A 107,590-nucleotide genomic window follows, 5' to 3' on the forward strand; every position below is an offset into this window, starting at 1 on the left:
TATAATTTCTTACAGTTATATATATATATATATATATATATATATATATATATATATATATATGTACTAAAATATATATACATATATATGTTCTATAATATATGTATATATATATACATATATATAGTATGTACATCCAACGCTAATACATAAAAAAAAAGATTGCAGTCAACATGCAATATATCTCCATATAATATATGAACAATTTTGCAAATTAATTTTGAAAACATTTTTCATAATATCACACTTATTTTTAACAAAGCATAAAAGAGTCATGAAATAAAGCTGCCTTTCTTTTACAGAGAGGAGTCCCAGGTGCATGGGAACTGTCATATTTGACAAATATGAAACTAGATTAATTGCTTCTAAGAATAATAAATAAATAAGCGTTTAATTCCTAGAAACCATGCTGTACAATTTGTATCTACAATGTAACAAAAAAATATTTCAAAGTTGTAAATAAAACAAAGATTATTGGAGCATGTTTAAGTCTTTCTAATTCAATTGTTTGTCTTCAGAAGTTACTTGCCGTTTATTAAAAAAAAATCACTTGCAGTGATAAAAAAAAAGAAAAGTAAATACACTAAAAAATGCTGGGTTGTTTTAACCAAAATGTGGGTCAAATATGGACAAACCCAACCGTTGGGTTACATTTTTTAATTTAAAGTTAAACCAACCCAGCATTTTTTTAGAGTGTACTGCACTATTTTTTCCCCAGAGTAACACTGATCAGAGTTATAGGCCGGCTTAAGAACCCTGAAAGACAATAACGTTAAACATAATGCAGAAAGTAAAAACTGATTTAAGGGCTGTGTTTAAAGATAAACTAACACTTGAAGGGACATAAAAAATGTCCGATTCAGTCCAATGGACTGGCAGTTTGAGACCCTTGGATTAGACCGAACGTGTGAATTGACTTGCTTTGATTACATAAATAGCTAGCTATGCATCAAAAGTCAAGCCCTAAAGTCAAAAACCACATACCATGTTCACTCATCAGTCAGACACCCCATGAAACCTGGTCACACTTTAACAAAGTCAGCCCCCTTCCTGTTGACTCCAACAACTCCTAAACACAATGGGAATTCCTCAGGCCTGATGATGCCTCATTAGTGGGACTGTTAGTGGGGGCACAGAATAAAGTTACTGTTTAAGCAGATTTATGACTCAGCATTTAGAAACAGACTTGAATGATGTGAATTTTTTCCATTGCTTTGCTCACAAGACCCTGAGAAATTTCACAACATCAGAAGACATTCTAAAAATTGACTTAAAAAACAAAAAACAAAGACAGAAACAGCACCAAAAATTGGAGTTACCAGGAATGTGACAAGTGCGCTTACAGGCATGATGCTTTATTCTGGAAATGGCATGCGTTTACACACACCAGCTGAATTGTAACTGATGAAATCCTGACATGACCTAAATGTATTCTTTGACATGGCTGATGCACATTCCACTTGACTGCTGACAAAGCAGAAAGTCTTGCTCAAGTCAGCGTGAATAAATCTATAAATGCTTGTGTGTGTATAAAAATGGAAAAAAAAAATGGGGAAAAAGTGCATATATTCAGTCATACACTTAATGCTGTATCTGCATGTGAATTAAAGAAAATGTTTGTCAGGTATAAATAGACTACTAATAATACAATCGGTTTTGAATCCAATGAACCGGCCCTAATACTGAAAATTCTCAATCTTGCCGTCTCCAGTCTCATGCTAACAGAGATTACGGCTGTAATGTGAAGATGAGTATGAATGTGTTGACGGAGGACGGATGGATAGCACATGCCCTGTGTAAACAGCCAATCACTCAGCAGATGTTTATGTTTATGTTGCATTAAGTGTTATCTAATCTAGCATGGCTACAACACACACTCCATCACTCATTAACTATGAAAATATCATGTGGGAATTGTAAAGAAGCTGAGTTTCATTCAAACAATATATATATATATATATATATATATATATATATATACACACACACATGGGTAAAAAAAAAAGTCTGTTGTTTCGTTTTCTAATCCAGGTCTGCCAATATGAATATTTTAAAGGATTTCACTGAGGCTTAGGACAGCAAACGATAATCCGCTTTAAATCAGTAACAGCATATTGGCTCAGGCTTATACCTTATACCACCCAAGACAGAGTCAAGGAGCAATGGGTGCAATGTAAAATAATAAGCAGCCCAGATATGTCATGCAATGCCGTCAACATTTCAAAGTGTGTGGTGTGTGTGTGTGTGTGTGTGTGTATGTGGGGGGGGGGGTGCACAGAGCAAGCAGCGTTTTGTATAACATACATAATTATGGTGATGACTTCTTGTCACATCCGAGTCTTCGTATCTCCATGTTTCCGATTGCAAATGTCTGAATTTCTTTTAATGAATGTGGAAACTTCAAGGGCATCTTATTTGCATGTCCTGTAAGGCTGGTGTGTTAAAGAGAGGAGCTGTAAAGTTTCTATTCCCCGAGGATCCAAATGTGAGTCATTTGAGGCCTAAGAAAGTAGTCCCGAGTGCTCTTGCTGAGCATGGCAAATCGCAGGGGTTGACCCGTCTCCACCACTGGAATGTGATTTCCACCCTCAGCAAGAGAGCAGATCCCAAAGACCCAGGGCAACATCACTACAGCAGGGGGAGAAATTTATTAGACGTGCTTCTCAATAGACTTTGTCATGTTGCATTTATAGGGCAACTCTCGTGGGGAAACAAGAGTGAAAGAGACAAACACTGGCCTAAACAGTTCAAGAAGGACATACAAGTACGTGTGTGTGTGTGTGTGTGTGTGTGTGTGTGTGTTTTCAAATAAAAATGACCAAACAAATAAGGTAACTTTGCAATAACACAATTTGTTGACAATGTTCTAGGTATAAAAGACTAACAATGAACAATAGTGTTACATCATTACAACTTAATGTTAACTTCTACATATACAAATGCATTATTAACATTATAAGATATATAAAATAACTTAAATGTATTATAAACAAACACGAAGAAACTAAATACATTACAAAAACAAATCTATAAAAGATATGAAATACCAAAAAAACAAAAACAATTAAAACATTTACAATATTTTAAGATTTAAGATAACTCCTTTAACTCTTTCCCCGCCATTGATGGAAATGTCCTGCTCTTTGTGTTTTCGCTGTTATACGGTAGTAGGGGGCGCTATTACACGTCTTCTGAAAGAGTACTGAATCTCCTGATCAAAACACAGCTGAAGAATAAGCAGAAACATGTGATATGCAAGTAGACACATATCCAATCATCAAACAGATATTAAAGGGCACCTATTATGGAATTTTGAAATTTACCTTTCATGTAGTGTGTAACATAGATCTAAGTGAACAAAAACATCCTGCAAAGTTTGAAATATGAAAGTGCACCGTATATAAAGTTATTGTCTTTCAAAAGTAAGAGTCGACTCTGAGTCATTTTTATGAATCGTTAGAAGACCGAAGCTTTTTCTCTGACTAGATGACGTCAACTTGTCAAGTTATTTGAATACGATACGCCCACTTATTGCGCTCCAAGGCCAGGGAAAATATCATGGCGACGAGACGCTGTGTTCTGAAGTGCGACTCAAAAGCAAACTTTTTTCATCTGCCCAAGGAGGAGCATTTGAAGACTAAGTGGCTACAATTCATATATACAACTATACCACAGAAGTATAGTCCGAGCCTTGTGCTTTGTTCGCGCCATTTTGAAGACGATTGCTTTACTTTACCAACTTAAATGCAATCAAACTTGGATTCGCGAGCCGGTATTGAAGGAAGGTTCAGTTCCAAGTGTATTTGCATCAGCTTCCTCCTCCGTATCACAACCTGTAATTGTTATTAATAATTGTTGCTTTTATGTTTTATGTAGCATGCTTAATAATTATTTTGTTTGTTGTGTAAGCACCGTTTAGCTTCTAGGTCTTCAATGGCAATTGTATTGAGATAGCCTATGTGAAGTGTTTGTCGTTGTTTTCGGAGTTGTCTTAAAGAATAGAGTAATACCTCGTAGTAACGTCACTACATTTTATTTTTTTTTATTTTTGTAAAAACGTTATGTTTATGCATCGGGCTAACGCAAACAAAGACTGATTGTGCTTTTACAATATGAACTCTGGGCTATGCTCGCTAAAATAACATTACATTCTTTATCTTATTTTTAGTTTTTTACTACAAACTACAAAGCAGTGGACTATAATAATTATTATAACACAATTTAATTGATAAAAGCATCATTGTACTCCGTGTTAAACAATAAGTATTATCTCTGTAAACACTGCTGGGTCATCTGACCAATCACCGCAGATTAGCGTTGCGCAAAGGAGGGGTTTGGAAAATGAGTCGTTGAACGATTCATTTGGGAGTCGGTGAGCAAATCAGGTAAAAATAAATGCATATTATACGACAACAAAAGTGTTTTTTGTCATTGCATGCATGTAAAACTGTTGTTGGGGACTCCCTAAACAACATTAGGAACATTTTAAATGTCATAATAGGTGCCCTTTAAACAGCATATAAATCAAAACTGCCTATATTGTTACTGAATGAAACAAGCTTTGGGGGTGTTGATGGACTCGATCTAACCCATGGAGTTTTTTGATCATCGTTCTGAATCCGATCTAGATGTAGTCTTTGACAAAAAAACTTGATTTTCTCAGCTTTTTGCTCAAAATGTTGTTATTTTAATTAAATTTACCCACATTCAAGTGTTGATAAAAAAGGAATGCATGAAGCTAGAATCAAACAGTTTTTTTTTCCTTTCTTTTGATATATATTCAGATATTCATGAAAGAAAATATTCTGGAGGCCATGAAAATATTGTAAAATGTATCAAAAATGCTGGCGGTGGCTGGCAACTTTTTTCAAAAACACTGGTGGGGAAAGAGTTAAAAATAGATTAGAATTTGAAATAAATATTAACCATGATTGATAATTACTGTAACAAATTGTTGTTTATTGATGCTCATACCCGATGCATTAAGTAATATGAATGAATTGAACCTCATTGCAATGTGTAACACTTAAAAAAGTTCACACAAAAGCCATTTACATTATATATTTTTCACAAATTAATATATAATCAGTTCTAATTACGATTAACAGCCAAGACAGTGTTGATGACAGTCGAAATGTTTCTCATCGGTTATTGCTGATTTGTATGAAACATTAGCATCAGTTACCTCTTACCGTTGTTTATACACTGATAAAGATGCTGACAGATGATAAAAGCGGTTGAAAAGCGAATGAACAGGCGTTTACGTTTGTATTTTGAATGAGATTTTATGCTGAGGTGTTGAGCTAATCTAATCTTGTTTATATTCTGAAAAGGCATCTCATGTGGGTTGAGGAAATTACCATTTGAAGGGCGAAGGCAATCAAATCAATCATATTTCGAGCGATATAGAAACAGTTCTCTCTGCTTTCATTCTATTTAGACAGGTCCTTTTTCAACTGTCCATTCTTAATATCCCTCATACTGCACAGAGCTTGGGATTAATCAGACCCCCCCCCCCCCCCCCTCGCTGGCCCAGATGGACAGAGCCTGTTCACTGTTATTAAATCCCTAAGTGTTTTGTGCTTTAATAATCAACACATTTCACAGCCCCCATCTTCATCAGATCACATATATACTATACAGTCTGTATATCTCAAGTGAACAGAGAGAGCGACGTATATACCGTGAGCTAGATGGTCCAGCGATCTCTTTGTGGGTCCTCTGACGATCGCTCAGAAATCTGGGGTTGGCCCACTAATCTAGCTGCATTACTCTTTGCCAAGGGATTACGGAGTGACAATTTCAAGAGGAAGGAAAGATGTAATGCCGCGCTTAAGCCTCTGGCCCTATTAAAAGCCAAATTGTGCTGTGACATCAACACAAGCGCTGCTTCACAGTTGCTAAACATTTCATAAAGTTGATGCATTCTCTAAATGCAAATAAGGATATTTCCGTTCCGTCCCTCAGGAAAATCACTTTTCACACTTGTGCGGTTCCGGCTGTCTGAAGACTACCCTTAAGCACTTGGCATTTTTTAAAGCTTTAGAGACTGTTCAGTCGATTAATCCAAGAGGTATGTTTAAATCCATCTTCAAATTAACAAGGCAAAAAATGACAAAAAAAAAAATAATTCTTTAGCCAGAGTCTGGCCCGTTTAAAGGCCTTTTCAGGTGTTGGTGCTACAAAGCCAATGGACGTAATCCTCTTTTTTTTTTGAAGTGCCCCAGAATCTGCTTTTTCGAACTGCTAAGGACTAGGTCTTAGGTTTAAAAAGAGCCAAAAGGTGATGACCTACAGAGACTTTGTCTTGACAGAAGAGAACATAATGAGAGGATTAGTCAAAAATACTGTTCACGTGTAATAAAATGACAGGGCTACAATAAGCAGGAGTAGAACCTGCTGAAAACCTATGGTAACATTCCCTGGACATTGTTCCTTTTAATACGAGGTAAAGGGCTCCAGGAAATGGCATGAATTCGCAAGTTACTGCTTTATTTTTTTTGCACTGAGGAAATCCCGCGGGGAACACAAAATAACTTCAGTCTACGGTAATTAACTTTGGTGCAGCCTTTGGTTGGAGAGTGCACTCGACCCTGCGATTCTTTTGCCACAGCACTTCAACAGCTGCCTCCAACTAAACCTTCAGCAGTAGGCTAATGCTTTCATACAAACTAACCACACTGGTACGTGCAATTTGTAGCACACTTCTCATATCTAAAACACATTAAAGTTGTACAAAGACGAGCATTAATAAAATGTTAGGTGAAATCTCTTAAGAGCAACAGTAGGTCTTGCTAATTCATTGAATTTCCATTCCTTAAACTGTATTTGCCACAGATTGCTCCACTGAAGGAGGATTTTGTCAAAGAGCGATTTGCTCTCCAAGCTAAGTGATTTAGTCTCCTGTGCCAATATTTTGTTTCCCCAAACAAAATTCTCCTTTTTTTCACATCATAACCCAAAAATGTATAATATATATTTATTGAAAATGTGTAAATATCCCCCTAAAAATATGTTAGGAAGTAGTACAATGCACCAAAAATATACTTACGTAAATATATTTTAATATTTTAGCAATATTAGTTTTTTTGTATATTTTTAAACAATATACTACCATTCAAAAGTTTGGGGTCTAAGATTTTTGTCATATTTTTGAAAGAAGTCTCTTATGCTCACCAAGGCTGCATTCAGTTATTATTATTACTATTATCAATAATACAGCAAACGCAGTAATATGGTCAATTACTATTACATTTGAAAATATTTTATTTGAATATATTTTAAAATGTAATTTATTCCTGTGATTGCAAAGCTGCATTTTCAGCATCATTGAATCATACTCCAGTCTTCAGTGTCACATGATCCTTCAGACATTATTCTAAAATGCTGATGTGCTGCTCAATAAACATTTATTATTATTATCAATGTTGAAAACAGTTGTGCTGCTTAATACTGTTGTGGAAACCATGACATTTTTTCCCCCCCCAGGATTCTTTAATGAATAAAAAGTTCAAAAGAACATAGAAGATAAAGATAGAAATCTTGTGTAACATTATAAATATATTTTGATTAATTAAATTAATTCTTGCTGAATAAAAGTATTACTTTCTACTATATCTTACTGACCCCAAACTTTTGAACGGTGGCGTATTATGGGTTTTCAGGTCAGTTTAAATTGAAATGTACATTTTGTCGATATAATTACTATGATTTACGGTGATGGCATAGCCAATCATTACATGACACCTGTGGTTTGGATTAGATGTTAATACTCAAAACATCATTAAATAAAAGACCTGCAACTTCAGTTGACCGGCGAGCTCAATTTAAGTTACTCTGCACTAAAATTAAAATAATTTGAATGTCATCTTATGGTCTGATTTGACTTTATTCAGAGGTTGAATTCTGTTTGAAGGATTTCTCCTTTGATTGGTACCTCATTAGCAGGCCTGCAGGAATCGGAGTGTGAGGAACTCCACAAAAATCTCTTTAAATATGGAACACCAGCATTCAAAAAGTTCTACCCATCCCTGTTTGTTTATGAAATGTTTTGGCTAATTTGATGATGCTTTCAGCTAGCAAAAAAAAAAAAAAATCTAATACTCTCAGCTGTTAACAGATATAACCATATTTAAATACTTTCTTCCTGTAGATTCCCCTCCACAATCAGCACAGAAAATACAAAGAAAGTCCACATTATGTGCAACTCTGCTCATTAGTGAGAGAGTGTGAACGGCAATGCTGAGCTAGCCATCTTAAAAATGAGCACTAGTTTAGGGCCAGTTACCACAGTGCAGACAATCACTCATTCGTCTCTGTAGAAAAGGCTTCAGGGTCTAAAATGAGAGATGTTGGGCTTTCACTAAATTCAAAAGATGGCAGAAAACTGCCGAAGATGGAAAAAGACATGTAGCATTAAAAATTGAAGACATCAGAGGTTTGATTTCTTAATACCACTTTGTAATATCTAACATTAATTCATAACTTGTAACATTAATTCATTCTGTGTGTGTGAATTAAAAAAAGATGAATAATTCATTACTAATTTGGTATCATTTTACGATATATTTTGTTCATGGTTTATGTCTAAATGCCTATACTGTATGTTCATTTACTGCTCAAAAGCTCAAAAGTTTGCTGGTTCCTACCGGATGTACTTTCCATAGATAGAAGTGAAATGGACAACAGTTTGTACTCTCTATTTCTTGATGTTACCTCGAAACTGGAACTTTTCCCCTGTTTATCATGATGAGACAGGCTGATTAAACTGCTGTTATGTGGTTTAGGAAAAGCCAGAGAAAGATCCTCTTGTTTCCCTCCACCTGCACACGTGTAGATATGGAGGCCGGGAGACAGGCTGGGTGAGGACACTCTGTGTCTGATGTCCACCATTATCAGTAGTGGCGTTCTGATGTCTGTGTACTTTTGTTCTCTGACAGGTGATTAGCATTGTTTCACTTATCTTCACTTGATGGCTGAACAATGGGGCCCTAAAATGGGAAAGATGAAACACAGTTAGGGCTACAGGGGGTTCTCCCCTATCTAAATGAATCCTAAGCTAAGTTTAACTGCTGTTTGGTGTGGTTTAAAGAGTAACTCTCCTAACCATTAGCCATCTTGGCCAAAAAAAGAAGAAAAAAAGAAGAAGCTATTTTAGCATTATCTACTAGCAAAGCAACCAGATCATCCACAAATGTTAAACGTAATTTATGCTTTTAGTTCGGATTATAATTATACATTTGTACCAAATAAACCTTTAACTCGGATAAACCCTTAACTGATGGATGCTAATACCCAGCAGCAGATTTTTGAAGCAATGCATCTGATTTGTTCTGTCAAAGTATTCAGTGCAGCAAGTTTGATTTAGCTGGTCTTGGTAGATCTAAGCTGGGTTCGCTGGCCAATAACCAAGAGCACTGGAAATGAAGTCGGCACTTTCAAGGAACTTCAAAAAGAAGGTTCAATGAGAGTGCGCTTTAATCAAGCACATCTCTTAGGAAGCTGTTTGTCAGGAGAGAAACCTTACTGATGTTAATTTTATGGTCAATATTTTTACATCAGTTGCTCAGTAAAACTAACAAAATGTATATCTTGTTCGGTGAAAAAGGAGTCAGTCTAAAATTATTAGTGGAGGTAGTAGCAGAATCTTATTAGCATAGTGTTACGTTTTTGCATTACAATAACAACAAAAAGTTTTTCGGAAAGCAGTAAGTTCACGGAAATATAAACTATGCACTGTCAAATCAAATGTACTGAGCCCGGGATGCAATGTTTATGGGTGAGCCTCTTGTCTGGACTCAATGAGAGGGGTTGTCCAACTTTTTGGTGCCAAGTCCCCCCAAATATAATGATATTCTTGCAATGGACCCCCTTCCTAAAATAAAATGGCAGATAAATGATGTCATGGAGAAAAAATAAAAAAATTACTGTGTAAAAAAAAGTGATATTAAAAAGAAAAAATAATTCAATAATTGCTTTTAATTAGATAATTTGCTTTTTATTTACTACAGTAAGTTACAGTAAAATATATCTGTATTTTGTTTTTCCCTCTCACAAAAACAATATGCAGATTAGTTTTTCTTTCTGTTCAAAGCTAGAAAGTAGTACTTTTATTGAATAAAATAATCACAAATTCTCATTAATTATTGCAGAAATAGTATGATGTGTACAGTGTGTATGACATGTACACACACACACACACGCACGCACGCACGCACGCACGCACGCATGCACGCACACCTAATAATATATTACATTATTAACTTGCCCTGAAAATGCATTGTATACAATCTTTTTTCCACAAAAAGCATAGCTGGTTTGGAACCCCTGTTGGGAGACCCTCATCACAGGACTGCTGTCCCCCACTGATAGCAGCTCTGCACTATATGCACTATACCATTACTGTAAAATAAGTAGTGAAATAAAATGTGTATTGGCCTCACAATGTATCAGTGTTTCAAAGACGGCAACCTGAGTAAATCTACTACTGTATTCTAGCAATACGGCATTTAAAGAACCTTATTTAAATGAGTTTTGCGTTTTTTGTATACCTTGTCAATAACTATCGACACATATAACATATTAGTTCGTGCCTTGTTAGTGAAGCATACAGAACCAGGCCCCACTACCTCACCTACACCAGAAGTGTACAGTCAGAGCGTATACCGTAAATAAAAGCACAGGCTCTCTATTTTTGGAATAGATTCTTCAAAGCCTTGTGGATAATATTGTGTTCCAGATCAATTTAGAGAGAAAAATGAACAGCATCACAGAACTGAAGCAAAACAATGCTAGTTCTCTGAGTGACTCCAACCACTCTGCAGCCCAATAATGAAGTGTGAAATTGAACTGTCAGTACACAGTGATTGTGTGTCTTCTCTTGCCAGAGGGATCACATTGTGGCTGATAAAGCTGCACACAATGCAGGTTCTGACACACGGTCGCAGAGAACATGTCCCCCCAACCTCCACTTATCTGCTCGTCATTTGTGGAGCTATACAATGACACCCCCAACACAAATCTGCTGGCATATCAGATGTGGTAAAAGGCCGATAATTCGGATGAAACAATGATAAACCACTGAAGAGCTAAGTGCTAAATGGTGTGTTGATTGGATTTTTTCTTCTCTCACGTTTCTTCTAGGATTACAGTCACCATAGTGGCTTAATTTCTGAAACTAGCTCTTGCCACTGTTGCATGGATAACAGCTGCCTGAGCTGTTGTACGCTGTAAGTACCAACAAGGAAAGGTGACATATTCATCTAGTTACTTAATGAGGTGAACACTGAGATAAATTAATCATATTGTTGTGCAAATAATACAAATAATATGAAAGCATGTTATTAGTTTGGAGTCAGGTCAAGTACTTAATACTTTTATTGACCAAGAATACATTATATTGATCAATAGTGACAGTAGACATTTATATTGCTAGAAATATTACAATTATTTACAATAATGGTACAATATTTCTATTGCAAATAAATGCAGTTTTTTTCTCCCACAAAAATATTTCGCAGTACAACTGTTTTAAACATCGATGATACTATTAAATGTTTCCTGAGCACCAAATCAGCACATTAGAATAATTTCACCACGTGACTAAATTACATTTTTAAATATATTCAAATATTTAAATTGTAATAATATTTGACAATATTATTGTTTTTTTTTACTGTATTTTGGATTAAATAAAATGAACCCATAAGATACTTCTTTCAAAAAATCGTACAGACACCAAACATTTGAACGGTAGTGTATATTAATAAATTCATAAACCAATTAATATGAAAATAAAACAGCCATTTGCAATGACAAAGTGAACAAGACTCATCAACTATCAATGACAGTTGGCGAGATTCGGTGACATGAGTAACAGTGAGCCTTGGCAACTAGATGGGGATGGATCCAGCAACAAAACAAATTTCCATTTATGCAAAGAGAGAGTTGATGCAGTGACTACCAATATGAGTGAAGACAAGGAAGCTCACATGATCCTGTCAGGTAATTTAATATAAAACAATAAAGAAAACAGATACATTAAAAAACATGCTTGAGATTCTGTATTGCATTCATGACAACTTATTGTGTTTGACATTCATAACTGTTTCTGTTTCTAGGGCAACCAGTATTAAGAATGCCTACAAGTGACCAACTAGTACTGATGACACAGCCAGAAAGACACTGGCACCGTGAAAAGGGTTTTAGTGAGGAACGTAGCGCCCCATGCCACTGTAGACTACAGAACTACAGTCTAGGCGATTATGTTGTCTCTGTCAGAGTTACTGATTGGGAAAAATAATGTTTACTATAATAACCGATAGTTCTGACCGAGTACACTTACTAAACAGAGATACAATGCATATACTGGATGCAAAACACACAAGCATACAGGAAATGGGATTGATTGACCAACATATCAAATTGAAGGTACTGGCACACTTTTCTGGATAATTCTGCCCCAGTTTAAGCCATAATCCATTACCCAGGACATATCAAATTCCTGAAGAAGAGACACTGACCTACATGCAAAGGAAAGGTGTGTGTGAGAGAGAGAGAGGATGTGCCATGGCTGGAGACAGAGTGAAAGTGAGCGGGAGAGAGAATTATCACACTTCCTTCTGTTGGCTCATGGTCTCACCTGTCTAATCCCATTGTTACAGTCATGCACATTGTGCCATTATCCACAGTATGCACCAGTGGCCCAGAACCACAGGTGAGGTCCGTCCGTCCTCTTCCACCCAAGAAAACAGAACACAGCAAAAGTCAATTTCCTCACACAACCTCAAATACGGTTAGGCCCGGTAACAATTTAGAAGGAAAGTACAAGCAGAATTGATCAGTGCTGCTTGTGGGTGAGGAGTTTCGTTAGGGCGGATGAGGCGGTATCAGGAAACCTGTCTCATCCCGAGCCATTACTGTCTGTACAGGAGCGGTGTACGGAGATACATTCTGCAGAACACGTCAGCTGTCTCCTGACGTTTAGTGGAGACAGATATGTGTGCAAATACGGGGGTTTGGCTCAGGGGTCTCGGTGAGGCATAGGGATGAAATGAATTCTGCCTCTCACTCCTGCTTTAAATTGACTGTGACATTTAAAACGCTGCGTGAGACAAGATGTTTGCATTAATAAGTTGCGCGAGCTCCCGATTGGAGGGTTCCCTCTGGAACAGCGCTCATTTGCACCCCTTTTCGTCAGCTCTAGGGAACCTATGAGGCCTCTCTGCTTTATTGACAGATGTTGTTGTTATTGTTGTTGTTCTCATGTCAGTTTTACTTCTAATTTAACATTCTCTCCTATGATTAGAACAGGTTTGAGACCAAGCAATTTCTGACGGTGAAATAGGCTTGGCAATATTTATAGAAATTAAGAGATCTTATTATTATGCAGTCATAATTTTTTCCCAACTCACACACACAAACATTTAGAGGACTAATGTATGATTTTTCTATTTTTAAGTTTGGGTTCTTTATTTGAACAAACTTGAAATTGATTCTCAAAATCCTAAGATCGATTTTACTTTATGGAAGTGTTTTCTGAATCGAAATCCCTACTACAAAATACATTCTATTTTATTTTATTCAGATTTACAGTCTGAATTCAATGGTAAATTAAAAGCTATTCACAGTAACATAAAGCACAGCTAGTGCATTCCGCTTCACGAACAAATGATTCTTTTGAACTGGCTCAGTTTAGTAAATCAAAAACATACAGTGTAACCAGTGTAGTCTAATACATGAACAGATAACTCTTTTTAGCTGGTCATTTTAATTAGTTAATCAAAAAGACAAACTTTTTTGATTTTATGATGAAATAATATAGCAAATAAAAACTATGTAGATTGTGTTCTGTTATTATTATTATTTTTAAATTACTATTATTTGTAATGTCCCAAATTAGAATGTTTCCTGTATAATCTACAGAATAGCTGACAGATAATTTTTCATATGCAATATAATAATATTATTATAAAAAAAATAGGAAACTATAAAAATAGGAATTGAATTGGGAAATCATTATCGAGACGATACCCAGTCATAATAATGTGAGTGTAAAAGTAATAGTATTTTTCATCAAAATTCTTTTAGTAAGTAATCTCCCAGTATGTTGATGACACTGAAGCTCTATTTTAACAAACTGATAGCACAATTGTATATACTGTACAAACTGATAGCAGATTGTATATAGCACAAACTATATGCTATATAGGCCTACATGCCTTTTATATTATATATATATATATATATATATATATATATATATATATATATGATATAAATTATATAAATAACTGTATGTAAAAAATAAACCTCATTGAATTATTATTATTTATTATTTTATGTCTGAGAGTCCAAACACACGATAAAATATTGTTTTACCTTTTAAGATTATCGAGTTGAATTTTTGTTTACAATCAGTTCTCATAAGATTAGACAAAGTCAAAACATATGAACCCGGTTCTTATATGTTAAGTATGTTTTTGAGATATTAAAGGGCCTTGCGGGTCTCTCAGACCTCAAGCATAACATGCGGCTTAATAAACTGTTTCTTTTTTACAGTATACACCCTCACTGTCCCACCAGATGTCTTCATTCAGAGAGCCGGTTACCCTAAACTGCTTACGCCCAACACATGATCCTCTCTCACATCTGTCAATTTATTTCCTCAAGGTTGCGATATGTATTTCCAGACCCTGTCAATTACAAAACTCTTCTCCTCTCCCCTGCCACATTCATAATTAAACTCTTGAGGTACAGTGCGTGAATGTGAGCACCGAACACATGGAAAGAAAACGGAAATCAGGGTTTTGGCTTAATGAGAAGCCTCGGCTTTGATCAGGTGGAATACGCGGGAAAATATTACGGGATCATGAGGCTTACATAAGCTGTCTGGTCCTCTCACTCACTGGACATCACGACACAGGCAGCTGTCAGTCAGACGTTTCACTGCAGTGTGCATTCATGTATACGTGCACTTTTAGGTGCGTCTCGCTGTGCCCGAGTTCCACTGAGCATGTGCACACAACATTGTTTGTGCACAATACAAAATTAAAGAGCGATTTGGGAAATGTTGGGAAAGTGTGCGTCAGAATTTTTCTGTCTCTGTCCTGGTTTTGATGCCATCTCTCCGCAGGAAACATCTGGCATGTGATGCTAGATTTATCGTGGGAACAATAATTAAATGCATCACAGATGACCCCATCAGCGGAGCGAGATATGAGAAACACGAAAAACAAAACCAATAGATAATACAGCAAAAACTGCACTCGGTCACAAAACTGCTTTTAGAATCAGAGAAACAAAACAGATCAAAATAAATTACTCTGTAATTGAAGAACAATCACAAATAGAATTGTGAGAGAGTAGGCGAAAGGCCTAAATGAACACCTTGTACGTTCATGATTGTTTTTCTTTTTAAATGCCCGTTCTTATGTTTCTCTCTCCCTTTTTCACACACACGCACACACACACACACACACACACACGCGCGCGCGCGCGCGCACGCACGCACGCACACGCTCGCGCACACACACAGAAAGGCAATTGTTTGAAAGACCTTGATTCTTTTTATTAGCTTGGTAGCACACTTTGGCTCCAAATGATGCCAGGCTTTTTCTTCCAATAGAAGGGGTGCGGGGTGTACAACAAAAGCTTTTGCCAGCAAGAACGAGAGGGAAAAAAATGGAGTGTTACCTTCTCAGCTTTCGCGCTCCGAACCGTAGTTAAGAGCGAGCTGGTATCATTACAACTTGGCTCGTAGCAGGTAACTTGCTATTAGTGGTCCGGCTAACAGAGCTGAAGCACAAACTGTAGTCGTGGGTTGGTTTCAACAATGAACTCGGGCTTTATTGTCCACAGCGGTACACATTCATGGCATAAAAGGCACTTTGCTTGCTAGCATTCAAACGGGACATAGACTGCGTCACTACCACATTCGCACCGTCAACTCAGACTGATTCCCCGCTACACTTTGTTTACACTACGGAAACCCAAAAGGCCCAACACGTCACACATACGCGTTTCTCTTTTATCAACAGCAGCCAGAGGGAGGCAGAGATTGCAACACTACCCCCACTCTGGAGAATGATTAAACCCTTAACATATCTCCAGCATGCTTACACTGTACACAGGGAAATATTAATTAGACAGTCATCATACAACTATCCCCAACCATAACCCATGATTCCCACAGTCCTTAAAGGGTCCTCCTCCAGTGGAAAGTTAAGGTGAAGAGGCAATGTCTATAAAACGTCCATTAAAGCATATTGCATACTCCGAATATACGTGTAAGAAAAATGTCCTAAACATGACAATTATACATTCCCTTAAGAAAACGGTACTATTAATTTAACCACTCAGCCCAACATTAGCGTAAAGTTACTCGGGGTGCAGGATTTCAAGTGCAAAACTAGGGCAAAATATTCTGTTAAACAAAGTTCTCAGCAGTAAACATACAGTACCAAGGATGCTATAACAAAATTACGTAGCCCATTAGTACCTAAATTACCGACTGTTGATAGTAAACAATTATATTAAGCCCATATCAACTTCACATTTTAACTTCAACATTGTCAAGTTACTTTGCTAATAATACAATACTGGAACTCTTTTGGTTTTTGACAATACAGGAACTCTTTTGGTTTTTGACAATACAGGAACTCTTTTAGTTTTTGACAATACAGGAACTCTTTTAGTTTTTGTTTTGAGGAGGGCAGCGATCCGCCTACACCCAATCTCAAACAGATATACTCAGTGAACAACCCAATCACCAAACATGTCAGGAGCTCTGCGTACCCTCCGGGGTCGACGCAGAGGGGTGGAGTTCAAAAGAGGATGAGCAACTTGTCCCCTGGCCTCATCCAGTGAAGGCTCAGCCGCATGGCAAGGTAGCTGGCTGCTGCTCGGTGAAACTGACAATGATGGTGGTAAAGAGAAAAGACCTGGAAGGGACCCCACCACATGGTCCTCGGTCTCTGGTGATGTGCCCCAAAGGTCAAGAGGGCTGCTATCGACTTCTGAAGAGCTGATGTCAGACAACGGGGGTGGCGCCTCCACTGGTGCCCACATTTCAGCCTCTTGCAAGACCCAGTCGTTGTCTAGTGCGGTTCTGGAGTGGTACGCTTTGAGTTTGTCGTGATGAACGACTTTCATCTTCATTCTCGGGCCCCGCTTTATTCGGTAGACCAAATCGTCCAGTACACCCACCACGAAGTACGGACCCTCGTAGGAAGGGAGGAACTTCCGCACTTTATTCTTTACTCTTTTTGTGCCTTTGACCAGGAACCATACTGCATCACCGACTTTGTATTGGACTTTGCAAACATTTTTGTCGTACTGTCGTTTGGCATGTTCGACAGATTTCCCCAGAGCCTCCCGAGCCAACTGGTGAGATAGCTCAAGCCGTTCCCTTAGCTGTACAACATAGGTTGACGGGGTAGCAGTGTTGTCTGGGTCAGGTGGCAGCCCAGCAACAAGATCCACCGGCTCTGTAATCTCCCGTCCGAACAACATCATATTAGGCGTCAGGCCTGTGGAGCTGTGTTTGGTTGCACGGTAAGCCATGACTGCACATGGGGTCATAATGTCCCAGTCCCAATGACATCGTTCTGCAGTGGTGGCTAAGATTTTCTGCAGTGTGGCATTAAAACGCTCCACTTGGCCATCTGACTGTGGCCGAAACGGCGTGGTCCGTGTCTTGTCGATTCCCAGCAGCTCACACATCCCCTGGAACACAGCTGACTCGAAATTGGTACCCTGGTCGCTGTGCAGGCACTGTGGAGCTCCGTACCTACACACCCACTCAGAAACAATCTTTTCAGCCACTGTCGTTGCTTGTTCGTTGGGAACAGGATAGGCTTCAACCCATTTGGTGAAGTAGTCCTGCACCACTATTATGTAGCGGTTGCACCTTTCAGTTTCATTTAAAGGTCCCATTAAATCAACTGCGATCCGTTCGAAGGGGGCACCAACTCGCACTGTGCCCATGGCGGCTTGAGGTGTTTTCTTGGGCCGGGCTTTCGCAGCACAACGGGTGCAAGTGCGACACCACAGAGTGACGTCATCTCTCATATTGTACCAGTAGTACCGGGCCTTGAGACGTGCGAGGGTTCTTTCTCCTCCAAAATGGCCACCGACTGGACCATCGTGCAATTGTTTTATCACTGAGGTGCGGTACTCTCGAGGCAACAAGATCTGTGGATAGAACACCCTTCCATCCGTGCAGTAAAATTTCCTTAGTAAAACTCCGTCTTTCTGGTAGAGCCTTTTCCACTGTGACCAGTAGGCTTTGGTGGCAGGGCTGTAGGGTGCTATGTCAACCCAGGGTGGCCTGCCCCTCCCCTCGTCCAACCACTTCCTCACTGGTGCTATAGCTGGGTCAGCTTCTTGGGCACTGATTAACTGCTCTCGGGTCCAACCAGCGAACAGGTTGACTTGGGCTGGCTCACCCACCCTGTAGACACTTGGACGGAACAAAAAGCCAGCTTGATTGTCACTGAAAGCGTCCACTACCCCCACTGGTAGATGCTTAGGCTCAACTGCGGGGCTGCCTCCATAGCTACCTTCGGGCACCACTACCCCCACTGGAGGTTGCTCTGCAGGAGTTTCCCCAGCGACCACTGAAACTGGACTCCCTGCCATGTTGCACTGAATCCCTTTGTGCTGAAGCTGGTTACTGAGGCTAGGCTCTGGCACTCTGCATGAGCACGACGATCCGCAGGGTCTTCTGGAGAGCGCGTCCGCATTTTGGTGATGTCTCCCTGGACGATGGATTACCTGGAAGTCGTACTCTGCCAGTTTTCCCAGCCAGCGAGCAAGCTGGCCCTCAGGCTCCTTCATCCGAGTCAACCAGCGTAGGCTGCTGTGGTCAGTCCGTATGATGAATGATCTCCCTAGCAGATACTGCCGGAAATGAGAGGTGAATTCGACAACTGCCAGAAGTTCTCTTCTGGTGGTGCAGTAGTTTTGCTCAGTGGCTGACAATCTCCTGCTCCCATAGGCGAGTACTCTCTCCTCACCTTCTTGCACTTGGGAAAGGACTGCTCCAATTCCCCAATCACTGGCGTCTGTGTCGAGGAGCAACTGGCCACTGTCGAGGGGATAACCCAGCACGGGTGCTGACGTCAGCCGGCTTTTCAGCTGTTCAAACGCCTCCTGGCACTCGTCGGTCCAGTTAAAACGTGCATACTTTTTGGTCAGCTCGTGAAGGGGCTTGGCAACAGAGGCGAAATCTTTGACAAAGCGTCGGTAATACGAAGCCAGGCCGACAAACTGACGCACTTCAGCTACGTTTTGCGGTGCGGGCCACCCAGCCACCTTTTGGATCTTTTGGGGGTCAGTGGCGACACCTTTGGCGGAGACGATGTGCCCCAAGTAAGCCACTTGCTCTCGGAACAGGACACACTTCGAAGGTTTAAGTTTCAGGTTGGCTGCGCGTAGTCTGCCAAACACTTGACTAAGCCGCTCCAACATTTCAGTTCCGTCTCGCCCCAGGACAATGATGTCATCGAGGTAGACCAAGCAGGTCTCCCACTGCAGCCCGGCCAGGACACGGTCCATGAGCCTCTGGAAAGTGGCCGGCGCATTGCACAGTCCGAACGGCATCACATTCCATTCGAACAGGCCCTTACGGGTGCAGAACGCAGCGGCTTTTCGGGCTCTCGGTGTCAACTCCACCTGCCAGTACCCTGATGTTAAATCTAGCGTGCTGAAGAACCTGGCTGTGGACAGTGTGTCTAAGGTGTCCTGGATGCGGGGCAGTGGATAAGCATCCTTTATGGTTCTCTCATTTAGGGGCCTGTAATCGACACATAATCGCAACGTCTGATCCTTCTTCCTCACCATGACTATTGGTGCAGCCCAGCTGCTGTTGCTGGGTCGAGCCACACCAGTGTCCAGGCTCTGCTGCACCTGCTGGTCTGCTGCAGTCTGTTTGTCCCTAGCCATCCGGCGCGGTTGCTGTTTCACAGGCGGACCAACGGTGGTGAGGATATCATGCTGCACGAGACCAGTACGTCCAAGGTCAGTGGGCCCCGTAGAGAAAACGTCACTGTAAGACCGTAGCAGGCTGGCCAACCTCACCTGGTCGCCCTCGGGCAGACTAGCACAGCTCTCGTCGTACAGGACCTGCAGGTGGCTGGGTAAAGAAGCACAAACAGAGTTAATAGGTTCAGGGGCTAATGAGGCCAAAGGCGGCTGGGACTCCACCTTCCCCACCACTGCGGCTGGCTGTAGAATCCCTGCCACAGCGCCTCTCTTCAAAGTGACAGGTAAGGCACCAAGGTTGAAAACTCTGATGGGAACGTTGGTGGACCGCTGCGCCTGTACGATGATGCGAGCCACCAGGACGTGGTGCTTTTCTATGAAACCCTTGGTTGGGCTCAGCATCAGGTCTCCCTCAGTGGTATTGCGCAGGTGGGCGGTGCCAGGCACTACATACTCACACCCGGACTCCAACACTGTTGTGCGGGCCACTCTGACAATGTGTACCCGGGGATGATGGTTTTGGTTAAAACGAGGTACCTTTTCTCCGAAGAGGGTTATCTCACGGCGACCATAGTCCAGCTGGGCACTTGTCTGATGCAGGAAAGGGTGCCCCAGGATAACCTCGGTGTTCTCTGCTGTGTCAGCCATAATAAAGTTCACATTGGTAGCCCTGCTCCCAACCTGTACTGGTAAGTTAACCTCCCCCAGAACTGCCAGACCACTGGGCCCGATGCCCTGCAGAACCTGTGCGACAGATGGCTCTATTGGGGGTCTGGACTCTGCAGGAATAGAGTTAAAGAGATGGAGGGGCAACACATTCCTTCGTGCACCAGAATCAAGCAGAGCACACATTTCCAGTCCATATATCAATATTTCAACACACATGTCGTCCCCCTGACTCGCAGTACAGGTGACCACTTTACCTGTGTCGGGTGCTGTGTTCTTGTTGACTGTCCGGCCTTGCTGTCTGGGTCGTCGGGGGGAAGGGCAGTTTCTCTGGATATGCCCTAGACCGGAGCAGTTATGGCATTGAACATTCCCCATTGGCATTTTGACATTTGTGTCTCTCTTCTGGCGCCACTGCGGATTAAATCCTGGAGCCCTCTCTGGTGAGTTGATGGACCAAACCTCTACTCCCACTGGCTCCACACAAGCTGGCCTGCTGTTATTTTCACGTACTATGGTGGCTCTGGCTCTCTGATTTACAAGACCGCGTTGGCCAGGCTGCATGAACTGTGTGACTGTTCTGGCAGCCCTCTTGGTGGTCTCGTAGCTGTGCGCGATGTCATATGCTCTGGATAGGGTACGCGGCTGCTTTTCCAGTAATTTCTGCACCACCTCGGCGTCAGCCAGGGCGTTGGTGAAAACCTCCACACTAATGGCGTCCTGTTCCAGCTCGGTACGGTCAGCATACACAATGGACACTTTCTCGTAGATGTCATCTCTTAATAGGTGCAGGGCTTCGTTCTGCCCCCTAACCCTCTGCCTTAGTTCAATGCCGATGGCAGCCGCATGGTCGGACCGCGGCCCATAGGCGGTCTCTATTTCAGCCACAATCCGCCGGTAGCTCCAACGGTCAGACCTGGGGTTTTTATGGACGATAGCTCCAGCCGCGCCAGTCAGGCTGAATCTCAGCTGAACCGCCATTGTCGTTTCCGACCAATGGTTTGCCCTTGCACAGCTTTCAAACCGGTGAATAAAGTCTTTCCAGGAGCCCGTTCCATCAAAATGGCCTGGCTTTAATATTGGAATTCTCTCTTGATATCCATAATGTTCATCGTCACTAACGTCCACTATTTCAACATCCGGCGCTGTGCGTGATGACCATGGGGCCGATTTGGCCCTCTCCACAGCTGACTGGCTGTATTGGTATCGATCACGGTGTGTGGCATAGTTATCATTGTAGCTCTTTGATCCACAACGTTCCACGGGCCGGGGCGTGCAGAGTGGAAAAGGTGTCGAAGTGAACTGGGAGGGCAATGCATGGGGCTGGGAGAAAGGGTTTTGTACCGTACAGTTCATGGAAGTGAACGGGTTAGCTAGCTGATTAATGGCGCGTCGGCCAACCGTTGGGGCGGGGCTATTTTTAAAACCATGCGGTAAAACGGGGCTGGCTGTCATATGCATTGAACAGTCACAGGTTTTCTGATAAAAGTACGTGGACTCACCATCTGTTGTATTATGTGGTTCCACGGGCATTAGGAACGGGTTAGTCAACCGTGATGGCGGTGGTGTGGGGGGCAAAGCTAGGTTGAAAGACGGCATCCGGCCGTAAACAATAGCTCCGTCGCCAGCTAACGTTCGCTCCATGCCAGCCGCGAATGGGTTAGTGCTGTCGGCATATCGGCCGTCCCCGTGATTATCTTGGTCTGAATTATTGTCTCTTATATCCATTAAAAATGGGTTGGTGCTTACGTTAGTGGTTTCCATCTCGACAGGCCTCTTCGTCCACGCGCTAGCTTTAGCTCTAGCCCCGAGCGCCGTCATTCTGCGTCCGTCCGTCCGACGAAACTTTTTATTTTATTTTCTTCTTGCTTGTTAGATCCCGGACGAAGCCCCCAGTGTTACCTTCTCAGCTTTCGCGCTCCGAACCGTAGTTAAGAGCGAGCTGGTATCATTACAACTTGGCTCGTAGCAGGTAACTTGCTATTAGTGGTCCGGCTAACAGAGCTGAAGCACAAACTGTAGTCGTGGGTTGGTTTCAACAATGAACTCGGGCTTTATTGTCCACAGCGGTACACATTCATGGCATAAAAGGCACTTTGCTTGCTAGCATTCAAACGGGACATAGACTGCGTCACTACCACATTCGCACCGTCAACTCAGACTGATTCCCCGCTACACTTTGTTTACACTACGGAAACCCAAAAGGCCCAACACGTCACACATACGCGTTTCTCTTTTATCAACAGCAGCCAGAGGGAGGCAGAGATTGCAACAGGAGAGTCTGTTCAAATGACCATGAAATGCAGGCCAAATGAAATGCCTTGTGAATAACTAGGCCCACAGAGAGTAGCCTTCACTTTCTAGGCTTGAGTTATAGGTTATATATCATCTCCTCGGGAGATCATAATTTTGGCAGCGGCGATGCTTTTCAAAGCACTGATGAAATGAAATCACTACGTTTTAAAGCAGTGGAGAGGCATGTCGAGCATATGGGCGTAAGGCATGTGTCTTTCACAGTTTGTGATTTCAGAAATCACCGACTAGAGTGAGTCATGGGCCTACGGGTCATTGTGCAGGGAATTAAAATGATTTCCAAATGGCAGCATCTTACTTGTCTTCACTGGTCATATTCCTCAATTTTACTACAGTCATTTTTTTTTTCCTGCACTAATTTGCATGTATAGCTGTTAACATGCACTGGCATAAACTATTTGTGGTAATTAGCTGACTAAAGGCTGGTTCATTTTACTCTTTACAGAAAATAACAGAAACACCAAAAACCAAGAGAAACAATTTGGTCTTTGACAAAAATGCAACATTCTCAGGTTTTTGTTCGAAATGTTGTTTTTTTATGAAACTTACCCACATTCCAGAGTTGATAAAAAAAAAGAATGAATACAGCTAGAATAAAATGTTAATTTTCTTGAAGCGGATGCTCTGTTCTTTCTTTTGATATATTGACTGTTTGCATACTCATAAAACTAAATATTCTGGGGGCCATTAAACTGATAAAAAAAAAATCCTGCTGCTGACTGGCAACTTTATTTTGGAAAACACTGGTGGGGAAAGAGTTAAATATATGTCTGTTCATTACACTAACAAATCTCACAATGAGAAGATGAGTGGATGAGTCTTATGGACTATTTTCTTTTGATTCTTTTTGAGTATTTTTGTGCTGCTTGGAGCTTTCATTGTTATGAAAAGAACAACCTGAGAACATTCTTCAAAACTTCTCCTTTTGCATTCCTCAGAAGACAGAATACATCATATGGTTATGGGAGGAAACGGCAGTGAGTAAATTATGACATACTTTTCATTTTTGAGTGAACTATCCCTTTAAAGTTAGCTTCTAATTTTCATAAGAGAGTTGCCGTATGACAAAACATACAAAATGATACCAAATAATCATAGACTTCAAATAACCAAGATACAAAAAGAGAGATTTGGGGTGTTACTGGAAACTGGTGGGCTAAAAGCTAACTCCGACTGTAATTACAGGCTCTCTCAGCAACCGGTAGTCAAGTCTTATTACAGTCACTGCATGATGCCGTAACTACTGGTGACCAACACAGCACCTCCCCAACACCTAAAAGACCAACCATGTTCATCTTCCATCCCTTCCATTTCTCTCAATCTCGCTCCTGTACAGCTCAAATTCACTTAGAATACCTTTTCATGTTTCCTTCTATCCCTTTATTCCCCCCCTTTCACTGTCATTTACCCTCTCTCTGTGAGTGCCTCTGTCTCTGAGACTCCAATTTACTCTAATTCAATTCCATATCGAACAGCTCATTCACTATGAAATAAGGTCTTTTTCAGCACTGCAGTTCTATGGACCGCTGACACTCCAGCTTTCTTTTCTCCCTCCCCCCTCCATCATCACTTCGATTCTGGCCCTGTTGATTTGTTTCTCATGGGTTCTGCATGTTCCTCACTAGGTCTTACTGTGAGAGGGAGGTTGGTTTGTGTACTGCACACTGAGTAGATGTCGTTATGTCTGCTGTGTAAATGAATGACGGCTCGTGAAATGTCACGTTTCTATCGGTCAGCCTGACTGATAATGAATGCATCTTTTAATCATAACTCCCTAAGGACGCTAAGATATGACTGCTGTATTGTTGCCCTATTCTTTGCTAAATTATATTCATGAATTTGTGAGAGCCATTAATATACAAATGCAACTTTAAAGACCCCATGGTATCACGTGAGAGGTGCAGTTTTCTTTCCTACCTTCATATTTTCTATTGTGGGGGGTTTCAAACTGGAGTCCAGGGATCCACAAGGGGTTGTTTTGGGGACTGCAGAAAATATGAGAGAGAAAAAATCTGTCAAACATAACTTAAATATGTTAATCGTAACTATTATGATCAAGGAGAAACACTTTATATTATTTAAATATGCTGATGACATGGCCTTAGTTGGCCTACTAGAGAAAACAAACCCCTCAGGCAATGCTGCCTATCTGGCTCACAGTAAGGCCTTTGAAACTGTGTCGCTTTAGCATTGATTATTTGCACAAAACATGATATGTTTCACTCGATGACCGACATGATGAAATTATGGGAAACTTTAAATATCTTGGTACAACTCTGGACTCCTAGGTGAGCTTGTCTGAATATACAGAATATATTTTTAAGAGATGCTTGCAGTGACTCTATCTTGTCAGACAACTCAGCCTTGGTTAGTCAGCATATCTAAGAACTTGGTGTTAGTCATCATATCTTGGAACTTGGTGTTAGTCAGCATAATATTGAGTGTTGAGTGAACATGTTGAGTGTTTTAACCTTTCATCTCCCTGCCTGGTCACCTAAATTGTAGATTTAAGAATAAACTTTCTAGAATTTTGTCAATGGCAAGTAAAATATTTGGTCATCCCCAGAAGCCCTTAAAACAACTTTTTCACAGAAAAGTCAAGGAAGGCGGCAAAGAGTATTTTGGCAGATAGCTCCCATCCTCTGTTCAGCCAGTTTGAGCCCTTGAAATCCGAGAGGCGCTATAGAGTCTCTGGCAAATAAAAATGTGTTCAAGAAGTCCTTCATCCCAAATTCCATTAAAATTCTTAACTTTGCAAGTGATTGACAAAGCAACAGAAAGTGACATGAACATGTACTTTTTTATGTAATGTGACCTTGTCTGTGTATTGTTTTATCAATTCCTGTTAGTTTTTTAGCAGTTAAAGATAAAGATATTCAAATTAAAATTTTAACACTTTTATTCTGCTTTTATAAATTAGATTAATCATGTATATGTTATTGTATTGGCAGCATTAGTAATATAAAACTCACAATATTAATTGTGGGGCAAGGAAAAAATTGAAAATATATCGCTGCCTTTACAAAGGGATCATTTAGTGGTTCCTGATCATCAACATTTTTGAAAACCCTTGTACTATTAAAACAGAAATTAAGGTCACTGTCATGCACCATGAATTGTTACTTACCATTTTGTTGCAGATGGTATTAGTGGGAGGGACATTCTCATTCTGATTGGACAAAATGTGTGCTAGTGCAGGATGAGTCATCAATATTTTTGGCGCATTTCCTGAAAGGCAAATAATATTATATGTGTATATCTGTTAAAATATATTTTTGTTGACTTTTTGTAAACTAGCAGATATATTTAGACCTGGACAAGCTAATACACAAGGACTAAAAGACAACAACTATCATTTTAATAATTGAACTATAACACAAATGTTCACTTTGTATTTTATTAACATCTTTCAACTCTGAAACAAAACTAAACAACATTTAATGTCTCATTTACCTCTTAGTTTGATTCCAAATTGGAGTTAATCTTAACCAAACAAAGGCCTCAGTGCTGTGATATTACTGAATTTTCAGTAGTAACAGTCTCTCAGAGCTTAATATTCAAGTAAAAATAAATCTCTTACCCCATGCTGCGGATTTCATGTAACTCGTCATAAATACTAATTTCCCCATCTCATCATCTGCAAGCCAGACGCTGATGCAGTCTAGGGAGGAAATATAAAGCTAAAAGATCTAAAAAGAAAAAAGAACATTCCAATCTCATCTGATAACATGGTAATGTTGTAATAATTCAGTTCTGATATCATCTATGAATAATGTATTCATGATTTATTGGTGTTCGATCCACAGTGATGTTGAGATACGGGGTGTTGTTAACAAGCTCAAAGAGGCAGACTAACCAGCTAACTTTAGATGTTCTTCAGACAGAAAGGAGGGCATCTGCGCAGTAGAAAGCTTCAATAAAGCCCACCAGGGGTCAAGAAGCCTGAAGAAGTCTCAAAGAACTGGGAGCAGGAGTTCCCAAGGCCCGCCAAGTAAAGGGCATCATTACCATCTCCCCAGCCGCCCACCCTCGACAACAGCAGCCCAGCATGGTGTTCTGCGCTTGGGGCAGAAATACCATAGGCCATAGGGTGCCCTGTCTGTAGGAGGCACTTCAACACAGCAGGAAACACCAGCAGCGTCTCCACAGAGTTTTGATCTGGCTATTAAATGTATAGCAGATTTAATATGCATTATCTTTGACAATATGCACTAGTTTGAGAGGGATACTGTACAAATAACATCAATCAGAGAATTAGGTCCAAGTGGAATTTAGGTCATAATTTGTAGAATCATCTTAGTGCCAAATGTCACAGTTGGATCAACAGCTGGTTCTCATCATATGAATGGAAAAGATTTTATAGATAATTTCCTACATGTCAACATATTGTTCCTGTCTGTTCTATTCAAAATGGACAATGGTGGCCACAAATCTTGTGTTAATGCAACATTGATATTACTTACATGAGGCTGACACTCCTCAACAGATGTTTGAAATTAAAATATTTTGTGAATGACCAAATATAACAGGTTCATTATTCTTTGTAATGAATTATGAGATGCTTATTGTACTTCGCTTAGATGGTTAGATTTATTGCAGTAATAATATGTTCCTTTCAGTGCATTTTAAAGTCTTTTGGTCTTGAAACCTGAAGAGAAAAAAAACTCAAACTTAAAGGATGAATGTTGAATGTGGAGTTATATAGTCTGGCTTATGTGTGTTATCAGTTTATTGGGATGGAAATGTGATGTGGGATAACACAGAAGGCTCAAAGAGGAGAGCCGTTACCATTGCACTGAAATGGCGAGACGTAAATTACAGAGAATAAAGATGAATCAAGAGGATCTTCTTTTATTTATTATTATACAATCCTATCAGAACAGCAGACAATGAAGAAAATCCACTTAAGTAAGAACAAATGAGGTTGCTTTGAATTCATTAAGTATGCACTGCATGGCTCAGGCACATATTATTATGGGTCATGCAAGTGTACACCTTAAAACTTAGTTCAGGATGTGCATATGATTCCTATAAATTTATCCATTACAGCGGAAATCAAATTCAAGCTGTACAACCTTATTGCTTTTCTTTATACAAGACCAATGGAAGCTATAAATTACAGTGAGGCTGCACATTATGCTGAGCTGAGATTCTAACCAACTCAACCAAGAATGCAGAACAATCATTGAGTTTTTCAGTTGGCTGACTTAAAGCAGTGCACCACTGCTCATTAAAAATGAAAAAAAAAGAGCACTTTTTGTAGAGTTAATAGGCGGGTTCACTTGTCTGAACCCAATGAATCATGTTACAAGAAGTCAAAGGTCTGAAAAGTTCAGCTCAAATCCCCATGGTCAAGGACTTCATGATCCCAGATGGTCCTTTGCTTATAAAGCAAATGATAGCACTATTAGCTCTGAGTGGTAGCACATGTCTTCTATTGATTCTTCTCATCAATTGCTCAATTACTAGACTTTTGAGGGTCACAAGGTTATATAGGTGTTGGCAACAATTATATCTAAAATTACCCCAGTTAAACTGAAACAGCTGGTCAATTACTCCCAATTGATTGCACTTTACTTCAGCTGCCTTCACGAATTGATTATTTATTAGTAATTACAAGGACATACTTTATAGAAGTTGGTCCTGTTTTGCATTAGTCACAAAAAAAACAAAAAAAAAACAATCACCATGACACTAGAAAGAATCTTGGAAGTCAATAATTTCCCATCTTATCCATTTCACCGCACGCTTCAATATCCTTGACGGTTATAAGTAGTGTATGAAAATGTCGACTGGATTGTCTTAGACATTGACTTTTCGATGCTTCAGGGTTTGTGAGTGAGCATCTGTAAGACATATGTGATTTTTATACATCAAGGCCGATTTTCTGTAATGGGAGGTAATTCAGCGATCCGGTCAGCCCAAGGCCAATTATTTTTGAACCCGAATCCATGTGCTTCTGCTCTGTGAAACTGCCTCTGGTAAAGACCGTCTAAAGGTCCAAGCAGAAGATGGGAGTGTACTCTATATGACCAAACCAGGCGATTCAATTGCATACTGTGAGATGATGTCCATATGTTTACCTTTTCTCAATTAAAAAAATACAGTTTATTGTCTAGAATCAGTAAGAACGGTGTAGCACAGGAACATAAAAATAATATATATTGTCATATCTCTTTGTCCACTTTACAGCGGATATTTTTCCTGGCTGCAAGGTTGAGCAGGGAATGTCATGTTTCCAAATTGTTCCTGCCACCCCTGAGGCATCTCTTCACTGTCAAAAAGGGGGTAAAACCGGGAATGATGACGCCAAAGAACAAGGACACAGGGGTTTGGAACATGTCGAGTCCTTGTTTGGGTACAATACGAGGGAAATTGAATCATTCACAAGGAACTGGGCCTGATTCAAGGGATTAGGAGACTTTTGTCTCATTGGTCAATGGCTGGCTGACTTAAAGGCGGGGAATGTGGAAAGCCCCGGTGGGTGGTGGAACTCAAGAATCAGGGGGGTCCGCGGCAGATTAGCTCATTTGAGGTCTGCAGAAACATATCTGGAATGTGTACATGATGGTTTTGCTCAAAATGGTAAGAATATACAAGTGCAGGCGCTGAGTTTTTCTTAATCCTCCTCTATAGCGCACAGGCTCTTGGTTGTTTGCGCCCTCCATCTGTTGCCTGTTTTGGCAGTCGGAGCCGCGCTCAGCATTTTGAACACGTTCACCCAGATGGCATAGACAGACCCATAGTAACCTTGAGTGCTGGATTTGAAGAGAATTGAAATATAATCCAGATAAGAATATGTTTCCAGATGATTTAAATAAAAAAGAACAATTCGGGGGGGAAACGAAAAATAACAGCATCAGAAAGCAGCTGCGGGTCATAGCAAATGAAAGGCAGCTAAAACATGATGGCAGTTTAGAACATGAGCAGAATATAAGGGACAAGGTGCAAGATTCTTTGATTAATCTTATAAATGACAATGGAATGATATCAATTTATTAAGGATCCAGAGGAGCTTGTCGGTTGAGTTGTTTTTCTACATCTTAAACTCTTAACCATAGTTTTTTTGTTACAAATACTAATATATAGGCCCCATATCAATCTTTAACCTTAATGGGCTTGTGCTGTTGTTATTGTGCAGACAGTCGATAAATCATACAGGCTAATCTAATGACCAGCACATACCTCTGGGAATTTCCATCCAGTTTTGCAGGTTAAAATATGGTTGGCTTAGCGACTCAGAGAAGACAGGAAGGGGAAGGATCACTCCCATGTTATCTTCTCTGAGTCTGAGCAACAATTTGTCATGTTCTCAGAACCGTACATGAGCTCGTTCACTGAAAAAATACATGAAACAAAAACATGAACAGAATACAAGAAAACTAAACAACTGATGACATCATGTGATAATCTACTATTCACAATCCTTTTATGGGCTTTTTCACATTTTGATACAAACTGTACTTTTGCAAACCCTTGTAAACTCTGTAAATAACATTAAGTGGATATAGAGACAAGAGGCAAAAAGCACATAATGGGTTTCAATATCTGCTTGTCAATCTGTAGACATATTATTACTCTATGTAAATGCCTTTTAAATATAGGCCTACTACGGGCCCTCTACATATAATACACTCTAGAAAAAAAGATTGCTGTCACTGTTCAACACTTAACTGTTTCTCTCAGATGCTGAAACTAATAGCAGCATGTGAGTTTTTGTGGGTTAGTTTATGATTGGTTGTTACTAGAGATTCTGGTTCTTTAACGGTTCCATTAACAATTCTTTTAATACCTTCAAGGAACAAATATTTGGGGAAAAGAAATGTAGTTTAATTGCAAATGATGTGATAATTTCGATTAATCATTTTAGAGTGAATGTAAATGCAATCCAATAATTGGCCTTAACAGTATACTAAATAACACTAAACAAACTATTTTTGTATTGAATTATTAGATTACTTTATTTTTAATAAAATACAGATAAAACTCATACTGCATACAGTATCTTCAATTACAGTACACATTGCCATATGAACAATCAGTCAGTAACAATGCTTTAAGTCTTATGGTCAAGTACATTTTATCTGTGATTTCCTAAAAATAATCAACTCATTAGACTCATTTGTTCCAGAATCAAGCTATACTGGTGCACTTTTTGATTCATTAAACAGGACCGGCTCATACTCATTTGTTCAGAAATCAGACTACAATGGTCTGCTATAGAGAATCAGACCCTACGAGTATTTGTTCAGGAATCAAACTACACTTGAGAGCTGTCTATATGTTTCTGACTCATTAAACAGAACCAGCTCATAGTGGTTGCGTCCGAAATCGCATACTCTCTTGAGTAGGTACTTATTTTGAATAACTAATTGCTTCATGACTGCTAAAAAAGTATGTAGAATGAGTGTGTGTAGTATGAATGTAAACCAGAAGTACTACATTCGCCATGTTGTCATTATCATGTGACCTACCAGTGTCAGTTGCATTGTGTCACCGCCATTCACAAATCCTCTCTTGGGGCCTCATGGGATAGTAAAGTGTTTATCGCATGCACACTTCAGAATCTCGCCAAAAGTAGTACGTTATCCGGGTAATTCTTGCCTACTCTTTTTTGAGTACTGTGAATTCGGACTACACTGGTGCGCACTGTATGTTTCTAATACACTAAAAAGAAAAAGCTAATTTATTAATTTGTTTAGGAATCAGGCTATGGTTGTGCCGCATGTTTCTGACTAATTAAAAAGAACCAGCTAATAAGAGTCATTTGTTCAGGAATTGTACTACACTGGTCACGTATGTTATGTGCTGTAAATTCTATTGTCACCTAACAATAGTTTAGTCTGTAAACACTCTCAAAATACAAGTTAGTGGTCCCTTGAAATTTACCCAAGGTTCACAGTGGACCACACAGAATATGAACTTCCACCAACAACAATACCTCAACATTTTTCTTTCATCAACCAAAAAGTGTGAGGAAAACAAAGACCGAGAGGTAATAGTGCACACTTCCTTTGTAAAACGGACACACAATTGCACACACACAGTCAGCGACTGCAGGGAATTGAGTTTGACAGAGTACGCTGAGTGAGTAACTTCAGCTTTGTCGTGCAGGTGGACAGATTTAGGAGGACTGGCGGAGGGAGAGAACTTGCTCCACAAATATTTAACGAGCTGAAGAAACATTCTCTCTCCACCCCCACATCAGGGGCTCCAGCTCCGTCAAATGAACTTCACCAGACAAGCTCCCCCAGAGCCTGTAAATCACTCCCTATCCTTCATTGATAAGAGCCCGGGGAGCTGTTTATGGGGTACGAAACCGGTGGAGCTGCGGCCTGAAACTCAGATGAACTATAATAGCTAAGCTCGCCGCGACCCACGTATCACTCCCAGTCTAAACAGGAGGTTCGAGAAACAAACGCCTAGTCAGAGAGCAACAAGCCCAGTGTGGGAGTGCTTACCTCCATGACTCAAATAGTCTTCTTCGTGGTTCTCATGATGATCATCAGACTCATTTGTATTTGGAGCGGGACAAACAGTTGCTAGGGTTACACTGATTAACCGCGAGCCAAAGCTCTTGTATCCCATAGGTTGAACACGTTTTGTGAGCCATCTCTGGCACAGCAGGTCAGGGCTGTGGCCTCTGTTCTGAGCATCTGCTGAAGGATCACACACTCTTTGATGTGCTGTTGATCTGCTCAGGCATTGGTGCAACACCATCTGCTTTTAGCTGGTGGAGAGATACATTTTTCAGTGATATGAGATTCACTCTCTCTCTCTCTTTCTCGCACATGCCATCTCACTTTCTCTCTCTATCTCAAAATACAACTGCAAAGCAAGCGTTTAGCTTTATTTAGCGCATTATGACTTCTCAAACTTAATGCTATCGGCCAAGTTGCTCAAGGTCAGGAATGATGGATCAGACGGTGACTAAATTACCCAGAACAGGACTGTTTCTCACCTTTTGGTGTGTGTGGGGGGTGGGGGGAGCCCACCGTGGTGCATTTAAGGTGCAACACCTTGTACAATTAATCATGCCCCCATTAGCACAAGGTCCTCCATGGATCTCAGTCCAATGTGGGGAGAGACTCACTTATAGTTCAGAACAAAAGAGAACTTTCCCACGCTGATGATGAGGAACCTGAGAACACAGAGCTGATGTCCAGGAGGTCAGATTGATTGTTCTGTTGCTTACAGACGTTAATATTTTGTTCAACTCGGTTCAACAAGATCTAGTGCACTACACTCAAAACCACTGGCATTTAATGAAACCCTTTTCATTCTTTCATTTTCCGACTCTTTTTTTCTCCCTTTACTTATTTTCCCTCTTCTTCTTCCTCCCTCCTTCCTTCTGCATCTTTCTTTCTTTCCTTCATCCTCCTCCTCTTCCTCCCCCTCCCTCCTTTCTTCTGCATCTTTCTTTCTTTCCTTCCTCCCTCCTCCTCTCTTCTTCCTTCTCATTCCCATTTTCTTAAATTCCTCTTATTTTGTTCAGTTTCTATCTTCCTTCCTTCCACCTAATATTCTAATATTCTAATTTCTTTCTTTCTTTCTTTCTCTTTCTTTCTTTCTTTCTTTCTTTCTTTCTTTCTTTCTTTCTTTCTTTCTCTCTTTTTCTTTCTCATCATATCTCCATCTGCTAACTGACCTGACTATAACTTTCAAAACATGACCTTCAAAACCTGCAAGGTTTCATAATTTGGAAAATATGTATTTTCAGTCACATTCTGTGTCTTTCCCAATCCATTAATATTGTTAATTTGTGCTGAAACACAATTTCTTCACTAAATGGACATAAGAGATTCATTAAACCAACTCAACAGATGGGCAATGGTCAAACGCTCTTAGCAAACTCCCATCAGCAGCCCACTCTGTATTATTATTATTACCACACAATGACTGAAATACCTCTTTCTCTTAGTAACAGCACCGGGATGTTTATTACCAGCTCTCACACTAACAGACACCAAAATAAGTGAATAATAATGAAATGAAACAGGCCACTGCTGCGACGACATTCAAAACCAACAGCTAAATGAGTCTGACCTTGAAGCTACTGAGGCAGAGAACTCCTGCCCTACAATTACTGGGGAATTGGGAGATGTTAAACCCATCAAAACACCCCCCACCTCTCAGATCTGCCCAACATCCAAATTTGACCTTGAAGGTGGTATAACGCCGGGCATGTCGACACTCTCCCCAGCAGCACTTGAGCTATTTCAGACACCTGTGTGAAACTAAGCGTTCTGACAAGGCAGGACTTTCCAGCAAGCGCTTGTGAAACAGAAAAGGTCAAAATATCTGAAATCACAAGGCTCGATATCGTCAACGCCCATCTGCATTGATATCAAACCATTATGGTTTGGTTAATAAACAACTAATGAAAAAGACATTGAATATTTTTTTTAAACATTATTATTGTGGCCCAATGCAACACAAGAGAATAAAGGTTGTGTAAACGCACATTCTTGTACTATAATTCACAAACATAACTTTATTTTGTTGCATTATTAAAAAAACACAATTTTGAAACAACAAACAACCCTCTTTTTTTCACAATTATTTGAAGGAATCATAAACATCATTAAATTATGTTATACTTTGCATTTTACTTCTGGTCTGGCTTTTATTCTAATTTAGCTCGAGACTTGGCATTGTATAATGCAAATATTGTTGGCTTATGATAATTTGTCGCATTGGATAAAATGGTCTGCTACATTAATAAATGTAAAATTGGCATTTCCCTCCGATGCAACACAGAAAATGTTTAAATAATTATAAAAAACTGTGGCGAGGGGGCGTGGTTCAGTGTGGTCTCTAGCGGGAGAGAGAGAAAGGAAGCAAGCAGTACGCAAGTAGGTCAAGTGAAATGACGAACACCTGTGTCTTGTTGCAGTAATTGGCGTGGAGAGACCGGATATAAGCCGCTGTCGACTGAGAGACGAGAGAGAGAGAAGGACTGAGGACTCGTACACAGGAAGCGGAAAGAGTGATCTTCTGAGTGGAAAGAGATTGAGAGCTGATCCAGCGGAAAGAGTATTATTGTGGTTGTAGTTGATATTGTTGCTGTAGCGAGGCTACGGTGAATGCGCTGTGTGCCAGTCACGCCGACCCCGTCTTCTTCCTTCCAAAACATTGAGTCTGCATCAAGAACACCATGAAGCACTGCTGGGTATGAGGGACGACCAGGGACGACGGTTCCGAGCCCTGGTCCAAGCCCAGCAGGATGACCGCGAGCTGTTCCGGAGCTGGATTGACCGGGAGGTTCGAGCAACACCATCACCTACGGTCACACACACACACACGTGCCTCTTAACAAGATGGGGCACAGGATGATCCTGAGGCTTTCATCGAGCTGTTTGAGAGGTCGGCTGAGGCATGTGGGTGGGCTATCGCTGACTGGTCTGTGCGGCTTATCCCTTTACTCTCAGGAGAAGCGCAGGAGAACCTCCTGGTCTACGAAGACCTGAAGCGCGCCATCCTGCAGCGGGTCGGCCAGACTACGGAACAACACAGACAGAGGTTCCGATCACTGGATCTCGGAGAAACCAGCCGACCCTTTGTGATGGCGCAACAGCTCCGGGACTCCTGCCGCAAATGGCTGATGGCCGGAGGAAGCGACGTCGCGGAGGTCATCGGCAAGGTGGTGCTGGAGCAGTTTGTGGCGCGGCTTCCGAAGAAGACTGCGCAGTGGGTCCTGTGCCACTGCCCGACGTCGCTAAACCACGCCCCCCTCGCCACAAAAACAAATTTCTATAACAGTCCTATCAAAATGACCACCTTCAGAGTGAGAGTAGAGTTAGTAGTTGATCAATTGATGAGTCACATTTCCCGCTCTCATTCATTTTTCTCAGTGATAAGGGTAGAAGTTTATGCTCTCCTCTCTTCCTGATAAGATGTGAAGGCTATGGGGAACAATGAAAGCACTGGACTGGTTTCCTCAGAAACCAAAGATAACTGCTATTCACCTCCTCTTCAACAAGGGCATCTCAACATCAATACGTTTCTCTTATCCACATCACCCAGCAGTCTTCTCAGTGCTACTCCTGCTGAGAACAGAAACTTTCACCATGGATCTTCTAGAAAAATATGCTTCCTTAGCAATTCAGGACTGGAAACCTCTACACATCACACTTTCCTCCATAGTCCAGGAGCAGACATCTAACAGGCTGTAGGGTATCATTACAGTTCGGAATGAGATATAAGATGCTTATAAAAATGCATTTTCTATTCTCTAGCTGTCTTTCTTTCTTGATTAAAAGACAGGTGTTCATATCATATGCATCATATAATGTCAAGATGACATAAACAAAATCCTCCTAACTTTTAATAATAATTCTTCAAATGATTACTTTTTATTGTAAAAACGTTTAAGTTCTCATTGTGTATTGTGGTTCAGCATCTATTTTTATCTATGCATTAATTGTAATGAATATATTTAACTGCACGCACACACGCATGCAAGCACGCACATACTGTTCAAATTCATAATTTGCATAAATAAACCACAACAGTGACTGTTCACTTTTTAAGTGGCCTTGATTGCAGAAGTATTTCTCCCATTAATGTTTTTCAGAGGCATTTAAAAAAAATTCTTCAACAGTAAATTTTAAGCCTTGAACTAATATAACCTCTGAGATGAAGCAAAAGAAGTATTCAAGAATCGGGAAAGAGACAAAAGTACAAGACCGTGTACTTAATGTCTTTTATAATTGAAAGATTATCAGTAGCCCATGCTGAATTTTTTTACACAACATTCTATTGCAGAGTCACTATAAGAGAGCAACACAACAATGATGTTACAATAAACAAAGCCATCCACAGATTCCACACTGCATTTTAATCAACATGCTTTCTTGCAGTGTGGACAGCTTTTATCACAATGACCCATTCTAGTGTCACGTGCTTGAAGTGAAGAGCAGACAGGGTGTAAAAGGCTTTATAGCGTATATTAAATTCAAATTAATTCACACACACACAAAAGAAAATCACAATTCATTGAGCTATACTTCTATTTTTAGTACCTGTGAAGCAAAGCATCAGGGTTTGCAAAATACGGCATTAATAATTGGGAATTAGTTTTCTTGAAAATAAATGTGAATGTAAACACATGGAATTACATAAGAAGAAGAAGGGGAGATAAAACTAATGTTTGGTGTGATAACTAAGTTCTAAGACATACAGTAACTATGATTGTTGGATACATCACATTTGAAAACCAAATGAAAACGTATTTACCCTTCCTCACCAGATCATTTTATTCTCTGGCTCATGATAACCTCATGTTTTCTAAAAGAGGCCATCAAGCTATGAAATTTCTTGAGAGACTGACGTCATTCAAAATGCTTTATGGGAGCGGACAGTCACTGTTGAGTTCATTTGATGTTCTCCCATTTCCTCGCCAATAATTCAACAATTAAGCTTAAAAATGTTCATTTTCTAAAAATGAGGCAGAGATCACACACTATCTGGCTTCTAAAGAAGCACACACACCATTGTTTAACAACCTCAGAAATCATTGTAGGCCCATCTCCACAGGTTTACACTTAATTATATTGTTTACTTCTGGAACGCTACTGTTGCACTCAGTCGTGGCAAACTTTGATGCTGACTTTGATGTTGATTCGCCACTGAAAGTCACTCAAATCTTTTTATGATACCTTTGAACTCTCCGGCCTCATCATCAGGTGAATGAACACGTCGAACGAGAGGAAGGATATGAGGCAGGAGTAAAATGGTGTCAAAGTCTAAACCATACCTGGGGAGTTCAAGCATGTAACACAGGAAGGAAGTCTGTGCTGACAGCTCAAAGTCATCTCTTTTATGGGCTGAGCATCAGAAAAGGCTTTGACACATTTGACGCGGTGTCAGATCTGCCATAAATGGGTAAAAGAGATGTTGCTCTGTTATTCCTCATTGTTGAAATGTGTTATTTGTATACACGCATATGGCATTTTAACAAAAATATATAAAAACGCTCATATTTTGAAGTAAATGCGAGTAAATTCCCTGCGTGTTTGTTATCGCGAGTGAATAATAAATCTAATGCAAAAATAATACACTGTGAAATCCAATTATTGCAGCAACCAGTGGATAATACCACTCCACAGGGGCCTCAGGAGTCTCAGCATTCAAAGCTACTCTTCAAAGAGCATAAAACTTTACAGTCTCTTTAATCATGTCATACCGGATGCACTGCGAAATATGTTTTCGGTCCCACACATCAGCAGAGGAAAAAAAAACAAAAAAACAGAGGAATCTTAAACCGGACACATTAAGATGAATAACGTGAACAAAACTGCCACTCAAAAATAAAGAGCAAAACAACCAAACTCACGAGTCATATGATTAAAACCGTAGGTGCGCATCGGCTTTGGCTGGACCTGCTGCTCCTGCAACTTTTCAGAAGCACAAGTTCAAAAGGAACACTGCGAGGGGCTCAGATAACATCACAGAGGCCCCAATGGATTTTACTCGTCAGCTTCTCTATATCTTTCAGGGCCGTCCTCCAGCCAGCATCCCTCCAAAGCACTGAGCTTAACAATCAGGAGGAGTGGTAAGATGGCAAAAAAATACATTTGAGTTTGATAGAGGGTCTGCAGGCATCAATGCAAAAACAGAATACGGTTTCTCTGTCCCCCTTTCCCCCAATAGGATCATCACCTGGAAGATTACCCTGGTTACGCTGCATTGAGTCAAGTCATCCCTTCTTTTCTCATCAATCAGCCACCGGAAAGTCGGCGTCTGGAGGGAGAAAAGCCCCCTATTGGATCCCAGTCTCTGCAGAGAGAACATGACAATGGCGTCCAACAGAGAAGCTCTCAGAGGTTGTAATTTTCCACAAGTGTAGAGCTGCTCCTCTGGGAATGAAGGGAAAGGCATAGCTAATTAGTTTTAAATGTAGGCCTTAATTCTGAAAAAGAGGGATATTAAAATTGCATTAATATGGCCGTGAGCGACTCAATGCACTGGTCATTTTAAAAGGAATTAAATATTTTTGCTAGTATGAGCAGTACCGCAAGCACTCAAAGCCCAAAGTATACTTCGGCCGACTGCGTGAATTAATTTCCATCATCAGGAGGGTCCGCAGACATCCACACACCCCATCCGCGTGCAGCCCAATTTTTGTGACCGCCCGGACAGTGCTGTGTGGGCGTCCGCGGACCCTCCTGATGACGGAAATTACGTTGCGCGGACGGCCGAAGTATACTTTGGGCTTAAGGCAACCTGCACATGAGATTTCTGCTTTACCATGGGGGTCACGTTTATTCAGAGCGCTGCAGCAGAGGGGAATAATAATTAATAAGAAGGTAATTAAATAAATAATAATTAATAATTAAATAAGCATATTTATATGTGTGTGTGTGTGTGTCGGTGGATGGTAGATAGGTATATATATATATACACACATATTAAATTGATCAAAAGTGACTGTAAAGACATTTATAATGTTACAAAAGATTTCTATTTCAAATAAATGTTTTTTTTTCTGAACTTTATGTTATACAAACAAGCAAAAAAAAAAATCATAAATTAAAATGTATCATGGTTTCCACAAAATGATTAAGCTGCACAACAGTTTTTTTTTTTTAGCACCAAATCAGCATATTTAATTTTTTTTGTGAAAGTGAAGTTATGGAATTATTCAGCACTGCCACAGGAATCATTTACATTTTATATTAAAGTTTTTACATTTTTACATTAAAGTAAACAAAAAATGTAATTGTAATAATGCCACACAATATTACTGCTTTACCGTATTTAAAAAAAATAAAATCATACCGACCACAAAATCTTACTGGGTAAACTATAAAATATGCAAACAGACCCAACTTTTTACAGACTGCAATCAAATTCCGTGCATCCACTGGCAGATTCGATGGTTTCACCTTTATAAACAAGGATAACATCATTCATAGACCCGTGTAGAGGACAGGCGAACACCGAAATGTCACTCATTTAAGTGAGATGACATCAGAAGTATCGTATGCTGGTGAGTCATCATCATTTTGATAATGAAACAATGATGAAACCTGCAGATAAAGGTTACAGTGTCAGTTCATTGTGGATATTTGACACTCCAGGCCTGCCCACAGCCCTAAACCAGCAAGCCCAAGGGGCGCAAAGCACAATGCCTCCATATGCTCACAGATACATGGCTTCAACTGCCTCCCACTAACACTGTTGCGAAAACATGCAAAAGCCAGGGAACAGACTGACAGTTCAGTGCATCTCATTTCCCAATGCAGATTTATTTGTGTAATCATTTCCCTTCATGCAAACAATAGTATAGACCATAACAGCCTTTGTGAAGATGTAAATACTGTTTCACCCATTAAAAAATGTAATTTGCCAAATGGTAGTGGTTTCCATTAATTTCGAAAATTACACCGCACTCAAAAGTCTCTCATTTTTATTCATTGTGCTATCACTATGTGCACTCCAGATACTAAGACTATTAACAAGGTTTAAAACAATGTTATCCAGGGATTTGTGGATGAGAGTTAAACCTCCCAGTATTAAATTGATTCTGAAATGCCAAGAGCATTTGCATTTCATTAAATCTCAACAGAACAATTATACCTTTGTGAACAATGATACAGTTGTGAAGGTGTACAGATTACAAATTTGCATTATTTGTACTGGGGGCTGGGCATTCTCTGCTCGAATTAAATGAAAATGCTAGCATTACTGTTATTTTGCAGTCTAAAATGAGCTTTCGAGAAGCGCTTACAAAGTTGATCTGTACGGTGGCTTTTGTCTTGTGCTTTCAGGAAGGTTTGGATTTAGGTCTAAACGAGTTTGATGTATAATAGATGGATATACCCTAGTGAAAAAACAAACAAACATTTATTTCATACCAAGTAGTATTTACTGACATATTACTTGAGACCCACTGATATAAATGATTTAGTGCACAATGCATATTTCTTAATATTAAGCCTAAAATGTGTTTTAATATCACTAGTAAGGATAGTATGATATCTGTATAATATCAGTCTTGAAAAGCAGGATATTAAAAGTGTACCTAAAGTATGCTTGCAATAGTTCCACTTTAGCACAATCAAATATACTTACATATATCTTTAGTTAAACCTCAGCACTATTTCTGGATAAATAAAGTGCATTAAGTACCAAACTAGTTGTTCTAATTTAGTAGACTTAAAGTATACTAATCTAGTATACTAAAAGTGCACTAGCAGGGTATTTATATTAAGAACATAAATATGTAAATTTGTAGTATACTTAGAATGAAATTTCATTTCAAATACATTTTAGTATATTTATTTGTATAGGGTAGGGATGCCTGCAGGTGCAAAACAAGGTGAATCGAGGCCTTTCTGCTTCACATATTCAATGCTGTATATGGACTTAACCTAGCCATGCTTTTCTCCATCTATCCCCTTCTGCCTCCCCCTCATTTGTACTCTAGAGGCTCAGAGTGACCCCCAGGGAGTCAATCAGGGCATCAGAGTCTTCCTAGAGGCCTTCGGTGACACACATTTCTCTGAGAAGAACACAGCTATTAATGTCAGCATGGAGTCACCCTAAAGACTCTGCTTTACTCAGTTGTGTTGCCAAAAAGACAGCTTATGACTTCAAAAACACTTCGATATTAAGCATAGAGCACTACATTAGCACCATAACACTCCATTTCACCACACCATAAATATTTTTCTTTTTCACAATTTTTTTTCCTCAGTGTAGGCCCACTCTACTTCCTGTTCACGTAACTTATAGTGGGACTGCTTGGAAGAAAATCCACCACATGCTACTTTTGCACGGATGACTCATTTAAATAGGAAGAAATAAAAATGCAAAACAAAATAAAACATTGCCGAAGATAAAATAAAGGGCAAAAGCAAACAAAAAATAAAATAAAACTAAAGGAATTAAAATAATAGTAAATAAAATTTAGTAACATTAAATGCCTATACCATAAAGCCAAACCCATTTGAAAATCCCCTCACACCGTTAATTGCAGAACACATTTACACCATCAATGTTTTTCATTTTTATTTCATTAAATTTTTAAGTGTTTTTCAGAGAAATCACTGCTGAGGTTGTCTATTGAATCAAACCATTTAAACTAATGCTAAAAGTCACACTATACAGCACTGATAGATAGCCCACCCCTGTTCTTCACCGGGGCGTTTGAGGACACTTTAGATAATACAGACAAACTCACAACAAAAGGGCTTTCAGTTTTCCCAGTTGTTGACAAGTCCTTTGAGCTAGAATGGCCATTGTAGCAGCTGGAGAATGCGGAGGGTGAAGGCTGCGGAGCACGCGGGGGACATAAAATAGGCGGCTGGAAATTAGGCTGAGAGTGATGTTTATGGAAACAAAGTGAGAGAGGAACGAGTGAAGACATACATTAGCTTTTACTGGGAGTCCATCTCACTGTGTGGAGCGTGCCGATCCGCAGCAGGGGCTGAAGAGAAAGATGAAAAATAATGACAACAAGCTGTCATGTCTGTCCTGCTATTACCGAGCAGTGTCATTTCCTGTCTACAGTATGCACGACTGAAACAGGGCTTCTAGTGCAATAGCTTGCAATGCTGTGTAATTTTCGTCAGCAGGAATTCAGTCTCTGTTGAGGTTGGCTGCATGTGAATAGAAACACTCATGTACTAATCATTAGTTATCCACAATAGGGCAGCGCTGGGGGTGTGTTGCTTGACTTTGAAGTAGCAAAGAACTGCACGAATGTGTAGACAGATGCATGCATATGCGTACTCATAGTCCCCATGGACTTACTGCTTACCTTTGGACACCTGGGAATGAGACCATTTATGACATGCTACAGATGTCCCCATACAATGATTTATTCTAAACTTTGTGCTCTCCCATTTATCACGCTCTTATCTCACACACACACACACACACACACACACACACACACACACACACACACACACACACACACACACACACACACACACACACACACACACACACACACACACACACACACACACACACACACACACACACACACACACACACACACACACACACACACACACACACACACACACAAATAATCAGCCAATCACATGGTAGCAACTCAATGCATGTAGGCATGTTGGCATGGTCAAGACAATCTGCTGAAGGTCAAACTGAGCATCAGAATGGAGAAGAAAGGTGATTTTAATGACTTTGAATGTGACGTGGTTTTTGGTGCCAGATGGAATATTTTAGAAACTGCGGATCTACTGGGATTTTAATGCACAACCATCTCTAGGGTTTACAGAGAAAAAAAAATCTTCTGAAAAAGATCAAATATTCAGTGAGCGGCAGTTCTGTGGTCGAAAATGCCTTGTTGATACCAGAGGTCAGAGGAGAATGGCCAGACTGATTCGAGTCAGAAATTTTGTATGTGTTTTTTCGTATTCATCATTCGCTGGAGCTGAATTGTCAACACCTCCAAAAATGCTTGATACGGATGCAAAAAAACGCTGAAAATCTAACCCGATCCAAATTTTTTTATGACGGACGAAAGTTTCGGAGGCAGTGTGTAAACGTGATTGACAAAACATGAGGTCGTAATTATTTTTTAACGTGCAGAGATTCCGGACGCAAATTTCGGACTCAGTGTGCTAGCACCTTAATTCAGGTCTAGTATTGAGCTATAGAAGACCGACTAGATTCAGATTAAATCGCAAATCAATTTGGACTATTATTCAAACCATTTGACTTAATCGGAATCGCTAGTTCCGATTCTAAACCGCTGACAGAAAATGTGAGTCACACAAAATGATTGTTGAAATCAGTATATTGTATAATCATATTCTTGCATCGCCCATCGCATTAATCTTTTACCTATAACATTTTAATTGTGATGCTTCACCCTGCACACATGCGTTACAGGACTTTTGGAGGCAGTTTTTTCTATTCCAGGTCCAGACTTTGTTTCAGAAAGAGCATGTGGTACTAATTATGCAATAACTCAAGGAAAAGAAAATATAAGTCTACTTATATCACTTCAAACTGCAGCGACTAATAAAAATAAACATATCATACATATTGTTGATGTAGAAAATGATTGCTTCTACTTGTTTCATGTCTTGATTATCACAATATTTCATTATATCATACTGTCAAGCGGTTTATTCCAAGTTGCTTTATCATAGAAATGACATATGGTGCATAGTAGATTATAAAATATGTTAACCAAACATCAATATATTAACCTTTATTAACTCCTAAACTAAAGCATTACTGTAAACTGTGACATAATACTGACATTGTTATACATAGTACATAACCAATGGCAAATATACGCCGGCTATGTAAACAGTCGGTTTCACACACAAAATTCCTAGTATACTTATAGGCCATATTTGTGAAATCATACCTGAGTGCTGACTAGCGCATTAGCATTAGAATATAGTAGCGGTGTCAGGAGGGGGCATTCTTCGAGTTTCACACAAAGGAACAGCAGGGTGCCATCTAGACACCAGTGCGTGCCTTCCTCCCGAGACAGCGGAGTTGTCTGCCCTCTGGGGTAAGCTAGCCTCAAACTTCTGACGTCCCCTAAAAAGTCAGACATGCTTCCCTCCTGAGCGCCCTGTCTCCGTAACTTTAAATCTGACCCATCCCCCTTTTTTCCACCCACCCATCCTTAAACCCCCTCAACCTCTCCTTCCACGCTCCCACAGCCTTTAGACCCAGTCCCGTCCTTCCGTGTGACGCTATGGCTTTGATCTCGGGGGCCGGCGTGGTTCAGTAGTTGGCAGTCACAACTCTTTCCCTGTTCCACATGGCGAGGCTGCCCACTCATGTGGCCTGTACAGAATCTGCCTTTGTTAACCCTTTGCTCTCTGCGGTTGCCTGGTAACACACTCACAGTCCGGAAAGACGGGAGTGAAACTCGCAGCGTCTGATTGATGAGCACCATAAACATGTCAGGAATAAAGGAGGGAACACAAAACTTAATGAAAAAACGACAAACCTTAAAGTTGTTGTACATGGGTGGATGATCGCAACCAATTTATTTTTTTGGGCTTCTTTGGGCCTGTCAAATCGGTGAACTCTTGCCCTTTTGTCTCTTGGCATTTCGCAAAATGGCATGCTACAAGTGTGTTTGCGTTTATGTTTCTGGGTGTGCGATTTTGCGTGTCTTTTTGTGTCTGTACACATCAATACAGTCAGTTCTAATATCCTAAAGTGTCATTCACACTTAATGTGTAAGATTTGTTGTCGCGTTATAATATAAACATGATATATTTGGTTACACTTTATTTTAAGGTTGTTACAGTGTAATTATATATTTAAGTATTGAGTAATATTAACAACATGTACTTACTATAGGGTACTATAGGGTTAGGGTGGGATTAGGGTTTGGTTGAAGGTTAGTTGCATGTTATTATGCATAATTTACTACTATGCATTATTACTGTGGTAAATACATGTAACAGAGACACTGTAAAATAAAGTGTTACAATATATATTTTTCAGAGTTAAAAAGAACAGCATTTATTTGAATTATTAATATTTTGTAAGAATAGAATAGAATAGAATAAAATAAAATAGAATAGAATAGAATAGACAGTAGAGTAAATTAAGAGGTTTTCACTTTTTTCGTGATACTAATTCACAAAACAGAACTACTAATTCAGTTGAGTCCCATTTTAAGTCCTCATGAGGCAGTTTATCCATTAGTCTTTTATGTAACAAACTGTTTAGATTAAGCTGCTGTTCATCTCGGTTTTGACTCAGTTACATAATTTTGTTTTTACTAGTTATTTTTATAGTCTAACATTTTGGGACATTTAAAAAAAATAAGAAAGTGTAATGAAGTTTCTATTTGGTTTAAAATCAGTTAACTTAATGACTTGTTGTTTGTTTTAATTTGAGTTGTTTTAAAGGTGAAGTGTGCAATTTATTAGAAACTACAGGAATTTCTAATTTCCCAGCTTACACTGTAAAAAATTCTAACCTCCCCAACTCAAAATTTATAAAAAAAATTAAATTGGCCCAAGTGAAATTCTGTTTATTGATACAATTCAATTTGCAGAATTTCACTTGGGCCAATTGAAAAATGTAGATGTGACCAGTCACTAGAAAATTTTGAGTTAGGGAGGTTGGACATTTTTTATAATAATAAAGTAATATACAGTGAATACAAGTATTATATAATATATATATTCACAAAATAGCAAAAACAAAACAAAACTGAATTTATGTTCATATATATATATATATATATATCATTTACATTTGGTATTTAACATAAATTCAGTTTTTTAGCTATTCTGTAATTGTCACAATAATTGAGAATACCATGGTTTTTATGATAGATAAATATGCTGATAAATGTTCTATAGGACTGTCAAAAAAGTTAAAATCTAGAATGTTCTTCGAATTAAAAAAACAACTTCACATTCAAATGCAAAAACCGTGCATTCTAATTTTTGGTGTGTCAAGAGGCGCATGTGACATGATGATGACGTATCGTTCGCTTATCCAGTATATGGCACAGTGCGGCTGCGTTGTTCATTTGAAAAGTGCCGGAAAAAGGCTACCTGTAGACGAACTCTGAAAATGAGCTGCAAACTGATAGTGAATGGTAACCAGCCATTTAAATGTTGAGAAAGCAAGCTCATTGGCTGCAGATGCGACATGAACCATTCAGCTTGTGCCAAGTTAACGCAGTAAAATCATCAGCTTGCGTTAATGACACATCAACCTGCGCCATCTAGAGTTTCATGACAGAACTAGGCATTTAGCTATTTTAGTAGCTTGTGTAGTAGATAACATCTTTAAAGGAACAGTATACAAATTTTGCCGCTGGAGGTCACGTTTTCAAATCAATAACAAAGGCATAGCTTGATGAAGCCGTGAGTGAGCGTGGAATCAAGAGAGTTGCCATCTTCACCTCCGCAGCTGATGGAAAGCAATCCGACGGGACTCGGGCAGAAGTCATGTTCATGGGTGAGCTAATCTATTAAAAGTTTGATTAACGTTAATGTGGTATGAAGCAGGTCAGGGCAGAGAGCCTGACATTTACGTTGCCGTTTTTATAATGCTAATATGCCGCAGTCGGACACTACCGTTCTTTTCTCTATGTTGTTTAGGCATATTTTATGATTAAAGTTACGAATAAAGTTTTTTAAAATCTGCCTCCTTCACCCCTAAACTTGAACCTTTTTACAGTTATGTTTGATCACTTAAATTCACATTATTTTATTTCATTACAATGAAATAGCCACAGTTGCTGAATTACTGCTTATACAGGTCACTTTATTTGAGTGATTAAAATTGTAGGGTAACGCAGCGCTGTTTTACTTGGTAAAAACTATCATACTAAAATACATTGAAAGTTGTTCAAACGTGAGTCTGTGAGTTCGCTTGATGGCTGGTATAAAACTTGTTGCACACTGCAGTCAGCCTAAGCTAGAGCGATATTTGAATTTCATATTAATAAAAGCTGGATGACTTGTGTTCCTAACGGAATGCAATTCATTTTAAAATATATTGTATGGTGGAGAACATGCTGCATAATTGTTACTACAAATAAAGCTCTTTCTGATTTTGCTATAGCCACTTAATAGTGTTGTCATTGAGGCATGGTACAAACAATAAGACTAACCGTGTTGAACTATATAGTATATAAAACATATATTTAGGTGTTTCCATGGTTTCTAGAGAAATCAATGGTAGCGCGGACATGACGTCATTGACAGACGATGCATTGACACAGTCAATTACACTAGTTAAAATAGCTAATTTCAGATTTAACATTGTTGGAAACATTTGGGTTAATGTAAGAACACAAGTCAACAGTTTGAGTGTTTTTGGGATATTTTAATCCCAAAATCTTATATATTGTGCCTTTAAAAGGCAGCCATTTAACTTTAAATTGAGAGAGTAGTTTAGCTTGGCATGTTTAAAAATAGACTTGAGATCAATGACAAAGTCTTGCACAACTAACTTGACTTGCCATCTTGAAAAGAAAAAAGGAGAAAGAGGAATGACTTATTTAAGATTCCCATACGAGTGTCATTCCAGGAGAATGACAGAGCCTCAAAGGTACAGGCAGCCGACAGAGGAAGCTGCACTTAGTGCCTGATCAGCACAACGGGGGGCTTTTCAAAGGCCTTTATGAAGCCCATCTGTCATTGGCTCTGTGCAGGGTTAGTACTGGTCAAGAGCGAGGTCTCTTAGACAAGGCCTTGTCCATAACCCCAGGAAGACTAAGGCGACGCTCAGGGCAAAACTGTCACTTCCTTTCTATGGACAAAATTACACAATCAGACGCACAGACAAGGACAAATAAAAAAGGTTGTCAACATTTTCTGTAGTCTTCCTGTCTGGGAGCAGAGATGGATGGTCACATTAGTTACGCTGGTAAAAAGCACATAGCACAGTGTCATACATGTGTTATCCCTGCTCTAGGTCATCATAGGTTAACATTCATACATCATAGGTGGGTTATGCTCTCAAAAAAAAAAAAAGAACTGCATTGGTTGACTGATTTGCATGAAAACTCTAGCAACTTGAGTAAATGTAAAAAATAAAATAAAATAAAACACACAATGGCTATATGATTCATCCTTGACATTTTACTTTGTAGCCTATAATTTATGCTGTGAGACAAAATGTCTCTTCAAGTAGGCGTAACTAATAAATCTTATTAATCCAAAATTACTTATTAATCCAATATTCTAAAATATCTAATTTAGGACTACAAACTTAAAAGCTCTATTCAACCCAAAAAACATCAGATCAACAAAATAAGTCAATTTATATATTTGGGATATAGATCCCTGGCAATCAAAGAATCTTGATTCAAATATCTTGAGACAAATATCCCAAGAGTTATAAAAAATATATATTATATAGTTTATAAAAAACTATAAGGAATTATAAGAAAGAAGTAAGTCCCTGAAAATTGTTAACACAGTTATATTGGCTTAAAAAATGAGTGTACTGCACGTTTGTAATCAATGGAAAATGACAGGTGGGTCCTGGACCTGTTTTGCAATTCTGTTTGGTGCCACTAGAGGCACAGGTATTACACACTTCACCTTTAATACAGGTGTCAGTTGTACAGGCCTGTTCTGGAAAAGCAGAATTAAAAAAAGTTTGGGTTTGTTTATTATTTTTGTGTGTGTGTTTTTAAATAAGTCTCTTATGCTTATACTTAATTTATTTGATCAAAAATACAGTAAAACCAGTAATGCATGCAACATTATTAAAATTTACAATAACTGTTTTCTATCGGAATATATTTTAAAATGTAATTTATTCTTGTGATGGCAAAGGTGAATTGTCAGTAGCCATTACTCCAGTCTTCAATGTCACACAATTTTGTTTCTGATTTGGTGCTCAAGAAACATTTATTACAATGATCGATGTTGAAAACAGTTGTCCTGCTTAATGTTAAAACATTAATATATTGATTTATCTTTAACATTTTTGCTTGAACATTTGAAATAGAGATATTTTGTATTATACATTTCTTTACTGTCCCTTTTTATCAATTTAATGCGGCCTTGCCAAGTCAAAGTATTAATTAAAAAAATAAATCATACTGACCCTTAAACTTTTAAAAGGCAGTGTAATATTCACTGTAAAAAATGCTTACATTTAAGCTTACAGCTTATATGTAAAAGGCGCCACCATTACCCACCCACCTCTACTTGACAGAGTGTGATTGGCTTGAATCCCGCTATTGCTTTTAAACCTCAATTTCACTCATGCAGATCTAACCCCAAGTTGTCTCCAACCAAGTTTTGCTGCTGAGCTGCACAAAGCCACCTCTGATTAAGGTAATTATTGTGATATGTAGTTGTGAAAGCATGTCATTCCACCGTGAGATTAAAACTCTTACTCTTCATAAGCCATTCATTTATAAATTGGCTGTTTTGAAAAGACTCGCAAACTGTGCCACACTGCGTCATCTAAATCATCTACATGAATAATGACTGCCGACTTCTGCGGAGACTCAGTGGAGAGGCCATCATTCTGTATTAGTGCTGCAGAGAGGCCTTTTCATAGCTCCAGCTAAATATTATCAGCGAGCTGCGCTTTCAATGGGGGTGCTGTGTTTGAATTTGCATTATCATTACCAATGTGTCTTGCTGAGCTCCCTCATTGACCAGCTCTCTTTCTTTCTCACTCTTTTTCTACTTCAGCAGGCTGGTAATGGCATGTGGGCACAGGGGTCAATATACATGGCTGCTTTGAGAAATCAGCTAAGCTCTAGTTGAGGAGCTCAAGGCACCTTTGCTCAGTGCAGGGCCAAAGGTAGAGCTCTGCCCATCCAACCCTTTACCGCCCCTCTGGGGAGAAGAATACTGTAAGATTTATCTGTCAAAAGATTTTGTGTCTCGCTCTCTCTCTCTCTCTCGCTTTCTTGTCATTCAGAAAGACAATCGGCCAGAAGACAGCGTAGGCGAGTCAGTTCACTCGACGGCCATCTTGGTGATGTCGCCTGCAGCCACAGTACATTCTGTGTTCTCTCCTGTCTGCTTGAATGAGAAAAACGAAAATCTCCATTTTCTTGTCAAGATTATGTTGCAGTAATTCCTTTGAGCAAGAAAATGTGCCTTCTTTAGCATAAATCACACGTGCATGCACATTCTAGAGTAAATAAATATAGCAAATATCAATATAGCACAAAAGTGCACCTTTATAAGCCACCTACATTCTGGAATTATTTTTCCCATTTATTTTTTCATAGGGGTTTAAAGAAGAATTCTAAGCTATAAACAAAACCAACTGTCTGTGTATAATTGGACATATAACCAATATGTCTGAGGTGGAACAGAAACAATCAGACAAAAAGGGCAAAGGTACAGTACAATACCGTGGGCTTAATGTCAATGAGGGAATGAACTGCAATTCCAAATTAATTAAAATGGTTTGATTACAACTACATAAACACTACATTTGAAGTTTATAGATTCAGATATAATTTAGATATACAGTATACAAATATAAAATTAGCTTGAGTGTATTTAGACCACATTAACATACTGTATTCCATTTCAAATTTATTTTGTTTACATACTTGTAATCAATAGTTTTGCACCGATTTTAATGTCATGTCATTTCTACTGCTTCACAGGAATTTTTGAAAAACACATTGTGCAATGCGTTTGCTGCAGTTCTCTGACACGTTTTATATTAAATATGATTTTAAATATGATTTCAGAACCCATGTCATGCTCTATTGGCTCTTTGGCTGACTCACCTTTCCTACAGATGCCATATTGAGCATTATGACTGCTGGTACAAATGAAGAGCTGAAATCAACAGAGGTCTTCGTAAAAGGAAATGACATTGCACATCAAGTGCACTGTTCTGCTTTGACATGTCATTTGTGCTTTTCCATTCTAGCTTGGAAGACTGACTTTTAACTCCAATCAAGGTGATTCATTGCTTAGACACAGATTCAATAAACAGTTTGATCTCTAGTATGTTAACATGCAATGAGTTCTTTACTTGCATTCTACATTCGAGCTATTCTGAGGTCAACATACACCACACCGAACGCTGTCTGAACCTTTTGAATAAAACCCAAGCAGCACTCAAAGAGAACTCTGGGAGTCTCTGAGACCATAAAAGAGAGGGACACATTGCTGTGGAGTATAAGAGAGTGCCATGGCAGTGGAAGTAACGTGCTGAGTCATTCAGAAAAGGCCATTAAACTGCCTGGATGACTTCTGAAGTTTCACTAAGCACCCTCCATGCCACTCTGTAATGCATTACCTGGGACCTTGGCAGCCTCTGCCTGCTTTTTAACATGGGAGATAATAGTAACTGTTTAATTATGAATTACTACAGGTTCACGAGATATGGATTACGGTGTATAAAAAAAATGTCATCTGTGAAAATGATTAATGGGCCGCTATTGCCCGTGTTCCTCTACTTGATTGAGCGTGAATTCCATTGACTTGAATCCTGTTACTGCTTTTAAATGTATCAACAGCTCATTTCCTCTCAAACTCCAAATTGTTGGAAAGCATTACAACATCATTGAGTAATCCCGAAGGGTACTCGGCATTACTGTAACTGGACAAACTTGTGATTAGAACGGATGAAATAAAGAATTTAAGATCATTCTATAATAACATCTACAGGGGCTGACTGGAATGTCAGGATGATACAGTATCTTTGGATATATTTCTGGTGTTCATTTAGGTCTTTTTCAGTCCTGCTATAAGTGGGACAGATTATTTTAGCATTTATTGATATTTTGAAAGAGATTTAATATTTCCATAATTAATATTAATTTTAGTTTAAGTTTAAGTAATTTTGTCATGTCCTTTTGTAATTTTTATTGTTTAAAAAAAATACGTATTTCATATAGTTTCAATTAAGTTGTATTTCAGTTTTCAGTTTAAGTTATGTTAGATACTTCAGCTTGAACTTATTTTAGTAAGTTGCCAAGGCACCATTTCTGTTTTTTGTACATTTATACATTTTTTTAATTAAGGTTCATCTAAATAGCTACTGAGAGAACACTGAGTAAATTCACCTATATAATTTACATATTATTTTACAAATCCCAACAAGATCCATGATTAGTTAATAGAAGGACTGAAAAATTAATTAAATCAATACCAAATAATCACATATAAAGCCTCCAATGGCCCATAAATAAAATGGATCTTTGCCAACAAGGCAAACATGATGGACAGACATTACAAAAAGTGTCTTCAGTGATGTTATAAACCCTTTTTGTGTTCTTTTTTTAAAATTAAGTCACAATAAATGAATGCCAAATTGACAGCCCTGGTTAATACATGAACCACTGACCAAAAACCGGACTTAACACCTGCTGCAATTTCCAGGATCTGCCAAAAGGCTTGAGTACATCTTAACTTTGCATCGACGGAGGGGCTGTGACTTATTGGATTTGAGGGCGAAGACAGAATGTATTCAAAGAGCTTTTTCTGAAAGTGCTGCTACAGAATCTCTGATTTTAACAGGCCTGATGCCAAGTCTACAGCTTTGTGTCTTCACAGCACTACATAACTGACACAGCAAGTGTTTCCTAAACACCAGATTTGTGCCTGCTTGGAGTTTTACTCATGTAACGCATGTCAAACGGTGGCTCAACGAAGACGACTTGCTAATAGCGTGTCGCACAATATGCAAGGTGGATTCACGTGATTCCTGTTTGATGTGACATTTCCCGTCAGGGTTAATTATCACATTGCTGTGGTGAATTAGCCTCGCTCCATGCCCATGTAAGCACAGCGTAGAGAGAGGGAGCGTCAGGGGTCACAGCATCGGCGAGCACACATAACAGACACGCAGAGAGATGAGGAAACTTAATCCTTTTTCTTTCATATCCATCTAGAGATTTCCCCGCTGTAATGAGTCTGGAATAAGAATCAAACACAAACAACTATGACCATCTATTTTCACCATAACAACATAATTCTGAGGTCAGCTCTGTTGTCAAAACAGGCAAGGCCCCATACTTATCTATTCATACCATTCCGGTAATGTCTTCATTTCCTTCAGTGCGGAAAGAGCAACGGGCGAAATTATACGCAGATCCGCAAAAGAAAAGCGAAGAAAATCTCACGGGAAGAAAACCTCTCTCAGCACACCAATACACAGAACACATTTCTCATTATATCTAATGCCGACGAATGGCATCTTCAGCCACGCGGTGTGAGAATAGGATTTACACCTAAACAAAGGCAGCACAGAATCAATCTGAAAAGCTCTGGGACTTCGGATGACCAAGAGTCAGAGAGTGTGACTGAAGTGGAGCTCCAGAACCTCAAGCAGTCACCCAAATCCAGACTAGTTCCCGTCAAGCATATCGCAGGCACACTTTAAATAGGGCCCTTCACAATGACAATCGATTCCTGCCCGCTGTCTGTCGCTTACACAAATTAGTGTGACGTTTTAGCCGCTTTCACATTAGTGTTAACATTTGCTTGACGCGGGGTGAATGTTAGCTTCTTAAAGAATTCATTTCATTTGTTCAACCGTAATGAAAAAGACAAAGTCGCAAGATTTCTCTTTGTTACATCAGTGCTTTAGCGCTAAAGAAACATTACCACTGGCACAATGCTTTATCCATACAGAGATACTTAAGAAAATGTGGCATTAAAACAGTATTTCGCAAGAAGGAAGAGGGTTTAGCGGGAGCATTAACAGCTCTGTCTGAATGCACACATTTCCAATGAGTGAATTGTGCATACAGATGCGAGTGAACAGGAAAGAACAAATGTTTCCACATTAGCACGTGACATGGATCCCAATGCCCTCTGCGAAAGAGCCAAATAAATGGTTTCAAAAGTGTTATGACAGGATCAGAATGAAATCGTGTTTTTCCTCAGGCAATCGATGTAGAGGTGACCTATATGGAGAGGTACTATCCATTAAGTTGCACACTTTAAATGGATTAAATTGGACCATACAATGTGTTCCGGTGTGTGTGTGTGTGTGTGTGTGTGTGTGTGTGTGTGTGTGTGTGTGTGTGTGTGTGTGTGTGTCAACCCGGTTCCATTTGGAGACAAAGAAATGTGTAAAATGTCCAAATAAAGAAGTAAAAAAAAAACTTGATGCGAAAATATTTAACATATCATTTAGAATGACTGTAACTATAAAGGGTGAGTGCGGAAACATTTACATCGTCAATGGCCACAAGGCAAATCAATCTCATCCTCTACACGCTCTGGTGTGCGGTTTCGAACCCCTAACAGCTCTGAATGGGGAGAGGGGTCAGTGAATCCTGCCCTCCCTTAGGGCCACAGACCATATGTTCTGAATCCATTAAAATAACACCATGACACTCGCAAAGATGTAATAACAATCGATATTTTTAGTTTACAAATTAATTTTAACATTGCTTATTTTCCCTAACTAGACCTTGATCTTCATGTTTCATTTCCTTTGGGTGGAAGAAATAGAGGTAACACTTTATAATAACTGCATGCTATTAATCATTAGTTAAGCATTAGTAAATCTATATTAGTAAATCATATCTATAATGTGTTTAATAATTGTATTTTCATACTTTATTAATGATCAATATAAGTATTGCATTATTTACAAACTTGTAAGAGATGTCAGTGGTTCATAAGATCACTTAGAAAGTGGGAGTAAATGATGATTAAACTATTTAAATGTACATTCATACATCTTAAATATTTCTATGTTCTGTATCACTGTGTTGTGTTCGTTTCCTTTTTCTGTTTAGAAGATAACTGAACCTTTAAACAGTCTGAAGTTTACAAAAAGTTTACTGACGACTACTACTAAATGCTTTACAACTACCTGAATTAATCATGAATTACAGTAGAAATACATTTTAATAAAGCATTTATTAACACACCAAGTAACTATTACTATATGTCTGAATAACAAGATGTATGAATGTACATTTTAAAAAGTTATTAATAATTTACTTACACTTTCTAATTGATCTTATGAACCACTGACAACTCCTAAATAACTGGTTTGTAAATAATGCAATACTTCCTTTAGAAATGATAAAATGATCATTCATAAAGAATGAAAATACAATTATTAAACACATTATAGATATGTTTATAAATCAAGAATAAAGCATGTAGCTGTATTTATAAACTGCTTATTAATGTCTATTAATGCTTTATAAATGATGAATTATCTGTTTACTATTGCATAACTAATGATTAATAGTGTGCCGTTTTTAAAAAGTGTTACAGAAATGGGTAAAGCTTTTTTTTAATAATTATATAAAATTAATACGAAAAAATACATATTGGACCACGTCAATGTGCTAATTGCATGACATTGCCCTCTCGCTCATTCTGGGGGATGGAAATATGATCAAGCCACTAAATTTTACTGCAATGAATGTGAGAAACTGTTAATGATCTACACGCAGAGTTGCGTCCAATAATAATTAGCAGATCAGATCTGAGAAAGAGGTCTGAATTAAGGATAAGCCATGAATATTGTGTGACTGAGACAGGTGAGGAAGTTCAGACATCTTTTGCAAAAAATTAATGGCATTGCAATATTTCCCTCTAAAACAGCACTGAACATTGTTTTGAAGCACACAGTCATTCTGTGGCCATAATATGTGGACTACTCAAATCTCACACGCAAAACGGCATCATTAGTACTGGTGTGAACTATATTCTTAGTTTTAATATAATATATTTATAAATATTACAATTTAAAATAATGTTTTTCAATTTGAATATACTCAAGAGAAATTTCATATTATTATCAGTGTTGAAAACAGTAATACTGTTGAAACCGTGATGCCATATATATATGCCGTTGTAAATGTTTCTGTAATCCAACTGTCTGAATACAAGCTTGAATAAACATTGTCAGGTCTCCGAGTATCATGTAGGTGAAATTGTTTGCATCTTGTTTGATGGATCTGTGATTATATTCAGACCAGGAGATGTTTCAAGGTCATTCGTGGCCTCGCTACCTTCCACATAAGCCATAATCTTGTATTTGTCCATTTGCAGCATAAAAATACACCGCCATGAAAGGGAAGATTACTGCTGCTATATATAATGGAATATCAGGGTGATCTCTGCCATTTCCCATGGTTTAATTGTGTTACTGAATGTGTTGAGAGAGGGAGAGTAGAAGTGAGACAGAAAGAGACAAAGAGTGTGTGTGTGTGTGTGTGTGTGTGTGTGTGTGTGTGTGTGTGTGTGTGTGTGTGTGTGTGTGTGTGTGTGTGTTCTCCAGCTTGTGTGGCCAGCTGTTGACTTTTTAAAATGGATCATCTAAAATCTGATAGCCATTTGGTCTGAGTGCTGAGACTAAATGCCAGAGGCACTTGCAGACGGTTGGGACAGTTTAGTCCCATGAGGGAGGAACCACTTACAAGGGCCAAAGGAAAGGAAGAAGAGGCCACTGTGCTAAACGTGCCCAACAGATTACCGCTGTATCCAGAGTCTTCCTACAGACTGGACATACGGAAACGTATTCACATCTGATACCAAACACTAACCTCTAACTTCTTAATGTGCGTTTACTTGAGAACTTACTTGTTACTACTGGACTGTGTTGTGAAAGTTGCTTAAAATGATGTGTAGCTTGTGATTTGACACGCTACAGTTTTAAAGTTAAACTTCACTGAAACCAAACGTATTAAAAGTTACCTATACTATAAGACACTGATAAAAAATAGCTCTATAAAAGTGGGGATCTCAATTAGGGTGGAAATATTAAACTGATCAATTTTCAATTGACCCTTCGTAGGGAGTTGATTGACAGGCGATCTGACCAATCATACTTCACCCTCCGCCATTTTGTCCGACAAAGCAGTCAGGAGAGTTAGTAGAGTTAGCCTGTCAGACATAGCAACAGTAACTAAAGGGGGCGGGTCTTTACGAACGGTCAATTGATCTAAAATTGACCGACCAGGTCAAAACAGCAACATTTAGCACTTATTAACAAATGTGAACAAAATGAAAACTTGTATTGTGGTGCTACAAAATAATAAACTACAGTACAATTTGAATAATTTTACATTATTATTATTAATCTTGGTATGTGCTAATTTTCACATATTTCAATGCATTTTAACATTTCAAGGTGTTGATGTTATTTATTGACATTAATGTATTATGAACAAGCTTTATAAACATAATACATATATTAACTTTGTGTATTACAAAAAAAAAACTGAAGACAAAATCTCTAAAGACTAGGTTAATAATGTTTCATCTAGAGGTCGACCGATAGTGGATTTTACCGATAACGATAGCTAGGTTGGGCCATACTTGCCGATAACCGATTAATGAACCGATAGTTTTTAAAATTGATACGGGATAAAAACAAACATAACACTCCAAGTAAAACAGTGCTGAACTTTATTAAAATACTCCCACACTGGCACTTTCTTCAAAGCATTTGCCATCTGAAAATAATTTAAACATTAAAATATTATGTCAAATGTGTGTTTATAACACATTATGCAATATACATTTTTTACAACATGTATTAATATTTGAGCTATACAATTGCACCTTGATCATTCATATTAGTTTGATAGTGCATTAACTATGGTTAACAAATAAAAACCTTAATTTAATTAACAAACAATGAACAATCCTTATACAGCAGTTATTAACCTTAGTTACTGTTACATATGGAATTTTATTGTAAGTGTTATTTCATATAAATCCAAACAGTCATACTTAATTAAAGATGGCCAAATTTAAATATCTACAATGCCAGAGCATTGAAATGACATAAATATTACATGTATAGTCAGTCTCACACTTTTGCTTCTATTTTATAAACACTTGATGATTATCTAATCAAAATAACAAAATATGTATTAAAGTAAAGATGAAAAAATAATAATAACCGAAATCGAATGCTTTTCTGATTCGTTTATGTTTCTGTCGGCTGTATGAACATATCAGTTTGCTTACGTCTCTAGCTTTAAATATGCAACTTCTCTGCATATTAAGTGCATAAAAGTGACCAGCTGGATATGAATGAACTAATGCAAATAGAGGTAACAATTGTGACATTAAACATTCGGGTCGGACTTACGTTTATGTTTGTCAGTGTTTTAACCGCTTGAGGTAGGCTACTACTAATGCTAGCGTCCTCTCAGCCTCGAAGGCAAACAAACATACTGTTGTGCTGTTCTTTCTCTACTAATGCAGCATTTAGTCAACAAAATAATCGCTTTATAATGATATGACAGAATGTACTGTATACCTTTGAGCTGTCGGTGCTTTAAACGCGCATCTGATGTCAGCGCTCTCCACGCAGCATGTGCTCTCAGTGTAGCACGCAGCATCACGTGTCGAAATAAACAGCACGAGGCACAAGTTTTTATTACACCTCTAGAGGCCGCTCTTGTACTGCATCATGCCAGCAGACCCTTCTCAGCTCTCTCAATGAATGACAGCGCGCGCTTCTCAGCCGCTCCAGCAACGGACACAACCAGGAAAAACTATCGGTATATATTTTTGCCGATAACGATAGTTCCACCAGTCAACTATCGGTGCCGATTAATCGGCAAAACCGATGAATCGGTCGACCTCTAGTTTCATCTACATGAAGTGTCCAAATGAACCAATTCACTCAAATGAATCAGACTTCCCCATGTTTCACATGAAAGCGACAGAGATTGGAAATTTAAGAGATTTGATTATTACCTCGGTTCACTTGGCTGTAAAGCGGAGCACTCAATACAACGTGACTAAAACACAGCAATGCATTGTATTGTCACGCTACACTGCTAATGGCTGGAAAAAGTATCTCATTACTGGAGAAGCTACTCAGTTTTGAAAACAGCTGAGCTAGTCACGCTACTGACAGAAATAGTTACTTTTAAGTTACTCTCCAACACCGTACACATGCTTCAGTCAACCCATGATATTTCAATTCCCCGTTCTTAACAGTAACTCAGCGAGTGGTAATTGATAACCTGACACATGGATTAACCTTTCTTTAGAGAATTACAGTAATCCAATTGATTATTAAAACCGAGGGCAAAGGGGTCTAGTGCGATGACAAAAAGAACACACATGTAATTGAGCTACATTAACCCCCTTTGTAAACAGACACACACAAAAGGACATCACTGTCCTCTTAAAACCAGGCTACAGAGCTTTCAGAGGCGCCAGGCCACTCTAGGGCCAGAGAGAAAAAGCCACATTGATTTTAAATAATGTTCCCTGTGACTCATGCATGGGAGGACATTTATCAAAGCCATCACAGAGGTCTGTCTCGTATTCTCTCTCCCATCTAACTCTGGGGTCAATAGCCACACTTTAATATGCCCTATTCCTCTGCTTTCGAAGTCACCACTGAAGACCGATTCCTGTTACAGAACAAAGGCTTTAATGCTAATAGACTAATGGGGGTGTATTTTTGCATCCGTCACTGTGAGAGGTGACGCTATTTCGGTCCGCGGTGATAAAAGCAACAAGGCACCTTAAAGATGAGGCGAGCAGAAATGTGGTACGTGCCGCCTGATCCTTAAAAGTAGGGCGCTGGCAGAGCAAAGCTCACACTTCTGGTCAGAAACTAGGACTCAGTACATTTATCTCCAGATGATGCAGGGGTGCAGTTTCATTGTGATGAAGTGATGCGTGGATGGAGCATATTTCTTCATCCATCAGTCATTTTTTGGGTCTTATTTTAGGGTTTGGACACGTGCTTTAAGCAGCCGTGATTATGATCGAGTGGGTTTGAGGTCAGATTCTGGGTTTAGGTCACTTGTATGTGACACTTCTTGTGGTGATGGCTTGATGGAGTGGTGTGTTGTGAGTGACTCTGTGGATAATGAGGTATGGATGCTGGGAGTGCATCATGGGTAATATGGCTTAAAATTGTCACAGCGCTGTTTTTAGGAATTGTTGGAATTTGTTGTAACAAAAGGATTCGTAGCATGTTGTGTATATTAACTAATTTTATATATATACATGATTTTTTTTTTCCTATTTGATGTGCTGAAATAAACCAGGCATGTTGAACATGTCATGCACACCTCGACCCATAAGAAAAAAGGTCTATGAGATTAAATCTCTCTCTGGGAATATTGCGTTGCGAAACTAAATATTACATCTTACCATCTGTGTTAAGCTGTAGCACCAGTACATGCACTCAAACATACATTCTTGGGTATCATTGCTTCCCTGTGGCAGACTGTGTTGGTGACCTCAGATCCTGTGGAGTGAACTTCCATCTGGCCTTTTTGAAAGTGAGCCTCATAGACTGAGCTGAGAAGTGAAAAAAAGAAAGAAAGAAAAGAGGTTATGCATGTCTTAAATATCAAAATATCATATGGTCCTTAAAAATGCAGATAAACAAAACAATCAATTTAGCATTTAAGAAGGCATTTAAAGATTAATTTTATAAAATGATTCTAAATGGAAGCTCATGATCGTAGGATAAAGGGATTAATATAAACTCTAAATCATGATTAAAGATTAGGGTTTTGGATTCCACTAGACCTTTAACTAACACTATAAACATTCAATCGCATCAAGCTATCGTACTTTTTCTTTATCAAACATCCTGTAAATGTTGAGAACATTGTGAAATAATTATTAATTTATAAAAATGTATATTTGTAATCCAAGGTTCTGCTTACATCCCTTTTTAAATGATGTTGGACACATCTCAGTTATTGTCCAACTAAATCTACAAAACATATAATTTACTCGTTTCCAACCCTGTATGCCAGTCATCTGTAAACATATTTTTGTGAAGGATTTTTTTGAAGAGCATTTAACCCCAGTGACTCTGACTATGGACAATTTTTCAAAATTTCTTCTTTTCTGTTCTACGGAAGGAATAAAGTCATTCAGGTTCGGAATGAATTGAGGGTGAGTAAATGGTTTTGGGTGAACTATTCCTTTAATACCAACCACTAAGTCATTCACACTTATCAAAACTCCCATTTCATAATGAATGGTTCAATTTACAATAGTCTCAGTCTGTTCATGGACCATCTGACACACATTGCACAAAAAAAATTGCATTAAACTATAACTATCTTCTACACAGGCTCCAGAAGTCATAAACATACGGTTTGTGAGGTTCCTGATATAGAATTTCTGAAAGAGGTTTTTGTTTGAGGCAGTTAGCAAAAATTAAACGAGAAATCCTTGAACTGTGCATTCCACTTTTCAGAGTCATTGTCAGTGAAATAGTCTGTACTTTTTAATGGATGTATGCCTGACCACAATATCTATGAACATTTTAAAATGTTATCCATTCATTTAATGCAGTCTGTACAATCCTAAACAGAAACTGTTGCCTCATGACTTGTTAGTCTATTATTGCTATCATCAATTTCAGATTTATAATCTGAAGCTTCACAATGCAGACATTACATGTATATCAGGCTCCTGTCCATCTAAGTGGGCATTAGTTACAATGTGGACTAGACATGTACAAAGAATAATAAAAAAATAGATTTAGAAGGGAAAAGCATAAATATCATTTTTCAAATAAGAGCAAAGTCTTTACAAACAATGCCATATTTGACTAGTTCAAAAAGCAAAATCTTTCATTCAGAAAGTCTCACTTTGGAAAAAAGCCAAGCACTTACATTCAATCTAAACACAGTCCTCTATGCAAGTCAATTTGGCTGAAAACCTGTACTGAACTTTGGATCTTCATATTCCTTGCTTTTAACTGACCTTTAGCTCTCAATTTTACCTCTCTAAATTGTATCATTGATGCTAAAGCTGCCAGAAGACCTTCTTAGCACTAGTGACCTTCTTATTACAGACAGAAGCCAGGTCAGGAGCATATATCAGAACAAGTGCCTGACTGGGGTCAATAGGAAGAAGGAGTGCAAGCTCAGGTCAAGGGTCTAAAAGGTCACAAACCCAAGAGTGGAGATTAACCTTTGAATATGTTGTAATTTGCCTCTGAAAGTTTAGAAAAAAGGATGTGGGCAATATTTAACCAGAATCTGTGTCAATATTAACCACAACCATAAATAAGATGCAAAATATGGGATGCTTTGGTTGGTTTTGATTTCACCAGCTCCATGAGGCGAGAGACTGGCTGAACTAAAAAAGACAGTATGGTGTTTGACAGACAAACACAATAGATTAAGCATCAATAATTATGTATATAAAAGCCCTTCCTTAGAGATAATTGACCAATGTGAAAGTTATTGCATAATTTCCACACTGACCTTAATGTGTTTAGCAAAACAAGAAAAAAATTAAATGTACAGTCCGAGTAGGAGAAAATATAAGCCTGCCAAGGTCTAGTAGGAACAATAGAAATCCTCAGGGTGAAAGTGGGAGGAGATTAAGATCACGTACATCAACACTCGGACTGTAGGGAAGAAAGCTGCGAGAAAGAAATGAATTTATGACTCCACCTGTAGCAATTTAAAAGAGCACCACTGAGGTTATATGACCCACATTCAGACAAGCTTTGAAATAGTCCCATTTTCTTTTCTATATTCAGCTTCATAAATGTTTAGAAAAGAGCTCCACCTTCCACATGAAGCCATTGAGGCGCAGACCACACAGCGCTGCTGAAACGTGACCTTGAGAAAATTTCCATTTCCTTCGACCGCAAACCATCTCAATGCTGGCGTTGACGTCATAAGAGTTGGCTGAAATATCAGACACCAGAAAAGTGGTGTATTGTTTTGCTTCTGATTAAAAACCTTTTTAAAAATTATGCTTTCATACACTGCACAGGGATTACAATCCTCTCTGACCCCCTCTGAGACCTGCTGTTAAGCCGTTTCCCCCTCACTCCAATTTCAGCTAAGTCCTGACTGTTGATATTTCCCTATTTCCTATAAATAATCACCTAGTGTCTCTTGTATAATTACACAGCACCTTGTCAGATAGCCTAATCCCCCTACACTGTTAGTGTCACGCTAAAGCATCGGGCCTTATACACGCCTGACATGCGATTGCTGCCATAAAACAGAATTGCACATGGGAGAGTGGATTAAGTCTAAAAACATGCTAATCCGCCCAAATGAGTATTTCTTACTCTTGCCTGGCGAGCATGTGGCTAAAAAATAAAGCTCCCAAAAGTGTGAAACTGTCCATTGAGTAAATGTGGCACATATACTGTCTTAGCATCTCTGAAATTGTTAATTGCTCACAAGTGCCACTAAATCCGCTGGACATAGTGGGGATTAGAGACTCTCGGCAGCATATGTTTCTAATGTAAGTTCCATTAGCTGGTGTTGTTTTAACCTTAAGCAAAGGGGAATTTTCCATGTCAAACCCAATAGTCCTGCTAATTGGACAGTTCGGCCATCTGACGCTAACTGATAAAGGATAAAGACATGTGACATTCTCAAATAAACAACATTGCTATAAATAAGGAAGGAGTTCTTTTGGTGTAAATGGAATACTGTTTAGATTAGGACCATGGAATTCTAGAAGTTCTTTATCTGATTCTGCTGATGCTGTTTATTTGTGGATAATGTTTAGAAACAGTTCGGTAATGAAGGACAGTTCTGTTGCAACCTTTAACTTGTGTCTAAAACTAAATCTTAACATGTCATGTTCACTTTATATCACACATTTGTTGTTATTCACATGCCAACTCTGTTATAGTCATTTCATCAGTAGAATGTCGATGAGGTTAAATTATATTGAATTTACTTAGAGTAGCTTGTACAATTTTCTAGAATGTACTTCACAAGAAAATAAAATACCTATACAAGCTATATTTAAAGGAATAGTTTAACCCTAGAAATAAAAATGGGCATTATTTACTCACTCCTATGTCAGTCCAAACCTGTATGACTGAATTCAGTGAAAAAATATATAAACTGAATATGAAAGAATATGAAAGGACTGAAACATAAAGTTATAATAAATAAATATACTTATTTTTTTCACTGAAACTTAACATTCATTAACTTTACTTTACTTTTTCTTGCCATATTCATGAAAAGCCATGTCGTCTGAAATAAGAATCATTCTTTTGAATCATTCCTTGTGAATGAAATAGAGCAACCGATAAAAATGTCCATGGGGAAAAAAAAGGTCAGGTTAAGAGCAACATTTCATTTTTTTGGTTTCAACTATCCCTTTAAGCAAAATGACTCACCCTGCTGATGGAACTTCCCTTACACATTATTTGATACATCAACATGAGGAGTAACATTTCCAGTCGAACATATTACTAACCTGACAGGTGGAGCATCTAATCCAGGTCATCGCATTTCAATTGGTTTATCGAATTGCTTGGAAAGTCACCAATTTATCCTGGATGGTTAATTTTGGCACTCACTTCGGAGTTTTAATGCAAACATTGGCTTCACATACATTTGTTCAACACTGCTCCTCACCTCCAGATTTAATTCCGTTTTGGATGTTTACTCCATCTTTAACTATTGCAAGATTCACAGGAGCGGGCAAATTGAAAAAGTGAAAATATGAAATTCATTTACATGTGAATGTTAAATTAGTCTACAGTCCACAGTGGTTCTCTGCCATAGAAACCATCTTCCCTGTACGCAGATTCAATTTAATGGCGGAATGCTTGTATAAAAATAAAGGTCCCTAATGAGTTCTGCACTAGCGATGAGCGACAGCTTCATAATAAGGCATAAATCACAGCAGACAGTGGTGTTTCTTTGAAATATGGCGTCTGGGAGAGCTGTCTGAGGCAGTGGAGGTCCGCGCCAATCCTTATCACCCTTTCAGGCGTGGTGTACATCATGGAATCCAGATGGCCTGTCATACATCAGGCCTTTCAGCTTGCTGACACACACATTCACAAAGTTGCCTCTACTTTGCCTAAACTGGAACTTGGAGGTACCTTGCAAAAAACTCACCTCTGAGAAAAGCAAGTAAAATCGTTTTTGTTGCCTTTCCATCATACTCACACCCTTGTCTTTGCTGAGGCACACCTGCGAGTGCTGAGATCTCGAAAGGCGCCATCATTACGAGGCTGTCATGAGAAGGTGGCCCCCAAGGACTTTGATGGATTTGATTCTTCCTACTTGTGGCTTTAGTCTAGAGTAGAAAGGCCTTTTGAATATATGGCCTTTGGCAAATCACTAACATTGATCTAGCTCTACGTATACTCATAGGTTCATTTTTAAATTTGTACGCATACTTATTAAAATGTAAATGATAAAAAATAATAATAATTACACATACATTGGGCCCTATCTTGCACCCAGCGCAATTAACTTTGTACACTAATGTTGCTGTTTGAGCATAAACAACATCTGCAAAGTTACGAAGCTCAAAGCAAAGGGAGATATTTTATTTTAAAGGTGCTCTTGGTAACTTTTTCAGCTTAATAAATCCGTTTAGAAATCATTTGGATGGTTAAATAATCTGTTCTGGTGAGAATGGTTACTTTCCCCGCTCCCCCCAGCGTTCCCAGGCGGAAAACCAGCCTTGCAACATTGGGACTAACATCCCGGTAAGTTGAAAATAGGAAGTCTCGTGAGAAGCGAGAACGCGTGAGAAAGAACGAGAAACACGAACTGCTTTATGATACTGTGTATGATGTATTACCCACCCCGGTAGACATAGCTCCACACGATAAAGTTGGTGCGTCTGGGACTCATTTGTTCACCACACTGGCTCCGACCATAACAAAAGCACATGAGCAGCGGTAGAAAGGGGGAGGAGGGCGCCGCAAGTGACTTTACGACAGTGATGTGAAAAATATACGCACCGCAGCTGTAGGGGGAGCTCGTTGAGAAAAGCGGTGGCTAGAGTTACCGAGTGCCACTTTAAAGGAATTGCTTTTTAAGGACTACAACAAACGGCAGGTAGGGACTACACTAGCTCCCTCCCGGGTTAGTGACATTACAAACCCTAAAATGTACATAAACCCTGCCCCCAGGAACGCAAGTTATAGATTATCATGACAGAATATGCTAATCAATGACTAGAGGATAACTTAACATAAGCTACATAAATGAATCAACTAACCATTCAGAAATGTTGTCTACATGTTGTCACTTATTATTGAGTCTCTATATCATATCCCGACTCCGGTTTGAACATAAAAGGCTAAAAGTTTTAGAAATGTTCAGTGCGTGTCTGTGTGAGGTAATCAAATCTGCTAAGGACACACACTTTTGAAGCTCCGCCCTCTGTGCCGAGAGCAGCAGCTCATTCGAACTTAAAGGGACAAAAAAAAAAAAAAACTGTGCGTTTTTGCTCACCCTCAAAAAGTAAAAATTTTAACATGCTATTTAAATATATCTGTGGGGTATTTTGAGCTTAAAAGTCACATACACACTCTGGGGACATCAAATACTTATTTTACATCTTGTGAAAAGGGCATTATACCACCTCATTAAATATAACTATTCTATGATGATCATGTCTTTCATTTCTAAAATAAAAATCATTTTGATTGTCATTAAAATGAATTTAATCCACTGGTCCCTGACTGCTTGGTCCGTTCTTGTGAGAGAAAACACATTTAAGTTACATGTTGATTCTGGCAGTCAACAACAGAGCAACTCACGTGTGCACTACGTTTCTGCATCTTTCGCGACTGAATATGAGGGGGAGAGGGGCAGGGCGGGCTTCCTGCAGCATAGGTCTGCGGTGTCCATATATGGTATATCCTGCCCCATCTTGACGTCAAGTCGGGGCAGAAATTAAAATCTCATATTTGAGTGCGCGTGCACGTGGGCTGGTTTACGAACCCAGGGGTAAACAAACGCTTCACTTTTAAATATCAGCTTCCCATGCAGTGTATAATCATTAGGCAATCATAACTTGTTGATTCTCGTGGAAAAGTGAAAATTACAGGTCATGACTCGTTTAAAAAACGTTTAGGGAAATAAGCAATATGTGCATACTCAAATGTATTCAACGTTTAAGAACAATACGTTATTCTTTTTTTTACTTCCATCACATGGCATCTTTACTGTCATTAAATTGAAATTAGTTTTTTTCCCCTTTTATTTATTGTGGACACTCCTATGGGTCAGTAATACACAATTATTATGAATACACTATAGCTATAAAGCATGAGCATAGAACAAATTCTCTCTTTCTGCTTGCCCTTTTTTTCTATGCAAGTTTATTAAATGAAAGAGACACCCATAACTGGCTGAAGATACACATGCACACATGCATGCCCATGAATATATTTACACTCCATTTGTTGTTCCCACTTGACTAATAGACTCACAGACTGAAAGTAATGTCTTATGAAAATACACCACACACACTTGTGCCATGTTCCCGATCTAATTTGAAGCCAGTGGAATCTGTCCTTTTTAATCATGACCAGGATCTGGAAGGCCATCAGTAAAACTCAATTATCTGCCATGGCAGAAGTCAGGGAGAAAATCCAGCGTTTACACTATAAACCTCAGGAAACCCACCTCGCTGGCTCCGTTCTACCCGTCACGTTGAAACAGTGTACGTTCCTATGCGGTCTACCCCCACCCAGTATCAGCTGAGAGAGTGATGAGTATGGCCGTCTCTGCTCCCATCAGTGCAGCATTATCTTAAATCATCAGCAATTTCTCCCTCGTCCTGTCCTGATCTCAATCGTTACCTGCAGCATCTCCTCTGCAGTCCCCCCAAGCCCAGCTCCCAGTCGGCCCATGGCCAGCCGTTTATTTCATAGCTGTGTGCTTGTGGTCTTATCGGGCCAAGAAAGAAACTGTATTTGGAGTTATCTGATGGGCCTTCATGGGGGTGCCAAGCACACAGCAGTCACAGTTGGTTACACGCTGATTCCCCACATGAAGTCGTGCTTTGGAGATAATGAAATTCACTCCTAAGGATAAAGTTGGTGAGGAAAAAGACTGGGCAATTACTCAGACCTGTTATTTTGTTACATATGGGTTGGAGGGATAATGGCGTCCACCCCTGTCCACACACTTCGGCACCTACACAGTTCATGTAACTGAGAGAACAGGATGTAGCCTATTGTTCTTGGCTTTTTTTCCAGCAGTTATATAATTTTAAACTATATAAATGTTCACTTTTTTGGTTAACCTTCAGATTAACGTCCTCTTTCTTGCAGCACAAATTAATCCAGTGATTTATTGAAAATCAGTAAAATGTGCCCAAATTATGCTAACATTATTATTAAGGGAACATAATCCAGATATGGTGGTATTAAGATTAAAGTACCACATATTTTGGCTATGGTGGCATTTAAGGAAACAGTTGAACGGATGAGGCAAAAATGAAATAATTGTTACATGGGGAAAGGAAACACACTTTGTTTACGACCTTGGCTTTTGTGCACTTTTTCCTGTTCCGCACATCTGATGACCAAATACATAAAATTTTGTCCGCCCCGGGTCTTAAACAAGTGAGTTTCCTCCCTGCAGGGAATTTTTGCTAAGAGTGCACAGGTTTATAATGAGGCATCAGAGTAAATGCTGAAAAATACAGAATCAATAGTTAGAAAATATGTGAAATCGGGGGCTGTCTGAAAGACGAAGTGAAGATACTACAAATTAGGCAGCCTGTTTTATCTTCTGGTGCTTTAAATCAGTAACAACTTCATTTAAAAAAAAAAAAACGATTAATATACATACCTGACACCTCAACTGAAATGTTACCAAATGGATGAATAGAAAAAAGGAATGACAGAATGAAGCTTCACTAACTTGATCAGATCTAAGAATAATTTATCATAAATCAAATGATGAAATTTCTATCCTCCGTATATCAGAGATCGGGAATGTCAGAGGAGTCAGCAATAGATTTGCAATAGCATATGCATTACTCTCTGAAGCCAGTGTCACTGTGAGGACTCGGGTTGTTATACTGCCAGACAAGCTCCATTTTTATCCACAAACCCAGTTCATCTGACACTCCGAGCTGATAAAAATCCTATTTGTTTCCTTATTAAAAAGCCTGGTCTTTTGTTCTGTCCACTCTCATCAGCTTTGAATGTGCAAATGGTCTTTTGGCTCTCTCTGGCCTTGAGAATGAGAAATGCCTCGGAGCCTTGGGCACTAAGGTGCAATAATGTCTTTGATTTATACCGCTCTTATGTCAGCAGATTTAGAGCTGGAATATTGTATGACCCCCTGTCACTGCCAATACATACTGAGTGGAGGAGGGGGTGAATGCGCTTTGATTTATTTATTTAGATTTCCCCCTGAACCCCCTCATGTGTATTGAAAGTCATTTTGATTTAAAATGATAAAACGGTGGAAAGCTTAAAGTTTAAGATGGCATCAGAAATAAACCATTTGTGGATGTGAGTGATTGCCTGTGTCCGCAGACTCCTTGCTTTTCAAACACATCATATTTTCTGCTGTTATGTTCATACATATTCAGTGCATTATTTGCATTGTTTAGAAAAACACAATCTCAATCAATGACGAATTTATAAAAAACGGAACTGTGGCGGCTGGTAAATTCAATCCATGCCAGTGCGGTCTTATTGGTTGATTGTGTTCCAAAGCACATGGCTGTTTATCACATGGATAATTCGTTTTGATTAACTCCTCTGAATGCACATCAGTGGAAGTCTTTTGAAGTGCATCAAACATTGCATTCATCCCTTCAGGGAATAAACGGTTTATTTATCTGTTTATTTTTCTTATTTGAATAGGTAAAGGTGCTTGAGCTGGAAGGAAGGTGACAGCAGGCTTTTGTATGCCCAGGGCATGTAAGCCTGGACAAGCCAGTGAATGGTGATGAATACGAGTGTGGAAGATGTGTCTTGGGAAGAGACAGGAGAGAGGAACGCTGCAATGCTAATCCAGAGCCTTAGGTGGTTTCACTTACTGCATCCACAGATGGTCTGGGAGTACGGATAGCCCTCTGGAGAATGTCGTCAGGTAGAGAAGGCTGTCAAAAGATCACGGGCTTCTCGCGTCTGCGCCAAGACTCTGACGTTCGTACTGTAGTGCCCGACTCAAACGTTGCAGCTTTTCAAAGGAAAATTATATACATTTTGGGCACAGTGTTAATCTGAGGCCAACGTGCATTAAGTAATTTATTAAAAACCAGACAAGTGGATTATGTTCCAGATGATTTTTTTTTGTTGTTGCATCGGCCTAATTCCTTGAGCCCAGCATGTCTGTTGCTCTGCATGCATCTGTGGAATGATTGAAATTTCTTTTAAATGGATTGGCTGCCTTATCAGTTAGACACAGTTGTTTTGAGGACCCTTATCTTGACTTCTAACATCACTATGATAAGTTATGTACCAGCCCAGCGTGTATTAAGACAGTCTCGACGTGCAGACGGTGCAGAGAGCCAGCTGATCCCCCCAAGCTGCCCTAACAGATTGATACTGCTGAGAAAAGGGAGAAGCCAGGTACCTGATATTCACCCACCTAACGGCCCCTCTGTCTGCTCTCCCCCTCCCTCCATTCTCCTTTTTACTCACTGTCTTCCTGTCTTTGTCTTTCCTGTCTCTTTCACCACTGATTAAGCTAAATATAGACCAATAAATAAACAACCCTCACACACCTTAAAGAGATAGCTCAGCTAAAAATCAAAGTTCTGTCATTATTTACTTACCCTCACACTCGCCAAATATAGGATATGCTGTTGTTATTTTTTTCTGTGGAGCACAAAAGAGAATAATGAATAATTTCTTCATGCATTTTTCCCCAAAAGCTATCAAGCTACAAAAAGCAATGCAAAAGTACCTCATATGACTTGTACTATATAGACGGATAGGTACTGTAGACAGATAGACAGACAGCAGGTTAGACATCATGTTTGGTCATGTTGGACATTAGTAACATAAACTTCAAAATTCTATTTTTGTGTTTCACAGAGAACATAACAGCATACTGGTTTGGAACAACAAAGAAAGGAGAAAAAAAAAAAACTATCTTGCTGGCACATTGATCAATCTCGCAGGAAATTCAATATTTATATTTTGATTCAGGTGACATTCGTTACCTTTTTCATCCTTTCTTCAAACTAAGGGAATTTTTCTTTTTATAATGGATTGCAAGTGACTTTAGGTCTGTCATTTGTGTACTGCAATATCATCACATCCTCTCATTAGCTGCAAATAACATAACAGGCAATTTATACAAGTCATAAAATTGGAAGCGTGTCAAATCTTTCATCTACAACGTCTGTCTCTTTTTTTCCCCCTCAGAGTGGACATTTTCATTTCATAATGCAAGATAGGAAAAACAGAGGCTACCTGAGGAGCCTGAAAAAATCTAAAAGCCCTTGTTTTGCTGTGCCAATGGTGCTCGAAAAGCATCTCTAGAAGTTCCAATTTACAGCTCTACTTACAAAGTCTCATTGTGTTGGATGAAGTACTGAGTGCTGAATGCGCTCTATTCACTGCAGCTGGTTTTATGATGTGTAAAAGATAAGTGGCCCAGTGTCTCTGAAAGTGACGCCTCTGATCTGACAAAAACACTGTGAATGCCTTATGTGCTGCTTACCCATTGATTTCATACCGCCATTCAGCGTAACGCATGAAAACACCCTTGTGCACAATAGACCTTTGTAGAGGCTTCTCAAGCTATAGTGGATAGTACTGCTTTTCATGCTTAATGCAAGGTCTAAAAATGCATGGTTTAGGTCAGTTCCTCTTCACAGACAAATTGGCAATGTTTAACATGAGCATGTCTCACTAGTATGAATATTAAAAATAAAATACACGCAATTTTATGCAAAATACATTCTGAAATATTTTATATCAATTTGACCAAATTATTGGGAGAAATGAATGTACAGTCAGCAACTGTAGTAATGCTATTTTATTCTAAGTGCAAACACGCACGCACACACGCGTCGCACACACACACACGCACACGTGTAGGGTGCAGGGTTCCAGCACACTTACTGGTGACAAAACATTCCAATTAAAGTTATGCATCCGTCTGTTTGACCCGATGATGTTATTTTTTTTATTTTTGACAATCAACCTTGTGGACATGTGCACAGCACAGCACAGTCTGGATAAACTGACAGCTGACATCACCTCAGGCTGCCAAGTGACGTTCCCTGGCAACGCAACGTCCTGCTCAGTCAACAGTGTCTTCCCAATGACTTTCCATATGCCCTCTGACCATTACAGCTTATTTATTTATATATCTGGTTCCTTAATTTTTGCCTGCAGCCTGACTGTTGGTCCAAAGCAGATGCTTAGCATAAATGTTTTCTGACATTTGTCATTCCCGTTCTTGAAATGAGTCAGAAGAACTAAAGAACAAGCTCCTCATGAAAATAAGTCGGGTTTCTTTAACCTTATTTGATGATTTCAACAAATACATTAATTTCCTTAACCATCCAAAATACATTATAGGGATAAAATGTGGGTAATGATGCTTTGTATATTGCTCATACCAGTCATATAATGTACACACGTTTACTGTGTTTTATAAATGGAGACGGTTATTAAAACTTAAAAATTAGCTCACTGAAAAATGAAATGTATATAAATTGGAAATTTTAATCCCATGACTTCTTTTGAGTCAGATTATTACAATAAATGAGTTGATCTTGTTCACAAAAATAGTCAAAACATCACAATTAATCTATGTAAGTAAATCAATTTTTCCTCACCCCAAGCTATGTATGGCTTCAGAAAACTTAGAATATAGTAGTATGAACTGATTTGTATGATTTTGAGTTTTATGACATTGCATACTTATTGAAGCTTGAAAGCTCCAGTCATCATCATGGAACAGAGCGACTGGCACATTAGCAATACAAGACAAAACAAATTATATATTTATATATATGAGGAATGAAAAGTTGTCCTTTTTGTGACTTTTTGAAAGAGAAAGGTTTATAGAGGGCAATAAATTATGGAGGAAAAACAATATCTGAAAAAGTTATTGAACTCACATCACAGCAAAAGTACCTAAGCGTGCCACCATGAACAATAACAATCTAACCCAAATTTTAGAATAATTCAGTCATACCTCATTTTACTCAGACCAGCAAAGACAAAAACGTATGCAGGTATAAACCAGCACAACACTCATCACACTCATCAGCACATTAATACACCAATCATATTGTTGAAAGTTAAAATACACCACTATACTACTGTTTTAAAACTGATGTCTCAATCAAACCGGCTGTCCTCTAGAGAGCAGACATCTCCACATCTATAAAGGGCTTCCCATCGAGCTCACTCTCCCCTTAAACAGATGCAAAGATTAATCACTTTCTAGAGTGTTAAACACTCCAAACCTGCCCTTGAGGAGTGAAGGGTCTATTCACAAAATCTCTATTAAGGGAAATATGTGCCATGGACCAATTAAGGTACCAGGAGTGCTTGCAGAGATCATTAAGCAGGTTTGTGTGTGGCTCAGGGGCTCTTCACAGGAAGGACCAGCACTCGGGAGAGCGACAGAGGGTCTTCTTCACCATGGGGAGTGGGGCACGCCAACCAGACAAGCCTAATGTCTTTGCCTAGAGAAGAACGGTTCATTTGGAGCCATTAGTGAACTACTGAAGTTTGAAGTTACTGCTCTCCTGGAAGAGAACATTAGAGCTCCATCTCTCTCTCTCTCTCTCTCTCTCTCTCACACACACAGACCCGCTGGAAAACAAACGATAATCGTCACTTAACGAGAAGTTTGCGCATAGGGGGCCACCGTCAAATAGATGTGAGCTAGCCAGTCAAATCATAGCACAAAAAGCCTGTTGCAAATCCAATATATGATAGTTGCTAACAGAAAGTTCTCTAACACATAATGAGGCTTGTTATAAAGAGTGATCTAAGTGTAGCGGTTTATCTGCACAAGTGCTTATCAAATTAACAATTTGCAAATGAAAAAGACTGCACAGTGGTTTTGTTGAGGAAATTGTGACCAATGAGTGCAATTGTATCTACTTTGCTTAAATATGGTCAGAGAGAGATGTCCATTTTTAGAGTGCAGATGCATTATGGGACTTCAGAGGAAGGACGCTGGCAGCCGAATGTCCCTTACTCTCCAGAGGCCACCGTACTTTATCTACATGAATGGATTTCATAAGCGGAGATAGTGTGCAGAGCAAGTGATAGTCACTTTAAATGACCCATATCCTCATCTTTAATACATTCTGTCCCCCTTTTACGGTTAAGCCATGCATTCCTGCCTGCCAGGCTGAAAGTCATATGATAAGATAAGGAGATATGAACACGTCCCTCTCCTTCTCCTTATTCTTGTTGAAGCCGTCTACGAAAGGGGAGGATGCGGTTAATGGCTGTTTTTGCGTGGAGAGAAACAATATAATAGCATGGGTTAATTGAGTTTGTCTTGTTGTGCCAGTGCGACATATTAAAGTCAGTCAATTTATAATTGCTTCTGTCAATCTCAATTTTGTCTTTGAGGGAAGGGTTGATATTTTTGTCATTTCAGGTTAAGCACAATTTTGTGAGAAACAACAGTAATTAAAAAATAAAACTTTTCCACTTCAGCTTCAGGTTAACGCTAATACACTATGAACAAACTTGGTAGACGAGTGAATCAAAGGAGGCATTTCTAAATAGGTGGTGTGTAAAACAAATATGAGGCTTATTTTTTTCCAGTATGTTTCTGTGTAAACCATCTCCCACCCCGATCAAATTTTAATCGATTCTCATTTTTACGAGCCAATATCGATTCTTAAAGGGATTGTTCACCCATTAAATTAAATTACGAATTAATTAGACATTAATTACTCACCCTCATGTTGTTCCAAACCTGTAAGACCTTCGTTCATCTTTGGAACACACAATAATATATTTTTAATAGAAAATCCAAGAGCTTTCTGTCCCCTCAAATTGACTGCAATGTAATTGCCACTTTCAAGGCCCAGAAAGGAAGTGAAGACATTGTTAAAATAGTCCATGCGGCTACAGTGGTTCAACCTTAATTTTACGAAGCAATGAGAATCCTTTTTGTGGGCAAAAATAACTTTATTTAACAATTTCTTCTCTGTCTCTGACGGTGTTCACATTGTAAACAGTGCAGCGCTTCCGGGTTCTACGTCAGAACGGCGACTCAGTATTGGCCGACTCCTGCGTCAGCATGGTGCTCAGGTGAGCAGCGTCAGAGACTGACACAAGAGAGAAAAAAAAACTTGAATGAATATAGTCGTTATTTTAGCTTCTCGTCTCTTTATAAAATTGATTCAAATATTAATGCATGTTTGAATAAATCCGCCAAGTTTACAGTCACCATTTAAATGTTTATATTTCATATAGGCCTATATATACATATATACATCTGCAAAGCGTTTGAAAAAAAATCTAAAAATGATAAAATAAATGATAAATTAAGCTAAATTAAAATACATTACTAAATAAAATAAAAATGGACACAAATTAAGTGGCACTAATACACTAAGCTAAGAAACTAATGCAGACAAACATTTTTAAAGTTACCACATTAATTTTGATAAAACTAAAGCTGAAAAACCTAAAAAAAACAAAAAACAGAAACTGTCTAAACCTATCAATAGCTAAACCAATTTAACAAAAAAAAAACTAACTTAAAAATATCAAAACTATAATTACCTTGCAAATACCATACAGTACAGTAATGTAAATTCAATAAAATATATTCTCCTATTTAATAATTATGTATTTATGTTGTACATATAAATTTCGGTTTTGACAGCTGGCCAGCAAATCAACCATCCCACAGTCCTTTCTATTTCCATGCCTGGTGCAAACTGCATCATTGTACAGTCTGAAACAGGCTTAAGAATTATATGGCATTGCTGCTTTCATCTAGAGTGACTTCCACCACTATCGTCATGTTCAGATGGCATTGCGTGAATTGCACAGAATGCACCTATGGTTCAGTGAACCTGTGGCACTGAAGCAGCTAATGCTCGCTGCAAGCCAGAAGAAGAAATAGTGGCTTTTATGTCTCTCATACTCCTGTGAATCTCTGGCGTAGAGCATGCTCTGGTGGGCATTCCCACAACCTCGGTCCTCTTCGGCAGCTCAGCCAGCAAAATAAACCCTTAATGAGAACTTTATGAGACACAAGATGCCTCACAGGCCAAAGCTAATGTATATCTGAATGAAACCAGTGGCTTTGTGTTGTGTCAGGAGATTCAGCCAGCACGAACCAGGCAACCCGAGGTGATAGCGGCGCCCGCATACTGAGGTGTGCCGAGCGAGAGCCAACATGTCAGTATCTCTCAGAGCAAACACTGTCACAGCTAATTCTACAATGAGCATGCGATGGGGCCCCGCAATGACACAAAACAATTAGGCAGATGTTCTCACCAGCCTCCTGAGCCAGAGCAATAAAACATACTGCCACCACAAGTTATTTCACAACTCAAAATCTCAACCAGACAGGAAACATGTCCCTAGTATTATCTACGATAATATGAAATATGGGGGATGAGAGCAGAAGAACAGAGGACATTTACTGACAAATTGTCACATATTTAGAGATTATTTGAACATGGACAAGAGAATGAAGCATCATCCAATATATTAATAGGCAAAATATTTTTATTTATTAACTAGCACAAAATTGAAAATCTTGCAAATGGACCAATGAAGCCCCTCAGAGTAAAATGATGCCAATCTGCAGAATATAAAAATAGCCTACATCATTTAATTTAAATACATTTTTAAAAAATGTGTCAATGTAAAATACTAAATGAAACATTCTATGTACATTTATTGAATTTAGTAATGACAGACAAACCAAAGAATACAATCCAGTCAAACAGATTCATCTGAATTAGAACGTCATAAAAGCAGTCATCTTGCCTCACTCTCAAATTGTTTCAAACTGTTTACGCTGCACCTTTTCACACAGTGAAAGTGAATAGCGAGTGAATGAATAGTAAATTTCCAAAAAAAAAAAACATTTAAGTACTTAGGCCTATAACAGTAGCCCACACAAACTGAACACTATATTTTGTGAAGATACATACACTCAAATTTGGACATTATGATCTTTAAATACGCACAAGAAACAATGACATTTAGCATTATTAATGTCAAACCTGACATGACACGTCTTGAGGCACCATACTTAAATATACGTGAATAGCGTTTAAATTTTTTACCTTCAGATTCAGTACCTTAAAAACAATTTGTTATTCAATAACATTTTTGATCCCATAGGGGGGAAAACTGACACAACATTAGGGGCATAAATGTAAATATTATCTATACCAGTCGAAAGTTTGGAAACATTAATTTTTTATATATATTTGAAAGAAGTATCTTATGCTCAACAAGGCTGCATTTATTTAATCGAAAATAAAGTAAAACAGTAATATTGTGAAATATTATTTCAATTAAAAATAACTGTGTTCTAATTTAATGAATTTAAAAATAATAATTTATTCCTGTGATGGCAAAGCTGATTTGCTGCTCAAGAAACATCTCTTCTTCTTCATGTTTAAATTTTTTTTTTTGCTGCAAGTAATGTAGTGGCTGCTGAAAAGCAGCTTTGCCACTATACAGTGTCAACTACGGTGGGTTGTTGCATTGAAGAACATAATGAAAGAAGTAGCCTAGATTGGAGAAGGAAACAACAACAACCATGTAAAACATTGACGATACCGAACTGATCAAAACAGGGAGGGAGTATAAGCAAACAATGGAGCTAAATGATGATACAGGTGTAATTAATCAGACACCTAGGACATTAACAAGGAATAAAACCACAGGAAATAAGGAAACATGGAAAACCAAACTAAAACACAATAAAACTAAGCATAACCATGACACACATGAATAAATTACATTAAAACATTTCCGAATCGAAAAACAATTTGTAATAATATTTCACAATATTAATGTTTTTACTGTATTCTGTATTAAATGAATGCAGTCTTAGTGAGCATAAGATACTTCTTTCAAAAACATAAAAAAATTGTAATGTTTCCATGTTAACTCTGGGTAAGGTGCAAAAAGTTTTGTTCAGTTTAAGCTGTGGTCATGATTATTGGCACCCCTGGTAAATATGATCAAGAAAAGTCCTCCTCACTCATCCAAAAACAAACTCAGTAGTCAGACACGACCGGATTCTATGGACAAAGAAAAAAGCTTTGGATGGGTTTGGTGCAAAGAAAAATGAATAGCCTAGTACCCCATGCACGGTACCCCACGCACGGTTAAATATACTGCTGAATCTTTAATGTTGTGGACCTGGACATCTTGTTCATCCTGTTTTTTTAACAACCTTTCCGAAAGTAACACATACAGTATTAGCCATTTAGTGGTAAACCCGCAACTTTCATACCCTCAGATAACTCCCTTGTATTTATAGCACTGACACTTCAAGTGTCTGTTATAGCTCTATCTATACCAGAGCCAAACAAGTATACACTTGTTCAGTGTGCCATGCATATAAACAGATGCAACATATACAGCAGGCTTTTCCTGAATATTCTTGACAAAAATGTCACAACTTGTCAAACACAACTGTGTAAAAATGGCATGTGAATGCTTAGGCATAGAAAAGAAGCGAGGCAGGTGTGTACTCTCGGCTCAAGCTCACTGAGTGGGGCGTCACATAGCCGTTAGGTAGTTTTACTTGTGATAGCACAGAATAGAAATGACAGAGAAGGGCGTGGGGCCAGATAAGCGTCTATAATGGTGCAGCAAAGCCACTGCTTATAATTTTTCCATCATCCCTTCAGGTCTCAGAGGGAGCCAAAGCGCAGTTGTTTAAATGGTGAAGAATAACAAGGATTTAAGTTGTTTTTTAACACCATCAGAGCCAATCCATCCTGGTTACCTTGGTAACCATGGACTTGTTTGAGGATATGCTTTTGCATGGCGTCTAACAAGTGTCTTTATCACATACTCAAATTCAGGACAGAGAGGCTATGCAAACCTTGACAAAATGTAGACAGCCAGTTCTGGCAAGCCTTCAAAATGAAACAACCATGAGAGCAACTGGAGAATCACGCAAACAGTCACCTCGGGCTCTACGTTATCAGTTGTGCAGCACTTGATCTGGGGTGGGAAGTTAGCAGTCAGAAGAATGTACTCCAAGAAGGATTAAAAGTGGCATCAGCTCTGCCAAACCATCTCTGTGGAAAACGAGATGAGCCAGGCTGTGTTTTTGGCACCAATGTGCTGGTTTACCCTAATCTGACCTGGAAGCAAGAAAAGCAGCCAACGTTAAAGGATAAGATCATCCAAAAATGTAAAATCAGTCTGTTTTTACTCACCTTCATGTTATTTATGTACAAAAATACAAATTCGGAATAAAGGCATGTACTATACATGCAATTAGAACTGAATGTTGACTGAAGATTTCAAACGTCAAAAGGGATGCAAAAATCACATAAAATATTTTAAGACTTTAAAAATATATATTATTTCATAGTTAATGCGAAATTTAGGTACTTATTCACTGATCATTTTGAGCTCTTACTTGAGACCAGCTGTGGGGATCTTTGAGTAAGTGAGTTGAATGGATCAGACCAATTCATGAATGAATCATTTAGACAGATTATAGATTTTGATTCATTAAAAAAAACTCAAAAAAGTTAGATTTAAACAAAATAATACCAAACATACATCCCTTCATTAACTCTCAGCAGTATAGGTTAAACAAATATGTGGGTTCTTCTGGGAATTCCATAAATTGGTTTGGTTTTAAACATGTTTCAACGCCTCGTGAAAAATTAGCCGATTCTTTTTTGTTCTGATGTTCTGAAGTGAACAGTAATCTTTTTGAATTTGAATTTAATATGAAACGGTATCAAAACACAGTCTTCTGCAATGAGATTGTTTATCATCAGCTGAAAATTACTATTGATTTGTAAACATAAAAAAACTGGCAGTGATGCACAGTGTAATTGATTATTTTTTTGTATTGTATTAGCTTGTCTTGATTGCACCAAGACATCCTTACATAACAGAAGATTTAATTAAAATGCTTTCCTTACCTACTCCATGCCATTTAATTTTCATGATAGACGAAACCACAAACAAACAAAAAAGAATTTAATTGCTTGCTTTACCTCATTAATGTCAAAGTTCAAGAGAATGCCAGAGTGATGAGGCTCTAGTTTGGTACTAAGATACAGTGAGACACAATTAGGCATTTACAGTGTCAGTTACTTAACAATCCTGTCAATTTCATTCATTTTGGCTACGTTTTTGTTTTGGCTTCAATTTTTTAGCACCGAATTGATGTTTTTGTACACTTATCAAAGTGTCACAGACACTGTAATATAAACTGTGACCTGCAAGTGCGCCAATAAACTTCTCGTCTTGGCCTGAAATGGTCAACAACAATTTCCTTCCATTACCTAAACAATCTACTCCAAAGAAACTGGATGTAAACCTATCATGATGAATCTGATGCTCCCTTTCTAAAAGGGTCACTCAGGTCTGTTTGTGTTGGGTGAAGTATGTTTTACTAAACTTCCCCTCACATCTTTGATCAGAAGAGAGGAACATCTCTCATGACGGCTTTGCTCTGATGTGGTCATCATAGGCATCTTACTGAAGAGATCAGGCAGCTACATTCCCTTCTCATGTGTACTCCGCCCTCACACACAGGAAAAGTTCATTTCTTCAAGAGCAGACTGTACACACACTGAAAACCCTAATCCTCAATATAATTAATTAATTTAAGCAGGGTGAACTTAACTTAAACAAAGTAGTTCAATCAAAAAAATTGTTATGTAATTAGGAACTTTCTTTTTCTTTTGAGTACACAAAACTGACACATTTTAAGTAATCTGAATTGTTTCATTATTTTGAGTTTCATGACCTTGTTGAACTGAAACTGGGCTGGGATTTCTATTTCCCATCATGCTTTTTCATGACATTCAAAAGGGATAGTATGCTAAAATTAAGTTTTTTTTTTTTAGATTTTTGTGAGATTTAGTAGTGTTTAATGTTTTGCTTGTTGTTTGGCTAATGTTTAAAACAGTGTCTGTTAGGCTATATGGTTTTTTTATTTATTTTTATTGGTGACGAGTGGATTATGAGCTTAGTTTGAGAACAGATATAGTTAAAAGTTCTATATTGCCATATTCATTCAGCATTTGCTATGCTATGCTAATGATATCAAAGCATTGTGTTACCATTTAGCAAGCTAGCATTTGCTGAATTAGCTAGTTAAACTTAGCCAAGTTTCCACTACAAAAATTATTTAAATTGAGATTGCATGATAATTTTAAGTTAAATGTATAAATTACTTAGGGTACGTTTACACGACAACAATATGCTTAAAATAGAGAAGTTTTTCCTTTGAGTTTTCCATGTACAGACAACACCTTTGTCAAAACGATCCCCATTCAAACGGATCCACGAAAATGACTAAAAACGGTGTATTCTGCTGCCAGGCCATTAGATGACGATGAAACACTATAGATTGAACACCTAATACGCATGTGCATGACGTCATCGTTTCCAGAGATTCGCGTTTCTGTTGTTTATACAGAGACCATTTTCAAAAACTTGCACTTTGTAACACTTTTTCAAAAGTCTGTGTTTACAGGTACCCAAAACGCTGTTGTTGTATTAAATAGAGGTCGACCGATTCATCGGTTTTGCCGATTAATCGGCACCGATAGTTGACTGGTGGAACTATCGTTATCGGCAAAAATATATACCGATAGTTTTTCCTGGTTGCGTCCATTTGCTGGAGCGGCTGAGAAGCGCGCGCTGTCATTCATTACACAGTGTAAGAGCTGAGAAGGGTCTGCTGGCATGATGCAGTACAAGAGCGGCCTCTAGAGGTGTAATAAAAACTCGTGCCTCGTGTTGTTTATTTCGACACGTGATTCTGCGTGCTGCACTGAGAGCACATGCTGCGTGGAGAGCGCTGACATCAGATGCGCGTTTAAAGCACCGACAGCTCAAATGTATGTATACAGTACATTTTGTCATATCATTATAAAGTGATTAATTTGTTGACTAAATGCTGCATTAGTAGAGAAAGAACAGCACAACAGTATGTGTGTTTGCCTTCGAGGCTGAGAGGACGCTAACATTAGTAGTACCTCAAGCGTTAAAACACTGACAAACATAAACGTAAGTCCGACCCGAATGTTTAATGTCACAATTGTTACCTCTATTTGCATTAGTTCATATCCAGCTGGTCACTTTTATGCATTAAATATGCAGAGAAGTTGCATATTTAAAGCTAGAGACGTAAGCAAACTGATATGTTCATACAGCCGACAGATCAGAAAAGCATTCGATTTCGGTTATTATTTTTTTCATCTTCACTTTAATACAAATTTTGTTACTTTTTTATTAATTAAGTTGGCTTGAAAATAACAGTTAAATAGTTACATTTTGATTGTAACTGGTTTTATTTGTTATTTAGAGTATTACTTTTTGTTTCAGTTTGAATGAATATCTTTTATTGACTTAAATATTTATTCACATTTATATATTTATTTCATTTAGCATGTTTTCATGGTTCAATACAGTTTTTTTATTTTTATAATAAAGTTCAGCACTGTTTTACTTGGAGTGTTATGTTTGTTTTTATCCAGTATCAATTTTTAAAAAACTATCGGTTCATTAATCGGTTATCGGCAAGTATGGCCCAACCTAGCTATCGTTATCGGTAAAATCCACTATCGGTCGACCTCTAGTATTAAATGAACGGCCAAAATGCATAAAAAGTTTTAAACGATCTTGTGTAAACAGCCCCTCAAAGTCCCCCTGAAGTCAATAATCGTATCCCTTAAAACTCTTTGAAATCACTTAAAACTTAAAAAACACCAAAATGCCATATTTAAAGTTGTTCTTTAAAGTTGTTCATATTTTTTCCCTGTGAACTTTTCTTTATTCATGCCTTAAAATAGCTTGAATGTAACTATAGACCCTTGCTTCATTTAGTACAAACGGATCCATGAAAATGCAAATGATCCCCGCCTCCAGTCACTCATACAGGGTGGTCTACAAGTTGATGTTTCAGAATGGTAATGCGTTTTATGTCTTGCTCTCTACAACGTCGGACACATTGCGGTAATTAATATGATTAGCCTTTTGCTTGACTATGTTGTCAAACAGCTAATAATGTGTTGCTAATGTTATACAAACCATGTTCCCGTTCACCACCTCAGAGTCAAACAGCTGCCTTCTAACAATCAGTAACCTTAGAAACGCTTCGAACAAATTCAGTGGAAAATCATACATAATTCACTCGCTTTATTGCTAAAATCTACCCAATTTTTCATATCAACAGAAAAATATGCAGGATAACCTGGCTTCTCTTGAGACTCCCCTGCTTCAGAGAATAGTAATGATATGCTAAAGCCCGCCCACACTTTGACGTGATTTGGTTACAAGGTACGATGTGACGTAAGAAACACCAGCGATTTTTTGTTTTTTAGACTTTGGAGTCTTTTTTCAAAATACTCAGCAATGGTGTTGACTTGAATTTGCCCAGTTTGACTTAAAGTATTAAAACACCACATAGACATTATCACATTTAAGTAGCTTTTATAAATTTAGAAGAAAGAAAAACTGGTGTGCATCTTGAGACAAAACAATGCCACTGACATATTAAGGTATGTTAGTTCAAGTTATTTCAATTAAAACAGCTCAAACATGCATCTTAGTCTGGTACTAACTAAGCCTTGTCTGTGAAACCGGGTGTGTAACTGATTACCTAAAATATTTTTTATTTTTTTAGGCGATGTATTTAAGGGAGATTTCGACTGGCATAATTTTAAACAATTAGCCTACAAATTGGACATTTGCGTTAACTGCATTAAAATAACATTTTATTTCTGTATTAAATAAATTTGTGTGTCAATACCTGAAAGTTTTTTTTTTTTACACCCACAAATACACTTCTTCGGTTCTATATGCATTTAATTTTTCTGTTGAACATAAAAGGAGAACATTTGAAGGGATTGTACTGTTAGCTTTTCCATTCAATTACAATAAATGAAGACTGAGGTCAAAAGACACCCTAAAAGTATCATAAAATATGACTATTCCAAGTCTCCAAGTATACTACAAAATTTAAGTAGTTCACGAATTGGATAATTATCATTAACTTTCATAAATGTGCCAAGAAAAGCTAGGACAATGTTAAGATTTCAGTGGATAATGAATTGTGGTCTGTTCCTTACACAAAGCTATCAAATTCAATTCATAGTGCAGAAATACAGTATATCGTATACAAAACTGTTGCACTTGTTTTTGTCTAAAACTTAAAAAGCTAAATCAAATAAGCATTGGCTGTTGGGAGGGGTGTTCAGGAGGCAAACATAAATTGATGTTGTAAACAATGCATGCAATATACAGTTCATAGCTTAAAACTTGCCAAAAGAAAGAGTGCAGAAAAGATTTTATTCACGTTTTATTCATGCAGACTTCCTCAATATATGTGACAAAAACACTATTGTTTTTTTTTTCCTCCCCCTGAGGTTCCTCAAAGAGAAAAAAATGCTGTGCATCGTGCTAATTGACTAATACATTACATATTCTTTTGGTGTTGGAGGAGATCTGAGAGGCAATTGAATCATTACATAAAATTGGTCAAGAACTGTACCCTTTGAAAGCAGAAGTATGCTACACAAGAATGTATAATATAACATCAAAAGCATTGACCCAGTTTGTTAATGTTATATAAAGCAATATTTGTTTAATTTTTAATTCCTCAAATAATTATTAGCGAAGCATGATTTTACTCTTTATTCTAGTTCAATTAGTGAGTTCTTTCAGTGAACAAGACTGAATATTTTACTGCCTTTGGCAGCATTAAAGATAGCATGCAGTATGAAAATGCATGCATACTTTATTTGGTATGGTGACACAGTGCAAATGTATCCCATAATGACTAGAGTGATGAAAAATACAATGCTAAGGAGGTCTGATACGATATCTTTTATCCCATTAGATGTTTTGGTTGTTTGTTTTGTTTTTGTTCATGTATAGCACTGGAGCTCTTTGTTGTTTGAAAAAAAAAATATATATATATATGTAGGCTATTACTGTAATCCCAAAACAAAGACTTTTGAAATTAAAAACCACACAAACTCCCAATGTCGTGCATCCTAAAGACTATTAAAGACAGTGTGTTGTGGCTCAGGAGGAAACTCAACCTCTTTCAGAGACAGAATACACTACATTAGCATCCGTGCCCGCTTTAATCAAATCATACAGATCTTTTGTTGTAATACATTTGTTTTCTTGCAATAATAAGCTACAGAAATTCATGGTCATGTCTGATTGTCAGTGCCAGCTGCATTGGCTTTAGTTGATTATTTAAGACAATAGCAGTGTCAAATCTGCAAAATGTGAGAATTCCCTGTGGTTGCTTGTGTAGCTGTCGCAGATAATGCGAGGATGTGAAATAAATGGGATGAAAAAGGCAGGATGAATGCGTGCTTAGTAGACGGCACACTTTTATAGGTCAACAGTCACAAAAACATACTTAAGCCTCAGTACGGTAATAAATATTTATTACTGGGCTTTCAGAACTTCTGCTTGTTTTTTGTTTTGTTTCGGAGCTGCATTTATTCAAAATGCATTCATTGAATCCCTGAGTGAAAGCTGGCAATTTTCGGTGGCAATTGCTATTGCTGACAGTTTAGTGTCCTTTACAAACTCATACATTTAAATGGTGTAGCTGCTGTTTTTGAAGTTAAAGGTGTGCTCAGTAAGTCTTTGTTTATGTCTTGGACTTACGTATACACTGACAGATGCCACATTGTATAAACAGAAAATGCTAGTCAGTCGGCCATGGTTAATTAATCTATGAGTGAAAAGGTCTAACAAAGGGAAGGTTAACAAGATATACAGTAACAAGTGTACCTGGCTGGTCATGTGACCTCAACGAGGCAACCCGCTCTTCATGTAGAATAAAACAGATTTATTAAGCTATACTGAACTTTTCATTGCATGCGAGTCTAAAAGCACTATTCAATTATTTATGTGTAAATCTTTTCTAATAAGGGAAAATACTGAGTGCCTTTAATTGTTCCTTTTTTTTATTGATCTATTCTTTTTTAGGTTAATGGCTTACAATCCAATTTTGTGTGATAATTTGTGGTTCATCTCAATTCTATTCTGACTTTATCTATAATGTGTTTTGACGAAAAATGCAGATTTAAGCTGCCCACATCACTCACAGAAAATAACATCAGTGTTTATGAATGCATATTGGAAAGGCTCAGGCACATAGAATTGAGACGTACTGGAAAAAGACAAATGTATGATCATTACAATGTTTCCTCTGGAGTGTGACCACAGTCTGGCCAATAGATTTCAAACAGGAAATGTGCATGTTTTGAACTCTTATCTGATGTTTTGCCACGTGGAAACCAGTAAAACTGAACAGACACATTTATACGAACCCCTAGATAACAATATTTTAAACTGTCTCTATCCCTTCTGGCACCACAAAGCTTTGGGTCTCTCCTAAGACCCCCAACAGTAAATCGAGACGATCCATCTTCTAAACAAACACGTTTGGCATCAATAGACCTAACTTGAGGTGGCAAGTATCCACATCTCCAGACCCAGTAAATGACTCGCTGTTCTGTCCGACGTGTTCCTCTGGAATTTTTAGATTTATGGACCTATCAGGCAATTACCCTGCCAGGATGTTTAGATGATAACTCAGGAGGTCTTTGCAAACAGAGGAACTAATGAGGACAGCTGCATTGATTTGCTCATTGTCACAAATTGGCTGAATTCAATACAATGGCCATTATAATTATTTCATGCGACATATTAATTATAATTCATTTATACAGTTAAAAATGGCCTGTTCATATGACTTAAAAAAAAAATGAAGGCAACAATTGCATGGCTTTTTAATTTATTTAAATTCATCACCTTAATTAATTTAATTCATTAAATTTAAAACATTAAGTTGCCATGACATCCATCATGGTAATTGCCTATTTATATTAAAGGGATAGTTCACCCAAAAGATTAAAATTTTGTTATAATTTACTCATGCCCATGTTGTTCCAAACCTCTTTGAGTTTCTTTCTTCTATTGAACACAAAATAAGATATTTTAAAGAATCTAGGTAACCAGACAGTGGACGGGACCCATTGACTTCCATAGTACTTCCATTATTCTTCAAAATATCTTATGTTCCATAGAAGAAATAAACTCATATTTGGAACAACTTGAGGGTAAGTAATGACAAAATTGTATTTTTTTGGGGGGGGGGTGAACTATCCCTTTAAGATTTCTTAAGTTGTGCCCAGTTTTATGCAAACTGTTTCATTTATTTATATAGTCTTCAGTTGTTCAATTTTTTTATAAGAAATGTACATGGGAAGCTATGTGCATTTTGTCTTTAAATAATGACACTGTTCACATGACTCGCTCACACGTTGGATGCATGAAACAAGTCAGTTTAAGCAGAAACAAACACATCCTGACAACATCACACGACAGCAAGTTTATAAAAGTGACAAAATCAACAACAACATTGTACACACATAGCATAATATAATATATTATGTAAGGGATAATGTACATCTAGCCAGTTGTTCTCACAGAATAAACCCAGACAGAGTGATCAGTCTTGGGTTTATTCTGTGATAACAACCGGTTTGATGTACATTATCCAGCTTATTAAATGGCTACTTGCCAAATAGGTATATAATTAGACACAAAATATTGACTTGAGAGTAAATATTTTATTAGGTCTTTAAATGCAAAGCTTCCGCAAAGAAAGCAGTTGCTAGCAATTGGCAAATGTTCAACCTAGATGGACATTTAAGGGATAAAGTACAGTCACGGCACTTATTACACGGCATTTCGCCACATAAATATTTATCGGGATAAGAGATATTGATTTGAGATCGTAACGGTTTGTTATCTTATAATACATTAGAGTGTACAAGACAATCATTGCAATATGGCAGCAGCTGCGCTTGTATGAAACAAGAAAGCGAGTCCGCAATACCGCATTACATAACTAATTGTACAAAAAATACTGATTTGAGTTTAAATTTCCTAGCAAGCGTACAGTGCTGACTTCAGTAACCCAGATGAGCCTGTGTCATCAGTTTTTTTTTATCGGAGTACAACATACCGCTGGATGGCGTGATTGACCAATCAGAATCAAGTATTCCACACCATATTTTTATTATTACCATTTTTTAAGAAAAGCACATTAGAAGTAGGCTAGTAATAATAAACACAATTATATAAGTTTATATATTTACATGAAATATTTTTTTAACTAAAAAACTACAAAAATATGCATAATTTGGTTGTTATTTTTTTTCAGCATTATATTTACTAGATCTAAGATTTTTTTTTTATATCATAGGATTAATTCTTTGTGAAACATCAGTCAGTGCTACATCATTATCAATCCCACTATACTAATGACAACTCCTGGTTAGTACTGTGCTGTGAAGACAAATTTTTATTCAGATGCAGGAATCACAAGAGATAATCCATCATGTGACCAAAAACATACAGATACATGCTGGCTCACTTTCATTGTAATTTACATGATTAAATACCACTGTGTTGTCTACAGTGCCAGTGCCTTCTGTTCTCTGACTCATTCGGATTTCTCTTTCTATTCTTCTAAGCACACTGAATTCACAGAGCACATTTCCTTTTCAATCAGCGATATATCCAGTTCTGCGAGCTGCTATACCAAATGTGCCACCACAAATGTGTCATATGAAACAGACTTAATTCAAATGAGTCATGCTCAAAAAACAACAACAAAAAGACCTTAAAAGCGATGCCACGAATCCATTCATTGCAGAACAGGATGGCATATGTCTAATCATCCCTAGAGAAACAGTTGGCTGTGTCATAGCCCATGGAGAGTTGGCTGGGAGTTTTAAAAAAGGTAGTCACTGACAGATATAGGGGTCACACCTGGCCTGGTGTAGCAGATAGTAAGCGCCCAGCACTTCCCCTGCTGTCTTTCACAAGGCAGGGATTTTGACACTTCCTGCTCAGGGGCTCTACGGAACATGCCTGCTTCCTGTCACCTTGCCGATACCTTATTGCCATGGAAATGAATGCGACTAGACAGCACGATAAGGGAGCCACTGAGAGATGGGAGTAAGGGAGAAGAGGCGCACTGTACTGTGAAATCTCTGATATATTATAAAAGACGTTTTGTAAGTCGCCATGCACACAACCATTCCCCTTATTCCAACATAAGCGGATACGGAAAAAGCTTTTATTGATAAACAATGCGGCCAATGTGTTAGTTAAACCTTTCATCAGACTTCAGATACCGGTGGTGGGAAAGTTCAGAGATGCCCTCGGACCACGACGCCAACAAATGGCTGCTTCATGTCTGAGGAGCCTGGGGTGAAAGGTCATAGCAGCGTTGCCATCTGGGAAATGTCTACCAGATCCACACAATGATCTCTCTGCGGCTTCGTCTAAGAGGAGAAGAAAGCACACCCACGTTGAGCTTTCGCTGCAAAAAATCCTCAGTCATTGCCAATGTTATTAGCATAAGATGAGAGCCAGCAAGAAACTAGCACATGAATTGTTGCAGCTGATGGGATATTAGGAAAAGGTTACATGCACTGACCTAAAGTAAAGTGTTAAATATTCTATAAAAATGCAATTTATGTGCTCAACCTAATATATGACAGAGGAAATACAACAATTCATGCATTTTCATGCTAACACACGCTCTGGCTCATCTTGCGCTGGAGCAGAACGCTGTGAAAGGCGCTGTCTCCATGACAATGTGTGTGTGACACATTGTGGAACCGAAGCCCCCCAATGGGCTGCTTGCTGGTCATCATGCTAACAACCTACCATCAGCACCACAGGAGAGGAACTCAACCTCACACTCATTTAACACACTCACACCGCCACCTGTGTCTGTCACCACTCCTGCCACAACACTTAGCACAGCTCCGGAGAAGAAGTAAAGTTCATGCTGTGTGAACAGAGATATGATGGAAGAGATTCCGTTTTCATCCCGAAAATGATCAACTGCAATGTACACACACATCAGCGGCGCAATAAATCAACATATATCACTGTCTTGGAGAAACTTCCTCTCGTTTTTACTCCTTTATGCATTAATTTGTCTTGCCATCCATTGACAATGCTCTTAATGCAATGCTATGACAAGCATATTACATGTGCAATATAATGTGCAAAAGCAATACTTATAGTCATTGTGCATATAATAGTCCGCCCATCCATTTGTCCATATTCTACCATAAGCTAAAAACAGCAGAATTTTACAAGTGGTTTGTAATTTTGTTTTGTTTAGCCCGTCAGAGGGGGTCGGGGGTGGGGCACAGGAGATCACCAAAAAAAAAAAAAAAAAAAAGAGAACAGTTGTGGTAACAGTGTTCGAGTGGGTATACAGCGGTTGGCTCTCTGCCTTTTATAAACTGGCACCAAACACCAATTCCTCTGAAACTTCCTTCATCAAACCGTCGACTTCGCACCGTCTTAACAAGCCCAACACAGAAGACCATCGACTTTGCGGACGGCATAGGAGGTTTCTATTGTAAACTCACTGCTCCTCTTCAACAGCAGCACAAACACCCAGTCTACAGACCGGAAGCAACTGCTGTCACATCGTGATGCACCGCGACGCACCGCAACTAAAAATCCATCACAATCCATTTGTCCTTTGTGTCTGAAGTAACAAGCATGTACATTTTTCACAAGTTGGTATGATTCTATAGGGTCTTCATGTAAAGTTTGTAACTTACTTTGGTTAAAATTGCTCAATGGTTGTGTAAAACAACACCCTTTTTACCTCCTCAAAAACAGCTCTGTTCACTGCCACCCGTTTCGGTGCATGTCTCTTTAAAAGATAATGAGCAACTGTTCACCCCACCCCTTCCATGGGGCATGTCACACAAGACACATAAAGTGCTGCCATGACAACCTGCCTTGGTGGACAGTATATAAAAGGCTGAGGGTGTAAATATGCTAATACGGGACAGTCCGTCAGTGGTCGTGGGCTGAGCATGAGCAATATGACATCATATTGCTCAGAAAATCCAAACGGCTTGATTAGAGTGTTTTTAAAGGACAAGTTCGGTATTTTACACTTAAAGCCCTGTTTACAGATCGTATCTGATGAAATAGAACGGTTAAGATTAAACTTTGAACAGATGCTGCTGTCGCGAGAATTCTAGGTTTATATCGCTTTCCCCCCTCACCCCCACAATGGTTGTCTATGTGCACTGGAAGATTCCTTCCTAAAACACATTAAAATTTCGTTTACAAAGACGTGAAACTCACCGAGTGGTCAGGGTTGTTCACTGATACGGTTCCAAAAAAAAAATCGCTGAAAAAGATGCATTCCAACAGGTTTTATCGTAGTTTTTGTCCAACTCCATGACTTGTATTGAATGTGCTGTGTGAGGTACGGTATTATTCCGCCGCTGGAGTGTCTATTATTCAAGCTCTCAACGGAAGAATCACGGGTGTGACACGTTTGGCAAAATAGGTCCACAAAAGCTAAACAAACCTAAAATTCTCGCGACAGCAGCATGTGTCCAAATTTTAATCTTAACCGTTCTATTTCATCAGATACGATCTGTAAACAGGGCTTTAAGTGTAAAATACCGAACTTGTCCTTTAAGCTTTTTGAGGATTAAAGGTACACTGTGTAGGAATTTCTCCCATCTAGCGGTGAAATTGTATTTTGCAACTACGGTAGCCGTTATGTACCAATAATCTATGACAACATGTCTTCTAATAGCACTTCATCGAGTTTTCTTTCGGGTGATGAGGTTTGTTATTTCAAACAAACTGCAACTTGACACATGAATCACATACTGTAAAAAGCATCTCCTGTTGCAGTGCAGCCTTTCAAATTTGCCGGGACAGTGACAAGCGCCTCTCACTAATCTCCTTGTCCGTTTCAGTCACGTGAGGCTGGCTCTGAACGAAAACGCGTTGAGGTAGACTAGTGCTTTTTGTCCCTCTCTGCTATTATAATTTTTCAAAATGGCGGAACGACATGGAAGCCTCCCTGGACTTACTCCAATATCTTACTTGATATACTTACTCCAATGTAATCAAAGATAAGAAATTCTTCGCTTACGAGGATAAGTCAGATCATTGGCAGATGTCATTTTACACCAATGAGGACATATTTATGAATAAAGACATTGATTTTAGCTAATAAAATAAAAAATTAAATAAAAAAGGAGTGAACTGATTTTTTACATTGTTTGGTGGTTGTGTGTCCACACACTGCAAAGACACATTTATATGCAAACACCATATAAAAGTGAATTTTGCATCCGATGATGCAGTCCGATCCGATGACCCCTTTTAAAAAAAAGAACAATTTTACTGTAAAATCTTTCTTGTAAAAAAACTGTTAATTGATTAATGGTAAGTTCCCTTACTCTATGGGGAAAAACTAATTTCATGTAAAAGTTTTTGGAAGAGAAAAAGAGCAAGTCATCTAGTAATTTTCAGGGAAAAAAACTGGTAGTTTTATATCAGAGCACTTTTTGAAACTAAAGGCTTGAGGCATGCAGCAAGCCACCTCAGAGTTAAAGAAAATGTTTTTATATACCTTATGGATAAAAATGTAAAGTAAAATTTTAAAAAGTTAAATAAAATGCAAAGAAAAACATTTAGTATTATAATATATAAACAAAATAAATTCCTATTCTTAGTTTCCCTTCTTTGGAACTGACCAAGTGTGGTAAATCACTCACCCTGAGCAGGTGAACTGTCTCAAAGCTGCGCTTATGCATGACTGTACTCATCATGTGAGACATGTTTCTAGTCGGCCATAAATATATGGCTCTATTATGGGCTGGCTAGTTCTGGTAAGATCAGCCATTAAAAACAGGAACCATTACCTTTGGAGGGGGTGGGGTTGATGAAACAAAGAACAAGTCATCCTGCACAACAGTGTCCCCTAGTGGTAGCAATAGACAAACTTTCCTGTTACTTGGGAAATCAAATCAATCTCTGGAATACTGTCAGTATACACAATGGGGATCAGTAGTCTGAATGCATTTGTAAAAAAAAAAAAAAAAGCCTTTACCTTCAAATTTCATATGTTTTCACCCTTTACAAATTACATTATCAGCTCAATGTAAGTTGGAAACAGTGACATGGAGTTCAGAATCTCTGTTTTTTTCCTTAGTGACAGCAGCACTCAAGCTCCACCAGTTTGTATAAAACCTGGTGGTCATATTCTCCAGCGTGATTTGAGATGATCCAAAGCGAATATTAAGCAAGAACATCTTACAAAAGATGATCACATGATCAATGTCACACATTTGTTTCTTTGTTTTTAACATTGTCAACATACTAAAACTATTTTTTATTTATTTTTAAATTTATTATAGATTTTGATTATCTCAGACTTTTAACCTCACTGTATAATGATGAACACTAAAAAATGCTTAATGTGAAAAAAAAAAAGTGGGTCAAATACAGACAAACCCAACCACTGGGTTTAACAATTTAATTTAAAAAAATTAAAACAATGGTTGGGTTTGTCCATATTTTACCCGAATATGGGTTGAAACATGGTGAGCATGGTGAAATATATTCATTCATTTTGTCAATATGAAAGAGTAAGAGTAAGACTGTCACATACAGTACAGTTTGTCTACAATGTGATTCAGTCAGTGTTGCTTACAGCAAAGCCTGGACCCTGGCAACACACAGACGACTCAATTCTCGAAGAAAGACTCTCTAACCATGCTTGAAATACATTCTCCTCCAGCCACTAGCGAAAGAAACGCCTTAAAAGAACAAAACACAGAAACAAAAGAAAACTCCACTCTAAACTCTAACCACTCAAAAAACACACACACATATTAGCATCCAACAGCTAAATAGGATCTCAGAGACTTCACTACAGCTGTGAATCAAGAGGTCTTATTGACTTCATTACTCATCACTGTTGTAAGTGAGAGAGGCTGCATGCTATCAAAGGCAGTTTAATTTAATTGAGCCTTCAAGCAGCCTCACAAATGTATGTGACTGTATTCAACCTACCTGCTCACCCAAGAGACACTGAAAAAATCTAATAAGTCATTCAGACACAATATGTTAATTGACTTTTTTTTTTGCAGCTGGCAGACTTAATTAAGCTCTCATTACACTGGAGAGAGGAAAGAGACAGAGGCACTTGCCATTACAATCTGCCTGTGTGCACAGCAAAGCTCCACCGAGAGATATAGCGATAGCAACGAAGTGCGTCCACCCACACTACTGGAAAACTGCAGGCAGATCTGATCACCGGGGTGAAACCGAACCAGACCGCGCCCCGATTAAGGTATAGTAGTTTTGAGGGTGCTAAACAGTGGAAACTCTGCAGGAAACCTGGGAATTTCTGTACTATGCGTATTACAGCTAATTACGCTCGAAAGCTTTTGTGGAGTGATAAAATGTACATTTCTTTTGAACAAAATAATGCTGCTTTAGATAAAATCTTTTCAGATTATTACAGTTCATTAAAAATTCCACTGCGAATCTCAAAAGTCACCAGTACGGCAATAAACTCATCATTGCTAATGGGCTTGATGCAATAACTCAGTGCTTTTCTAATTACAAGGACGTCTGTACTAATTACAGCCTGAATGGGAATGAAGTCTAAACATAGAAAACATTGATGCAATAGAACTGTCACATGCCTCTGATTTGGAAGCACCTTTGAGCTCTTTTCACAGTGACGCTGTGCGGTTTTTGCTTCTCATTGAGAAACAACAAGGTCACTATACGCATTGTGTCATAAAATACTCAAAATTACCAGTTAACTAGGGCTTTCAATTGATTACAAATTTTAATTGAATTAATTACTTGAAAATAATGCTATTATGGATGCACAATATATCAATATGTGTCAATACTAGAGTTTTTTTTTCTAATTTATATTGGATGTTAAAATTATATGCTAATTTCCACTATTTTTATTATTTGATACCTTTGCAGTCTAATAACACTCAAATTTAATCTTTAAAAGCACTAATCATTTAATAACACTGTTAAAATGTAATCTTTAGCAAGTCTCAAAAAATGAATATTAATTTGTCATACTGTATATTATAATGTTTTGATATTGATATTGTCCATTTATCTACAGTATTTACCTGTAACACAAATAATTTTCATCTTATGGTACATATCAGTTCATCCTTAATGCTGATCATTTTAATTAATTTTCATTTAGTAATACAAATATTTACTGGAAAAAAAATACAAATTAAGATAATTTATTAAGATAACACATGGCAGATTCAATGTTGACATGCAGACTTCATCATACAAGAGCACCACGTTGCACTGTGCAAAGTTAATTTAGTTTATCTTTGAAAAACATGTCATGAGAAGCTTCTGCATGCCAACTAGTTGTTATATAGGAATGCTTCCTCCGGGCAAAATTCCTGCTTGTGAATGGCTAAAGTTAAAGGAGAACTGAGGCGAAAATCTAAGTTGAAAGCTCGGCAGGTTCCTTCAAGCTGACGGGTTTTGTTTTCCTTGGGAGGTTATGAACCGAACGTTTGGCACACTGTTTGCACATCTTTGCCATCACTGCAACAGGAGTTCATTATTTGATAGATGCTCTAGGAAGAGACTAAACTAGGTTTTATGGTTCATAAGTTTTTCCTCCAAGGTTGAAAATAATACAAACAGTGTTTAAACACCACAGCTTCTGAAGTATTTATTTATACTCATGAACACACTACACAACTGAACACAGATATACATCTATTCATACAAGACCAGCTCCTTCCACACTCAAATGTCATATTAGGAAATGTCTTCCAGACAATTACATGCCCACCGCACTAAAAAAGCACAGCAGCAGAGCAGTGGTAAATGGGAAAGCGGCGTTCATTATATTCCTCCTACTTCTGTTGAAACAAGAGATTCTGATTTCAGTCTGATCAGTAGCTTTGGACGCTCCCCTCATAAGCAAGAGTCTAAAGGCTGGACTTAATGAGAAGTCACACATAACCATCCAAGTTCCTTTTTTACTCTTTCTGACCTTCTCTAGTAGACAGGCTTCTCCTCTAAACCAATTCATCTTACAGTGGGAAAGATTTGCATGTGGGACAAGGCCAGAGCGAGACTGGACACTTGTCAAAACCTTCACTTCAAACTGTACCCTTGGAACACTGTGTGTTGTTGTCTCCTCAGCCACTTCTGGTCACCTAGAGTCCACATGAACAGTTCATCCAGGTCCAGAAATGTATTCATGGATTCAACAAATAACATGAAATCCTAAATGTTATATATATATATATATATCTTCATGTCAGTAATTACTGTAACAGCAATTTTATGTTTTGCAATAGAGCTGCTCAATAAAAAAATGAAAAAAAATTATACAACTGCAAGTATTACTGTAGTCTCTTGATTAGTTTGCAGGTGGACTGTGGCACATGTAAGAGGCAGAGACAACATCTGCTGCTATGAAGAACATCTTAAATTAGCTAGTAATGAGGTTTAACTACTTTCCACACTACTTTTTGTTGTGTGTATGCTAACTGCTGTGCCGTGGATTCAGCAGAGACCCTGATTTACTAACAGCTTGAGTGTAAACTTAATAGCACCCACAAAATAAGTCCAACTTAGGTCTACTGAGAATTGTGTATTTCAAGCAAAGCATATTATGTCAGAGGGTTGCGGGTTTGAGGAGGCAGGGGAAGAAATTTGAATAAAGTAATAGGCTAATGGTCAGTACAAAAATAAAGCAAATGGCAAAATATGAGCTCAAAAAAGTGTAAGCGGTCAAAGGGAGGCAGAGTCTCTTCTGCCTTGAGCCCATTAGTCCAAAATTAGGGATGCACAATAAATCGGCCACCAAATAGATATCAGCCAATATATGTTCACAGATAAATTCGGACCTTTCGTTATTTTGTAACCTTGAAATAAAAACACTGTTTATGTTCTAACATTGCGAAGAAATAAAATAAATAAATAGGCTACTCATTTCCACAGTCAAATAATAATGGCCATATGGAATATAGCCACATTTAATTGTTTCGAGATCACAGGGTGAACTCTGTTGCTATACTGACATTTAGAAAATGATTATGCCAAGTTTCTAAAGGTAAATTAACCCCCTGTGTATTAGTTTTATTACTGCAGGTATATTTTAAACCAAATCACAAAGTTTAAACACATAATTCACAAATTAATTATGTAGTAACAGTTGACACTGGATCATCTCTTGAATACGAGGTTCCTGTGATTGTAAAATATGAGCACATGTGGCAAGTGTATTAGGACGTCACATCCCTTGATTAGGTGCGTAGGTTCAGAGGTAACTGAGGGGTCCTGAGGGGCTAGATGCTGTCCGTTTGCTTCAGAAAACTTTTAATGAAGCCTCATTGAAGATAAATATTTTCCATTTGGTGGAAGAGGCTGTTAAAAATGAATTATCAAAGTGATATGGTGAAATATTTGATGAGAGAATCAAAGCAGATTCCATGTTTAACAAATTAACAAATAGCCTAAATATGGTACTGTAATAGTTTATTTTGATAGTCCCCTTTAGACAATTTGTTGCACCTGTCAACTATATCTTATTAGAATATTAGTAGACTGTCTATCTGCTAAAATATCTTTTAATGGTCCCCCAACATACAATCTACTGACTATAAGTAACTTTGCAAACATGCCAAATTGCCAACTTGTTCTACTAAATTAATACTAAGTCTACTAATAGTTGACATGTTGCAAAATTATGCAATGTCTAAATGGGACTGTCAATATAAAGTGTAACCATAAATAAAATGTGTGTGTGTGTGTGTGTGTGTGTGTGTGTGTGTGTGTGTGTGTGTGTGTGTGTGTGTGTGTGTGTGTGTGTGTGTGTGTGTGTGTGTGTGTGTGTGTATGCAATGTCTATGCAATGTCCTTACTAATATAGGCTAGTAAAAAAAAGTGTGTGTTTGTGTGTGCTATGTGATATACTACTGATGATGTGGACAGCCACTGCTAAAGACAACACATGCTGGTGAATTCTTATAGAATCTAGAAACAACACTGTTAAAGGGATATTTCACCCAAATGAAAACTCTGTCATCATTTACTAACCCTTACATCATCCAAACATTCTTTTTCTTGCATTGAAAGTGAGTGGCCTCTCTTATTGTGGGGAAAAAAAAGAGCAGCTTGGGCATTCTCAAAGTGTTCTCTACTAGTTATACATTTTTGTTTTCAATGTATGGAAAAGGGCAATTTGGACATTTAAAGTCCCTTTCAAGGCAAGTCAGTTCAATGCAGCCATCTTGGAAGCTCACTCAGACAGTTATTTTCAGTCATGCAAGATCAGCTAAATGGGAAAATACCAAAATCTCAAAAACCGCTTGCAAGATTCACATTTCAATAACAAATCAGCTATAAAAATCAGAATGATATCATAAACTGCTTTTTGTTCTCAAATAAGCTAAAAAGACTGTATCAGGTTGGTCCAGCCAATGCATGTACGGTGCTGAACAAGTATCTGGAGCTTCTAAAAGTAGCGGTCATGACTTTACTGAATGGTGATTGGCTCTTTTATTTGGAAGACAGGATTGTATTTACTATAGCCAAGCCACCATATTGAAATTTCAACACGATCTCATAACCAATTCGTACGAGTGAGTACGAGGTGGCTAATTCGGACGAATTTATACGACCTTACTTGTTACTCGTGAGATCAAGTTGTGTCATTTAAGTGACCTGTGGGTGAACTATCCCTTTAAAAAACATTTTTTTTTTGCAGAATTGAAACATTAGGCTAGTCCTAATGTTTCAATTCTGCCAAAAATGTTTTTTAACATTGACTTCAGTAAAAGCCAAGATGACTATTTGTAATGCTTCATTTGAATAACCATTTACGACTGAGAATATGCCTACTAACTTTTACCATGTCTTTGCCAATAAAAAACAACTTTTCTGATTAAACTTTTTGCTGCACTGTCTTTAAAGTAGTCAACCTACTAGCAGAGTTTCCCACAATGCAAGAGTAGAATAAATGCTATACACCAGGCTAAGAATGGCTTCTCCTCTCTCAACTCGTTAGGCCTCAGCGCCTGCAATGATCTGGAAAATAGGCTTCAGTCTCAGTCTCACTGTGGCAATGGCACAATGACCCTCCTCTCACTCATTTCCACCATCACTGATATTCACAGGTCAGTGATCACACAAAGCCAAGCATCTGAAAGGCTCCCACCCCTTTGCCATTTTCATCCACAGAGGGAAAGAGAGATGAAAATCAAGAAAAAAATAATAATACATCAGTAAAAAATCTGCTGCTGCTCAATCTGAGAGGACCAAACACATCAAAAGGGGATATTTGTGTCATATGTATACGTTTATGAGCTATGAAGGCAAAAGATGAACGAGATTACATTTAAAATGTGCTTCAATGACAGAAAAGAGGATTATGTGCGCGGCTCATTTGTACACCGACTCGCACAGCCAATTCAAAGTACTGTAGCGGAAACTCAGAGTAATTTGAATTCCACAAGTGCTCATCACATGGTCTGCTTGACATTTCCTCTATATGCCCCTTTTTGCTTACTTTTTAGATTGTGTACATCCTCCAAAGACCATTTCTTACAATAACCAATCTGTCTTCCTGACCTCAAAAATCAATATGTAATCCAAATTAGTTGTTCTGGGGAAAAAAAATTGGGGCAGGGTGAAAAGGCTAGTAGCGTTACATGCATTCTGGGCAGAAAATGGTTTGAGAAATTCTAGATGAGGGATTTGCACCGACTTGATGCGAGTCATAAATTTTGTAGTTTCGAAATGCTTACAGCAAGAATTGTTATTAATCTAGCCTTCTCCCTCACCGCCAATGCGCCTCACATAATCGTAAAAGTTAGATTTGAAAAATATGTGTCATTATTTTGAGGTTAAAGTTTGCCGCTTCTTCCCTAATGACAATCAAAATATTGTACTCAAGCAAAATGTAGCTGCAGTCCTAAACTGAACATTCTGGGCTTTTCGCAAAGGACAGGCTCTATAGTTTTGATAAAGTAACACCTGATAAAACATCCTATACTTAAGACATGACATGGGTTCTGAAAGACCTTTTGCTTAGCAACTAACAAGCTTGTCACAAGGACTCATCATTCAATCATGGTTCTGAGGTGTGTGTCAGGTGAACATTTTGAGACTCAATTGCTACATGGAGATTAAAACCTGTCTGCCAGCTGTGGCCACTAGCTCCATGATCATTATGACTGACAGCAGTTACAGTGTTTAAAGTTCAGTGGAGCCAGAGGTGACCATCTCTTTCTCCAACAGAGAACACTGTGTGAAATATAGTTATAGGCTATGGTTCATATTTGTTCTTTTCTGGAACCCATGAGAACAATATATAAAACCAAAAGCAGACGTTGAATTGGATAAGATTAGACAAGACACATGAAAAGACACAAAGCAACAGATAAATCAAATCCCTGATTCAACTGTTTGAATGTTAGACAAAAAGAGATGACATCTGCCAAACCTAAAGCTTTTCATATATAATTTAATTTTATACCAATAATAAATTATTAATTATTATTTGCTTAAATGCCATTTCTGAGCAGGTTCTTAAAACTGTCTTGGTAATTATTAACGAGTTATAATCTCTCTTTTAATTTCAACAGAACAAAGCTAGCAGCGTCATTCAGAAGCTAGGCTAGATGCAAACTATGACATTACAAATAAATGGAGAGCCCCATTTCATTTACAGTATCATCTACTCACCCATTCCAAGGAAAACTCCTCCATCCTCCACTATGTTCCTATCATTCACTTTCACTTCTTTGAGGATCCAAAATAAGTCCCATTTCATCTGTATTTTGACAAAATTAGAAAGTTTCCCTTTCAACTGTCGTATCTAAGCGGGTTTGATGACGAACTATGTAACACTGAAAGCTGATTGGCTTGAATGGTTCTTCTTTCTGCTAATGATTGGCTATTTGCGGAAGGCAGGAAATTTCATTTCGCCTCCCTATGCCTTATTTTTAATGCCTTTTTAAGCCGCATTTTGGACGAAAGCAAACAACGATGCATTATTTGAATATCAATTTTGATTGGTCAGTTTAGTAAAAATAATAACTTCCATGTATGTGAGTAGTGCACACTAGTAGGTAGCCTAAATTAATTAAAAAAGGTATCTTTGTCATCATTGCAATAGGAGCCTCCCTTGCATCTTCTCTTACTGACCACCATACATTTGGGGGTTCCAAAGTAAGCCCTTAAACTATTTATAATATAGACATATTAAATGTGAATAAAAATAAATAAATAAATACATTCTAATGACCCAATAATATGTTAGACCAGAGCTGTGGTTTGCCTGTAGTTCCCCTCATAGAATCTAAAGATTTGCATTTGAGCTGAAACGGCTGTAGTGACTCCATTCCCACAACCCACACACATTATTCACATTGCAGACTGTGTAATTTTATAAACAGTTATGTTTAAGTCAGGAGGTGCCATATAGAGCAGTTTTGTTTTCAGATATTTAACAAAACGTTTTGTTCATATTGCTTATATTCTGTTTGCTTTGGTTGTTTTAAAAATATATGCTGCGCCAGTCTCGCTCCATTTACACTGGTGATAGCTGTGTTTCAATTCCTTTGTGCTTGTCAAAAGAACAAAAGCCTATCTGAGGCCACAATGAAGAGAAACCGAAAAAAGATGAAATCATAATAATGTCTGAATAATGTCCGCAAGAGGCTAAAACAGAGTTCTGTCGTGGAGAGATGAGGGATATAAAATAAATGAGTGAGTGAGCAAATTTAATCTGCTCCTGACAGATGCTAAAGCAGCAATGGCAATGATTTTAATGTGTCAGGGGTTAATATAGATGGTGAGGCTCACAATAACAAAAAAAGAGACGCTACAGTCAGCTATTTACCTCCATCAGTAGAAATCTACTAGCATTAGCATGCCAAGGTGTGGCGAATGATATGATAATTGAACAAAAATGAAAACTGTGAAATACCAAATTGAGGTAAACAGGGGGAGTAAACTCAGTGTGAATTAATTCAGCTCTATCTGGTGGATTTCATCGTCAATTTTGTTCACTGCAGGGACACAATTATTCTCTCAAGAGACCGCATATTTGACTGCACTTACCTCAAAATTCATCTCTAAACCCCTAGATTCCCTGCTGTGAATGCTGTTTACTCAAAGGCTGCACCAATCAAGCCCAGACAATAAATATTTATAATGTAACACTGGGGCATGAAACAATATTTCCCATAGCTATAACAGAATGACCTGCTGTATGACCAATATAGGCCTACTTTTTAAACCAACAGATCCGTGAAAAAAAAATCCTGCCTTTTAGTTCATACAAATGTTACTAAGCACGAGGAAGCTGTCTATCAGAACATATCATGTAGTCATGGTCTTTAGAAGATCATAGCATGAGACTGAAGTATTGCCATTTATTCTAGTGCAACTTCACAAAATCAACAAGTTGCGTGGGGGGAAACAAAAGAAAAAACAAACACCAACTACCGGTAATTGAAAACAAAACCAGCAAGCTGTGGAATGGTGGAATGAAGAAAGCCGGTGTAACAGAGTTAGAAATGTATGTGATTTTCACTGTAATTAAGCAGCTGTATTGAGTTTGGTGTTTTGGAGCCCCCCTTTGGAGAAATGGTGTACTGCAGCTCTGCTGCGTTTTGTCCTTGTGTTGTTGCCGTACCTGATCAGAAGCGGTATGCTTTACATTGGGTAGGTTGACTGTATAAAACACTTCCCGCTTTGTTTTAATGTTGTAACTGTAAAATGTTGTTTAAGTTGAAAACTTCGACATATCACCTGTGTTATATTACTTTACATGTATTGTTAAGATTTGGGTGCAATTCTAGCAACTTAGAGAACGTTTATTAATGCTTTCATTATGACCACGAGTTCATATACACGGAGTCTTACGTGACTAGCTGTAAACTCCGCTAGCAACTTTCCATGTATTCAGTGTATTTCTTTTATTTTGTACGCGCAGATGCTGTTTTATGTACGCCAGTGCCTGAAGGCCTGTTTTGTGTTCTGATTTTCCAAAGGTATGTTGCTCCATATGTTAAATGTGAATTAGTTACAGAATGAGGAAATATTTTCCTGTGTATTTTTCTTAAGTTTATTTTATCCCCGTCTAGTATGCTAAAGGTGTATCCTTCTGTATTAATGTTTCTTTTTGTAATAATTTACAACAGAAGATCAGAAGCGGTATGCTTTACATTGGATGCTGTTTTATGTACGCCAGTGCCTGAAGGCCTGTTTTGTGTTCTGATTTTCCAAAGGAATAAATGTGAGGAAAGCCAGTTTTGGTCTCAGTCCCTTCACCGTCTAATCACCGTTACACCACCAACATGACTAATTTAAACTAAATTAAAATTATTATTTTTATTCTAAAATAGCTTGAATGTAACTTTACACCCTTGCTTCATTTAGTATATATGCAAATGAGCCCCATCTCCCCTCACTCACACCAGCTCAGAGATCCTCTCGGTCAACTTTACTATAGTAAACACTGCACAATGGCAAGTGGAAATAATACTGAAATAATTCAACCATATATGTTTGAACCAGACAATGATTTAGAAGAAGAATTATGTATTATGCTTTTTCCTTTCATGCACGTGTATGAAGCTGTTTGTGAATGTAAAAGGTCTGCAAAGTTTTAAAGATCAAAGTGCACGACAATTAGAGTCATCAGCAATTCCAATCTCAATTCCAATGTATGAACCTGAAGCTAATTCAGAAGAAGAAGTGGAGTGAATTATACAGGCCTGTATACAGGTCGATGTATCAGAATGGTAATGCGTTTTATGTATAGCTCTCTACAACGTCAGACACATAACGGTAATTAATATGATTAGCCTTTTGCTTGACTAGGTTATCAAACAGCTAATAATGTGTTGCTAATACAAACCATGTTCCCATTTGCCATCTCAGTTTGCATTCTAACAATCAACACCCTTAGAAACACTTTGAACAACTTAGAGTATCAGTGGAGAAAGGCATAGTTCATCAACATCGTCATATACATCATATACATAATTCACCCGCTATATTGTAGCCGATTTTTCACATCATGAAAAATATACCGGGATAACCTGGCTTCTCACTCCCCTGCTTCAGAGCAGTTAATGCTAATGCCTATCCGGATGTTGACGTAATTGGTTACATGCTAGTTTGTGACGTAAGAAACACATATAAAAGAGTTTGCACTATGAAAACATACTATAATTTTTAAAACTTCCTCCCCAGTCCAAAAAAGCCAGTACATGTTGCAAATAAATACAATACTACAGGCATATTCTCAATTAAGAAGAAAAAAGCCTAATAAAATGTTAAAATGTATACTATATTACAGTGAAATGCGATTTATATGTAGCTTGTACAGTTTTTTATTTTTAGACAAAACACACTGATATGAAAGGCCATCAGTGGAGAAAGATGATATCTGGTGTAAATACAACATCCACTGTCATTAGTACGCTATAATACGAATGTTTTAAATAACATATTGTATGAATAGTTCAAGAAAAATCTAATTAAAAAGGAAATTCAGACTTCATGAAAAACTAAAATATTAAAATACCAAAAGTATTATAATAAATAATAATATAAAATATTACATTTAGCAAAAACTTTTTAATTTTTTTGTCAGTATTTAATTAGCTTTCGACATCAACATGCAGAAAATATTGAATCTTGATTTCAATTCAAAAAGTATCTTTTTACTGCAGTACTTGATCCCAGTATACCTTTTTATCTCTATAAGACACAGAGTTCAATCAAAGGCAGGGCACCATTTCCTCATCCTGTTGCGACATAAAACCCCCTAACACACGGATCTCCTTTTTTCTCTTGGACCGTTATTCCGCAGCACTCTGGGTAACAAACACTATCAAACGTGGCACTGCAAAAAGACATACGTGTGTACCTCCTCCCTCATCTGACAGCACACTGGCAGCTCCGTCATCTCCTGCGCCCTAATCCTGCCCCAGGGGCAGTATTCTCACCAAACTCATTATGTCATGTCTCTGCACTGCAGTTGCAAATCTTTGAAACACCAAGTGCTGCTCTGATACAGACAACACACTGCTGTTCACCACTAACTCGCTTTTTTCCTCTCGTTTCCTTCTATCCCTCTGAATTATGCATGCTGTTTCCATCACTCACACTCCTCTAAAGACGTCTTCTTCTGCCAATTAATGGTACAGTGGAAGTGTGAAGGGATGAAGAATGGGCGCTTGTTGCACTGGAGAATAGTTCAGATGAATTTGCTGGATATACATTGATGACAGCGTGTGGGTGAAGGATGCGTTGAGGAGCCGAGGATATTCTTGAAGTCCGCGGGACTGCTCGTCTGAGGCTCAATGTGAAGGCTCAGGCCCAGGGAAAAGCTGGGGCTGGCATATATCAGGGTCAATGCACATGCCCTTTGCTCTCCTTCCAAGACCCTGTATATACCACAAAACAATGATTTATTGAAGGTTAGAAAAAGTTGTTTAATGTTCTACTTGCTTTTGCAATGACACAAAATCTGGTTTGAGCACAGTAGATTCTGCCATCAATTCAGAAGTGTCATGGCCATTCAAACTGAGATAACTGAGCCAAGTGGATTTTGAATGCAATTTCTAAAATATGTTTTCTCCCTTTAAAGTGCCCCTATTATGCTTTTTTCCTTTCATGCGGTGTGTAATATAGCTGTTTGTGCACGACAAATAGAGTCGTCAGCAATTCCAATCTGTCCTGTTACATACCTACATATCAGTGTAACACATTTGCACAATGCTAGCCTATGGTCTTCATTGGTTGCAGGCAAAAACTGTACTTGTAGCTGAGGCCCGGAGGAGTTTGGTTCTTGTTGTCGACATGTCGAGTAGACGATGTAGTCAGTGCTGCAAATCGACTTTGCATGCGCTTCAAAAGTCACCTTTATTTATATAGCGCGTTATACAATACAGATAGTTTCAAAGCAGCTTTACATGCAGTGATAGACATAACGAGTCAGTGATGCAAACAGAATTCAACTCTGCTGCAAAGCGGCTCTAAAAAGACAATAGTAAACAGTCATTATTCAGTTGAAATCAGTTCAGTGTTGATTCATTTTAGTTTAATAACTGTGTAAAGTACATCAATTATGAATTGAGTTCAATCCAGATAAAGCAGCTCTGCAGAAAAGAGTGATGTCATCATCCTGCTAAGTTGAGTTCTTACAGTATCTGATAGTGTCAGTGCAGACAAATCAGTAATATTGCTGAATATTAAGTGTCCCCAACTAAGCAAGCCAAAGGCGACAGTGACAAGGACCCAAACTTCATCAGAATGGAGAAAAAAACCTTGAGAGAAACCAGGCTCAGCATGGCCAACGAACCAACAGGGCGTGATTATGATTCAGGCGGCATCACAAGTCAGATTGTGGATCAGTAGCATTCAAAATATTTAATCCAGTTCCTTCTGCTTGAAGATCGGATTCATCACGCTGGTATGAAGCTGGTCAATGGGGTTTGTGCAGAGGACTTGTCTGGCTCTTATGTTCTTTGCTGAAGATCTATGCCGATGACTTTCATGTTGACGAGGCCTTGCATGGGATTGTCTAGGCACGGTCTCTGCGATGAGGTCATGTCGAGGTGCAGGTCCACCATCTGATCTGGATATGACAAAAGGATGAGAACTCACACTGGAGGAAAAAAAAGACATCTTTAATTTACTGTTTGAAAACAAAAGTTGTTCTTATTTAGTATTTTTTTCCATACAACAAAAAATGTATATATTTAAGTTATGTTTTATTTTTAAATAAACATGTTTACGTTCAACTACAATTTTGCTTGGTTTACACAAAAAATATATATATATACAGTATATACATTCACTCATTCATTCACTCACACACACACACACACACACACACACACACACACACACACAAAAGGAGACCTGGGCTTGTCACACTTTTTACTCCCAATAAATATTTCTCACAGTAGGTTTATTTTATAAGATAATTTTAGGTACATACCATGACTACAAATAAATAGCTATGAAACATTTCCATTGTTAATGATAAAGAAAATAGAAACATCATACACGTTAACCATAGCAGGGCACAGTGGAACCTGCCAAAAAATTGCAGTTTAGTCTTTAGGGTAGATGCCACATTGAATTTTACGTGGATGAAAACAAGGCTGTGAGGGATAGACTTATAGTCTTTACAATAGCATGCCACAAACTGCTCTGACAGACAGGTTGAGGATCCAAACAAAGCTTTAATTGGGACAATCCACAATACTCAAATTGTAATCCATAGAACAGACAAATTAGTCAGAGCCCATGCAGATAATCCAAACAAAAAACTCCAGGGTAGAAAACAAAGGCAAAAAGGGAAATCCAGGACAACCAGCAGACGATCAAAACTAAGACATGGGAAACCAAAAAGACACTGCACATACAATAC

The 107,590-nt window shown here is 38.3% G+C and overlaps 1 long non-coding RNA gene across 1 annotated transcript; it reads right to left on the reverse strand.

Annotated features, from left to right (window-relative positions):
• Positions 1–2,074: 2,074 nt before the first annotated feature.
• On the reverse strand, positions 2,075–101,122 carry LOC306998091. Its single transcript, XR_013797513.1, has 7 exons — positions 100,876–101,122; positions 60,501–60,650; positions 26,543–26,623; positions 26,090–26,190; positions 24,880–24,947; positions 8,716–8,990; positions 2,075–2,628 (listed from the first exon to the last, which is right to left on the reverse strand). It is a non-coding gene; the product is annotated as an uncharacterized lncRNA (long non-coding RNA).
• Between the last annotated feature and the right edge of the window lie 6,468 nt (positions 101,123–107,590).

The sequence above is a fragment of the Phoxinus phoxinus genome, assembly GCF_949152265.1.
Source record: "Phoxinus phoxinus genome assembly, chromosome: 5".
Taxonomy (NCBI): domain Eukaryota; kingdom Metazoa; phylum Chordata; class Actinopteri; order Cypriniformes; family Leuciscidae; genus Phoxinus; species Phoxinus phoxinus.